A 144,179-nucleotide genomic window follows, 5' to 3' on the forward strand; every position below is an offset into this window, starting at 1 on the left:
AAAAATATTCCAAACTGGCTCTGCCGTGAGGCCGTGGGCCCACCGGGATGGGGCTCCCGCTTCGGAGAGGGGAGGGGAGGCCAGGTGGGTTCCTCCTTCCCACCGAGCCAGACCTTTTGGCTTCCAGGCAGATGGGCTCCAAGCCCCCCTAGATCCATGCTGAATCATGGAATCGTATGCCACTGTTGAAGGGAACTTATTGGGGGGGGTCACTTAGCAGATGAAATTCTGAGGACAGAGCATCCGTGATGCATCAAGTTCATGGAAGCGGGATGAGAATCCTGTCCCTCTTGCCCGAGTGCACTTTCTGGGGGGAGGTATCCCAGGGTTTCCCCACCCCGGGAAACAGAAGCCAGAGATGGGGTTCCCCAGGGATCCTGTGGCTCTCGTCACCCAGGGCACTGTGGGCACCTCCATGACCTGAGCCCTCGTCCTGCCAACCTCTGTGGGCACAAGGGGTGCCAAGTTTGCCGCAGAGGGACCCGCCATCCCTCCGTGGGCTCGGCACAGGGCGACGGCGGGATTCGTTCCTTACAGGGACCCACTGGCTTTCCCTCATTCCTGCCCTCATCTTTGGAGGTGGCCACCTCGTCAGGTCATTTTGTGCCTACCCTCGGTGTCCAGGTTGAGCTGATTCAATCTTCCATCAATCTCTCTCTCTCTCTCTTTCTCTCCCCTTCTTCTCAATTTCCAAGGGGGGAAAAAAAACCCCAGAATCCTTTTCAATCTGTGTTATAGACCACATATCTGTGTCTCCCCCAAATTCATGTCCAAGGCACTTGGAGTGTGAAGGCACTTGGAGGTGCCCCTTTGGGAGGGAATTAGGACGTGAAGGGGGAGCCCTCATGATGGGATTGGTGCCCTTAGAAGAAGAGGCATGACAGGGCTTGCTCCCTCCCTCTCTGTCTCTCTTTGTCTCTCTGTCCTTGTGTCTGTCCCTCTCTCTCTCTCCACTGTCCCCCACCTCCCCCTCCCACCACCACCTGACCATCTGCCCTCGCCAGACACCAAATCTGCCAGCGCCTTGATCTTGCGCTTCCAGCCTCCAGAACAGTGAGAAAAGAAACTTTTGTTGTTTAAGCCGCCCAGTTTATGATGTCTTGCTACGGCAGCCTGAGCAGACTAACCTACTGTGTTAAACCTCGTGGAAGTTTCCAGTAGGACGGTCACTCATTCTTTCACTTGTGTAGTATTGGCTGAGCTCCTCTGGAGTCAGGGGCCTGGCTGGGCAGGCATCCTCCGTGCCTTTTACCTTCAAAAGTGGTTTGTGGTTCTCAAAGAGGGTGCCTTCAAAGGCGTAGTCCCTGCTCCTATCTGACCACAGAAACCTATCTTTGAGGAGCAGTGTGCCAAAACAGATACTTTGAGGAACACTCAGTAATACTTCGGTCCAAAGGGGAGTTGGATGCTTTGGTTTGTGTTTCACCACGGCTATTACCTGATCTGGCAGAATGGAGTGCCACGCTCAGTACCGAGTACCAGGCTGAACACTGGGAAGACTGAAAAGCAAAGAGACGGCAGGGAAAGAGAAAACACAGCATATTGGAGAGGACAGGGCCCTTGGAATAAGGTGGACCAGGGTTCAAGACCTGGGTTTGCTATTTATGAGCTGTGTGACCTCTGACTAGTTACTTGACCTCTCTGTGCTTCCGTTTCTTCCTGCGTAAAGTAAGGATATCTTGGAACATCAGGGATGCCTCAAGATAAAACAGATATAAACTACTTGGTACTCACACACGTGCCATAGGTGGTAGCCATCACTATGTCATGTATAGGCCGCACCCTCAGTGGGCAGAAGTCAGAGGACTCAGCTGCTCTGGTCCAGGGTCTGTGAGCAAATCCCCCAGCCGCCTCCCAACACCCATTCAGAAACCAGATTCCTCCCGGGGCAGCCAGATCCTGATTGCCTTTTGGTCCCTTCAGAGCCCCCAGCCCTCTGGGCCACTCTCCCCCACCAGCCCCGTCTCCCACGTTGGCCCAGGGAGCCCAAGCTGGGGCCTGTGGATTAATCCTCTATTTCTCTTCACTCAGTGGTCATCGTTGCCCTGCACCTAAGTGGAGGTCTGATTACCAACGCCTAAATCACATTTTCGCTTGCAGGACGATAGCCGGCGCGTCCTTCTTTGATCCGCAAGAACTTTGCTGGAGTTCGAGATGGGCCAGGTTTGTGTTTCCACACTCTGATCCGTTGTATTATCCCCCCCAGAGGAGCCGGGGAAGCTTTTCAGGCTTACATTGTAAGTGTGCCTTGCCAGGTCCTTGGCTCCTGTTTGTTTTTTGTTTTTTGTTTTTTGTTTCAGTAAACAGGGTTGCCCCATCCCATGTTTAACTCCGCTATTGAAACTCTGCGAATTGATGTAAGCTTTTATATACAGGATGGATAAACAACAAGGTCCTACTGTAGAGTGCAGAGAACTATATTCAATATCCTGTGATAAACCATAGTGGAAAAGAATATAAAAGAAAGAATGTATATATATATGTGTAACTGAATCACTTTGCTGTACAGCAGAAATTAACATAGTAAATCAACTATACTTCAATTAAAGATATATACTGATTTAAAAAGAACTCTGTGCGAATCCACTGAAATGTGGAATCGAAATACAGCCTGGACCAGTCGAGGTTTGACACCCTCCCCTGCCCACACCTGGTGTGTGCTGTGTAATATTCACGTGTTTTCTTTCTCTCCTCCGTTTTCCTGGGGATACTGGAAAGAATGCGGAACCCGGGTCACAGAAAGGGGCTTGAATCTCGTTCCCCCGCAGGCTTCCTCTGTCACAGTGGACAAGTTACTGGATCCTCCAAGACACGGTTTCCTCTTCTGAAAAGGGTGTTGGCTGAGAATTTCTCAGTATATTAGTTTGCTGAGGCTGCCATCACAGGGTACCACAGGCTGGGGGGGTTTAAACAATAAAAATGTATTTGCTCTCAGTTCTGGAGGCTGGAAATCCAAGATCAAGGTGTCACCAGGGTTCTTCTGAGGCCTCTCCGTGGCTTGCGGATGGCCATTTTCTCCCTGTGTCCTCACGTGGTCGTCCCTCTGTGTCTGTGCCCCAGTCTCCTCTTCTTAGAAGGACACCAGTCATGTTGGATTAGGACCCACACTAATGACCTCCTTTTACCTTAATGACCTTTTTAAAGGAGCCGTCTCCAAATACAGTCATGATCTGAGGTCCTGGGGGTTAGGACCTCAACATACGAATTGCGGGCACGGGGACGGGGGCACAATTCGGCCTGTAACTCCAGATGTAACGTAGGGGGACGTGGTTGTATTTATCACGTGGTTGTATAGCATGCATTGTTGAAATCGAATCTGGTGACAGCCCGGTACCTTCTGTCATTTCACAAGTTTTCCTCGCTAGCAGTCACCCACACGTTTCATGCCCTACAGTGGGAGATCAGGATACTCTCGTAAAGGGCACCAGAAAGAACCTTTGCTGTCGGAAGATCGTCTGGAACAGCATGAGACTGACTGTTGGCGCTGGAGCCCAGCAAGAACTGAAGCAAGTTACATAACTTCTGTGCTGGACCTCATGTGCAGGCAGGGCCGTCCCAGGACTGTCGTGATGATGAAACGAGATGACGACTATGCAGAGCTCTTAGCAGAAAGCTTGGAGCATCCCACGTGCGTGACGAGGAGCTCTGGTCATGGGATTACTTGGGATTAGGAGCTCTTGGGATTACTTCCGGTCGGGCCCTTGGATGAAAGCCATCAATGGAAGACGGTCAGGCTAACGTGGGGTTTGTGCGGTTCGTCTCCGGAGTTGAGTTATTCAGACTCTCCCTAGCTTTTTCCAAGAGAAATGGTTCCAATTCCTTTAACCTTGCCTCACAGGCCCTTGTTTCCCCTGCTTTGATCATTTCTGTGGCTCCTACTGGACACTCTCCAGCCGCCCCAGCCCTCGCAGGAGGGTGACACAGACCCAGCTCAGCGGCCTAACGAGGAGCTGACCAATGCGGACCCGAGAGGCTGGATAACTTGGGGGCCGGGGCATGTCACGGGCCTTTTATGCGTGTGGAATCCAGCCGGCTTTGAAGAAGGCAAGGCGCTCTGTTGACTGCGACCAGATGCCCCGGAGTTTCCAGGACGGGCTTTTTGGAGATGGTTCAGATTTCAAATATTCTATTTGATGGTCCCCATAAGCCTGTAAAATGTCCCAGAACTTCTAACTTTTCCGCTTCCACCCTGCAGGCCCCAGAGTGCCTCCTACCCAGGGATGTGACACTAAAGTGTCCCCCAGCCTGGCAGGGGACAGATGACATCCCCATGTGGCGAGGTCACATGATGGCGGTACTAGATTTCAAAGACCCTTCCCTGTAGCAAACCGGGAGTTATTCTTCATGCCAGACCACTCTGTTAGGAGTCTGTATTCGGAAAGTGTGGCCACTTGGGCAGCGATCGCCACTAGGCCTTTTTCTCCATCCCCGTGTCTGGCCCTGATCCGTAGCTCAGGAGAAAGCACCTCATGGGTGCTCACCTGGTGTCGGTGACCCACTGGGAGCTGGTCCTCTCTTCCTCCTCCGCATACGGTGGCTGCTTTTAGCCCGAAATAGATCCCTGTCTAATTGTACTATTGAATTTCATCCGGTTTTTGTAGGGTCGTGTTTTCAATTTGTCATGGTTGTTTTGAATTTTATTCTTGGCTTTCTGAGTGGGAGCCACCCCACCAAATTTAGCATCATGTGAGGATTTGATGAGTACAACCTCCATCCTTTTGTTTAAGTCATTAGTAAAGATAGGCCTGGCACTTAATCCCCAGAGGGACGGCAGCCTTTCAAGCCGAGGCCATAGTACTGATTATGCAATAAAGCATGGCTTTCCTTGCTGGCCCTAGAAAGTGCGTTCTTTGTAGAACATTTACAAAGTGCAGATAAGCATAAGAAGGAAATAAAAATAACCTGTAATCCCACCATGCAGGTGTAAGTGCTGTCTTTTTTTGTGGGCCCTTCTTGTTTTATACATATGTATACACACACACACATTAATCAACGGGGATTAAACGATACACATTTGTGTTTATTTGCGAACTTGATCGTATAGCATGACCTGAGAGCTAGTTACTATTCATGCTCAGCTACTACACGGACATACCCAAATCAAAAGCTTTTATATGTAATGTGTACACACACGCACACATGCGAGTGCAACCCAAACTACAGCTGGCCCCTGAACAACACGGGTTTGAACTGCATGGGTCCACTTAGATAAGGATTTTTTTCAGTAGTAAACATTACAGTACTACATGATCCATGGTTGGTTGAATCTGCGGATGGGAGGAACCCCGGGATGCGGAGGAGGCGTCGACACGGAGGAAACACAGATAGGGAGGGCGAACTATAAATTATACTCAGATTTTTAACTGCATGGTAGGTTGGCACCCCGAAACCCCTGCCTTGTTCAAGAGTTAACTGTATACTCCATGAATACCTCCATGAAATGGTCCAAGAAAACAAGGGTAGCATTGTTAATTCCTTTGAGAAATGCTTTTTACTATACTGGCCTCTAGGAGATTCCCAATGTGTGTACACATAGTAAAGGCTCTGAGAAGTCCTGCAGTAAAACAAAAAGAGAAATCCTATGTAATTTTTTCAAACTCAGCATTCCCCAAATTTAATTATCTATAAAACCCTGTTTCTAGACACACCTATTACTATTTCTTTGAGAAACATTTGTAGAAATGCTGTTATCGATTAAGTCTTGACATCAGGATGAAGCGTAATAATAATTCTTAAAAGCACTTGACTTAAAGTCAGGAGACCAGATCCCACCTTTGCCTTTAATGAGCTTATGACCTTGGTTAAGTTACTTTTGTCTGAGCCTTGGTTTAGCAAAATGCTTGGATTTCCCTGGTAACCCCAGCGTGCCCTGTTTTTGCATTAAAGCGACGATGAATTAAGCTAAATCGGTCTGGGATCACGTGCGCTTCCCAGCGTCACCTGGTTACTTCCTCCGTCTCACGGTAACGGGCATCGTTTATTTAGCACTTCCTAGGTTAGCTCACTGGGTCCTTACAGCCTCCTCAGGGCAGGTAGAAGGAACTGGAGGGGTTAATGCACCTGCCCGGTGGTCACGTAATCAGTGCGGGAATTAGGATTTGAAACCTAGGGCCCCTGCTCTTGTCGCTAAGCCGTACCCACCCATTCCTCCCCCCCCAGATGGTCGTTGGTCAGTTCTAACATCTTCCCAGGAAAGCTTCAGCCTGCGGGTCCCTGGGTAACAGGGCTTCTCTGCTCTTGTCCCCCTTCAGAGGTGGGTAGTCATTTGCCACGTCCCACTCTTGGGGCCCCCCGCCCCGTCCTCCGTGATGCCACTAGGATAACAGGCCCACCCAGGCACGCACCAGTCCCTCGGGGATCCCTCAGGTGCACTTCCACAGGTCCTGCTGGTTTGAATAAATCTGGCCTCCAAGTTCTCAACTGTTTTCTCCCGTCTCCAGGGAAGACTTCCTTTATCACGGAGACTTCATCTCATCCCCTGGCGGTATCAGCTCTCTGTACCGCCAAAGGAAAAGGATCATTCCTGTTCCCTGCCCTATTTTCTTGCCTTCCTCTTCCTGTCTTTAAAGGGAGTGTGTGTGCGTGTGTGTGTGTGTGTGTGTGTGAGGTGGGGGGAGGGTAAGTTTGCACCAGCCTCGCCAGCCTGCCTATTCTATTTAATAAGAAATAGCTAAGGGACTTCCCTGGCTGTCCAGTGGTTAAGACTCTGCACTTCCAATGCAGGGGGCCGTGGGTTCAATCCCTGGTTATGGATTGAACACAAGCCATGTGGTGTGGCCAAAAAGAAAAAAATAAGAAAAAAAAGCAATAGCTAAGATTCACTGAGTGCTTACTACATGGCAGGCACTGTTCATGCAGGCTCTTATCTCAAGAACCCTATGAGGTAGCGTGTCTTAAATTTATGGATGAATCCATGGAAACAGAGAGGTTGAGTCATTTACCTAAAGCCACACAGATTGTAGGAGTTCGAGCTAGGAGACAAACACAGACTCAGCCCTTCCTCCAGGGGCTGTGCGATTAACGCCTCTGCAATAGCACCCCCCTTCCACCAGTCCCCTTCCCTCCTCCCCCACCTCCTGCCCGCCTGGTACTGAGGGTGTGCCCACCGCCCCCAGCTTCTCCTCCACTCTGCGCAAACCTCACTCTCCCCGGTCTCTCCATCGAGTCACACTTGCTCTGGTCCTTCCAGCCTTCTCCGAGTCCCTAAAATGCCCTCTCCTGCTTCCTGCCAAGAAGAGAGGACCTGAGGAGTCCCCTGGGCGAGGTGGGTGATGCAGTTTGGGCCGAGGGGGAGGAAGGCCTCTCAGCATCTGGTTTCTGGTGCCCGTCCTCCTGCAGGACCCGAGGGGACGTGATCAGTGTGTCACAGAGCCACCTACCGGCGGCTCTGAGACCAGGCCCTGGAACAGGCTCAGGCCTGAGAGGGCAGATGGACACAGCTACTTGGCAGGGTTTTCTGTCTGTCCTGCCCCTTCTCGGGCCAGGCTAGACTGTCCCCGAGAAGGCCCGGGAAGACCCAGATCTCTTCCTCTCATCCTGCTGAAGACAAAGCCAAAGGGAAGGAGTAACTTTTATGGCAAAGCATCGGCCCCTGATGATGAGAGGCTGCTCACAGCTTAGGTGTCAGGAAGAAGAGGGCAGAGCATTTAGAGCCCGGTAAACAAAGGGTGGTTTTTCCGTCATATAAATGGAGGGGCAGTGACGGCTCTCGCAGGTCGATTGTACATGAAGTGTGTTATTCAGGAAGGACCGTCCTCCTCGGCTGGCCGTCTCCCTTTGAGTCAGGATTTACAGCCCCATCTCCAGGGCCCGGCACCATTTGATGCAGAGAAAAGAGGCCCACCATTCTGGTTAATTGCCATAATTTGCCAGTTCAGATATTGAGCTGTAAGGTGGCAGGAGGAGAGGATCGCCACTTCCGAGGAAATCGCTGATCGAGAAGAGAGCCAGGGAGACTGCACCTCAGATGTTCCGTCAAAGAATGTGGGACACCGTTGCCAGCCATGCCCCCCGACCCTCTCCCCGCTCAGAGAAGAACATCAGAGGTGGGGCGATTACACACGCATATCTAAGTCATAGCAAAGAGGTGGCAATACATGTACCCAAAGCATCTCCAAGGTTCTCTCCTGCCTGAACCCCTCCCAACTGATTTGTTCTTCTGAATGGGGGCCTTATTCTCCAGCCAACATCTGTGAATACTCAGATGCACCTTGCACAGTACTGGGCTTTTAGGAAATGGCAAGAGGCTTAAACGTAATCACCATCCATCTCCAATGTAAGAGGGAGAGCCCTCATATTTAAATATCGGGTCTAGTTATTCTCATGAGTATATTCCTAGAAGGCAAGTCCAAGGAATTTACAAACTCTGTGCGTAAAGAAGATCTAAACCCAGGAAAAGCTAAAGAGTGATACAGTCATTTAAGAATAGATACCAGAGTTTCCTCAAGACAATCAGATGACTGTTCCCAAGTACTTGGTGCAGATGTGGTCTGACAATTGGAAAGGTGACCATGGATGGTGTAAACATGGAAGGCTTCTTAGAGGAGGAGAGATTGAAAAGGGTCTTAAAGGATGAATAGACTTTGGCAGGAGGAGACATGCCAAGGGCAGAGGACATACGAGGAAGTAAACCCATTTGTTTGGAACAGGAAGGAAACCCTGTGACCGAAAGTCCCAACCCCTGGAGTGGGTTGTGGCCAGTTTGCAGCAGGTTTTGAACACCCAGCTAAGGGGTCTGGGCTATCTCGGTGTCGTGAGGCAACCATTGAAGGTTCTTAAACGGGGGAATCAATAGGATCAGAGCAATGCATCTGGAAGATTGCAGCAGGAAAAGCGTTAAGAAACTGATGGAATGGTTCCAGAATGGCAAAAACAGTAGAACCCCATGACTGGGGGACACAAGAATGCAGATGCTTTTGAGGGTAGGGGGAGGTCCCTGCATGCCCAGCTGGGATAGAGGAGCAGGCCTATAGGGTCCTTCTTCCCTGGAGCTATTGACAGGGTGAAGTTTCAAGCACTGGGTTTTTGGTTTGGTTTTGTTTTTTTTAACATCTTTATTGGAGTGTAATTGCTTTACAATGGTGTGTTAGTTTCTGCTGTATAACAAAGTGAATCAGCTATATGCATACAAATATCCCCTCCCTCTTGAGCCTCCCTCCCACCCTCCATATCTCATCCCTCTGGGTGGTCACAAAGCACCGAGCTGATCTCCCTGTGCTATGCAGGTGCTTCCCACTAGCTATCTGTTTTACGTTTGGTAGTATACATATGTCCATGCAACTCTCTCACTTCATCCATCGGGTGTTTTTAAAGGGGCTGGGCCTGAGCATGGTCTTTGGGTGTTCAGATGCAGCAGGAGGTTCCCTGGGGTGGGGCAGGTGGGGGGCCAGGGTAAGACAGAGGCAGGCCCAGGACACTCATTCCATAGTGTTACCTTGAGTCCTGGATGACGGGGGGGGGGGGGGGGGGGGGGGGGGGGGGGAACAGCTAGCCTCACGCTCTCCAGCAGAAAGCGCAGTCAAGACTCACATGTAAATTTTAAGTTTTCTAGGGGTCACATTAAAAAAAAAAAAGTAAAAAGAAATAGATGAAAAGAATGTTATATTTTAACCCAACCTATCCAGAATATTGTCATTTTAATGTGTAATCAAGGCTTGAAAATTGTTATGGAGATCTTTGACACTCTTCAGTTTGTTTTGTTTTGTTTTGTAACGGGTTGGCCAAAAAGTTCGTTCGGGGTTGTCCGTAAGCTGTGTTAGAAAAACCCAAACTAACTTTCTGGCCAACCCAATACCAGCTCTTTGAAATCTGGTGTGTATTTTACATGCAGAGCACATCTCAGTTTGGACCAGTCCCATTCCAAGTGCTCGAGAGCCACGGCTGCTACCATCTAGACAACACTGAGTTAACCTCGAAAGCATTGCTTTGCAAATCCCAGGTGATCTTCTTCCCCAGGGGACATTTGCTAATGTCTAGGGACAGTTTTGGTTGTATCTGGGGGTAGAGACCAAAGATGTGCTACACATCCTTCAAGGCACCAGGCAGCACGCCCACAGCAAAGAATGACCCGGCCCAACCCGCTGATAGGGGCCACAGGACACTGGGCGGAAGTGGGCACTCAAGGCCAGGTTGTCAGGGCGATGCCACTGCAGACACTCCCGCTAGAGCTCAGGCCTCGCCTCAGACCGGGCAGGCTTCCAGGCGCCAGTGTCAGACCTTCCTGGTGCTTTGTGATATGGCATGGACTACACCCTGAGCCACTCAGATAAGACAGATTGTGTTTGGAATGATTATAGTCCTGCAATTACCCTCAGCCCACCCCACCCAAACCTCAGCATTGTGGCTGCTGGATTCTGTGCTTCCCGCTCAGGGCAATCGTGCAATGGACAATCATGGGAATGGCCACCCCTACAGTTGTGCAGTGTGCAACCTATACGACTGTACGAGGCAGCTCCACTTCCAGAAACCAGGGAACTGTGTCTCATTATCGCAGCAGCCTCTTCTGGTTTTCTTCTCTGCCATCCCCACGTTTAGAAGCCACAAAGTAGTAGAGCAGCTGATGATGATGTATGTAATAGAAGAAGACTGTCTCTTTCCATGTGGGAGCCACAGTTGAGAATCGAAAGTACCACTGAATTTCTGTCCAGGGTTCCTGCTCTTAAGACAGGGATCCTGCTTTTTTTATAAGGACAACTTTCCCTCCTTTTTTCCTTCCTTCCCTTCCTACAAACATTTATTATAGGGCAAAGTTGTGAGCTCATGGGGGTTGGGGTAGGTCTCTGAGCAGATCAAGGCAGAAGGATCACTGCCAGCTGCAAGGACATTTCTGCAGGAAATTAAGATAAACTTGGAGCAAACTGTTTTTGGTAGAACCGGCTCAGTCGATGTTCGTAGGTGATATGATTTTTTTAAAATCCATCATCCAAAAACAAAGGCAATTCTGACTGAGAGCAAGAGTATATACAGCATTATGACTATGCATAGGCACTCGGGCCAGGCTTCTCTACTGGCTCACTGTGCTACCTTAGACAATTACTTAAATGCTCTGTGCCTCAGTTTCCCTGTTTGTAAAATGGAAAGATAATACCTACCTCAGAGGGTGGCCATGGGAATTTTAACAAGTCAATATATGTAAAATTCTTAGAATCATGTTTACCACAGAGTAAGTGTTCAATAAATGTTAGCCTGGAAGGTAAACAGATCTTTTGTTTTTTGTTTTTTGTTTTTTGTTTTTTTACCGCAGAATTGCTCAGTCTTTGACATGCTTATGTGCTTACGTGACTCCGGAAGCAGGGAGTGGGGTAAAATAGGTAGTATTTCCTAATCTTATTTGACCACTGTTTTAGACTGGGCCCTCTAGGAGACAAAGAAGAAAGTGCTGATGCTTTATTTGTGAGGATAAAGGCAGAAAGGATGAAGGAAGGAGAAAGGGGGCGAGGAGAGGTGCAAAGCGTCATCACACGATGCGTCATCTCCCTGGGTACCACTTGACCACGAGGCTGCCCAGCAGGTGTGCTTGCTGGGCACACAGGATTTCTCCAGACCCCTCAGCAGTGATTCCAGATTCCATATCTGGAGGTGTGAGTTTCCATCTCAGTCTTCAAGAAGAGCAAGGACGCCAGCCCAGAGCGGGGAAGAAGACAGGCAAGGGGATCTGAGAGCGCCCATGGCTTCATGGCGAGTACAACCACAGAGCTCATTCAGGGGGAGTCTTCTCTTGGTAGATGCTCTGGGAAACAGGCTGCAATCTGCCTGCAATGGCTCAGAGAGCCGCAGTCCTGAATCTGGCCCTCCAGGGACCACAAGGAAGTTGCTCCAATAGGAAAAATACACGATGCGTTTTGGGACGACCCCACCTGGTGAGGTCGGAAAGTGAGGTGTGATGGGGGAGGGGAGAAGCCGTGTCCATGCAGCAAGGACTAGTTCCCTAGGGCCACCGTCACAAAGCACCACAAACGGATGGCTGGAAACAACAGAAATCTATTCTCTCACAGTCCTGAAGTCCAAACTCAAGGTGTTGGCAGCGCCAGGCTCAAAGGGAGGAGACTTCCTTGCCCTTATCTTCACTTCTCGTGGTGGCAGGCGAGCCTTGAAGGTCCTGGGCTTGCCGCCGCCTCACTCCAATCTCTGCCTGCATCTTCCCTGGCTTCTCCTCTGCGTGTTTCTGAGTCTCCTCGGGGCCCTGCCTACTCCAGTAGGCCTACAGCTTAACAAATTACATCCCTACTTCCGAAGAAGTTCACATTCTGCGGTTCTGGGAAGGACACAAGTTTGTGGGGAACACCGCCCACAGGAGGGACAGCACGCAAAAAAGGCAGGAAGAAGAAAGGGAAAGCCAGGCCACAGAAAGTGGCTGCCGTGGCGGCGTGGCTGCAGAGATCAGGAAGAGCAAAGATGAGGCTGGAGAGACAGTCAAGCGGGCGTCCCAGGAGCTTGGAAAGCCCGGGGCTTAGCCTGACCCAGGAGCGAGACTCCTCATCAGATCTTTGCTCTAGAGGGAACCTGGGCCCCCATGTGGCCTGCAGTTTGAAGGGATCTGAGTTGAGCAACGTGATATGATGATTTATAATAAGAAATGTATATTTGTTCTTTGTCCCTCGTCTGGCCCAGAGCTCCTAAAACCCTTGGAATTTCCTAAATGATGAGAGCGATCAAGGTGTCTTTTGTTATGTTAATGAAATGACTTTTGGACCCGCACCTAAGGATGGGGGCTGGTTGCCAGGAGACCCAACCGAGTTATTAGAAGGTTGGAACTTTCAATCCCATCCCCCAACCCCCTACCCCAAGAGGAGAGGGGCTGGAGGTTGAATCAGTCGCCAGTGGCCAATGATTTAATCAATCCTGCCTAGGTAATGAAACCGCCATAAAAACCCCGAAAAGGACGGGTTCGGAGGGCACGTGGAGATCTGAGGAACGTGTCGCGCCTGGAAAGGGCGCGCAAGCTTTCCCCATGCATCTCTTCCATCTGTCTGCTCCTAAATCATATCCTTTTACAATAAACGGGTAATCTAGCGAGTAAAATGTCTCTCTGAGTTCTGTGAGCCACCCTAGCAAATTAATTGAACCCAAGGAGGGGGTCGTTGGACCCTCGGATCTGTAGCAATTCGGTCAGACACGCGGGCGACAATTTGGACTTTCAGCTGGTGTCTGAAGGGCAAGGGGCAGTCCTGTAGGACTGAGCCCTTCGCCTGTGGGATCTGATGCTGTTTCCGGGTAGACAGTGTCAGAGCTGAGTTGAACTGCAGGACACCCCGCTGGTGTCGCAGAGAATTGCTCGGTTGTGGTTGGGGGAAAACCCCACATGCTGGAATCGGTGTCAAAATCTGGAGCAGGTTAAGCTGGGGAGCCTTCAGGATGGTTTTGAGATCTGGGCTAGGTCTTGAGCAGGCAATGGATGGGCAGGGAAGGTGGGCACAGAAGGCCCAGAGCCCCAAACAAGTTGTACGTTGGGTCCATACGCGTTTTCGATTCGGTCCTGATGGAGACAGCGTGGCGGGTAGGGAGCCGTGCGGGGTGGACTCGGAGGCCCAGGGTGCGGGTCCTGCTGTCTGAGGACGACTCTGCTGGCCCACGCGCTGGGCCCGTGCCCCCGAAGTTGGACTAGGACGTGCTGAGCCACAAGCCCATGGCCCCTGACCCCAGACATCCCCTGGAGGACCCCAGCCTCTCATGGCAGCTTCTGGAGCCTTTCCTAGAGGTGGGCTTTCTGAGGCACAGCCCCAGAGGACCTGCGGCTCCCCGCCCGTCCCCCATGGGGGCGGGGCGCTAAGGTCTGGTCCCTCCCGGCCTTCACCCCTCCTTCGCCGACGCACCAGTAACCACGGAGGGGAGAAAGCAGAGGAGAGCAGTGCTGGAGAATGCCGGGGTCAGGAACTCGGGGAAAGAATGTCAAATATGAGAGGCTCTGCTGACATGACTTAAGATGTGGGTGGCTGGAAACTGCAGGGGATTTTAGATTAAAAGAGTTTCTGAAGACACTTCTTCAAGGTCAGTGACAGGAGGGCCCAGGCACATCTCCTGCCTCCTGCCAAGAATTCCAGAGGCCAGGACCCTCTTCTGGGAGCCGAGGTTGGAGAGTTTCCCAGGGAGCCCCCTAACAGGGGCAGATTCCATCTTTCCCCATTTTCTTCCTCTAGAATCAAAAGCTGAGGGACACCTCAGCTTGAGGGACCGGGGGCAGGAAAGAGGCAGACACGGGTATGAATGCCATCTCTCCACTGATGAACTGTGTGATCTTAGGCAACTGACTTAACCTCTCTGATCCTGTTTCTTCACCTACAAAAACAGATGTGAGGTGAATTGAGACACTGAGTATAGTGCCTGGAGTAGGTGCTCAATGTCATTTTCCTCTTCAAAAGATGGCTAGTGGGGCAAGATTGTATACGTGAATTACATTACCAACTGGGCTGCCCAATTGGATTTCATGCATGCATGTCACAGAGAGATTGAGAGCTACTACCTGCCAACCACTGTCATGGGCACTAGGGATTTGGCAGTGAACAAAACAGTTTCCCTAAAAGCTTGCACTCTGGCGGAGGAAGACAGAAATAAATAATCAGATAAATAAATCCGATAGACCCTTGAACAACACAGGTTTGAACTGCGCAGGTCGACTTGTATGCAGGGTTTTTTTTTCCGTCAATACTACGGTACAACACAGTCCGCGGTTGGCTGAGTCAGCAGATAAGGAACCTAGGATATGGAGAGTCAACTGCAAAGTTATACACGGTGGCACCCCTAAACCCCGCGTTGTTCAAGTGTCAACAGTATTTAATACATCAATTAATGCTAAGTGCTAAGAAGAAAGAAAGCAGCCCACAGGGGCCAGAGTGCTGGAAACGGGGACACATAGGAGGACCAGGGTGGAATTTGATTGATTGATTGATTGATTGATTGATTGATTGATTGGGTAGCATTTTAAATAGGGACACCAGGGCAGGTCTCAGATCAGATGACCTTTAAAGAGAGACCAGACTCAAGCCAGGCAGAAGCAGCTACAGATGCAAAGCCCCTGGGCAGATGCAGGGAACAACAGCCATGAGGTCAGAGCAGCTGAAATGCCAAGAACAGAGGGGTGAGGGGTCAGAAGTGAGGTTGGAAAGAACTGGGTCCGTATCATGGAAGGTCTCGTTGACCACGGCAAAGACTTCGGGCTTTATTTGCAGGGAAATAGGAGCCATCTTATCAATCTTATTTTTTTCATAACTCATATTCATTGGTGCCAGGCCTGGGGCGAAGCACTTTGCATACAATTAACTCTTACAAGAGCCCCTGAGGTGTGAGATCACTAGCCTCATGTTACAGATGAGGAAGGAGGCTCAGGCGTGGAAAGCATGAGTTGATTGCCCAGGCCTAGAAGTCCCTGACTCTATTCCCTCCTTCCGTCTTGGACTACCTTTCCCACCGGGCCTCCAACTCTCCAACTTATTTCCTTGTTATCCAAAGAAGAAGGTCATGTCAAGACCCGTGTGAAGACAAACACAGACTGAAGCGAGGCACCCACAAGCCATAGAACGCCAGAAGCTTGGAGAGAGACGTGGAACAGAATCTCCTTCTGGAAGGAACCTCCCCTGCCAACACCTTGATTTTGGACTTCTGACTTCCAGGACCGTAGAAAAGAATAAATTCCTGTTGCCTTCAGCCACCAGTTTCGAGATAATTTTCATGGCGGCCGTAGGAAACAGATATAGGTGTGCAGCATAATGGAACAAACCCTGAATTTAGAACAAGATGACCTGGGTTTGAGCCCTGGCTCTACACCTCCTAGCTGTGTATCTTCGCTCAACACCTTTACTTTCACCCAGGCCTCAGTGTCTTCCTCTGTAGAATGGGTACACTAATACCTGGCTTCCAGAGTTGTAGTGAGAATAACACGAGATCTAAGACAAAATGGGTAAGACCTGGCAGACTCGGCAGAGCTTCTGCGCCATAGAAGGTGGGCTTGGGCAGACGAGATGATGAGCTGGAATCCCTGGTGCTCAAGACAGCACTCGGGGCAGGGCCTAGAAGCAGCAACGCCCGGGCACTTGCTTCCAAACTCTCCAGCGTGCTGTTGGCAACGTGGCTTCTCCCTGACGTCACCTCCTGAAGAGGGAGAGTGCCAACGCCCTGGCACTTGGATCCTCAGCCGGTGCTTCCTGCCAGGAATCTGGGTGTGTGCGGGGGGCGGGAGTCCCGTGCCAAAAGGGGAGTCTTAGGGCTTCAAAGCCCAAGAAAAGACAGTTAAGTTTATGGCGGACTTAGGAAACTGTAAACCTAGGACATGGCCCCCGTACAGAAGATCCTTTTAGCACCATCTCAGAACACACGGAACAGTCTGGGACCTGGTTCCAACAAAACTGTCTCTTAAAAATAAATTCAGAGTCTAGACAGGGTCATCATGACCTCTTTGCCACCCCTGGGTCTTCATACGTCATCAGGTTGGGGATCGTGCCCAGTGATAAACCAAGAAATTCCAAGTCCTGGGCCCCCAGCCCTAACCCAACCCCACCCTGGGTCTGGTTTTCACGAAGCCCCTCCCAGTGGAGAAACACGGGAAGGAAACTGGAAATGGTACCTCGCACAGCCCATCAAGGCAGGCCAAGTACAAGACTGACTCAGCCTCCCATCAGGGGCTGACTCAGTCACTGCAGCCTTGATTGGTGAAACCAAGTTTAAGCAACAAAAATGTTGCCTTCTGGGCCATGCACCAGAGATAAACAAAATCGTTTCATAATGATAAATGGATCAGTGAATCAAGAGGACGTAACGGTCTTGAACATTTATGCTTCTAATAACAGTGCTTCAAAATCCATGAAGCAAAACCTGATAGACCTGAGAGCAGAAATAGACACATTCCCATTATATTTGGAGATCCCAGCACTCCTCTCTATATCATTGATAAATCATGTAGACAGAAAATCAGCAAAGATGTAGTAGATTTGGACAACACTATCAACCAACTTGACCTAATTAACTGGAAATAACCCAAATGCTCATCCACAGGGAATGAAAAAACAAATCGTGCTATACGCCTAGAGTGAAATGCTATCAGTAACAAAAAAGAATAAACTATGAATCATTCAATGAAATGGATGATCCTCAGAATTATTATGCTTAGCAAAAGAAGTGAACCAAAAAGGAGTACATACTTTATGAATCCTTTTTTTTTTTAATCTTTTGGCCATGCCGCATGGTATGTGGGATCTTAGTTCCCTGACCAGGGATCGAACCTGCGCCCCTTGCAGTGGACGTGCAGAGTCTTAACCACTGGACCGCCAGAGAAGTCCATGAATCCATTTATATAAAGCTCCAGAAAATGCAAATTAATCTATAAAGACAGAAGGCAGATCATGGTTGCTTGGGGAGAAAGGTGTGGGGAGGAGAGAGAGGGAATATCAACAAGGAGCATGAAGAAACTTTAGGGGGACAGAGAGAGGTTCACTCTCTTGGTTGTGGTGATGGTTCATGGATATAGATGTACGTCGAAATTTGTCAAATTGTACATTTTATGTGCAGCTTATTATATGTCCATTACACCTTAAGAAAGCTGTTGTTTAAAATGTCTTAAGGCTTTCCAGAAGGCAGAGGAGAAAGTCTCCCCTTGGAATCTTGTTTTCCCAGCTGCACAATCTGCCTGGTGCCCAGGCTCCTGTGTTCTGCTCCTGAGACATTCCTGGTTTAGAGAGAGCATCTCTAAGAGGCCTAGTCCGGGGGCCGAGTATCCCAGGTGAAACCCCTCCCAAGAAGGGAAAACAGACAGGGATACTTTGCAAGAAACGACAAAGATTTCACTGGGACACAGTGACTTAGGGTTCTTGTTTGGGCCAGGGCTGGGCATCAGGTTCTCCCGGCATCTGGAGCTACAACACCCAACTCCACAGGTGTCTATTTCCATCTGGGACCTGAGGGACTGAGGGCCTCTTGGGGAAAATCTTCTTGTACACAACTGTCGTTCAGTCATTGGCAGATGTATTTGGCAAACATGGGGCAGTGGTGCTGGGAATGACTGTGTCATCTGAGAATCAGTCGCGCTGGGAAAAGGACTTTGGCCAGAGGGTGGCAGACGTGGCCACAGAACCTGAAGATCAGGGCTGAGGGTGGCTCGGGACGGAGCGTGCTGGCCGGGCCTTGACCATGTGAGCCTGGGAGGGAAGTTTTTTGTGTGAACTCAATCATCCCACTAACCTGTGATCTCAATGAGATACCATATTGACCCCCAGGACAGGTGTCTATAAACCACAGGCCAAATCCGCCCTATTGCCTGCCTTTGTAAATAAAGTTTTATTGGAACACAAACTACCCCATTCATTTCTGCTTGGTCCATGGTGGTCATACCACCACGGCAGTTATATAGTAGCATGATTGCGGCAGAGAACATAATGGCCTATAAAGCCTAAAATATTTACTATCTGGCCTGTTAGGGAAACATCTGCTGACCCCTGGCCCTATTTGCCAGACTTTATTATGGTGCGAATAATCTGTTTAACCAGTAAGTAATTTTAAGACATTTTATTTGAAAGAAACAGGTATAGATGAATGGATAACACGTAGTGTGTGTACACACACACACACACACACACACACTGGAATGTTCTTCAACTTTAAAATAGGAGGAAATTCTGACACATGCTACAACATTGATGAAACTTCAGGACATTACGTGAAAAAGCCAGTCACAAAAGGACACACACCGTATGATTCCACTTATGTGAGGTACTTAGAGGGGTCAAATTCATAGGGACAGAAAGTAGTGGTGGTTGTCAGGACCTGGGGGGAGGTGGGGGTGGAGAGTTAGTGTTTAATGGGGACAGAGTTGCAATTTGGGAAGACAAGAAAGTTCTGGAGGTGAGTGATGGTGATGGTTTCCCAACAGTGTGAATGTACTTAATGCCACTGAAGCTAAAAACGGCTAATATGGTCAATTTTACGTTATATGCGTTTTATTACAATTTTTTTAAAAAAAGAAAGAAAAAAGAGAAGCAGATAGGTGATGAAGTTGAATGTGATTTTCTGGGAAATTTCTTCTTTAGATAAAATAGAACACTTCAAAGAACTTTCGGGCATCTTCCTTCGGTTCATGGGGCCCACAAAGGCCACTGCGCCCAAGCGGGCTTCTCAGGAGAGGGCGGCCGCCCGCACACTCCGGGGTGCAGGCTGCCCGACACGGTGGGGGGGGTCCCTTGGGGGAGAGAGGTCAGCAGGGAGGAGAGGCAGCGCCAGAACTGCCGTCTCCCCCCTCCACGGAATCACAGATCTCCCGGGAGAAGCAAACAAGATGACGGAAGTAGATGCGGAAAGGCTCTTACGGGTTGAAAGCACGTGTTGATGGTTGGCTGTTTCCTCCGCCTCCGAAGGGTCACGTCTGTTTGTACAGGTGGGGCAGGGGGGACAGGCCTGGGCCGAGAGCTCAGAGGGCCTCCGGTCGGGCCCAGCTCCGAGACCTCTTGGTTTTGTGACCTCTGGCGAAGAACTTCGTGAATCTGAGCCTGTCTTCGGGGGTGTAGATGGGAAAACTAACACCTCGAGGGGCGGCCGCGATGAATCGATGAAGGGTTTATGGGAAGCGTGCACGCGCTCTCCCGAAACTGGACCGAAGCCACGGCCCCCCAGCCTCAGCTCAAGTCCCCACTCCCCAGCCAGCCCGCAGCACAGGCAGGGGATGGGTCCCCCCGAGTCTTCTCCAAAGACCGGCCTCTCCTCCCTCCAGCACGAGGGGGCTCTTCACTGGGAGGGTGGAGAACGAGGTTATCGGACACCTGCTCGGGCGCCGAGAGGCCCACATCTGTGTCAACCTGCCCATCCTGGGCCCCCAGGCCTGTCGGGGTGTTGAGTGAAGCTGAGAAACCCACCGCTGGGCCGACTTCTAAGTCAAACTGGGCGGCGTGGCCTGGGGCAGCGCTGATTATTTTGACAAGCTGACGGACAGGCAGAGCCGTGCGGTGGCCGCCACTTCTGTCAGGACGGAGCCTTCTGTGCGTGAAGGGCAGGGGGATAACAGCTAAGAGCCGGGGACCACGGCCCTGAAAGAGGACCTTCCGAAGCACAAGACGCCCTCCTCCTGGCCACCCGGGGCACTGCGCCTGTCACAGCCCCTGGGGCTCCCTGTCTGGGGGTGGCCGGAGCCGACCACTCTGAGCGGGAACCCCACCGGTCACCATGCTTTAGGAGCAGCGCTAGAGAGAGCTCAGTCAGCCGGATTCTTGCAGGACTCGTGCAACGTTGCCCTTGGACAAAATCTAGACGTGGGGGGCTTGGCTGCGATCGGCTTCCCCTCCTGCTGGAGCTGGGGAGAGGGTGCGTGGCAGGGGGCTGGGCGTGAGGTCAGTGATGGAGACACAGGAGAAAGGGCTTGACTTGCTGCTCTTGTGTTAGGAATTGCAGACACCTCGGTCTTCTTAAAAAAACTCGCGTTGACCCCCTTCACCAAAACAGCAGTTAAAACCTAGAAATGAAAACAATAATGCTTCTGTGCAGGTTTTTTAAATTAAATAAAGGGTGAAAGCAAAAGATAAAATCAAGTAGGTGGCTCTGGGCTAATTCTTCTCATCTGACTCTCAAGCCAGGCTACACGTATATGAAAGGACATTCACTTTTCTCCTCTTTCTGAATGCGGCGGCATTGTCAAATGACACTTTGTTGAAAATATTAAAACCTAGAGGTCACGCCAAACCCAGCTTGAAAGCGGGAAGACATTCTTTCGTCTAGCACCAGTGCGTATTTGGAACTGTAGATGCAAATTCTTTGGAGACAGACTTGCTTTCCTGGCGGCAAGCACAGACAGAACGTTTGAAAGCAGGTCTCGCTTTAATTTTTGACAAGTGTTAGGAAGACATACCCTTCGCAGCTTGAGAGAGATGGAGAATGAAAACCAGCTTGCGGGTCAGAGAGTGGGGAGGGAGGGCGGGGAGAGGGGGAAGTGGCTTCTGGAAGGAACCATCTGACTCAGTTTCCACGTCCACCAAAGGCTCTCTCTGGTGTTAAGGAGGGGGTGGCAGGGAGGTCACGAGGGCAAGTCCAGTGACATCATGGCAGCCATTGCAGTGGTGCAGGCACCTGGGAACCTGACAAGGAATCTGAATTTTGCCGGGGGTCGGGGGGGAGAGGGGGCAACAGAAGCTTGGGTTCCTGAAAACTCATGGGTGTTACCTAGTTTATAGTGGTTTGCATCCGGCCCCGAGCCTTGTGGTCCAGCTGAATTCTTGTAGGACTCATGGGAAGTTGCCCTCAAAGTCTACACCTGAGGGATTTGGAATGGGATTCTTCACCATCCTTTGGGGGCAGCCCTAGAGAGATAGCACAGTAAGCCCAATTCTGACATTGCCCTCAGACAAAATGTAGACCTGGAGGATTTGGTTGTAATCAGCTTCCCCTCCTGTTGGAGAGGGTGCATGGGGTCGGGGGGAGTATAATTTGTCCCTTCGCCCAGCCTTCCTGTACTCATGCGCTGTCACGTATAAACAAGGCTCTGGGAAGATAAGGAGGAGGGACAAGCAAGGCATTTTGGGTATGCAGCAGGTGCCCAGAGCTGCCATTGCATCTTCCCACCAACCCACGTTGGAGATGAGAAAATGCAGGTGAAGGCAGCCACGTAACCTGCCGAAGGTCCCCCAGCAAGCAAAGGGCAGAACCAAGATGCAACACAGCCTTGCCTGGCTTTGAAGCTCTAGTTCCTTCTTCTGTACGGAGCCACCTACGTGTGTAAGAGAAAATCAGGAGATGTCCAATGACCGGATTAAAGTCCCTTAGCAGTGGAAGAAACGAGACCAAAACATGCATGTCTCAGTCACTTAGTTTGGGCCTCTGTCACTACGCATGAGTGACCTCTTGCATGCCTCACTGATATTTGATAATTAAGGAAAAACCCTAGTGTGGCCAAGAGAAATGAGTCTTGTTACCTCCTAAGCTCTCACGTGCCCTCTTAGTTTTCCTAAGCCATCCCCCAAATTCATCCCCATGGCCTTTTAAAAAAATTGAGGTATAATTCATATTCACAAAATTCACTCTTTAAAAGTAGACAATTCAGTGGTTTTAGTGTGTTAACAAAGTTGTGCAACCATCACTACTATATAATTCCTCTAAAATTATAGAGGAATTTCATCACCTCTAAAAGAAACCTTGTACCCTTTGTCCTTTCTACCCCATCTCCAACCCTCAGGCCTTGGCAATCACTAGTCTACTTTCTGTCTCTATGGATTTGCCTATTCTGGGCATTTCATATAGATGGACTCGTATAATATGTGGCCTGCTGTGTCTGGCTTCTTTCAGATAACATAATGTTTTCAAAGTTCATCCTTGTTGTAGCATGTATCAGTACTTCATTCCTTTTTATGGCTGAAAAATATTCCCTTGTAGGAATAATTTGTATCTATTCATCAATTGATGGACATGTGGGCTGTTCCTACCATTGGCCATTATGCGTAATCCCGTTGTGAACATTCATGTACAAGTTTTTGTGTAGACACTTGTTTTCAGTTCTCTTGGGATATACCAAAAAGTGGAATTGCTCAGTCACATGCTAACACTATATTTAACTGTTCGAGGAATTACCGAACTGTTTTCCAAAATGCCTGCACCATTTCACGTTCCCATGAGCAATGGAGGAGACTTCCAATTTGTCCACATCTTTGCCAACATCTGTTACTGTCTGTCTTTTTTATTGCAGCCATCCTAGTGAGTGTGAAGTGCTACCTCGTTGTGGTTTTGACTTGCATTTCTCTAAAGGCTAATGATGTTGAGCATCATTCATATGCTTATTGGCTGCTTGCACATCTTCTTTGGAGAAATGTCCAAATCCTTTGTCCATTTTTAAAATTGGTTAGTTGTCTTTTTGTTTTTGAGTTACAAGAGCTCTGGATATGAAGCCCTTATTAGATATATGAATTGCAAATGTTTTCTCCCATTCGGTGGGTTGTCTTTTCACTTTTTTGATCGTGTCCTTTGAAGCAATTAATTTTGATGAAGTTCAATTTATCAGTTTTGGGGGGAGTTCTTTGCCTTTGATGTTATATCTAAGAAGCTGTTGCCCAATCCAAGGCCATAAAGACTTACAACTATGTTTTCTTCTAAAAGTTTTAGCTCTTACATTTAGGTCTTTGACCATGCTGAGGTAATTCGCGTATATGGTATGAGGGAGGTGTCCGACTTCATTGTTTTGCATGTGGATGTCCCATTGTCCCAGCACCATTGGTTGAAAAGACTATTCATTCCCCACCAAATTGTCTTGACACATTTGTCTAAAATCAATTGATCATAAGTATACGGATTTATTTCTAGACGCTCAATTCTATGCCATTGATCCACAGGTCTATCCTCATGCCAGGACCAAGCAGTCCTGATTCCTATAGCTTTGTATACATTTTTGATTACTGTAGCTTACTCTATATTTTGAAATCGAGAAAGTATGAGTCTTCCAACTTAGGTCTATTTTTTATTTTATTTTATTTATTTATTTTATTTATTTATTTATCTTTGGCTCTGTTGGGTCTTCGTTGCTGCGCACGGGCTTTCTCTAGTTGGAGCGAGCAGGGGCTACTCTTCGTTGTGGTGTGCGGGCTTCTCACTGCGGTGGCTTCTCTTGTTGTGGAGCATGGGCTCTAGGCGCACGGGCTTCAGTAGTTGTGGCATGTGGGCTCAGTAGTTGTGGCACGTGGGCTCAGTAGTTGTGGCTCACGGGCTCTAGAGCGCAGACTCAGTAGTTGTGGCACATGGGCTCAGCTGCTCTGCAGCATGTGGGATCTTCCCGGACCAGGGCTCGAACCCGTGTCCCCTGCATTGGCAGGCAGATTCTTAACCACTGAGCCACCAGGGAAGCCCCTAGGTCTACTTTTTTTTTTTTTTTTTTCAAACAAACATGTAACTTTTTTCTCATCCCAGTTCTTTTTTCTCATCAAAGATATGACTCCTGATTTCTACCCATGGAAACCTGGGGGTCCAGGGAGGCCAGGTGAAAATTCTCACCTTGGGAAAAATGCTCAGGAGTGGCTCAGTTCATCTTTTGGCCCAGCAGTTTATTTTTTGTTTGTTTGTTTTTGTTTTTTTTTTTAATTTATTATTTATGGCTGTGTTGGGTCTTTGTTTCTGTGCGAGGGCTCTCTCCAGCTGCGGCGAGTGGGGGCCACTCTTCATCGCGGTGCACGGGTCTCTCACTGTCGCGGCCTCTCTTGTTGCGGAGCACAGGCTCCAGACGCGCAGGCTCAGCAATTGTGGCCCACGGGCCCAGCTGCTCCGCGGCATGTGGGATCCTCCCAGACCAGGGCTCGAACCCGTGTCCCCTGCATTGGCAGGCAGATTCTCAACCACTGCACCACCAGGGAAGCCCTAGGTCTACTTTTTAAAGATTGTTTTGTCTATCAAGCCCCTGACCTCGGCCACCTTTACCGACCACGCGGGGTAAGAAAACCAAGAGCCACCTCCTCGCCCCAACCTCAAACCAAAATCCTATTCAGTTGCCTTGACAAGCCCAGGCCAGCCAGACACATGGTCCCCTTTCCAAACTGACAAGCGTGGTGCGTTCGCGCTGGATCACCGTGGACCAAGGGGGTGACGAGCCAAGTCTTGAAGCCTCGTCACTCTTCTGATATGAATCCTTCCAGGCTTTGAATTTGTCTGTAACAAAAAAAAAATAAAAGGAAAATACGTTGCCAAAATCCAGGCATCTCGTGTCTCATTTATATCTTGCCTCTGCAGTGTAAGAGCTGCCCAGAAAGCCCACCTCTACCCACTTCCTTCCTTCCCCTCCTCCCCTTTTCCCACTACTCCCCCCCCCAACCCTTTTGAGCTGGGTTGAGTCAGCCTCGCCTGGGTCCCGCCCCTGCGGTCTCCGGCCCAAGCTGCCCGCCACCCCCTGGGCAGTTCCTTGGCAGAGATCTGAAACGTTTCTATTGAAATGACATTTGAACAAACGCGGAGGGGTTCAGTTGTACTTCAATCAAATTCCGTCAGATCCAGTTGGGAGCCGGGTCCCTGTGGACAGTGCACACGGAGTTCCCTCTGTTTTCTGATTTGAATTGCTTTGTTCTTGGTCCAGGAAGGGGGAAAGAGGGGGATGCATTTGGCCTAAAATGAAACATTTCCCTTTTAAGTCAAAAACTTGAACGTGGCTTGAAGGAGAGAGTTTAAGCTCCATAATCCCCGGTCCTGAGCAAAGCAGTAACAAGCCTGCCGTTTCCTTTCTGAAGGAGGGGAGTCAGGGCAACAGCTACTGGGTAGAGCAGCCCGGCATTCCCGCGAGCCTGCCCGGGGTGGCGTGTCACATGCTCCCAGGGCCACCGCTCAGAAATCGTGTCCCGCGAGGCAGCTGGGCCTGTTTCCTTTCCCAGTCTAGGCAGAGACGCTCTGTGTTTCAACTGCTGGGGGAAAGAACCCCAAGGCAGCTTTTCTGTGGCTCCCAGCTCTTTTCTTCCACTTTTGCTGCCTGGGCGGGTTCCCCCCGCCCCTCGCTGCACCATCACAACAGCAGCGGCCACTGGTCTTTAACCAGCCCTGTTGCCTGTAACCAGCAGCGGTTCTGTCACAGTCTTCCCTCTCTCCCCGCCCACCAGCCATCAGCAAGTGATGAAGTCATGAGGGAGTGGAGTGGGTGTCAGGTCTTTGGGTACCAAAAGTTTGGTTGTTCTCACCCCAGACGTGAGAAAATCGGGCCAGATAACCCTCTAAAGTATCATCCATTTTAAAAACCATTTGAATCGTCATAGAATAGCCTCAAAGGGATGTGAGCAAGTATCTAGTTAGATTTTCTCATTTTTCTAATGAAAAAGAGGGCATCTGACTGAGTCCCAGCCTCCAGGCACGGAAGGCTTATTTGACTATGACTTAGTGCTTCAATTCCCCTCCTTCATAACACCTTGTGCCGGTTATTTATTTTTTAGCTTTATTATTTTTATTTAATTTTTATTTTATATTGGAGTACAGTTGATTTACAATGTTGTGTTAGTTTCAGGTGTACAGCAAAATGATTCAGTTATACATATACATATATATCCATTCTTTTTCAGGTTCTTTTCCCATATAGGTTATTACAGAATAATGAGTAGAGTTCCCTGTGCTATACAATAGGATCTTGTTGTTTATCTATTTTATATATAGTAGTGTGTATATGTTAATCCCAAACTCCTAATTTATCCTTCCCCTAACTTTCCCTTTTGGTAACCATAAGTCTGTTTTCTATGTCTGTGAGTCTATTTCTGTTTTGTAAATAAGTTCATTTGTATCATTTTTTTTAGATTCCACATATAAGTGATATCATATGATATTTGTTTTTCTCTGTCTGACTTACTTTCTTGTGCCAGTTATTTAAACTCAATTGATATTTGTTTAATTAATGAGCAAATGCAGAGATGGATGGATGGATAGATGAATAGGTGGATGGAGATGCTATCAGACCAGCAGATGCTTTCTCTCCTGCCCAGGGTTCCACGTCACAATAGACATGATCAGGTTCAGAAACACAGCAGAACCAACCCAATGTGTCCCATCTTTCTTTAGCCATCCAAGTCTCACTTAGCTGTAGGTTCATTTCTTTCAGGCCCAGCCTTGCCTCTGTTTTGTCCATTCCGGAGGAGGAGGAAGTGATTTGATTTCCTTGGAACCTTGAATCTTTTTTCCAAGGAGCATCTTGCAAACTTCTGATCCAATTTCTTCATGTTAATACTTATGTACAAAGCTCACTATGTTAATCGAACACTTTGGGCTACAAGTGCCAGAAACTCAACCCAAACCGGCTTAAGGCCTGAGGGGAATTATTGGTGTATGTAAACCAAAACTCCAGAGGTGGATTTGCCTCTGCCTATAGCTGAAACCAGGTCCATAAACGATGTGATCAGAAATCTTTCTCTCTCTTCATCCCTCAGCCTTACTTTCCTCAGTTCCAGCTTCCTTCTTAGGCAGGTTCTTACACATGGAGCCTTCAAAAAGATGCTGCCCAAGTAGCTCCAAGCCTGCTTGGTCCTTAGAGCCAATGATCACAGTGAAAAGAGTAGGACTCGCCCAGTAGTTCTAGCTAAGTTCCCAGGGCTGACTCTGCTAGGCCTGCCTTGGGTCCCTTGACTGTTCCTGAACCAATCACTGTGATGGCGGCGGGGTGGGAAATGGAATAAGCACTGTGATTGGTCAGGCCAGGTTAAGCAGCTGAGGCTGAGGACAAGCAGAATGGAAAGGTGGCTTCTATGTCCAGAGGGAGAGATGTGGAGAACACAGAAATGCCACCTGGCCGCTACACCCACTCACCTGCTCTGTCTCAGGCTGCAGCTGTATTTTTCTCCACTTCTCCCTCCGATACGTTTACCTTCATGAAAGCCCTAGGACTTGTAAAGTAGTTCTGGGGCCCAGGGTAAAGGATTCTGGCCAATGGCATTTTCCAAAGATGGCTGCAATAATGTCTTCTTTCCCCACATGCTCTTCTAGAACTTTGGCATCCCCCTGCCCTTGAACCAGGGTGGGCCTGAGGGCTGCCTGACCAGTTGAGGATGTAGAAGTGACACCATGTGATGTCAAAGGCTAAGTCATAGAAATGCCATGCAGTTCTGCCTTGTTCTTTTGGGGTGTTCCTTCTCTTCCCTCCCCCGCCTCACACTTCTCTAACACATCTATTTACACTGCGGGGTTCACCTCAAAAATTTCCTCCCCAAGAAGCTTTCCGTGATCTGTCCCACCTTCGACACCCAACTCCCTTCTCCACGTCCTCAGCCCTCTGTACGTCTGGGATGTGTCCTGCTCCCAGGTGTACAGTGCCTGACAGTGGCTGAAGGGATCTGATCGTCCTGCCTAAGAAAAAATCCAGGGGGAGGGGGTTCTGGGATTGGCACAGCATTTCTACGAGGCCCTCTAGGAATCAGGTTCTCTCTTTCCATGTTGTGAAACTCAGCATTTGACTTTTCATCCTTGGTTTGATCCCAATCTAGCTGCTACCTCTCCAAATGCCGTCTCTATACACAACCATTCTCAAGTCAAAAAGATGCGCGAGGGCTTTCCTGGTGGCGCAGTGGTTGAGAGTCTGCCTGCCAATGCGGGGGACGCGGGTTGGAGCCCTGGTCTGGGAGGATCCCACATGCCGCGGAGCGACTGGGCCCGTGAGCCACAATTACTGAGCCTGCGCGTCTGGAGCCTGTGCTCCGCAACAAGAGAGGCCGCGATAGTGAGAGGCCCGCACACCGCGATGAAGAGTGGTCCCTGCTCGCCACAACTAGAGAAAGCCCTCGCACAGAAACGAAGACCCAACACAGCCATAAATAATAAATTAAAAAAAAAAAAGAATGTCATGTTAAAAAAAAAAAAAAAAGATGCGCGAGGTCTCCCCACGAAATTCTCCTAGCGTCTCATTGGCCAAATCTGGTCACATGACCACACCCTAAGCCAATCCGTAGAACTGGGGATTACACTTGGCTTCATCCAATCACGGTTTCTCCCTTGGGTCTGAGAGGGGCCCATCTGTCCTGACCATGTGGTCACAACAGAGTTTTTTGTCTGTTATCACTTAATGTGAGACAAATATCACTATCTTCCGGCCGGACTGAGTTTTTCAAGGATAAGAACGATACCTTATTTATCCCTTTTTTCGGAGCAGCACACCCAAGGCCTGATATTTTAAGGAACTCAATGAATATTGCCTGAATATAGACCAAGTTCATCTTGGAGTCAAATCCCTTGTGAATCCCATCTTCTTATTACTCCCGGCTACTCAGGGGGGCCCCTCTGAGGCACCTGGGGAACTAGTTTTTGTCTTCTCAGCATTGCTCCCTACCAGCAGCTTCTCACGAAAAATGCCAATTCCCTGGTTGCTGGGATGGACACATTTGCTAGAATGGTCTAATCACAGACCCCATACCATGGTGATGAACGGGACCCCAGAGCTACCAGCAGCCATGCTCTCTGCTTGAGAGAAAGGAGGTGCCCCCCCAGGGAGAAGCAGACATGAGGGCAGAGTGAGACTCTGTGACTCTGAGGTCCTCAGAGCTGCCCTGTTACCCGCTCGGTATCCTTCGAATCAAGACTCACTTTCCCTTAAGCTGGTTCGAGTTGGCTTCTGTCACTTACAATGCTGACTAATACAGCCCCCTGCCTAGACTTGGCCTCCTCCGCAGGGCTCAGTTCTTTGAGAACCGGTAGGTCAGCTTTGTTCACTGATGTGTCTAGTTCCCAGAAAGGTGCCCGAGCCATTGCAAGGATGCCATAGAATGAATGATGACGATACGACAGAGGTGGGTTCAAATCCCAGATCTACCGTTTATAAGATGCAAATTACAGGAGCCACTGAAATGTACTGGAACTTAACCCCCTCCTTTTTAAAATGGAAATAACGCACTGTCTGTTTCCCACCTGTAATTGTTATTAGAAATAACATAAACATATATGGAAAGTCTCCCAGCCTCAAGGGCCTCACAAGAATTCTTTCTGCCACGTCTTTCTCCCTGTGGGCCCAGCTGATCTGACTAACTGGAACAGCATCTATGCCTCATGATGTCTTGGCCTACGGGAGAAGCATCTGTGTGTATCAGATCTTCTGCCACCGTCTCCTTCCAAGCAGAGTGGTCAGAAGAGGTGCCTATGCATGTGTTGCTGTGTTTTGAACCAACTGATGCTGGCACAGCCAACTGACATGAGCAGTGGTCTTGGCTGGCCAGTGGCCCTTGCGGTGCTTTGGTGGAAGAGCTCTACTCACCAGGAGTGACCTACAGTGGCCGTCCAATCAGATTCTCTCACTGAAAAACGAGGCTTGTAGAGAAAAAGAGAGAGAGGTGTGATTATAGGGTGGGGGAAGCCACTGAAAGACACACAGAGAGAAGAAGACAGGAGATGTCATAGATGGTCTGAGACTTAGAAGCTTAACATGGCAACATCCAGGAAACGGGAAGAAAGAAATCTGATGCCACTATGTCAATAGCAGCAGGGACCTACTGGCCAGGCAGCTAACAGATGTCTTCTGCTCAAAGGGCAATAGTATGACCAAGTCACTCTGCTGGATGACCGGCGTTGCCATGGAAATACCCTAACTCTTGAAATGCCCTATTGAAAAACCTGGCTATCAAAATCCCATAACTCCTGTTATGGTATAAGATGTTCCCGTTCTTTGTGGGGCGTGGCTATGCAGCTGCTAAGATGTTTGCTGTCTCTCTAGATTCCCTGGGTCCCCTTATCATAAACCCCATTAACACAGCCTGAACGCACCCCTGTTCCATACAGTTTAAAAGAACCTATCATACCTTTCTCTCCGCCTAACACGTGCAGGTCTTACCTCAAAAGAAAGTTTGATGTAGACATTTCAGGCATTAGTGAAAAGACTAGTCGGTACATATATTTTAAGTAAGGAAACATAAAAAATCATACCACACAGACCCCAGTGTTCAACTTATCAACAGAACCAGAATTATACCAGAAAGGACTGTAGTAATTATTCTTTAAAATAGCACTCTCTACAAAAGACTTGAACAGGACTTCACAAAAAAAAAAAAAAAAAAAGGATATCCAAATGGCCAATAAACACATGAAGAGGTATTCAGGTACTCAGCTTCAATAAGGCAGTGACATACCACTACGTGCCCATCGAAATAGAAAATACCAAGTGTTGGTAAAGAAGCAGAGCACGAGAAACTCTTACTCACTGTGAGGATGGGACGTAACCAGGTACAACCACTTTGGAAAACTGTTTGGTGGGATCTACCAAAGCGGAACACACATAGACCCTGTGACCCAACAATTCCACTCCTAGGTATGTGCCCCAAAGAAACACATTCACCGAACAACATGAAAAAAATCAGAAACAATCAAATGCCCATCGGCAGGAGAATGGGTAAAATCTACTGTGTAGACTCACAGTTGTTAAATGTAGTTACTCGGTGGATACTGTATGTCAATGAGCTTGAACAAACTTTAGATAAACATCATGCGCAAATCTCATAAACATACTGTGTGATCCATTTATATAATGTTCAGAAAGTTCCATCCACATAAAGTTTAAATCAGGCAAAACTAACCTAAGGGGTTAGAAGTCAGGGTGGTTATTATTGTCATCAAGGGGCAGGAAACTGGAAGGGGTACCAGGGAGGCTCCTGGGGTTCTTGAAATGCCTGTGAAAATCCATCAAGCTGTACCCTGGTTCGCTGTGTGAGCCTCTCTATTTATGTCAGACTTCAATGAGAATGTACCTTAAAAAAGAAAAAGACCGCCTGGCTCAAAAATTACACTGAATAGATCAATGTTGATGTGATTCATGTGCCTTTGTCTTTCAAAAACAGTTCAATTCTTTCAAAAACGATTCTTTCATTGTTGCATCAATATAATTCATCATGGCAAGCTTTCCCTTCACACTGTACAGACAGCTGTGTCCCAGGCCCCATGCTGGCCGGCCCTTTGTGTGGACTCATCTTGTTTATTGGCAAGGCCAGCTCTGCTCAGCACCTGTGCTCGCTTGGAACCTCTAACCCCATCCCAGATGCTTTGGCTAATTTTGCGTTCGGCAGGAAAAAACGTTGTCTGATAGACCACGGGGTAAGATGGAAAGAGCAGAGAACCAGATCTGCTTCTGTGGAGTCAGATCTGGACGATTGACACATTTCTGCCACTTCAGGTAAGTTGCTTAACCTCTCTGAGCCTCAAGTTGCTCACCTGTAAAATGTGATCACGGCAGTTGTGAGGAATGAATGGGGTGATATAAAGTAGCCAGCCCCATGCCCGGCATATTGAACTTCCTGAGTAAATGTGAACTCTTACTGTTGTTGTTGGAAAAGGATCTGAAATAAGTTTTTTTCTAATTTCAAAATTAAGGATGTTCTATTGCCAAACACATGAAAACCACAGGAACGCACCCAGAAGGAGACAGAAATCGCTCAGCGATAACCCCCGAATCGTAATTCTGTGGTGTGTCTTCTTACTCCGTTCCTGTCCATACACCCTGGTCCCCAGCTTCAGGTGGGCAAGAAATAGATGTTGATTTCCTCTAGTTCAGCTTGAATTCTGTTATGAGCCCACCTCCTTGCAGGCAGGAATTCACCTCATCAGTTCAACCCCCTTCTTTTCGCTGGAGTCGTATCCAAATTCTCAGGGTGGGTGGAGGAGAGAAGGAGGAGGAACTGGGGGCCGGGGGATCTGGTCCATGGCTCTGGGCATCCATCTATGTGGTTTGCTACCCACTGCCCCTCACTCCCATCTGCAGGCCCCGCAGGTCCCCTGGAGCTGGGGGCAAGCCGGGACCTGCCGTAGAGGCGGTCTGAGGCCCCATCACAGGATCCTCTCCACAAAGCACCCTCTCTCTGGGGTCAAAGGCCTCAGGGGAATTGCCTCCGACACCCTTGGTTCTCAGAGCCTTTGAAGGTTCCTCCACCTCCATGCAGCCCCCCGGAAGGCTCGGCCTAAGTGAGGAGCAAGGCTCAGGACTTTTTCTTCTTTTTTCTTTTTTTTTTTTTTTTGGCCGTGCCTCACGGCGGGACCTTAGTTCCCCCACCAGGGATCGAACCCGTGCCCAGGGCAGGGGAAGTGTGGAGTCTTAACCACTGGACCACTGCGGAAGTCCCAGGACTTTTTCTCAGGAACGCTCCAGCCTCTAAACTCTCAGCCTCTCTCCCTCTACCCCGTCCCCAGCATCCCTCTGTCCCTCCCCCCCCTCCAATCTTAACCCCAGAGGACATTTTCTGGGGTGGAGCTGGGGGAAAGTTTATCCATCGTGCCTTCTGTTGTGGCAGCCCTCAAGACCTTTCTGTTTTTCAAGCCCCAAACCCTGAGACTCTCCTTTTCCACTGCTTCATGTTTTACATCCCTTCCCCGAGGCAATAAGCACCAAAGAGCTGAACTTTAATTCTGAGATAGCGGTCTGGGAGGAAGTTCAGCAAAGGGTAAAAGGAAATGGAGATACAGAAATATCCCTTAATGTTGAAAAGATATTGTCTGCACACACACATGCGCGCACACACGCACCCCAGGAGGACGCAGCTTTGTGGCCTAATTTTTCCATGTAGCGATGCCTTGTGGACCCATGCCTGTGTCATGACGGCATTTTTATTGACTTCATGCTGTGCCATTGTCTGGGGTGCAGTCACTTACCTTAGTGCACCCAGTGTTGGAGAAATTCATGACACGTCTTCCTTGAGTTATGATGGGCTTACATCCCAATAAACCCACTGTAAATTGAAAACACCTTAAGTCGGAAATGCATTTAAATCACCTCACCTACCAAACATCATAGCTTAGCCCGGCCCGCCTTAAAAGTGCTCAGAACACTTAACGTTAGCCTGGGCAAAATCATCCAACACACAGCCTGTTTTATAATAAAGTGTTGAATATCTCATGTAATTTATTGAATACCGGACCGAAAGCAAAATCCAGAATGGTCGTCTGGATCCAGCGTGGTTGTCAGCGTGTTGGTTGTTCACCCTCGTGATCGCCCGGCTGCCTCTGCACAGCATCAAAAGAGGATCGGGGGCTTCCCTGGTGGCGCAGTGGTTGAGAATCCGCCTGCCAATGCAGGGGACACGGGTTCCAGCCCTGGTCTGGGAGGATCCCACATGCCGCGGAGCAGCTGGGCCCGTGAGCCACAACTACTGAGCCTGCGCGTCTGGAGCCTGTGCTCCGCAACAAGAGAGGCCGCGACGGTGAAAGGCCCGCGCACCGCGATGAAGAGTGGCCCCCACTTGCCACAACTAGAGAAAGCCCTCGCACAGAAACGAAGACCCAACACAGCCAAAAATAAATAAATAAATAAATACATTTATAAAAAAAAAAAAGAGGATCGGACCTCATATCGCCAGCCCAGGAAAAGATCCAAATTCGCACCACCTTAAAGTTGAGAAATCATAAGTCAAACCACTGTTAAGTCGGGGACTGTCTGAATCTCCAAATCTTTATTACCGTAAATAACATTGCCACGCACGTCCCATGGGCAGGTCACTCTCAGCTGTGGGTTCTAACACAAGGCTCATTATCTCTCTAAGCCTTAGTGTCTTGATTTATAAAACACTGGCACTACCTCACAGAGTCGTTGGAAGAATTAAATAAGATAGTAGATGTAAAGGTGTAAAGTGCCGAGCAAAAACGTGTTCATTCAAGGATGATGAAGATGGTGATGACGGTGATGGTGACAGTCACACAGCTTCTTACACATCTCTATTTTTCTCAGGATAAAAACCTAAAAACAAAACTGCTGGGCTAGAGGTTCCTTAAAAAACTGAAAATAGAGTTACCATATGATCCAGCAATCCCACTCCTGGGCGTATATCCATAGAAAACTCTAATTCAAAAAGACACATGCACCCCAGTGTTCACAGCAGCATTACTCACAATAGCCAAGACATGGAAGCAACCTAAATGTCCATCAACAGAGGAATAAAGAAGATGTAGTATATAGATACAATGGAATATTACTCAGCCATAAAGAAGAATGAAATAATGCCTTTGCAGCAACATGGATGGACCTAGAGACTATCATACTAAGTGAAGTAAGTCAGACAGAGAAAGACAAATATCATATGATATCACTTATACGTGGAATCTAAAAAAAAATGTTACAAATTAACTAATTTATAAAACAGAAATAGGTCCACATAGAAAACAAACTTATGGGGCTTCCCTGGTGGCGCAGTGGTTGAGAATCCGCCTGCCAATGCAGGGGACATGGGTTCGATATCTGGTCCAGGAAGATCCCAGGTGCCACGGAGCGGCTAAGCCCGTGAGCCACAGCTACTGAGCCCCCGTGCCACAACTACTGAAGCCCGCACGCCTAGAGCCCGTGCTCCACAACGAAGAGTAGCCCCCGCTCGCTGCAACTAGAGAAAGCCCGCGCACAGCAACGAAGACCCAACGCAGCCAAAAATAAATAAATAAATAAATTTTTAAAAAAGAAAACAAACTTAAGGTTACCAAAGGGGAAAGAGAGGGGAGGAGGGATAGATTAGGAGTTTCAGATCAGCAGACACACACTACTATATGTAAAATAGATAAACAAGGGCCAAGAAAACAAAACCGCTGGGTTAAACGATAGGTACATTTTCTAAAATCTTCTGAGAACTATTTTGATTTACCCTCCATGGCCCTTGCCCAGAACCCCATTGCCAGCCTGGTGCACCTGTCTCCCACCTGTTGGGCGCGTTGACTGCAAAGGGCTCACAGCTGCACTGTCATTTGGAGCGTCGCCCTTGGCCTATGGGAGCCACCCACCTGAGAAGTGCCTGGCATGTTAGCCCGCCCCCAGGGCAGGCCGCAGCCAGTGGCTGACTGACACAGGCTGCAAAGGCCAGCTCCCTGGCCTCAAGGTGGCACAACCCGTGGTTCCGTTCCTGCTCCCAAGCTCCCCACGGGATCAGGTTAAGACCGGACTTTAGCTGAACCACATCGCGGCTGAGTTTCTTCCTCTAGCCCGCTTCCTTCACTTCCTTAAAGGCTTTTCTCCCAAGAGCCTTCCTCGATCAGTAGATCATTTCCCTGGGAATCCCTTCCACAGAATCCATCTTGAAACACCCATCCAATAGCAGTGGGGGGCGTCAGGTGGGAGGTCTTAGGTGCATTGTGTGGTTGTCACTCTTTAAAGCGCGTGACCACACAGCTAGGCAGCACGAGCGTGTGTGCTGGTAGAATGGGGGTCTCCATCCCAGGACACCCTGCTCTGAATGGACGCATCTCCCCAAACACACGTGCACGGGCTGCCCTCACCCAGCGAGCCAGTGAGTCTCGAGGCGAAGTAGGAGCAGACAAGCCATGCAATAACAAACAAGCCAGCGCTACGAGAAGGCGGCGTGGAGCTTCCCTGCCCTTCACGGAGAGAGGCCGAGGAAGCCGGCAAACAGAACCTGGGGGTCCAGGAGCGGTGAGGGGGTGGGCAGGCTGAGGCAGCTGAGACAAAGTCCAGAATGGGGCCAAGGTGAAAAACGGGCACTGTGACCTCGTTCAAGTACATCCGTGCAACAAAGATGCTCATTGAATAAGCAAACCACCTGATGCTTGCATGGTAGGAAAAATAATAATAAAACACCTGGCACTGCCTTTGGGTTGATCAGCCAACCCAACTCTCTCTCTGTCTCTCTCTCTGTCTGTCTCTGTGTCTGTCTCTGTCTCTCTGTCTCGGTTTCTCTCTCTATCTCTCTCTGTCTCTGTCTCTCTCTCTCTCTCTCTCTGTCTCTCTCTGTCTCTCTCTGTGTCTGTCTCTCTCTGTGTCTGTCTCTGTCTCTCTGTCTCAGTTTCTCTCTCTGTCTCTCTCTGTCTCTCTCTCTGTCTCTCTCTGTGTCTGTCTCTGTCTCTCTGTCTCGGTTTCTCTATCTCTCTCTGTCTCGGTCTCTCTCTGTCTGTCTCTGTCTCTCTGTCTCTATCTCTGTCTCTCTCCCCCTCGATGACTGAAGTACCCACTCTGTACAGCCTTTTGCTCAATCCACACTGGTAATAGTGACAAGACTTTGATGTGCTCCTCATTCAACAGAATGTTGTTTAGTTCAAAGTGAGGAACAGAGGCAATTCTTTGCTTTTAAATTATTAGCTCCCTAAGTCTTCTGTAATGATGTAGTTTGACTGAAGTGTGCAGTTTATTAACTACATAAAGACGACATTATCAGAGCAGAGAAAGGTGGCTGCGAGCTCTGCCATTCAGCCCAGCAGCAGGGGTTCTAGGTGCTTTGATCTCAATCAATGCTAAATGTCTTTGTGAGATAGAGAGCGAGCTGAAATTATCTTTGGCATGGCGGCAGCATCAATTATTCAAGTCCTTTTCCTTATGAATTAAAGTGTTCTTCAACTTCCACCCCATTTGTGGGTTTGGGGCATTTTTTTTTTCTTTTATTGTTGTTTTTCCAGTCAGGAAAGGCCCTTGGAATAAACCTCCAAGCGTTTGCTAATCATACTCCAGCTGACCTTTGAAAATCCACGTCTCCTCCTCCTCCTCCTTACTAATTGCTTTCCCCACCCTCACTCAGAGCCCTGGTCCTCTTCGAGGTGACCCGAAGGACTGCAGAGAAAACGGGGGCATTGTTTCTATCTGGCTTCGTGCCAGGATGGTCAGCAGAGGCCAATGAAGTAGCCCCTTGACAAGAAGTGTTGGTTTGAAATCTGATGAAACGGAGGCGTCCCCAGGCTGTTAGAACACCGCCCCCCGGCTGACCTCAGCTGCCCGCTGTACCCCCCAAGGAAGAGGTCAGCTATCAAACCGCCCTTCTGATCAAGACCCAGTTCCTTTGAATACACCCGCCCTCTGGGATGGTGATTTTTCCATCTCCAGGCTGAGACCCATGAGTGAGTCATCTAATCAATGTAGTGGATTGTGTCCAGCAGAACTGAAGAGAAAAGAAAAGGAAAGATCAGAATGCATTGGATGTATTAGGCTACGTATTGTTCCTTGAAACTCTACTTCAGATCTGAGTGCCCTGGGTCAACTACCACATCACCACCACCACTTCCTCACCAGAGAAACCCTGAGACAAGGATCTGGGGGCAAGTCACTTATTTGGGGGGGGGGGCGTGATTCCAGAAAGTTCTGTGCTAGGCGGGGTAAATGAGAGAAGAAGGAAGAAAGCCAATGAACTGCATGTTAATTACTGGGCTGCCAACATGGGCCACTGGAGCTCCGTCCCTCTGGGGACATTCTGAGTTGTCCCACCAAAAATGAGGGAGCTGAAACCTTGGTCCACAAAGGCTTGTCCTCCATCGGTTAGGGTCTCGCCTGGGTATTAGCTCCCTGTTGCTTCTAGGATGCTCCATACGTAGACCAAATATGCCCCCGTGGCCAGAGAACCCCTTCAGGCAGAGGGATGGGACAGAGTGCAGAGAAACTGTCTGTGAGGACGCTGGGGGAGACCAAGGGAATATACATGGAGCACAGCAGCATTTGCTCCACCATGTAAGACGTATTTTGTATCACGGATGGCAGTCAGAACAGTCTGAACATCCCTGCCCTAGAAGATAAAGGTAGGAGAGCCATCACCCATACCACTAGAGTATCCTTTAAGCCTTCTAGACTTTTCTTGAAAGCTCTGTATCAACTACATTCACTAACTTACTACATTTACCTTACAAGTTAGTGATGTTGGCACAGCAGAAGCCCATGGAGGTCAATGAGCCCAGCAGAGTGCTGGCCTGGAATGGCTACTCAACAAAGGGTGAGTTGAATTTGAAACCAGTTTATGAACCACGGCGGAGGGGGGGATCACTGAGCACCTACTGAATGCTCGACATGGTGCTTGGTGCTGTGGGCAATCAGGGCGTTGAGGTACTGATGATCTGATCAAAAGACAAAGCTAAGCAAAAAGCGCCAGCTGGAAGACATCATGCAGCCAGTCAAAGACCAAGTCAGGAAGTAGGACTTGCCTCTGCGTGACAGTTAGGATCACGGTACCTGGGTATTTGGTCAAGCATTATTCTAAATGTTTCTGTGAAGGTGTTTGGGGATTAGATGAACATGTAAATGAGTGGATTTTGAGTAAAGCAGATTGCCCTCTATAATGTGGGTAAGCCTCATCCAATCAAAGACCTCAGAAGAACAGACTGACCTCCCTCGAGCAAGAAGGAAATCTGCCAGAAGACAGCTTTGGGACTCAAACTGCAGCTCTCCCCAGCCTTCCTCCCCCATCAGATTTTAGACTCACCAAGGCTCCACTATCATGTGAGCCAATTCCTTAAGATCTCTCTCTCGATATCTATCTATCTATCTACCTACCTACATACCTATCTGTGTATCTCCTTTTGGTTCTGTTTCTCTGGAGAACACTGATTAATAACACCTAGATTCTCCCTTTTCACTCACCCCCAACCCCTCACAACCCGGTCACCAAACTCTTTGGTTTCACCTCTTTATTATCTCCAGAATCAATCCCTCTTTCCCACCCACACCATCCCATCCACGCCATCTTCTTACCTGGATCACTGCACTCTACACATAACCAGACTCTGTCTTCCCACCACCTTAGGGACCTATGGCACATGTGTTAAATGTTGGCAGACTGGAAGCTGAGAACTTGACTTTGCCTAAGGTGACCTCAAGGGCTGAGCACAAAGGAGAAGAAGGCCAAGTAGACGGCTGGAAGAGGAGAGAAGAAGGGTACATAAGATCCTCCTAGAGAAGGTACTGCTGGAAATGAGTCTTGGAAAAATGGATGACTGTTTACCAGGCAGGATGATAAAAGGGTGTGAGAAAATTTCTGGAAGAAGGAAGTGGCATGATGGGTTTAGAGAACCAAACTCTATTTAAAGTGGTGTTTTTAAAAAATGTACGTTTAAAATTGTAGTACCCACAGTAGGTGAAATGGGTTCTCACATATTCTGCTGAGAGTATTTTCCTGGAAGGCAAATGACCAACAGGTATGAAGAGCATTCAAATTTTTCCGCTCACTTGACAAGCAATACTTGTAGGAATTTTTTGGTAAGAAACGCCTATAAAAGTGAAAAATTAGAAATATCCCAAATAGCCAACAAAATGGGATTAGTTCAATAAATATGCTATATTCCCTACAATTGAATACAATCTGATTATTTAAAATTATGTTGAGATGAATATCTATTGTCATGGGAAAGTGTTCATGACAAATTAAGTGAAAAAAGTAGGTATTAAACTGGGTGAAAAGTACGTGGGAACTCTCTGTACTACTTCACGACTTTTCTGTAAATCTAAAACTATTCTCAAATGTAAAAGTTTGTCTAAATATCTTAAAAACCAGATATTTACAGTCCTGTCTTATTTGTACTGATATTTGACATACACACTGAAGAATATATTTGAAGGTGATCATAGTGGTTATTCTGTGTGGTAGGATCAAGGGCACTTATTTTCTTCTTTTTACTAATCTGTATTTTCTATCCTTTCTACAATGACTGTGGAGTACTTCTGTAGTGCTTTTAATAAGAAAAATAAAGTTTATCTTAAATTTATCTTAAATGTTCTTTAAAGGGAGCTTATCAAAGAGGGAAAGAAGAAAGGCCAGTGGCTAGAGGAAAATAGTATCAAGAGATGGTTTAACATTTTATTTTAGTCTTTATTCCAATTCTAAAATAATATATTCTAATCATGTAGAAATCTGAACATTACTAAAATGTACAAAAAGTGTAATCATCACACATAAGCTTGCTTCTCAGAAATGATCACCGGGGAGTGGACTCTGGTGTTCCACTGAGAGCCCACGGATTCCTTCGACCATTTCTGGAGCTCCTCTCCTGGGTCCAGTGTGGCTTTGCTTCTCACCACGAGCACCTGTGACTCTCTTTGAAGGGCTACCTTCAGGATCCTGGAGCTGCTTTGCCCGAATGTGCAGAGAGGGAGAGGTGGCTGGGCAGACTATATGCGAAGGAGTAGAGCATGCGGTGAGGCATAATTTACACTCCTGAGTTTCCCTGTGGGAGGAGACTGGAGCTACTCTTAACTCTACTGAGACTGCATTCTGACTTGGCTTCCTCCCCATCCCTATCCTGCTTCCCCCTCCCTGACCAGGTTCTCCTGGAAGCACTTCCGTAGTAAATCACCTGCACACGAATCTCCATCTCAGGGTCTGCTTTTAGGAAAACAGCTATGTTGTTGCTGTTGATGCTCAAATGCATCTCCTTCCCTTCTTTTCTCTATACATTAGAGATTCTCCCTTTTCACTCACCCCCAACTCCCCAACCCGGAGTTTGGTGACCAGGTTGTGAGGGGTTGGGGGTGAGTGAAAAGGGAGAATCTAGAGAAAGTACACGCTGTACTTTATGGACAACTTGGCTCTGATCTTCCCAGAAGCCAGTGCTGAGAGAGCCATGATTGGTCACATGATTCAAGGCATCCATGGGATTTAAAAAAACAAAACAAAACATAGCTGGAGAGAAGCGGAGGTATGTTCTAGCATTGACTGCAGAGAAAAATTTACCCTGTGACATGCAGAGAACCACCTCCTCAACAACTGCCTGCAGTGATTATAGTAACAAAGTCCATAAGCTGAAGCCAAAGAGCTGAAGTGGTGTGGTTGAGGAAAAGATGCTCTGATGCTCTGATAAAATCCAAGGTTTAAATTCAGCATGTAATCAGGGATTGCACAAGCAGATGCCTGTGGAGGCAAGGTGGTGTAAACAAGGCACCAGTGAGAACAAAAATGATCGGAGGGCACATTTCCTGTAGGAGCCACTACACAGCTCTAATGAGGAGTTGCCGTGTGGGAGCATTGTTGCCAGATCTTCAAGAGGACCCGAAAATCAGAATTTATATGTAAAATATCTCAATTTTTAAATACTGGAAATCTTTTTTGTTTTTAAAACACCAGGCAAAACAAATATGATTGTGGGCCAAATTCAACCCATGACTAACAATTTGCAACCACTGTTCTACGGGGGGAAATAATGCATAGAAAGGGGAAAATAAGGCATGTTCTTCAAATAAGCCAACCAAAAAACTACCTCGCACAATTTACCTTTTAACTGCATTTTTCTATTGCTAAAAGCATATTGTACAGTCAGCTTTATCTTCTATTTTCATTTATCACAAGCATTTTCTAACACCATTAAATGTCACCTATGAAAATAATTTTAATGGCAACATTACAGAAGTACTTAAAGTGCTAGGGAGTTTTTGTTTGTTTGTTTGGGGATTTTTGTTTGTTTGTTTTTACTTTAGGAAATAACACTGCATTTCAGATAATTTCCTCCAACTAGACTCCTAGGTGTGGAATTACTTTGTAAGAAATTTTTTTAAACTCTAAATTCATATCAAGATTTAGAAATGCTGTTGCATATACCAATAGTTTGTTTCTTTTTATTGCTTTTTTATTGCATTCTACTGTATGAATATACCAAACTTTGTTTATTCATTCTCCTGTTGATGGACACCAGGATGGTGATGGAATAATAAAAAGGTATTTAGTGCCAAGTTTAAGAACCACTGAGATACACACAGAACACAGATGATCATAAATACCGATGAGGGAAGGAAAAAATAATATTATTACCTGTATACCCCTCATCATACATGGTGGGTCAAGTGGGTGAAGAGAAAGGTGAAAGAAAAAGTTGTTTGAGGACTAAGCATTTTTTTCTGTATTCTACATAGGAGTGATAACACCAGGGAATCTCAACTATGTCTTGGGGAAAAAAAGAAAGAGTTGAAAGTCACCAAAACTGTGGCTGATGAGGTCAAATATGGAGAGTCAGCCTACAGGGAGAGAGGACTAAAGAACACATATTTAGACACATAAGTAAGTGGTGGGGCTGAGGCATTTGCCTATGAAAACGCTTGTGACATCGAGTGACCACACAACACACACCCTCCCTGGGCGCCGTCAACGTGCACTCATGGTCTCTAACCGCCAGTGGGTCCTCAACGCTGCCAGGCACCCTCCGCATTCCTCTGGCCCTTTCTCACTTCACTCTCCCCCAGATGCTGCGCTTGAATCTCTTCTCTCCCTCTGCTCTGTCCCTCAATATCCTCCTTGAACACCAGGCCTTCAACACTCCCATCACGTCTCTGAGGAAGCCCACAAAAGCTACATCACCCTTCCCGTCTCCTCTCCCAGGAACCCATTCGGCGTCTTCAGACTCAACGTCATGAATTTATCTCCCCCACACCACTCCCTCCTCTTGGTTTCCTGGTCCCATCAAAGGCAGCTCCGTTCTCTAACTCACAGGATTCCCCAGTCTCAGTGCCTTCGCCTTCACCCTCTCCTTTCCCCTGATGACATGTTCCAGGTCTGTTCGACCTCTGGCTGCTCTTTCCTTTCTAGTCCCATTGCTGTCACCCTTGTGCAGTCCCCTTACCTCTCCAGCCCTATGGAGATTTCGCAAGCTTGCTGTGGCTCCATCCATCCCAAACCCTGTCCCCAGAGTTATTCTTCCAAAGTGTGGCTCTGATCAGCCACTGTCAAGCTCAAAAGCTTCCTGTGACTCTCCCGTCACCTATCAAGTTGCGTCCATCCTCCTGAGCTCAGCTCTGGGGTCAACCTAAGCTACAATATCATCCCCTACTGGCCCTTTAGTAAGCTGGGCTCCTCATTGTTCTGGAATGCTTCCCCCCTCTATCCTCTGGCCACTGCATTGTCCTCGTGGGTCCCTCTAGAACTGGAGCACTTTCCTTCTCCCCTTCCCATCATTTAAGTTTCAACCTAAACTCATCTATGAAAACCCTGATGGCACCAGTGGGGTGATTCTCCCTTCTCTGAAGCTCTGTACTCTCTAGGCAGTTGATCACATTCTGCTCTGTATCATTTTAATGCAGGTCTTAGCGCTCTGACTACCCAGAAAGTCCTTGAGGGCTGAGGCCGTGCGATCCATTCCTGCATCTTCCAGCAACAGCCGTGCGTAAATCCTCATAACGGGTGTTCAGTGAACCCTTAAGTTACTCAGGTTGTTGAGACTTGCCGAGCCAGGCCACATATGTGGATAAAGAACTCTCTTCCTTGGCTCCGCTGCTAAACACACACACGCACCATCTCACTGGCGTTTCCTCACAAGTCAAGCAGCGCAGACACATCCCTCATTACAGACCCGCCCAGCTGCTCTCTCTTCAGACCCAGATCTCTTGCCCTGAGGGTTTCCAGCCAACATCCCCAGACTAGAATCTCAGTCTCAGGGCTTAGCTGACTTCTTAGGGCCTCTTTCTTTGTCTTCTCGTCCCCAGCTTTTCACTTCTGGGACAATCCCCAGGCGCAAGAGCAAAGCCAAAGCTTGACCCCAAGGCAGAGTCCCCTCGGAACCAGCTCGAGAGCAGAAGAAACCCTGCCTTCCCCGAGATGAAAGCTCTGTGCAGCCGGGATCACCCGTGGCCTAATGCCACGCTGCCATGGCAACATGAATTTTAAGCAGTCATCAGCAGAACCCGCCTCTCCTATTTCAACAGCCCTGGAGCCAGCCTCTCCTGGGTGGGTCTTCCCACTGTGAGCGTGCCGGGTGGCCTTGAGGGACCTGAGTCACTTTCTGGGGTCAGGGCGGCCCAACCTGGTAACTGATATCCTGAGACCTGTTAAGTGTGACGTCTGGATCACACTTACGTCTCCAGACACAGAGTTCATTGCTGGGGAAGATGTGGAGGCACCAGCAGCCTCAAGGGAAGAACACCCAAGAGAAGGCTGGAAACAGATTCTCACTTCTCTACCCTCCAGGAACCGGACTTTTCTGTACCTTTTGCATACATGCAAAGATGACCGACGTGTACGTGATCCCAAGGACGTCACCGCTTCTAGGGAAAATAAACCACATATGGAAACAACACAAAATGCGTTGTAACTGAGGTCATAATAAAGGCTCCTCCACTTCCTGTTAAGCTGTAGGCTGGGACCCCGGGTGACAGTGACACCAAACAACAAACACCCAAAGCCCCAGCGAGGCTGGGATGCCCCAGAGGACAGGCAGGGAGGCACATGTCCTTCAGTGTCTGTGACCGTCCCCACTGTCCTGTCCCCCAAGGGTCAGGGGTGCTCAGAGAGACTAAGGCCCCAGCACACTTGGCCTCCTGCCCTAGACTCTAGAAAAAAGTGCTCGAGCCCAGGTGGTCTCAGTGCTGAGCAGATGCAGCACAGACAATGTAACAGGGTCAACATCAGCTCTGGCTAGCATGCAAGGAAATGATTGCCCACAGACCTTCAGATGGGTAGAAATCTGAATTAGTACAGAGTTTTAAAAAGGCAATTTGGGGACCTCCCTGGTGGCACAGTGGTTAAGAATCCACCTGCTAATGCAGGGGACACAGGTTTGATTCTTGGTCCAGGAAGAGCCCACATGCCGCGGAGCAACTAAGCCCGTGCGCCCCAACTACTGAAGCCCACGTGCCTAGAGCCCGTGCTCCGCAACAAGAGAAGCCACCGCAATGAGAAGCCCATGCACCGCAACGAAGACCCAACGCTGCCAAAAAAAAAAAAAAAAAAAAGAGGCAATTTGTTATGGTGGATTGGTCTTTAAAATATGCATACTTTTTAACCCAGGGATTCTTTTTTTGTTTCTGTCCTGGAGAAGTCCTTGCAGATGTGCCCAGAGAGGAATGCACCACAGTGTTGGTTGCAACATTGTTTGTTTTCACGAAAACTTGAAAACAACTTAAAGTTCATCTACAGGAGAATAATCAAACCATGATACAAACTAAATGTATTGGTTTCCCAGCGCTGCTGTGACAAAGTAAGACAAACTAGGAGGCTTAAAATAACAGAAATGCATTCTCTCATAGTTCTGGAGGCTAGAAGTCTAGAATCAAGGTGCAGGCAGGGCAGTGTCCTTGTTTTCAGAGCGGAGTGTCCCTCTGAAAGCTCTGGGGAGTGTCCTTGTTTGCCTCTTCCAGCTTCTGGTTGCCCTGGCAATTCACAGCATCCCTTGGCTTGTCGTTGCATCGCTCCAATCTCTGCCTCTGTCTTCACATTCCCTCGGTGTGTCTCTGTGTATCGTCTCCTCTTCTTAGGATTCCATTCACTGGATTTAGGGCCCAACCGAATCCAGCATGACTAACGTTTCAGTAGATTCACCATTAGGGATTTTTTTGTTTTTTTGACTGCACGGCACAGCATTTGGGATCTTAGTTCCCTGATCAGGATCGAACCAGTGCCCCTGCATTGGAAGCGCGGAGTCTTAACCACTGGACCACCAGGGAAGTCCCAGGATTTTTTTTTTAAAAAAGACATAGAAATCTGGACACCCATAACTGCTGTGAAGTCATTGACTTTTCACCTATTTCACCAAAAATAATAGAAAGTAATATGAGATGTAAAAGTGAGGTAATAATAGGGCCACCAATCCACAGTATTAGTCGCAATGTGTAGTGATGTATCTGGACGTTTCCTGTGTAATCAGGAGATTTTTATTTTTATAGGTGACCCGACATCCTCAACCCCCTAAACCCCAAACTAAGTGTGGTACTGCCTTGGGGTCTGTACAAAGATGAGGTTATAGACGTGACTCCTGCCCTGGAGAAGTTCCCTTTGTTGAAACTGATTGAGGTGAGAGTAATGGGCAGTACAAATGCTTCAAGCTCTCCTTTTGCCTCAAAGCCAAAGAATGAGAGAATATAGAGGATTAATACAGTGAAGGACCAGCACCAGGGATGCTGCAAGGAAAGTAGAAACCCATAACCTAGGTCTCTCTAACATCTAATTAATAACATATCAACACATAATAGAAGCTAACGGCTTGGGTCAAAGGTTTGCGCCCTACTGGGAATGAAGCTTGCTCTCCTCCCAGAATAGGTGGTCATGCTTCCCTGCTGGCTGAAATAGGCTCTGGTCTGTCCTCCTTCCCTGGGCTTCTAGAAACTGGATCTCAGAAGGTGTTTTATGCCAGCTCCTCACCGAGATGGGTGTCTCCTTTGTTCTATGCCTTCTCATTTTATATGGATAACATCTCACCACATTGTTTGGCATTTTATTGAAGGTCAGTGCTCTGAGATTATTTTGATATGTTTCACATGTTCCTCAAGGGAATGAAATCCTTCCCCATACAAGCCCAACTCACAGAGAGCCACATTCTGGGGCCAGAAAGACTTTATGAAGGCTCTTCTTTGCATCAATACAACCTTGCATGTAAAAATTGCAAATAGTCATCGAGCATTCACTAGGTACCAGGCACTGAACTGAGTTTTTTTTTACATAAAATTTCCCATAATTTTCATACTCCTGTATGAGGCAGGTATTACACAGATCTCAATTTTATGGACGAGAGAACCAAGTTTGGAGAGTTTTATTAAATGTTTAAGGTCACTCAGCTAGGAAAGGGTAGAACCTGGATCTGCCCCGAGGTGCTGTGCACCAGGCAGTGTGCTCCTACTGTCATGCTCTGCCCCACCTCTTAATATAGTGTATTCTAATTCTTAGTTTGAAAGTATGTTTCCCAACTAAACTATGAATTCTTGAGAGCAGTACCTAATGTTATTCATGGCAACATACCAAATGCCTAGTTGGCCTTCTATGAAATTGGATGGATGGATAGAAATGATAGGAAGGAAAAACCTTTTCCCTCTACCAATTTATGTCCATTGCTTGGGGGCCTGCAAATTAACTGACAAAAGGACAGATTAACAGATTAATGAATGGAGGTTAATTCTCAGATTGACAGAGAAAAAACAAAGTTTATTCATGAGCATGAGAGCACACAAAGAAATGGCTCCTGAACAACTAGTTAAGGGTCTATATGTCATCTTAATCAAAAGGGAGGTTAGGACTTCAAGGGAAAGCAAATGGTGGGAAACTAACAAGAAACAAATAGGAGAAACAAGCAAAGGGTATGGAAAGTTTTGATAAGGTTTTGTTTATGTAATTTCTCATGCAGGTGCAAGTGGTCCATCTCCTTTCTGGCTGTAAACCTCCCAGAGAGGGGATTTATGGCAGCTGTATTTTTGAGGCTTTAAGTCAGAAAGAAAAAAAAATCAGGTAAGGTTTTTGCTGCTACTGCTGTTTGTTCAGATATTTTCAGCTTAAAATAGGCTTCATATCACATTGGTGGGTCCAAGTGGATACTATCAGATGGATGGTTGGATAGATGGATGGATGAGTGGATGGGTGGGTGGGTGGATGGATGGGTGGATGGAATGATGAAAGTGGATGGTATAAATTCATCTGTGCGTTTGGGGTGGAGAGTAAAGAGGCATTTTACAGCAGGGCCAGAGCCACAGTCAGCCTCACAAGACGTTCCGTATAAATCTCCCTGCCACCAAATTACATCCACAGCTTGCTGAGGTGCCTACCGTTCTAAGTTTGGAGATGCATTTTCTTGAGCCAGAGATCCCTGTTTAAACGGGGCTACAATAGAGAGGGAAATAGTATAATTTGAGAATTTATACGAAATGTATACTTATAAATATATGTGTATAATAATATATATTATATATGTTATATTGTATATATACATATATATAATATATATACATATCTATCTATCTATATGTGTGTGTGTGTATATATATATATATATATATATATATATATATATATATATGTCAGACAGCTGTGTTGCAGTGGAAAAGAAGACCCCGGATGAACTTCTAGTTCCAGCAACAGGACAGCTGAGCTAACACGGACTCCCATCTGTTATAAAATGCAGAAATAATACTAAATGAAGATAACAATTACATAGGCCCTGGGGGAGAACAACAGGAGGCTCAGAGACTTGGGGGATCAGACCTAGGTCCCCTCCATCAAGCTGGAATACCTGAAGGGCTGCCCAGGACAGGAAAAGGGGGCTCAGATAAAAGACAGGACTTCTCCCTAAGGTATAGCAAACATATAATAGGAGCTGCCGAAAGAGGACAGAGGAACGTTATTCAAAGGACAGTGGATGAGAATTTTGAGAATGGAAACAAGACCTGACTCCTCAGATTGAAGAAGCACCATCCTGAGCAGGACACACAGACACATGCCCACCTTTAGATACACGGCAGGGAAGCTGCAGGACCCTCAAGGTAAAGACCTCTTCTTGGAAGTGAAATGGGGAAGAAAATCTATAAAATAACAACAATTGGACTTCTCATCAGCAGCAAGACAGGGCAGAAGGATGAAATAATATCTGAAATGCAGAGAGGAAATTACTCTCAACTTATTCTTTAACCAGCTAAATAATCATTTAATGGTAATGATAAAAATCATGACAGGTGGACATAGAGAACAGACTGGTGGTTGCCAAGGGGGAGGGGGTTGGGGGAGGGATGGAGTGGGAGGGTGGGATGAGCAGATGTAAGCTTTTATATATAAATAGAATGGATAAACAACAAAGTCCTACTGTATAGCACAGAGAATTATATCAATATCCTATGATAAACCATAATGGAAAAGCATATGAAAAAAAGAATATATATATATATGTGCATAACTGAATCACTTTGCTGTATAGCAGAAATTAACACAACATTGTAATCAACTATACTTCGATAAAAAAATAATAATAAAAATAAAAAATAAATAAAACTAAAGCAATACTCAAAGAAAAAAATAGTGTTAGGGTACAATAAGAATGAGGGTAAAACAGAGACATTTTCAGACAAAAAACTCAGTTTCCTAATCAAAGCCATTGATGAAAGATCACTAAAAGATGCACTCCAGTAAAAAGAAAGTGGACCTGGAAGGAGGAAGTGGGATCCTAGGGGTGACGGTGAGCAAAGAGCTGGGTAAACATGCAGTTGAAGCTAAATCAGCATTGACTATAATAAACAATAATAACAGTCACAATGACTCATTTGTTTAAAACCGTAATGGTACTAATAATAACATCAAGGTTGGCAAACCTTGACCCTGGAGCTAAATCCAGTCAACAGCCTGTTTTCATATGGCCCTTGTGGTAAAAATGGTTTTTCCATTTTTTTGTGTGGTTGTAAAATACCCGACATAAAAATTACCATTTTAACAATTTTTAACAGTTCAGTGGCATTAGGTATATTCACGTTGTTGTACAACCATCACCACCATCCATCTCCAGAACTTTCTTCACCTTCCCACACTGGAACTCTATCCCATTCCCCTCTGCCCCTCAGGCCCTGGCAACCACCACTCTGTTTTCTGTTTCTATGAATTTGACGACTCTAGGGACCACATATAATTGGAATCACACCGTATTTGTTCTTTTGTGACTGGCTTACTTCACTCAGTGTAATGTCCTCAAGGTTCACCCATGTTGTGGCCTGTGTCCGCGTTTTCTTCCTTCATAAGGCTGAATAATATTCCACTGTATGGACAGACCACATTCCAGTTATCCGTTCTTCCACTGATGGACACTTGGGTTGTTTCCACCTTTTGGGTCTTGTGGATAAAGCTGCTATAAGCATGAATATGCAAATATCTGTCCAAATCCCTGATCTCAATTCTCTGGGGTATAGACCAAGAAATTGAATTGCTGGATCATATGGCAACTCTGTTTTTGATTTTTTGAGAAACAACCATACTGTTTTCCAGAGCGGCTGCACCATTTTACGTTTCCACCAACAATACACAAGGGCTCCAATTTCTCCACATCCTTGCCAACACTTGTTGTTTTCAGGGGTTTTTGACAGTAGCCCTCCTAACAGAGGTGAGGTGGTATCTCGTTGTGGTTTGAACTTGCATTTACATAAAGATTAGTGATGTTAAGCATCCGTTCATATCTTTATTGTCTGTTCATTTTTGCTGACATAGAAGATGGAAGGGAGGATGGATGCAGGAAGGAGTATAGAAATATTGTTTTGCTTTTTTATTAAGTATTAGAAGTAATTTGGGCAAAAAGTTAACATGAGTTAATTCTAGGTGATGTGCATATGGATGTTTGCTATGTTATTCATTGTATTTTTATGTATTTTTAAATTCCAAAATTGAATTATAATTCACACACACACAAAGAAAATAAGGTGCATTAGATTCCATTGGAGTGCTTCTACCTGTTACAAGTGGGGAAATCACACCTGCAAAATGAAGGTAGAGATGCTCTCCCCCCACAGCGCTGTAGTGAGAATGAAATGAAGCAAGAATTCATGGAGGGACTCTTTCAATGTAAGCCTGGAAGCTGTGTTGCCCAAATCCCTAATTCCCCGAGACGGGGAACTTCAGGACAACACAGCTTGAGTGGCCACCTATGGTTGAGGAAGAAGAGCCGGTTAGAAGACGGAAAAAGAATTTCTTTCTCAAGGTTCTGAGCAGAGTCCTGCAGGAATTCTGCCCAGGACCAGCCTAGAGCATGGGCTTGGTCAGGTCAGTTGAATCTCACTGGACCCCAGCACCCTGTCTCACATGCAGTGCCCCCTCTCCCTAAATATTTGGGATCAGGAAGACAGAGGCAGGGACTTCCCTGGTGGTGCAGTGGTTAAGAATCCGCCTGCCAATGCAGGGGACACGGGTTCAAGCCCTGGTCCGGGAAGATCCCACATGCCGTGGAGCAACTAAGCCCGTGAGCCACAACTACTGAGCCTGTGCTCTAGAGCCCGCGTGCCGCAACTACTGAGCCCGCGAGCCACAACTACTGAGCCCGCATGCCACAAGAAATAAAAATAATAATAATAAATAAATTAAATAATGAGGGACGGAAGGGAAAGAATTGAAGGAAGACAGAGGCATTCGTCACCAACATCTCAAGGACACATCCTGTGATGTTTGCCACGTGCATCGTGGTCTCCAAGTTCACCGCTGAGTTGCTGTTGTGTTGGGTGTACGTGGTGCGCCCACTGCAGCCGGAACCTGGCTCACACCCGCAGCATGCCATGTGGGCAGCACAGAGGCACTCCCTACACACGCGGACAGGGCGTTCGCACGTGGTCCCTGTGCGTGCATACGTGTGAACGCGCACACTGTCACGCACACGGGCCGGCTCCCTCCCCTCCGCGGCTGACGCCAATAAACTGGCGCCTGTACACTCACCCCGCCGTCCCTAATACGCTCCTTCTAGCCACAGCGGCCTTCGGAGACCCTTGGTTCACTTCTTGAGAAGATGAGCCATCTCTTCCCTCAATCCCCTATCGTGTGGCCATACAGCGCCCTCCCACCAGAAGCGGAAAAAGCTTCTTTTCTGGCACCACTTATTCCCCCTGCACATCACCCCGCGCAGGCGCCCCCGATGCCCCAGCCCCCGACCTCACCTGCTCAGCGGAGGGGCTGACGAGTCACTCAGGCTGAGGAGGGGAGATGAAGGGGGCTTGATCAGTTTGCGGTGCCAGGATTTGGAGCTGGACACACAGAGATGACCCTCAAAGGGAGGAATTCTCTTGGCCGTGGTCCACAGGCCAGGGAGGGAGTTTTCTTTCTGCACGAGGTTTTCGGCAGAGTCTCAACACTTATCCGAAGCCACTAGAAACAGGGCAGAGGCCCCTTATCCCCTCAGGGCACAGCAGCCAGGAGACCCTGCGGCGACCCCCTTCCCCCCCCGCCCCCCCGTCCCCCCCTCCCCCCCCCCCCCCCCGCCACCATCAGCTCCCACCTCGCCGGCTCCGGGGGCCCTGGGGCTGAGGACGGGGGGCGTGGGGAAGCCCGGTCCCCTCTGCTCCCCACGCCACCCCAAGCCGGCTTTCCAGCAAGGAAAGGACTTTCTCCACAACAGGTCCCTGAATCCCTAAGGGGAAAGCCCAGCCGCCCCTCTTTGGGGATCCATGAGCCTGGGACGCCCCCTTCTGGTGAAGTGTGGGGAGGGGACTGTCCCCAGAGCGGAGGGCGGGGCCTCTGAGGCTGAGGAGAGGGACGCCCCGTGTCCCCAGACACACAGACCCCCGGCTCGCCTTCTCTGCACCCTGGGACCCCGGAGACCTTGGCTGACGCAGACGTCACGATCCTTCTTCCGTTTCCTAAAACTAGCAACCGGCAGCACCGTCTCCTCTAAGGGTAAACGACTTCACAGCCTCCAGGGGGCCACTAATGGTCCCCTCCCCAGAGGGCCAAGGGACAAACGCCTGAGGACCCCTGGAGAAATGGCCCTGGTGGTCAATTTTCAAAAGAAGGAAAATAAGCACATTCCCAAAACTCTGACAAAGGTAACGGGATTCTGTCTCTGTTTCTGCTGTGGCCCCAAAGACTGAGAATAAACCGGTAGGTGCCCACCACTCGCCCAGGTCCAGACAAGGTGCTGGACAGGTGTGCCCACCTGGTGGACCAAAAGGTATCCTTGCCGTCCAGCCTGTTGGGGAAGAGGGGTTGTGCCCTCTCTTCAGTTAAGTGAGGGGGTGTCACAGGGCCGTTCAGGGGGCTTGGCTTGTGCTCCAGAGTGAGAAGGGCGGGACCGGACGAAAGTGAAGGTTAGTTGAGGCCACGCAGCAGAGGGGACGGAGGGAGGACCAGGTGCCCTGTTGGGGCAAGGATGCTGGCGTCGGAGGGGCTGCGCGGAAGGGAGTGGCTGCAGCCATTAGAATCTCGCCCCAGGCAACTGGAGATGTGACCGCAACTAAGATGGGGACCAGGGGACGCTCAAGGGCCCAGAGAGGCCCTCATGCAACCAGCAAGGGGACTCGTGGTCCCTTCTGACTACGTAAGCCAAAGCCAGAAAGCCCTCAAGGATCTAGGAAACCCCCCACCCAAGTAAGAGTCAGCAGGACGGGTGGTTTCTGCGTCAGTCAACTAAGCGCTTCCCTGTTCTCCCACCTCCCCGCTCCAGGGGCCAGAGGCTCCACAATGAGTGGGAAAGGAAGGAAAGAAGAGCAAGGCAGACAAGAGAGAAGAAGCTGACCCCTGTCTCCGCAGCCCGGGCACCCCAGGCGGCGCAGCCTGGAACAATGCAGGCTGCAGGAAGGAAGGAGCTTGACCTCTGGATGAAGTTCTGAGTTTGCTCATTACGCTAACATTTGAACTGCAAACAAAATTAACTCGAGATGGTTTTTGTCACGGACAGTGCTTGGAGGATTTGTTTTCTGAAAGAGACCAGAAAAGATACAGGACTTGCCAGAGCTTTCATTCAGGGTTTAGGAAAAGAAGGAATGCACAGTGTAGGTTTAAAGGGAGAATGGGGTGTGTGTGTGTTGGTGGGGAAATACAGTTGTTTTCCTCTTGCACCCTGTAAAGTTCTGAACAGACAAAAAGTTACATATGTATCACCTCATTTTATGTATCTCCAAATAACCCTAGGAAGAAGGTCAAATGATCACCCTGGGTTCACAGAAATCAAGGAGCTGTCCCAAGCTGGAAAGGGGCAGGGGGAGCTCAAGCATCTCACAACCCTACAATCCACCAAGGACTCACAGACCCAACTTCCCCACCTTTTTCTGAGCAAGAACAGAGCTCCATAGGTAAGCAGCTTTCCTGCCCCCTTTCTTGGTGTTTGGCACCTCACAGGCATTCCATCTGAATGAATGAAAAGCCACCCAGCCATGGAGTAGAGCATGACTGCATTTCATAGATATTTACAAACTATTTGGCTACATAAAAACTAACCAGCACTCCAATCCTCTCCTGCCCCACCTCCTGCACCCTCCCATTTTCCCATCCCCCAACCAAGACAGTGTAACCATTCCAGTGTGGGAGTGCCTATGTATCCACCAATATCCATTCTCCCCACCTTCCTTCCCAGTATTAGAACCTCCAGAAGTTCAGCTAGTCACAAGCTGGACTAATGAAAGACTACAATTCCCAGCTTCCTTTGCACCCAGGTACGGCCACGTGACCAAGTACAGGCCAATGGGAGGTGGGTGGAGATGACACCCACCCCTTCCTCTCTTCCCACTGTCTTCCCAGGCATGACCATGGACGTGGGGGTGGTGAATCAGCTTCAGTCACTACCCCAGGGCAGTGGTTGCCCACCTTGTCTGGACCTTGGGATCACCTGGGCAAAGGCTCTAGAAAAGCCCTCTGATGCCAGGGCTCCACCTCCAGATTCTGACTTGATTGGACCAGAAGATTCTAATGTCCAGACAAGACGGAGAATAATCATACCAGCGCCGAGGGGAGGGGTGGAGCAGCAAGATGAAAACGTCTCGGTCCCCGGATTTCCGCTCTTCCTTGGAGTCCACTCACCCTGGGCCGCCTCCTGCCTTTGAGCAAGGATGTGACAGAGACAGAAACCCCTCCACGTGTGAACCACTGCCTCCCTTCCAGGCTTCTTTGTTACTGCTCTTTGGCCTGGACCTCACCTAGTCCAACCAGGGAATCCTCCAGTCTCCCATAATTGATGCTGGGCTTGGTTTCTCTGTAGGACCCTGGGGGCCTAGGAGTACAGCCCCCCAACACAAGTATGCAAGTCCAGGGTTGAAATTCTCCTGATTTCTAGACACACTGGCTGCTGGTAGGGTATGGATTTGCCTTTAATCTCATTGTAGACGAGCTTTGCAAGTAAAGGCATCAAATTAACTGGCCTGCTCGCCTTCCAAGAAAGATCTGGCCGATTTTGCTTACTCTCTGGGAGAAATGTTTCCTTTCCCCTAGACGAGGGACTCTTGTGAGCCCCGAAGAGTGGATTCTGTAGAATCTAAGATGAGACACTCTTTCAGTGGTGAAGCATCTGTGTTCCCTGCAGGGGCAGTGAGTCCGGGTCTTGGGCACACACCTACCTGCATTCATCTTCAGAGGCGTGCAGAGAGATGGCTCAGCGGCCCCAGTACTTATGGGCTAAATAAGGTAAGTTGTCTGAGGTTACAAGCAAGTGAGGGGCTCCTACCTGCTAACTGGTTTCTGCTGAAGCTGAGGATTAACGGTGAAGGGCATAATGAGTGTTTGGCAAATCACTTACTATCTTTTCTCCGACGAGGACTTTCCAGGCAACTTTTAAGAAATGTTTTATTCACCACGTAACCCTTAATCTCAACCCACTGTCCAATCCAAGTATGAGCCCAGCGGGACCCTTTGGGGCAACACTTCAGGGCTTTGGGCAGAAACCAATGACAATGTCGAGCAGCACAGGGCGTAACCCGTAGCTTCGAGTCCCGGGCTCCTCCACAGCGGCACTGAAATTTGAGACCAGATCATCTTCCGTCGGGGGTGAGGGCTGCCCCGTGCGCTGTAGGATGTGTAGCAGCAACCCTGGCCTCTGCCCGCGCGATGCCAGGACCGCTCCCCGCCCCAGTCATGGCGTCTGAAAATGTCTCCAGGCCCTGCTCAACGTCCCCTGCGGGCAGAGCTGGACGCTGGTTGAGAACCGGTGCTCTAGATGAACTCCACGCATTGAGAAGTCACAGCTGCCTCCACAAGGGCTCAGCGCAGACTGCACTCATAGGGGGTGCTCCGTCAATGCTTGTTGCGGCTCCGTCAAGGCGTGTTGCGTTAATAATTGGAGGAGAGGTGGGCGGGGTGCACCGAGGCCCAAACCTCCAGAAGTGCCTCCTACGTTCGTGCAGCGGACGTGAAAATGTGCGCTCAGGGGGCAAATGGACTGAGGGTCCCCAGCACGTCCACACCAGGGCCAGGCTGCCCACGGGGGCTCCCAGCCAATGACCTTGCTTGGTGGGGGTCCTAAGGCAGAACCATTCTCACAAGACACCGGCTCAAGGACACCCGGGCAGCCTGGCCAAAACTTTCTTGGAAATGCTCCGCCACCTGAGACTCCCTGCCCACTGCCTCCCCGCCCACCGCCTCCCCAGAGGTCAGCCCCGCACCGTGGTCGTGGTCCGAGAGCCCTCCCCCTGTTCTCCAGCCTCCACCCATCATCCTTCACAGGTGTCTCCCCCAGCAATCCCCTTGCCCACCTCATCCCATCTTGGCCTCTGCTTCTGGGCGGATCGGAGCACACCTGGCATTCTAGAAGGATGCCTTTCCCCAGCCCCCTCTTCCTGTGTGATGCCACAGCCTGGGGCTTCCTCCCGGGGGGCTCCGTTGATGAGAGCATCACAGAAAAACCAGTTTAGACAGGGAGGGAGTTCTTGGAAGTGATTCAGTTCCCTTGGTCCAGAAAACCAAAGAAGACTTGAGATTATCTCATAAATAGCTAATAAAACCAGACACACACTAACATTCCAATCCAAAAACACTTTGACAAGGTAACCTTTTATCGGTTTTAAGGCAGCAAGTCAAGTCCTCTGGTCCACATGCCTCTCTTCTGACCGAGGGTCAGGGTCGAGGGAAGGGGCTGGCCAGGGGGAGCCCAGCCGCAGCACTCTTCTCCATCATCCATCCGTCTTGTCTCTCCAATCCCCAAATATGATCTTAATGCGCTTTGGTTTAGAGCAAGCATGTCCCGCGGCCCCATCCAGCCGAGTGTGCGGGAGCGACTGCCTAGTCCGAGGCCCCGGGCTCAGCTAGCTTTGCCCTCGGCCAGGCTCTCCCAGGGGCAGATGACCTCCTTTTCTATGGCCTGGTCACTCCGTTCTCCTGTCCCCGTGTCCTCCAAGTCCATCAGGCAGGTCCCGCTCCCCATAGGCACATCCATTTTGATCTGGAAGAAGCTTCAGGCACAAGAGGAAAGCAGGTGTGTGGGGACAGGAGGTCACCAAATCCCCAACTCACCCTGACATCCCTGAAGAAGCATGGACACAGGTGCATTTGCCAAAAGCTGTGTGTGCAGGGATTGGCTCGGCGGAACCCTTTCATTGGGGAAGGAGGGAGGCTCCTATTTTCCTGCTGAATGAAGGATAACTCAGAAAATGCTTTACTTTCATTTTCAAGGGGCTTGAGTTTTTATGGTTTTGATGAATTCAGGATGTTCCTATAGAACATGCCAGGACTTAATCCTCAGCCCCTTTAAACTGCCTTCTGATGAAGTGGTGGCCACTGGAACAGCTTTAAAAGCCCCAAGCCTGTATGTGTGGCCTGGCTGTGGCCACAAAGCTAGAACATTCCCTCAGCAGAGCCAGTTGGGAGGAATCAACAGATATGTTCACCCTGGATCCTGACCCCTCCCCTCCCCCATGCCCGGATGCACAGCGCACAGCAGAGGTCAGATGCGAGGGTCTCCATGGCAACCTGCGACCTCAGCAGGCGCCTTCTTTCTCCAAGACCTGGCAGGGCCAAGCGCAGGAGCCTGTTGGTTGGTGCAAGGTTGCCCCCCCGCCTGCTGTCTCCCCCCCCAACCAAATAAAGATGGGGGCTGATTCTTTGTTTTGCACTGTCTGTAACTTTTCTTTCTGCCCCTGGTCCGGGAGTGATCAAGCGCCCCTCAGAGCCTCTGTTCTGCACCCAGAGAGCTGCTTCGGGGCAGGGGGTCCTCAGAGGTGGGAGCCGCACCGCCCACAGTGGGGTTTAGAGGGGCCACCCCTGCGCAGAGACTGGACACGGTCAGCACCCCTGCAGCGCCTCTGAGCCACCGGGCAGGTGTGTGCAGGAGGGGGTGGGGGAGGGGAGGGGGTGCCGGGGCCCCAGCACCGCCTGTGGGTCCCACTGCTGCCACTGACCTTTCCGGACCTTTAAAAATGCGACGGATTCATTAGATTAACGTTTTGGGGGTGGAGCAGGGTGGGTGCAAGAGTATAAAAAGGGGGAAAGAAGATGGAAAAGAAAGGCACTCTTCTCCTTTTCCTCAGAAAGACAGGAGAGGGCAGCACTGAGTGTCTGGAAACGACCCAGAGGCCGAGGAGTTTAATGGGCCTGTGGGTGGTGTCTGTTCTCCCAGAATCCTCCTTACCCAGCCCCCAGCCCCCTACTGCCCCCCTAGCCCAGCCCCCAGCCCCCTACTGCCCCCCTACTGCCCCCCAGCCCAGCCCCCAGCCCCCTACTGCCCCCCTAGCCCAGCCCCCAGCCCCAGCCCCAGCCCCCAAAACCTCGGTCCTCACCAGACATCCACGTGCCCGCGCGTGCGCACACAGACACACACACCCCTCCATCACACACACTCACACACACACCCCTCCATCCTTACTTGGCTGCTCTCCGGGACCTCGGTCGTGGCAGCTGCCGGCCCGCGTCCCCCAGCGGCTGCACCTTCCCGTGGGGCACAGGGGGGCATCTGGGGGAGAGCCTGGCAAAGGCCGGGGAGGCCAAGCAGCCTCGTCTCAGGAACCGGCCGAGGGACAGGGCCACGCGGGCCTTGGGAGGGGCCCGGGGCCGGGGCTGGTCCGCGGAGGCCCCGCCGGTCCCAGCATCCGCGCGCCTGCGGGCGGCCTCCCGCTTCTGCTCCTCGCCCGGGGAGCCCTCCAAGGCCACCGTGATGGGCGAGGGGCAGACGGTGCTGCTGGGCCGCCGGAGGAAGCGGCCGGGCGAAGGGAAGGGCCTCCGCGGCGAGCGGCAGCGCGGGGAGCGGGGGCTGCAAGGAGAGGGGGGCAGGCGGGTCCCGGTGTACACGGCCAGGTGAGGGCTGGGCGCCGCGCGCTGGCCCGGCTGCGGAGAAGGAGGGGGAGAGCGCCGAGTGAGCCGTGTGGCTGGTCCACGGCCCGCGGGCCGCGCTCGGCTGACCCCGCCGCCTGGGCCGAGGGCACGCCGCACACAGACCTCCCACCAAGGGGCCTGCCCGGCCCCAGGCCCTGGCCACGTCCCCAGAGCTGGGGGGTTGCACCCCAGGGCACAGACGGCCGTTCTTCCAGGCCTGGGACAGGGGTGTGGCCAGGCTGGATTTCCAATCGGCCTTGGACTCCGCCCCCAGCGAGCACCGCCTGCACCCACGGTCCATCATGCCCTCCCTTCTCCGTCCTCGGTACCGCCTGGAGTCTGGAGGTGTCTAACACCCTTTCCACAGAGCAGCGGAGGCGGCACGAGGAGCTCGTGCTGACCCCCCCCAGGCCTAAGACCACCCGTCTGGTCCTGAGCCCCGACCCGTGTCCACGGGTCTCCCCTGGGGATGACCGGGCCCACCCTTTCCCGTGCCCTTCCCCGCAGGCAGCGCAGCAGGACCTGGACCTTCCGCGGAGAAGGAGCCTGGAAACACAGACAAGGAGGTTATTGGTGGGGAAAGGGGAAGCAGGTCAGCAGATCAGCCTCCCCGGGCCACGGGGGCCAACCAGGGGGCAGGAGCATGGGGTCAGGCACGCTGTCGGGAAGGAGCCCGAGACAGCTTCGTCTGAGCTAACGGCGGAAGCTAGAATCCGACTCCTCAGCAGGAAGGCTCTCTGCTCTCACCTCTCCTCGGCCTGCTTTGTGTCCCCCCACCACCCCGAAGGCCTGCCCTGGCCACATGCCACATCAAAGCCCAGTGTGGACGGAGCTGGGGGCTGTGCTGGTCCTGGCGGGGAGAGGGATCCCGGGACAGCTGGGCCAACACTGCCTCCAGGAGAGAAATGCCTTCAGGGAAGAAAAAGCCTCTTTGAAACTGTCACCGCCACACAGACGTCCCCGTTAGAGGGAGCCACCTGTCCCCAGGGGCCTGGGCACTGCCCTGGGGCTGAAGGAGGGCAGCTCCGGGCGCTGAGCTGGAGTCTCCTGGCTTCCGAGGAGTGTGCTGGTCCCGACCTGAAGAGGGAAGGGCACATCCGAGAACAGCCCTGAGAGGAAAAGCAAGGCCAGGGGGCCACAGGGGGCTTTGCCGCCGGGGTGGGGGAGGGCCGTCTCCACTCTCTCCCACCAGCTCCCTGAAGCTCAAGCAACACTCGGTTCTGAAACAGCAGCTCGGAGCCGCTGATGCTGTTCCACTGCTCAGACAGGCCGACAAACCAGAGCCGAGGCCCAGAGCTGAGGCCACTGGGTTATTACACTAATCATCACTGCGATTACTGTTAACATGCAGTGACAATTTAGCAAATGTGAGTTCCTGGGCTGAGCACTTTATGTGGACTATTGCATTTATCTCCCAGAGCCACTCGGTGAGGCAGTCAACTCTCATTATGCCCATTTTACAGATGAGAAAACTAAGGCTTCCAGAAGCCAAGCCCCAGGAACGCGGGGAACAGTGAGCAGATTTTGTAAAACCAGGCTCACTGGCTCCGTAGTTTGCGTGGGTGACGCTAGCCGGATGTCTCAGTGCAGGCTGCAGGTCAGAATCGCGCAGGGTGCCCGTTACAAATGCAGATCCCAGCCCCACCCAAGACCCACTGGAGGAGAACCTCACGGGGGGCACTCAGGGAAAGCAAAGTCTCACAAACTTTGCGTGTGAGAAGGAGATGCTTTGCAAGTAAGCAAGACCCAGTAAGTTCGGGGAGCTGTGCACTGCACTTCCGACACCTGTCTCCTACAGGGCACAGCTTGCAAAGGAGAATAACAAGAGGGACGGCTGGGCCCTGATGAAGGGTTTGGGAGATGACTGTCAGGTGTACGGCCCTGCAGTTTATGAAGCACTTACGATGTGCCAGGTGCTCAACGCATCTATAACCACCCCATTTTAGAGACCAGAATACTGAGGACCAGAGGGGTTCAGTACCGTCCCCATGCTCCCACCACAAACCAGTGACTGGGAACATAGAACTCTAAGGTGGCACCAAGATGCCTGCCCCTGCCCTTCAGGATGGGTGTGAGCTGTGGAAGTCACGGGGCAGTCATCCCCAAGGTCAGGCTATGGCATACGGCACAGGCAACTCTAAAAAGGGATTATCCCGGTGACCCTGATCTCATCACCTGATCCCTTCAAATCTGAGTCTAGAAGCCAGAGAGACAGAAGTCAGAGAGGTTCGGCGCATGATTAGGAATTCAACAAGGGAGGAGTTCTCCACGGTTGGCTTTGAAGATGGAGGGTGGGGAGCGTGCAGCAAGGAGTTCGGGCGGCTTCTGGAAGCTGAGAGCAGCCCTCAGCCGACAGCTGGCAAAAACAAGGGGGCCCTCAGTCCCACAACAGGAGACGGAATCCTTCCAACAACGTGGAAGAGGCTCCAGATGAGAGCACGCACAGCCTCGCGACACCTTGACTGCGAACCCTGAACAGAGAGTCCTGCCCAGTCTCACCTGGCCAACTACGAGCTGATAAATGGTGCTTGTCGGTGCTAATCTGTCCCTCGGTGATCGCTAACTAATACAGTGACCAAATGAGACTCTGACCCCAGGTCTGTGTAACCCCAAAGCCTTTGCTTTTCCTACTGGTCCACGCTGCCAGCCCATTGCCTGGGGGCTTTGGACGGGACTTGGGGTCGTGGGCCAAAACGCCAAACTAGGAACCAGGCTTTGTTCAGAGAGATGGAGAGGCATCGAGTTAAGCGAGGACACACCCACCCCCAGTTCATTACCTTAAATCCCACTCACTCAGAATTTGCGGTCAACTCCTGCTATAATCCTCACTTTACAGATAAAAAAACAGAGGCTCATGGAGATGATGCAGCTTGACCAAGACGATACAGCTTAGGACGGCCAAGCCCCACCACATCCCCCTGCCAAATTCTGGCCCTTCCTCTCCACCCCACTCCTCCCCCCAGCACCTGCTTTTTTCCAGGATGAATGACAGGACACGTTAGGAAGATGGCTACTGTCCTGCTGCACCTACCTGGCCTGAGAAGGTCCCTTCTTCTGGGCAAACAGGCATCAGCCCACGTGGCCCTGGACACTCTGAGCAAGATGCCTTTTTCTACCCACTCACACCATGACCCTGGCCCCTCCTATACCCACCACGGGTGTGAAGCAGCAAAGCAGCGGCGTGCGAGGCACGTGGCAAAGAAATGACACAACAGAGACACAGTGAAGGAGTGCTTGGCTTTGTTTTGTGCTGCTGTTTTATTCTGCTGCAGAAAGAGCATGACATGGAGTGGGTTCAGTGGCATGAGAACACGAGCACAGGCTTTTCATGACAGGCAAAGCAGATGATGCAGAGACGCAACTCACTTTCCGTACAGAAACTGGCTGAGAATTTGCAGGAGACCCTGTGGCCACTTCCTGGGAGCAGGCAGGCGGAGAGGGCCGCCTTCCATGCACCGGTCCCCCCTTCCCAGCCCCTCTCACTCGCCCTTTCCCTGCTGCCCCCAAAAGCAAATGAGCACAGCTGGCCCCGTGGAGAAAAATCCACGTGGGCAAAGACCCCATTTCTCGTACCAGTCGGCTCATCTGCCACCGCCCAGTGCAAGACCTTCCCATCTTGAACAGACAAAACTGGGGACCCATGGACTGACCAGTCACTACACTGCTGCTGGTCAGCCCTCTCCTAGGAACTGCGGACATACGACATGACATCAATTCCCCACTCTCTTCCCCTCAAATATATCCTAATGGTCCCTGGAGAGCTAGACTCTGAGAGAGAAGAGAAGTAAGATGGCTTGGGTCAACAAGGCTTTAAATACACCTCAGGAAATGCCCTAAATAATAAAGAATAACGAACCACTGTATTGGGCAACACTGACAAATGCAAGGAAGAACAAGCTTACTTTAAGACCATGAAGCTACTAGGGTTGGTGCTGATGATACTGATGACAACAATGACGATAGTGATGGTGATGATGGTGATGATGATGATGGTGATATTGATGATGATGATGGTGGTGATGATGGTGATGATGGTGGTGATGGTGATGATGGTGGTGATGGTGATGACGGTGATATTGATGATGATGATGGTGCTGATGATGGTGATGTTGATGATGATGGTGATGGTAAGGATGATGGGGATGATGGTGGTGATGGTAATAATAATGATGGTTGTGATGATGATCACGGCAGCTAGCATTTACTGAGCACTTATATGCCAGGCATTTTCCTAAGCACTCTATTCTACTCCCTAGCCCTTGTATTTCCACTCAACCCTCACAACAAAAGCAGTCTTTTCTCTAAAAGCCAAGCCTGAAAATGAATCTTGGTACCTTATGGCATAACTTATATTCTAGCATCAGATATACACCACATGGGTAGAGAAACTCAAGCTGTTTACAATATGGCATTAATGGAATTAAGACGGTGCCTAAGTACGTGGCAGAATAGAGAATATCATAGTAATTTAAATGTATCAATACTATTGTCCAAATAAATACTATTTTTACACCATTTGAGATTCAAATGGACCCTGTGGGGCTACTGTTAGTGCATCAAAGCTGGCAGGAGCAGATACCAGTGGCTGGAGTCTAGAAGCAGACACACTTCCAAAACCTCAAAACTGGGTAGGGCTCCTTTCTACCAAACATGAGAATTTCCTGGTGGATCCCCCTCGACCCCCCAGGCCAGACAACTCTCCCCCATCTCTGTGCTCCGCTAGTATGTTGTACACCACCCAGACTAGATAGCCTCCATGCACCCTTGTCAGCCCCTTGAGGGCAGAGAACACCTCGGCCATTTTTGCATCTGTGCCATAGCACCCACCACGGGCTCTCACACAAAACAGGTGTTTAAAATACATTTGTGGATGGAGATTAAGAGGTACAAACTACTAGGTATAAAATAAATGATACCAGGACGTAATGTACAGCACAGGGAATATAGCCAACGTTTTATAATAAGTTTAAACAGAGTATAATCTATAAAAATATTGAATCACTATGTTGTACACCTGAAACTAATATAATATTGTAAACCAACTATACTTTAATAATAAAAAATATATAGAATACACTTGTGGAACGCATCCAGAAGTGAAGCCATGTGTCATCTCCCTTCCTCCAGAAGGGTAACGTGGAAGCACCCATCCGTCCAATAAGGAACGATAACCTACTTTGTTGACATGTCTGTGCCTCTCCTTTGACTGGGGATCCTTGTGTGTCTGACACTGAGAAGGTTTCCATCAATGTGTGCGCCACACCTACTATGCGTCTGACACAGTGCATTGGGTACTCTGCAGGAGGTTGACAGGCACATGAGGCAGACATGTCTCATGAGTGAGGAGTGGGCTGGTGAATCGCTGAGTCAAAGATGACCAAGACATGCTCTGTGTCCTGAAGAATTCAAGGTGCATTTCAACTCTCCCACCACCCCACCACCATTTTGCTAGGTGTGTAACCTCAGCTCACACAGGGGTAACTAGGATGGATGGCAAATACCTCCAGTTCCTTGCTTCTCAAACTTCCCCACAGAAGCAGGCCAAACAGCAGGAGAACTGGGCAACCATGCTCTCCCAGGAGTCTGAGGGCAAAAGCCTGAACCTGCCACAGCCAGGCATGAGATATCTTTGATGTCTCAGCTTTTATCTTAAAAAATTCATGTACATCTTGCAGTCTAATTCGTAATATATTCATGATTATTTTAATGTGAAATTTTAAAAATTATCTAACTTTCCTTCCATTGCAAATCTTCAAGTAAAACTGATGCCCCAGGCTGGGTATGCTCCTGGAATTCACTGAGTCTGGTTTGAGAAACATGGATCTGGTCCCAACCCCTCATTTCAAAAATTATGAAGCAGAGAGGTGAAGTGACTTGCTCAAGACCACATGGCTAGCGACAGAATGAGGACAAGAGCCTAAGAGGCCTTCTCCAAACCCAGGGCTCTTTCCACCCACCCATCCATCCACCCATCCATCCATCCATCCATCCATGTAATGTGTTTATGCAGAATTCACTAGATCTAAAGCATCAGATTCCAAATAGTGAGTGAGACACGGTCCCTTCCCTCATGTCACTCAGTTTACAATGGTTCATCACCTGAAATTTCCGCTTGAGGCGCTGCCCCTGAGTTGGAGGACTCCAACATTCTTCAAAAGAGAGATGAACAAAGCATCTCTCTAGTTGCTCTTCCAGAGTGTAAACCAGTCTATGACTGGGGAAGACGGGGAGAGTAATAGAATCCCTTTGCTAACATGAAACCAAGAGCCTCAAACCTCTTACAATGGCCTGGAAAGCCCCTGATGGCCTGCCCTGCCCACCTCTTGAACCTCATCTGGTACCACTGCCCCTCTGTCTACCAGGCTCCTTTCAGCTGGCCTTTCAGTCTGAGCCATTTCCCACCTCTGAGCCTTTGCTCATGCAGCTCCCTCTGCCTGGAAAGTTCTTCCTGCCTCACCTGCACTCCTTCTACGGCCAAATCTTTTGCATCCTCTGCTTATCCGCCACCACCTCAGAGAGACCCCCTGAGTCCACACATGTCTCATCCCCCTACTACGGCACCATATGCATTAAAGCACATTCTATGGGTTTTATCATATTTTTGTTTGAGTTGCCGATTGCAAGGATGGCCTCAGTTCTTCAGCCCTCCACATCTCCCTGTCTTTTGCCAGGAGACTTTGAAATTTCTCTCACTGAAGAGGTAGAATCGATTTCCCCAGCACTTGATTCTAGGCTGGATTTGTGACTTGCTTTGGTTATTAAGATGAGGTACCAGTTCCAGGCCTTCATCTCAAGAATCTTACGTGCTTCCACCAACTCCCCTGCAATTTTGCCATCCTCATAGGATCATGCCCAGGCCAGGCTGTTGAAGGATAAGAAACATGTGAGCAGAATCCTTCAACTCATCCCAGCCTAGGCTGCCACAGATCAACCCTCACCAGGCGTGGGAATGAGCCCCACCAAGATCAACAGAGCCACAGAGATGACCCTATATGCATAAGCCATGAACACTTACTCTTCTGTACCACTCTAGTTGTGTGCTTGTTTGTTACACAGCAGCAGCTACCTGATACACTACCTGATACACCTTATTTTTTTGTCAGTCCTGGACTATAAGCTCCATGAGGCAGGGACCATGTCTATGTTATTCACCAATGCCTGGCACATAATAGGAGCTCAGTTAATTTGCTGAGTGAGTCTTCTTGATGTAGAAGGTCGGTACCTTGTTCATCCACTTATTTTATCTCTTTTGCATTCTTACACAGGTGTACAGGAGCAAACCCAACTTCAAGAATTACATTTAGGCCTCCAAGGTCAGAGCTGGAACTGTCCTGACCACCCCCACCCCCCACCCCTGACCACAAGCTAGCCTAATCTAAAGCTACGGAGGAGGGAAGCACCAACATCTAGATATCCCAAAGAGTACTATCTTTGACCCTGACTCATTTTGAAAATGTCACAGACCTCTAACCATCCCTCCTCCCATGAATGAAGACATCGGCACCTTCGTCCTTTAACCAAAAAGATGCTCCATTTTACCTGGACTTCTCTGGAAGCCTCTGGCCTAAGTCCTTCATTCCTACAAGCTACTAATTCCCCTGGCATCATGTAAAAGGGGGATGGGGAGGCAAAAGCGAAGGAGAGAGCCCACCAACCCTCAAAACTTAGGACTAAGAACAAGCTCAAAAGAAATGTCTCAGCAGAGCTTCTCCAGGCAGGTGTGACAGAGGGGCCCCAGGAAAGGGCATCTACAGGGGAGCCCTGCAGCCAGCCCCTGGTTGGGGGGCCCGTCCCTGGCTGCTTTAGAGGCAGAGTCTAAATTGGAGAGACGGAAGGAGGAGCTTCATGAAGCTACTGGAAACAAACGTGCGGAACGACACCCTGGGGGTAGTTAACTACGCCCTTCTCGCCAATGGCGGTTCACGAAGCAGCTTTTCCCTCTGGCTCTCACCCCCAAGGACTCCGGAGGGTAAGACAGGCGATGTCACAGCAACGGATTCAGGTGCAGCCCCCCTCTCCCCCCCTCCCCCGTGCCCGCCCGGCCCCTTGGCGATCTGGAGGGGTAGGAGGAAGCCCAAGACAGGGGTCCGAGGAATCGGGGGTGAACCCAACTGGCCCACCGCCCCATGAATGGGGAGCAGAACCCTCTAGACTCTCCCCCTACCCCCTCTGCCGCCCTCGCCCGCGTGCTTCCCCCCCCCCCCCCCAGGAATAAATAAGTAACTGTGGATTTATTTGGGAGGCAGCTCTTTTCTGAGTTGGCTCCTGCGGTCCAGCTTGCTCATGACCTGGGTGATGTCCACCGTGTTGGCCGCTTCCCGAGCCTTGGCTTCTTCCTCCAGCTGCCTGAGGATGACGGGACTTGGGCTGGAGCGCAGGGGGCGCCGCATGAACGGGAGGCTCGATCTGAACGGGAGGAGAGAACGGTGGTCGGTGGAGGGCCACGCGCTCCCCGAAGCGACACTGGCACACCGGGCGGGAGGTGAGGCCAGACTCCGGATCGGCCCCTTATCCCCGCGGGGAACCTCAAGGGGGGCCCTCAGAGGCACATCCAGCCGTGGCTCTTTTCTCCCCGCTGGGAGGATGGGACCAGACTGAGGACCAGCTGCCATCAGGTCTTAGGCTTAGACGCGGCCGGGAAGACTCAGATGGCGCCAAGTAAGACCACCTTTCATGAGGTTTAGAAATCAACGAGGCATCTTATCTTCCTGGAGGCCCTTCCAGAAAGAAGCGGACAAGGAGGGTCTGGAGACTGGAAACCCAGGGGTTCTTGCCTCCAGGGAGAATTGGAACGCTTGTTTTCAAAAGCCAAGGTTCTGGGAAGGAAGGAAAGAGCGAGGTCATCGAAGAGCGAGGCTGCGCGGGCAGAGCAAGGGGAAGGGTCCGGAAGAGGGTTGACGAGCAGCCGTGCGCTGTGCGCGTGCACCACACCCGGCGGACCCTCCCTCCAAAGCGCTGTGCGCATGCGCGAGCCGTCAGCCCGTCCGCGAAAGCAAAGCGTGGATCCCCGACCCCAAACGCTCCACCACGACCTCGGGAGCCACGACAAAGCTCCAGGTATCTGAGTGAGGCAGGCGATGGAGAGCAGGCTTGGAAAATAAGCATTTCAGCAGCAAGGGGAGACAAAACCTAGGACCTCCCCAAATTTCAGGACCACGCAAGCCCCTGGAACTCCAGCATCCGCCCTAGGGAGAAAGAGGGCTCCCCTACCCGTAAGTCAGGGCTCCCACCAGCCCTGACTTCCTGGAGCTCCATGTAACTTGTTCCGGAAAAATTAAGTTTTGTGCGCTGTCTCACGCCTGAGAGTCACGGGACAAACTCATACCCGCCCTGCCGTCCCCACATAGTTCCAGGCCGGGCTTCCCACGCCCCACGGGGGTGTTCTCACTCCGGGTAGCGGTGACAGCATCACCGGACCGCGGTACCCGACCTCACAGCCGAGCACTGCACCTGTGGTCTAGTGCCACCCCAGCCAAGCACCCGGATGCCCCACAAAAGCTCTCAGCTGATTTCTCAGGTCTGTGTCAACTTAAAAAACATCTGGAGAGAGACATACGAGGCTCTCCTCCCTTCCCCACTACTTTCTGGCAGAACTTCTGGAGCTATTATGGCCCTTTCTTGTGGCTTAAAGAAAAGCTTTCAAGTCCCCAGGGACACTGAACTCCCTTCCTTACCCCGTGAACCTAGAAGAATAGCACCACAAAGACCTCCTTTCTCTCCTTTTCATAACAGGGCCATTATCCTCAAGAATGAAACCAAGTTGGGGTTTTTTTTAAGCTCCTTTGACAAAGGCTCTGGTCCAACCACCCCTCTTTTGAATTGACTGGAGACTCTGGAAAAAGAGCCCAGCGTGGGCTGAGCTGGCAAACGGGGCGGGGGGGCGGGGAACATCTACTAAGGGGGGGCCTGGGGAGGGGGGGACAGGACATGCGCTGGCGCTGGGAAAACCTCCGCCAAAGTCCTGCGTCTTTGTTCAAGCTGCCGTTTGGCTACTCTTTTGAATCTTCAGTCCCTGTAGGGTTTTCTTTTTCCCCCAAAAAAGGAGTTCAAACTGCCCCTCAGAACATTTCATCCTTTGCCCAAGGGCTCTGCCAGAAGGGATGCTGCATGTCTCCAGTGAGGAAGGTGAGAATGAATACAGAAGGCAGTCCCCCGGGGTCAGCAAGAATACTTAGAGTTTTCCTGTACATTTTCCCTAAGAGTCTATATTTTTCTTGGGGTGCAATCTGCTCTTCTTTCCACGGTCTTAGGCCGTTACAAAGGACATTACCAGGATGTAGCTAAATTAATTCCTACACATCAGTTTGGAGGTGGATAAGTGTAGCAATTAAAAAGCCAATGAGATGCTTCCATTTGTAATAAAGGTCATTATCCCAGCTCATAATCAAAACTCTTTGAAACCAGTGTTAGGGAAACAAAACTTACTGGCGGTAATTACTATGTACATCTTGCCAGCATGATTTCAGAGCATGGTGAAGACAATAAGGCAGTCAGACCCTAAAAAATACTTCCCAGTCCCCAATATTTTCATCCAGCAAATATCTTGATGATAGCCATTTGGCTGAAAGAGACCCTCCTTTCCCTGTAAACAAAGCAGCAGGCAATGAGTGATTGCAACCCATTCCACTTGCCTTCTCTTGGTGGTTTCCTGAGGCTCAACTGATCTGGCCAGCATTTCCTTATAGATTGGGGATTTTAAGTAGCGGGCATAAGAGTCCTAGCGGGAACAAGAGAAAAGCAGTTACTATGAGAGGGAAAGTGTCACATCAAACGAATACACTTGCCATTTCCCCAGCCTTCCCTCGGCAGTGAGATTGCAAAGTTAAGAGGATTTGTATCCTTGTGTGCAAGGCATTCAGATGTGTGTCTAAAGCCGCGGTGCTCAAGTGTGGTCCCCATGCCGGCAGCATCCATTTCACCCGGCCACTTGCTAGAAATGCACATTCTCAGGCCCACGCCAGTCCTGCTGAATCAGAGACCCGGGGTGTGGGACATGCTGAGTCTTAGCCAGATGCTGCTACCCTTTGCGCTGGAGAACCTGGTCCATAGCCGCCACCAAAGAATCTCGAGGGCTCTTCGGCGAAGTACGCATGCAACGGCAGACCCTTGCTTCCAACCTTGCCCACCCAGTACCTCCACTTCGAAGCCCACTCACAACCCCTTCTCCCCTGAATTTCAGTAGAAAGGCAAGAGAATACCAAACCCAGCCCAACCAAACAAAGCCCCAGGCTCAGACTCCTCTCGTGTGGCTGTTTGCTGGGACCCTCGGCAGGTTCAGGGAAGTCGCTTCCTCAACGCTTGCTCCCCGCAAGCCGACTGCAAACTCTAGTCGTAACATACATGGGACAAAGCCCACAGAAACATCTAGGAGAATTTCTCAACAACCAATTGAGAATTTTAAAAAATTTATTGAAACGGTACCATTCTAAAGACTAAGTAGTAGCAGTCAAAGTCATGAGAACTATGGGCAGAAGACCTAAATAGACATTTCTCCAAAGAAGACATCCAGATGGCCAACAGGAACATGAAAAGCTGCTCCACGTCGTTGATCATTAGAGAATGCAAATCAGGACTACCACGAGTTATCCCCTCACACTGGTCAGAATGGCCATCATCAAAAAGTCTACAGATAACAAATGCTGGAGAGGATGTGGAGAAAAGGGAACCCTCCTACACGGTGGGGGGAATGTAAATTGGTGCAGCCACTATGTCATGACGGTCTATACGACGACTGCAGAGTGAGAAGCCTTAAGAAGGCACGCAGGGGCTTCCCTGGTGGCACAGTGGTTAAGAATCCGCCTGACAACGCAAGGGACACGTGTTTGAGCCCTGGTCCGGGAAGATCCCACATGCCACGGAGCAACTAAGCCCGTGCGCCACAACTACTGAGCCTGTGCTCTAGAGCCCGCGAGCCACAACTACTGAGCCCACGTGCCTAGAGCCCGTGCTCCGCAACAAGAGAAGCCACCGCAGTGAGAAGCCCGCACACCGCAACGAAGAGTAGCCCCCGCTCACCACAACTAGACAAAGCCCATGCACAGCAACGAAGACCCAATGCAGTCAAAAATAAATAAATAAATAAATAGATTAAAAAAAAAAAAAAGGGCACACAGCCTCTGCAGGCAGGCAGTCCTCCCTGGCCAGAGGGCTCAGGAGCACACGGAGGGGTCAGCCGGGCAGGCAGGAGGAAGAGAGAGTTGACAGCTCTGCATCTAACACCAGCAAAGCAGAAACCACACATTCTCTCCCTTTTCCCCACATCTAAAGAACCTTCCCGGTACCTGGGGAGGGAAGGGCTTCCGGGCCTCCGTGCACCCTCACCACGGCCGCGCCTACCTTCTTCATGAGCATGTAGATGTGGGTCTGCGCGGCGTCCAGCACGTAGCGGTGGGGATGCTTCAGCCCCCTGACCGTGATGTCCATGGTTTTGCCGTCTATGTTTATCCACCGCCTCGCCCCTGGGGCCAGGAACAGCCTGAGAGGGGGAGGAAAATGTCAGCAAAAGCAGCCAGACCGAGTCAGTGAATGAAAAGCTCACAGCTGCTTGGGAGCGAGGGGTTGACAGACGTGGCTTGGGTCCCCCGGGGTGAAAGTGGTCCTTTTCTTAGGAGACACTAAAGCATTTGAACAGGGCGTCAAGCAACGTTTCCTAGAAGCAAGAAAACAGCCCTGCCAGCATCGGGAATGTGAACTTGTGTTTGAGTTTGGAATTCCCAACCTCTGGCAGAGAGAGAGCAAAAAGTGGGTGGGGTGACCCTCCCCCAGCTTTCTCCCAGGACCTCCAGCCTCCCGGAGCAGGGGTGAGGTGTCCACAGCGCGAGGCGCGGTGACCGATGGGGACGCGAGGCGTGGGGGGCCTCCATCCAGTCTCCGACCTCAAGCGTAACCGGGGGTGGGGGGGCCGGCTGGGGTGCCGCGGGGAGGCCTCCCCACCAATCTGGCTCATCCTCACTTGTAAATCTCCTCCGCTTTCTCCTTGACCTTGGACTGATCTCCGTACTTCAGATCTTCACAGGCTTCCCAGAATCCCAGATTCTCCCCTGCGCGGGCCGGGGGGGGGGGGGGTGGGGGGCGGGGGCGCGGGCGGGGGAAGGGTCCACGGCGGCAGCCGGACAGGAGCCCAGACGGGAGGGGAAGGGAGGAAAGAAAAGAAACGGGTCAGCTGGGGTACATCCCATCCTGGAGCGGTGAGCACGTCGGGGGCGGGACCACACGCTCCTTGGGAGGAGCCCGTCCTCCGTCCAGGGCCCGGAGAGGCTTGTTACCCCAGTGAGCGCACCTACGTGCTCCGGCAGTGAACCAGGGGGGCACGTGCCCTGTGTGCAGCCCTACGTGTCTGCCAGGAACCTACGCTTTCCCCCAGGGCACACAAGTCAGAGCTCAGATGAACCCCCAGAGGCGGTCTCGTTCCTCTTCATCCAGGATGTCGCACACCTTGCTTGGACAAGTGACATCTGATTAGGCTGGGACGCATGCGTCGCTGCTCTGTAGGTTTTCTCCGTGAAGGGTCCTGGTGACTTTGCTCCTGGTCGATGACGCACGTGACTCCCACCTCCTTTGTGCACAGAGAGCCGGTCTCTTAGGGCTCCTCGCGGGGCGTATTCCAGCCAAAGACCCTCACGGAGATGCTGCCGAAGCGGCGATGCTGATGGTCTGGCTCTCGAGGAAGGCCTGGTCACCTGAGCCAGAGAGTCTGCGCCTCTGGGCCCAGGAGAAAAGCCAGCTGCCGCCCCACCCCGTTCCCTTCCAACTTCTCTAACCGGTTCTCCCAGCCCCCAGTAGTGCGCACACCTCGGTGCACCATCCCAGGTGGCCAGTTTTCACCTGAGAAAATAAAGGGGGTCACTCCGGTGGGAGAGCAAGAGCTTATGTGTGCGTGTGTATGTGTGTACATTGTGCGTGCGCATGTGTCTGTGTATTCGCGTGTGCGCATGTGTGTGTGTGTGTGCATGTGGGGCGGGGGGGAAGTGAATCACGGAATGCCATGGTGGGCGGAAATGGACCAGATCATCCCCTCCTCTCCATTCCCAGTATTCTCTGGAAGGCTCCCAGGCATTTTAGACTGGAAAAGTTTGCACGATCCTAAGCTAGCTGACCTCTGTCCCGTAACTCTACAGAGCTCCTTCCTCTTCAGCATAAAGTTCAGGGTGTTCTTGGGACCGAGGTCACAAGCATGAGTAAACAGGCCAGCAGTGCTCTTAAGTGACAGCCGCTGGTCTCACAGCAAGCGCCCTGTAGACCACCTTGCCCACGGCAAGACAGTTAATTGCTTAAAGGTAAAATTAAATGAGCAATTATTCACACTAGTCAAAAGGCGGAAACAACCCACACGTTCATCAGCCGATGAATGGATAAACAAAATGTGGTGCATACATACAAAGTATTATTCAGCCTTAAAGAGGAAGGAAATTCTGACATAGCTACAATGTGGATGAACCTTGAAGACAGCATGCAAAGTGAAACAAGCCAGACACAGAAGGACAAATACAGTGTGATTCCATTTATATGTGGTCTCTAGAGTCGTCAAGTTCATAGAGACAGAAAGTAGAATGGTTCCCAGGAGCTGGCGGGGAGTGGAGGAGGGGGAGTTAGTGTTTAATGGGGACAGAGTTTCGGTTTGGGAAGATAAAAAAGTTCCGGAGACGGATGGTGGTGATAGTTGCACAATGATGTTAATTTCACTGAACTCTACACTTAGAATGGTTAAAATGGTAAGTCTTACGTTATGAATATTTTACCAGGGTAAAAAAAAATTAAATGAGCACAGAAAAATGTGTACGTGAATGTTCATAGCAGTACTACCCATAATAGCCAAAAAGTTGAAACAACCCAAATGTCCACCACCTGAGAAGTAGATAAACAAAATGTATCTTCACAGAATGGAATATTATTTGGTCATGAAAAGGAATGAAGCACTGTTACATGCTCCAGCGTGGACGGCCTTTGAAAATACTATGCTAAGTGAAAGAGGACAGAAAGCCACATATGGTATGATTCCATTTATATGGAAATATCCAGAATAGGCAAATCCATGAAAATAGAAAGTAAATTAGTGGTTGCCTAGGGCTGAGGGGGTGGGCCGGGGAGTTGGGAGCAGAGGAAGACAGAGAAAAGGGAGTGACTTCTGTGGGTCCGGGGTTTCTTTTTGAGGTGGTGAAAAGGTTCTAGAATTATATAGCGGTGATTGTTGTGCAACTCTGTGAACCTACTACACAGCACTGAACGGCAGACTTTAAAAGGGCATGTGAATGATACGGTCTGTGAATTTACAGCATGTGAAGCATATCTCAATTTTTTTAATTTTAATTAAATGAACTGATTATTTACCTGTTCTGTTCGTACCGGAAGCCTCGGGAATCTCATCCCGAGATCACCAATAGTGCTCTTTTAATAACGCAGGGAAATCTTGGGGATGGATTCTTACCAACACTAAGCAAGGCGTGGGTGGGATAAGCTCAGGGTGTAGTTTGTTAGCCGACCACTAGATGGCGCCGGATCCACTTATTCACCAGTTGCTTCCGGCCTAAAAGCAGCTCCCTTTCCCATCCAACTGTTCCGGGTTTTATTACCTCAAGGCAATGAGGCTTAATCAGAAAAAAGCGATTTTTCAAGAATCCATCTTAGCATGTAATGTGTGCACCCGGCAGTCAAACAGGCTCATGGCAAGTCCCGTGGGATGCTTTCAGGTGCAACCTCACAGGCCAGTGGGTCTTGGGGAGCCAGGCTGCGTCAAGGCTCGTGTGATGCTCCCCACGACTGGGGACTTGGAGAGAAATAAAGGGACCCCGTAAAAGTAAATCTTTCAGGGGAGGTGGTGAAGCCCATGGCACGCTCCGCCTAGGGAAGTCGGTCCTGATCTGGTCTTTGCTTTTCCCAGGTGTCTCCCACTGCAGTGTATTTACGAGGCTGCAGGGACCTCCCACAGTGAGCCGCCCGGGGCTGGGGTATAAAATGTGGCCCCATCCATTCCATTCAAATCCTCCAAGGAAGCAGCAGACCAGGAGCTGAGACAGTGGCTCTCGATCATGGCCACATGTCAGAATCACCTGGGGGGTTTTCAAGACTTCAGAGATTCCGCCCCAAACCAACTAAAAAGAAACCTCTGGGGATGGGATCCAGGTGAACTGAACGGGCGGCCACGGCAGAGGAGCCCTGAGCTGAAGAAAACCAGGCCCATGGCGGCAGCAGACCTGGGAGCTCGGGGGTGGGAGAGCCAGGGATCAGGGCGAGCCAGTGAGGGCAGCCAGAGCGGACGAAGCCTTGGAAACCTGAGTCATGTCCACGTGGATTCTGTGAGCAAAGCAATTCCCCCGACTGTGGGGCCCCCGGGAGCCGATGGAGAGGCCGGGTCCGGGGTGAGAGTCGGCCCAGGCAGAGCTATGGAAACACCTGCCCAGCATCCTTGGAGCCCTAGGCTAGACGTTCAGGAATATTTCTAAAAGCAAATATTTTATTTAAAAAACTCAGAGACCCACCACTGAATTCTTTCTTGAGAAAGTACTGGAAGCTCTGTCGGCCCTTGGGGTCTCGGATCAGCTCGCTGAAGTTGAAGGCCCATCGTTCCACCCGCATCTTGGTTGGGATTTCCACCCTGCAAGGACCACGATTTGTTAAGTGCTCCAGACACTCGGGGGCTGTGCCAGGGGGCGGCCTGGGTGGGGCGAGGAGGCTTCAGCCCCTGCTAACCTCCGCGAGTCCCCCGGCCCAGGGCACGACCCAACCCTCCCCTCCCCCATCCCCGCACAAACAAGCCGAGTAACCCCTTGCTTGGAAAATGCAGCCTCAGACACGTCCCCTGGGCCTCGTCTCAGGATCTGGCCTCCCCAGCGGGGGGAAGGAGGCCCCCAGCAGAGAGCCTCACGCTAACCCTTCAGGGCAGAGGGCCCTGCACGCCTCCTCCAAGGCCTGTGGAGACCAGGGGGCCAGGCTGCCACACCAGACCAGAGAGAACCCCAGAACGGCCCCGGGGATGGGTGCTGCGGCCACTGCCACCCCCTCGACCCCCCTTCCCTACGGGGACATCTGGTGACCCTTCCTGCCCTGCTTCAGGCCTCGTGCCCCCAGGCAGACACCCCACAGGCCCTGCCAGCCGTGCACCCTCTCCCAGAGCCTCCCCTACGATGCCAGGCCCACTCCACCCCCGCTCGTTCTGAACATGCCTCGATCTCAGGAAGGACACGCGAGCCCAGCTAGCATGGGATGGGTCTCACGGTCTAGAAAATCCGGAAAACTGTTGGCTTTTCTCCTATTCCTTATGGAATTCTCCGTAACCCAACACAGCCCCTTGGAAACAGAGGTTCCCAAGTCCCAGACACCACGTTGCCCACTGATGCAACAGCTGAAACCGTGGCTGGGTACAAGTGATGTCTGTGGGATCTCAAGTCGGTCAGGCGAGCTTACACTTCCCTAACATCAGCGTGGAAACAGTAAGAATCCCGGAATAACAGCTACCACTTACGGAGTCACCATCTGTGACGCACTGTGCTTTACACACACACCCATCGCTGGGTCCCTAAGGGAACACGGCCAGCTGGATAGCATCGTCCCCACTGTATTTCCAAGACGACAGAGGCTCAGAGAGGGTAAACCCTTGCCCGGGCCCACACAGTAAGAAGCAGGGCCCGGCGTCAAACAGGTGTGCCAACTTCAGCGGACATCAGAATCCCCTGGGAGACTCATTAAAACACGGACTGCTGGGTGCCATCCCCCAACTTCCCGATTCAGTCTCGGGTGCGGCCCAAGAACTTGCATTTCCCACGAGTTCCTGGAGGATCCTGATGCGGCTGGTCCGTGGCCAACCCTGGGGGCGGACGCTCCGAGCCCGTCCTGTGAACCCTCGCTGCTCACTGAGATCAACGGGCTGATGGGGGTGAGGAGGTAAGCCAGGCCAGTTAACAAGAGGCTTTGGAGATAAGGGCTGGATATTGGGTTTTCGTCCGTTTTGTTTGGCCGCACTGCGCGGCATGTGGGATCTTAGTTCCCAGACGAAGGTTTGAACCCGCATCCCCAGCATTGGAAGCGCAGAGTCTTTACCACTGGACCACCAGGCAAGTCCCTGTTTTTGTTTTTGTTTTTTAAGCTTCCCAGGTGATGTTAATACCGTTCTAAAATCTAAACCATTAAGAAGAAGGCCTCCCATTTTTGGGGGGGGGGTTCATCTGGCATCCACCCAGTACCCTCTGAGCAAGGGCTCCTACATAAGCATCACCTCTCTTCTTCACCAGCAAACCTCTACCTCAAGCTTCCATACTCTACTCTCCATTTCACGTAGCATCCGGCAGCATCCACGCCTCCTCCCCAAACCCTCTCAGGACGATCCCTGTCCTGGCCAGGTGGCCCTGCCTTTTCCCCCACAAGACCCAACTTCTGCACATCCTTGTGCACGGGGAGGTTCAGGCTGCCTCTCCCTTCTGATAACTGCGAGAGAGACACAAGCTCCAGAAAACCGTCCTAATAACTAGAGGCCCCGGAAGACTCCCCAGAAGATGGTTCTAGAGTCTTGGGCTCTGCGGTGGACCCCCGACTCCAGATGAGCGCCCTCCTTCACCTGTCCGCTGCCCACAGCGGGCTACACGGAGCGGGTGAAAGGCCTCCGCAGCTACGCCTGCTCACCCGGCCGGATCTGTGCCTCCTGGGTGTTCCTCATGCCTTAGGTGGTGATGGCCTTGGCGTTGACCCAGCTGTGGCACGTACCTGACGCCCTCTGTCTTTCCAATCTCCCCACCCATCTCACACGCTCATCCCGGCCCCTTCTCCCTTCTCCTCCTCCTCCTCCACCTTTCCCTCTGAGCTGCCCTTCTCTTCTTCCTCCCTATGTTAGCTTGGGCTTTTCCTTGCTGCATTTTGGCCTTTGCCCCCTCTTCCAGACGACAGATTTACGCGGACACAGGTAGCAGCAACAACTGTTCAAATTTCACAAACAGCAAAGGAGTGAGTGATGTAATTCCCCAAGGCAAGTTTAGGGCTCTGCCTTCCAGGAGCTTATTTTTACTCTAATCAGAAGTCAAAAATGCAAAGCCATAAAGATGATTGTTTTCTTTTCGAAAACGATCTATGTATTGTTAAAACAGAGTTACCGCTTGACCCAGCACCTCCATTCCTAGGTACATACTCCAGAGGAATGAAAAACGTATGTCCACATAAAAACTAGCACACGAACGTTCACAGCAGCACTTTTCACAATCGCCAAATGGCAGACACAACCCAAATGTCCATCGGCTGATGAATGGATAAACAAAATGTGGCATATGCATATAAATTAATATTTTTCAGCCATAAATCGGGATTGAGTATGAATACCTGCTTCAGCATGGATAAGCTTTGAAGGCATTATGCTAAGTGAAAAAAGCTAATCACAAAAGACCACATATTGTATGATTCCATTGATATGAATGTCCAGAATAGGCAAACCTCTGGAGACAGAAAGTTTAGTGGTTGCCGAGGGCTGGAGGGTTTTGGGGGGAGGGGGATTTGGAGGGTAACAGCTAAAGGGTAGGGGGTTTCTTATTTGGGTGATGAAAACATTCTAAAATTGTGGTGATGGCTGCACAATTCTATGAATATAGTAAAAACCGTTGAATTGTACACTTTAAATGGGTGAATTATATGGTGTGTGAATTCTAACTCAAAAAGTTACTTTTAAAAGGACCCCGATATCTCGAATACATACAGTTTGGCATTTAAATCCCAGAACTGGGTGTCATCCGTTACCCAAGGATTGCTAGGAAGGCAGCCCGACATGATGGCGTCATTGGACGAAAATTGCTCACTGTACTTGACGATCCTGAAAAGCAAACGGAAAGCGATTTCCTAGAAGTTCAACACCCCAGAGACCAAATCAACACTCAGGTTGATCGACCAAGCTGTCCTCCTTCAACCTGATGGATTTCGTTACATACTTGTTACTGTCTTCTTAGAAGAACGCTCTAACAGCCCTCGGGATTGGCAGGTGTTAAACAAGATCTGTCCTATTCTAGTTGTGAAATGAAACGTCGTCTCCCAAACCAGTTCTTTGTGACTTCTCTGTACCTATTTCATTAAAATACAGCCTCTTTACATTTGATCACGAGTTTTCAAAATGCAAAGCTGACTCTGTTTGCACGTGTTCACACAGGTGTCTTGGCACCATCTTGGAAGCACAAGGTCACCACGGACTCGGTGAGATTCTGTTGCCACCCTGGGGTCCACCCTTGGTCAAATAATGCCTGCATTTGGGAACTCAGACCCAGTATTCAAAACGGTGGTCTCATTGAGACAAATGTGGGCAAGAGCTAATTCCTCCTAGTCGGGTTAGACCTTCTGAGTCAACACGTGTCCTGGTATCTGGCAGTTTGGAAAAAACCTGGCATGCCTTCACCCTATAGGTGGGGATTGCATCCGTAGTATACACGTAAGGCACCTGCCACGAAGTCTGCCCACAGCCATGAGAGTTTGATAGAGCAGGACCATGCCCGAGAGATACACCAGAGCTCTCGGTTTACAGTTCTGTGCAGAACTCAAGCCCCTGGGCTCCATTTCCCCCAAGACCTTCTTATTCTTACCAGACCTTTTCAGTGGAGCAGCTGAAGGGAAGGGGAAAAAATGCATCCACAGGTCCAAACAGTATAATGACGTCAAAATTATGGTAATGAGGCTCTGAGACAAATAAAACTTGGAAAGTGGGCCTACGGAGTATCCAGTGTAGTCTTTGAACCTCCTCTAATGGACTTTCTATTTGGTTTCACGGAACTGGGTTTCTGGAACATCAGAGTAGATGGGTCTGACTTTATCACAGAACAATGAGTATCATTATAACCCAAAGCGAGCGCCCACCGAGCGCCCGGGTGCAGACCCACCTGTGACTCAGCAGCCACAGACAGAAGTCACTGCAAAAGGTGGGTGAGGTCAGGGCATGTATCTTCGGGCAGGTGGTAGTTTTGCAAACTAGGGGTTTGGGAGGATGTCAAAAGATACTTGAAGATTTTTACAAGAGCCTAACCCTAACCGCATTGGAAGAAAGGCACTGGACAAAACACAGTATCTCCCACCCCGATCGGTACCTGTGGTCAGAATAAATGACTAGTCATGTTGTGTGTCCCCAGAAATCAGCCAAGTCCATTTTCAAGTGTGCAAAAAAAATCGCAGAGCTAGAAAGGTGATCCTCCAAGGAATTCCACATTTTGAAAGGGTAATTGCTTATATTTGGGGGGCACTAAACCTTTTCATGTCTTCCAAATAATGCCCTCTGGGGGACTGGATCAAAGTAGCCTGAACGTTCAAGGATCAAACATAAATTTCCAGTTTCTCCCAATGGGATTTTAAATCAAACATTAACAACGGATACTTATCAGTACATTGAACTGCAGAATCCAGCCGGTGAACTTTTGACTCTTCCCACTTTCCCATCCACACAGACAGGCTTGTCTAGGGCCTCACCCAGCCCTGATTTTGCCTAGCCCGAGACCTGGAGACTAGCACTGAGTGAAGAAGTAGGCACTAAACCCCCAAGAGACTGCTTTTGTCCCTCTGAGTCCTTCAGGCTCTTATGTCAACCTATGACTTGTCAAGCTCGCCTTGAAGCAGTTTTCCTCCTGCCTAACTATCGTGCAAACCTCACCAAGACCAACAAAGCAGGGACATACCCGCCAAGGGACACGGAAGACTTCACCGTGGACCTCATTAAGGCCTGTCGGTAATACATGATCTGGAAGAGACACAGTTGTTAGATGTCCAACTGCCCCACCGGGGTGTCGCCAACGCCGACACACACATATGGCTCCAAACCAGAAGCCATGTCCCCAGCAAAGCACCCCGTTCCGTTCCCGCAAGCCGGCCACCCCAGGACCAGCAGGGCTCAGGTCTGCAGCAGATGGGTGGCCCCCATGCCTCCTTCACTCATCTCATCGTATGTTAGTCTCGGAAAAGGCACCAACTGGGAAAAAAAAAGTTCTAAGGTGCGTTCAAGTGAGACATGGGATAGACACAGAAGCTTAGCTTTGCCCCCAAATGCCTCTGACTCACAGAAGCAGATCTAACTAACCTCACGGCCAACACTCCCCAGGGCTCTCTGTCTTGTGCCCCGGATACAAGATTTGCCAACACAAGTAGCCTGTCACCCTGGACAGATGCCGAGCGGCCCCGTAACGGTAGCAGCAGGGACCAGGGTGGATGCACCTGCCCCATGTCCCTCAGATCTGAGCCTCCGGAGGGCATCTCACAGCCCGACCCTGACCCTGAGCGTCAGCCCCATCCAGATCTTACACGAGACGCTTTGGCATTCTGTGCCGTCCGTTAATCGGGAAACAACTGTTTGAACGTCACACATGGTTTTCATTTCATCACTGAGTGCAGAGCAAGAAGCCAAAGTACATATAATTTGTTAAGAGGATTAAAAATCAGACTTCCCTTGAAACTGGGAGACTAATTACCTCTTTTCTGACAGAAACCACTGTTTGTTTCTGTAAAACAAAGAAGCAAAAACCGTTAAACAGATGTCATGAAATCATTACAGTCCAGTAACCCACTTGAAAAATAAAAACCCTTCCCCGAGAGGAAACTGCCCGTCTCTTTTGACTTAAAAGATAGAATTTCCCCATCACCACCCCTTCCACGCTATTCTACACAACTACTAGAGAATAAGATCAACTAAGAGGTTTGGTGAGGGAAGGGGATGCTTTACCACTGTAACTTTATCCTACTCTCCTAAAAGCCAAGATGAATTGAAGACTAAGTTTGGGATTGCTCCCAACCCACCGTAGCGCCTACAGAACGTCTGAAATGGAATGGGGGAGGGGGGGAAACTAGCAACTTGACCAATACCGTATGTTGCGGGGGGGAAAGCCACGCTGTCAAAAACAAAGCACACGGGCTTCCCCGGTGGCGCAGTGGTTGAGAATCTGCCTGCTAATGCAGGGGACATGGGTTCGAGCCCTGGTCTGGGAAGATCCCACATGCCGCAGAGCAGCTGGGCCCGTGAGCCACAATTACTGAGCCTGCGCGTCTGGAGCCTGTGCTCCGCAACAAGAGAGGCCGCGATAGTGAGAGGCCCGCGCACCGCGATGAAGAGTGGCCCCCGCTTGCCACAACTAGAGAAAGCCCTCGCACAGAAACGAAGACCCAACACAGCCATAAATAAATAAATAAATAAATAAATAAAAAATTAAAACAAAGCACACAATTAAAAGACTCAAGAGAAGCCTCCACTGCAAGCTGAGTCCAAGAGCTGAGCTGTAACGTGGAAGAGCTCACACCGGGCCCTATCCTCTCTGAAGCCGCTGAAGCAAGTTCGCATCCTCTCTCTGGACTTTTCGAGTCATAGCCGAGGAAGGAGGGCTCCAAGAGGGGCCCCACGTTTAGGGTCTTGGAAGCTCCTGGAAACCATTCAGACCTGTCTCCTACTGAACTCTCCTACCCTCTGACAGGCTTCCCCGGTACCACCTGTCTGCCCCATGCAACTCTTGGAGGCTGGGCACGGTGGGTGATTCCGATTCAGTTTTCCTAGGTCTGGTCCAGGGGCTGCCTGGTGCTGACTCTTATACTTCAAGCTGAGCATCTAATTGCTGGCTGCTAAAACCCATGCTGCTGAGTTTGCGCTTGAAATAGAGTCAGAAGTCCAAGGAGGACACGACCTCCCTTAGCCAGTTAGTAAAATAAGTACTGGACCAGAGCCCATTAACGAGGAATGAAGGAAGGTCTGATCTGGAATGTCATACGCAAGTCTCTCCTTTCTAATCCATGCTGGGTTTCATTTTGCATCCTTAGATTGTTTTTATGTGCTTGCTTTTCGCAGGAAATCCTTCCTCCTGGGTGGGGTAGGGAGAGTTAACTCAGAAAGGTAATGCTCAGATAGGCCTCTCTAATCTGCCGCCCCCCCCCCAAACTTCCTTCTTCATAGCACTGATCACAGTATAATTAGATATTTGTTTGTGTGACTCTTTGTTTAATCTATGTATCACCCATTAAGCACCATTAAGAGCAGGAAGGCCATGTTTATCTTCCTGAGCATAATGTATGGCACAGAGTAGGTGCTCATTAAATGTCAAACAAATGATGACTGCAGTGTGCTTGGAGGCCTAGAAAAATGGAGATGTATTTTAAGGTTAACAGAATATTTTTCCACTTAAAAAATTGAGAACACCCTCCAAATATTTTGGCAATCATACTGATTATCTGTTCCAATTCTCTAACAGCCCTAACATAGGGCTGTTTTAGAAGACACATGTTTCAGGTAGAAAAGAACCCTGGGGTCAGAGTAGGGAAGCTGGACCTTTGTGTAATAATAACCACCAAGCAATAGTACAAAGCAATTTACACCTCTCTGAGCCCTTACAGAGTTTGAGGGAGGAAGGTTTTATTTTTCTGATTTTCAGCTGAGGAAACCAAGGCCCTGACATCTCCTGGTCAGTAACTGGCTGAGGCAGGATTCAAACCCAGATCTGCCCTTTGCAAAGCCGAGGAGTGATCCAGGAGAGACAGAAAATGATCTGCTCTCTTCACCAATGCCTTCCTCCTTGCCCTGAAGCTGAGGATACCGCCGAACGAAATGTCTTCTCTGTCCGGCCACTTAGTTTAAAATTAAAACAAAAAAGAGTGCTAGGGCCCCAATCACAAGAGGAAGCACACACACAGAAGACACTCTGTAATTAACACTAGTGATGGGAAAACACACTCCCAGCTAGAAGGGAAATAAGATCTGGGGACCTAAAGCACAGCATGGTGACTATAATTAACGATACTTGGGAGTTGGTCAGAAAGTAGAGTTTAACTGTTACCACCACAAAAATCGCAATTACGTCAGGGAATGGAGGTGTTATCTCACCTTCTTGGCGGTAATCATTCTGCAATATCTACATGCATCTAATCACACATTGTACACCTGAAACCTACATATGTCATGCGCCAATGATACTTCAATGAAGCTGGAGTCCGGAAGCACAAACATTGGTATAAAGATGGCAATTGTACTATCAAGCAGGCACCATCACAAACACCCTCCTTCGAAGCGCCCAGGCCCCAGGATGAGCCATCCTGTGGGCCACTGTCCTCTGGCCTCGGGGACCCTGCGTGCACGAATACAGACAAGACAGGCAGACTCTCAGCCTGTCCGATGGTCTCTGGGCTCCCCGGGGAGCTGTGCTTGCAAACCGGTCACCAGCACACTCATTTCCAGTCTACTTAGCGTGGTCTGACTTCGGCTTAATACCTTTATTTCTGGGGTCATTATCTCAAGCTTCAGGGTTTTAAAATTTTTATATTTTAATTCTCTTCTTGACTTTGCTATCCTTTTAGGGCTCTGTGTCGAAGGTGTGGTTTGCTGTGGGTTTTCTGAGTCCCCAGGTTACCAGCTGTCTCCTGGGAATCCGACTGCAGTGGATTTGATTGAGTCTAAGAGTTTGCGCACCTCCACCCTGGATTGTCCGTGTGGATTTCAGCATTTCTAGCTTTAAAAACAGCTGTCCAGGGACTTCCCTGGTGGTGTGGTGGGTAAGACTCCACACTCCCAATGAAGGGGGCCTGGGTTCGATCCCTGGTCAGGGAACTAGATCCCACACACACGCCTCAACTAAGAGTTCGCATGCTACAACTAAGGAGCCCGTGAGCCATGACTAAGGAGCCCACCTGCCGCAACTAAAGACCCAGTGCAACCAAGTAAATACTAAAAAAAAAAAAAAAAGAAAAAAAAGCTGTACATAGGATCTGCCTCCTGTGGATTGACATATAGGGTATCTCTGTGCTTTTAGGAGTGCATGTGTATCTGGGCAGTGAGGGAGAGGGAGCTGGACTTTTCTGAAAGCCGGAGAGAGAATTTGATGGGGGTGGGAGTCGTTATAAGAAAGAGTATCAACTTTGGGGTCAGAAAGGTCAAAATCCCTGTTCTGTCACTAATCGGTGACCTGACTTTGGATGACTTATTTGGCATCTCAAAGCCTCTGTTTTCTCATTCGTAAAAGGGAATAGAAAAGGGGGGATTAAATGACAGAATCCTTAAGTGACTGGCATAAGGCGGGGACTCAACGTACCCTGGCTACTGATTAGGGTTCAGATACTGCTGCTGAGAAGATACAGGGTACGGCGGCACTAGCCCCAACTACGAGATAAAATACAGGATGCCCAGGCAATACCGGGGACATAGTCACGCCAACAAAAGTTATTCGCTGCTTATGTGAAATTTAAATTTAACTGGGCATCCTGTATTTTACTCGCTAAACCTCACAAACCTACTTTCAATATGATTATTACCTAGCCAAAGGCCATAAGAAACATTAAAGTGCAGTTATTAAAAAATACACACACACACACACTTCTAAGCAATTCAAAGAAAGCCACCTCATGGTAAAATAAGAAATAAACATTTGTCGCACCTTGGAAGGCATGCACAAACCCCGGCTTTCTCAGCAGCTGGTCCACCTGGGATGAAGTCACTTCTTTATCCTTCATCCCAGTGACACATTTCACTACAACAGGAACACTCCGCCTAAGGAACTGTCAAATACTCTGCATTCTTGGGATTCTGACTTAGGATTTTTCACTTGCAGAGTTGCCCAAATAGGGACGCCTCCAGATCCTGTTTACACAGCTCTGCAGCCAGCTTGCTGGCCCTGAAACCCAGATGCAGGTTGCAGACGACTGTCACAGGGCAGGAGGGTCAAGCCCATGCCCTGGGAGGCCCTGGGGTGACAGCGGACAGAGGCGCGGGAGCCCCAGCGAGGGGTGAGCAGGGACCCTGGGGTCAGGCAGCCAGACAGGAACCTGTGCAAACAGGGCTGAGAGCCGGGCAAGCCGTGGAGTGAGACGCAAGGTGGGGAGAACCACAGGGAATCGGGGGACACAGGCCTTGAGAGCAGAGGAAGGGTCAAAAGCCAGAGACCAGGACATCCGGGAACTGAGGCGCTTATCGCAAAGCAGACAGGAAAGAGATGGGGGCAGCCGGCCGGCCAAGGGGCCGAGAATCCGAGGCTGTGAGCATCCGAAGGAGGTCTGTCCTGCCATGTCCTTCCCGATCAGGTCGTGGGGGGGATGACCACACAGCTTCTAGGGCCCAAGGCAAGATGAAAATGCCCGGCCCCTGGTCCGAAAAAGTAGTAAGAATTCTAAGACAGCAGAACATCAAGGCAAGTGCGGGCCTGCTGAGCGTGGAGCTGGGGGCCTGAGCACAGGCCGTCTGCTCCTGAAAGGGGCCCTGGGTGCAGCACCGAAGGGTGCGGTCGGGGAGCAGAGGTGGTACCCAGAGGCCCTAAATGTCCCCGTGGCTGGCCCAGCCTGGGCAAACGGCTCAATCTGTCTGTTTCCGTTTTGTCCTCTGAAAAAGGGAACTTATATAAGCCTCACTTCCCAAGCTGCTGGGAGAAGGTAATAAAAGCCAGCGAAGCTTCTAGAAGCTGCGTGACGGACATCAGGGCACGTCAGCAGGACACGGAGTGGGCTCAGGGGCCCACCCCCTGGGGCGCAAACCCCAGCTTCACCGTCTCCGAGACGTGTGACTCGGATACGTTGCCTGGTCCCTCGGCCTGTCTCAACTGTGGAGCAGAGATGCTAGAGCTTCTACCTCGTGAGCTGCTGAATCTGCAGAGCCCTGACCAGGGGTGAAGCGGCCGGCCCCGTGGCCGGCACACAGGGAGCTGTGGGCAAGCCTCAGACCTCCCCCTGCTACCACCGGTCACGCAGGAGCCCCAGGAAGGCAGCCGTTTGTCCCCAGCTGGGGGGAACACACGGCGGGAGGGGTTATCGCTCACGGGGGGCTCCAGGCCGGGGGCTCTGCAGAGCACAGCACCTACGTCTGTGTAGCCACACTTCTGTCCTTCGCCCAAAGGCCGGTGTGGCCGCCAGCGTAAACAGTGCTGTTCTCGGCAGCCGTTGGAGGCACCAGGCAGGGGTGTGGACACTGGTGTGCACCTGCCTCCCCCCACCCCCAGCCGGGGCAGAAGGATGAGAAGCGAGAAGGACAAGAAGGAAACTGGCGAGGGACAGTCCCCCAAGCAGGGTCGAGGGCCTCCAGACCCCATAAATGCTCTCTGGCAGCAGGGAGACGGTTGTAATGATAGTGAAAGCTGCTGTGTACACGTCGGATTCCGTTCCAGACACTTCACATAAATGACCTCACTGAGGCCCCTGAAGAAGGAACTATTCTTATTCCCATTTTATAGATGAGAAAACTGAGGCTTTGAGCTCAAGAGCTTGTCCAAGGTCACAGCTCCAGAGGGTGGCGGAGCTGTAGTCACTCTGGTGTCAGAGCTCCCTCGAGCACACGGCACTGGCCCTCGTCACAAAATGACCCTGGTGACCCTGTCGGGGTCGGGGAGGGAGGGCCGGCCCCGGGCACTGCTGCCCACAGCAGGCTGGGGCCCGGCCACCACTCAGCCCCTCCCTGCAGGGCCAAATCCTCTCTGAGATAACGGGAAGGTGGCCCCCCACCTCCAGACATCAGGACTGAGAGAGGACACCCTCCCTACGTGTCACCCTGGCTCTGGCTGGCTCCTCCCAGGGCTGGGTGCCCAGCGGCCAGCGGCCGTCAGCTTGAGGAAGTGGGTCACCCAGGGTCGTGGACACCTGCCAACCCCACAGCCTCCTTCCTGTGCTCGATGGTGTTTATGGCTCTTGGATCATTTGCCCCTGTTTAAGGAAAAAAGAGATCTTTTCAAGAATTTACGAATTCTTGGAAATAGGCCATCTCTTCAAACCGGCACTGAGAGATCTTCTCTGATCGAGGCAGCAATCCGACACCTCTGCACCCCCAAGGCCTCCTGGACACACGCCCCGTCCTCCGGACCCTCTCCTCTCAGGCCAGATAAACAGGGGACACTGGGTCCCACTGTGGGGAAGGTCACACAGGTAAAGCCCAGCCCCTAACAGCTGGCTGTGACCCGCGCTGGCCGAGAGGAGGACGGAGGGAGGATTACGGTTCTTTGTTCTTCTTAATGCACCAGGGCAGCCAGAGTGCAGACAGGAGAAAGAGAGCTGGTGGGAGAGAGACACAGAAGACAGAGCGTAAACGGCAGTGACAGCACCCCGGTCACACAGCGCCACGGCCGCAGCCTCACCCCCGGCCCGTGCGCGGACCCCGGGCTGAGAGCATGGCCCGCGTCTGCCAGGTAAGGGGCTCGGAGAGCAGGAGGCATCTCGGCCCCGAGCCTGCCCGCCAGGGAGCCTGGATACACCTCCTCAGCGGCGGGGCCTGGCCGCCCTCCTGGGAAGGCACCCCAGAGAGCGCCCGAGAGGAGGCAGCTCACTCAGCATCTGCACCGTCCTGCCAGGGCTGAAGCTAGAGATCCCGCCCCACGCACACGTGCGCACACACACGTGCACAGGCGCGCACACGGACACGTGCATACACGCACCTACACACACAGACGCGCGCCACACACACACATACACACACACAAATAGACACACACACACAGACGCACGCCACACAGACACGTGCATACACGCACATACACACACACACAGACGCGCGCACACACACACACACACATACACACACACACAAATAGACACACACACAGACGCACACACAGACACATGCATACACGCACACACACACACAGACGCGCGCCACACAGACACGTGCATACACGCACATACACACACAGACGTGCACCACACAGGCACATGCATACACGCACATACACACACACACAGACGCGCACGCACACACACACACATACACACACACAAATAGACACACACAGACGCACACACAGACACATGCATACACGCACACACACACAGACGCGCGCACAAACACACACATACACACACAAATACACATACACAGGTGCGCACACAGAGACACAGACACACGCATACACGCACATACACACACAGACACATACATACACATACATACACACACAGACACACACATGTACACAGACGCAGACACATACACACACATACGTGCGCGCACATAGACACACACATACACGCACATACACACACAGACACATACACACACATACACACACACGTACACAGACGCATACACATACACATACATACACACACATACGCGCGCACACACACATATACACAGACACTCACACACACACAGCAGCGCCTGGTCAGAGCGAGTGATGGGCCTTCCCCCTCCACCCTCCCCTCCTCCACACCACAGAGCTTTCCAGAGCTGCCTGACCCATAATAACTGCAAATCTTCCAGCCCGGTTCAGTATTTTCCTTGATGACTCTGTTTCCTTGGTAACCAAGCCTGACAAGGCCCCGGCAATTATCTGTTATCTGACGAGGGCAACGTAGGAAAGGCCGCTGAAGGTTGACAGTGCCAAGCGTGCATCAAAGGAAGGGTGACTCTGAATTACGGATGAGGGTCCCAGCAACGTCCCCGGGGGATGCCCTCTGGGGACGCGACGTCCCCTCCAGGTGGACTCCAGCCGAAACCTGGGCCTCTGGCCCACACACGGTGGGGGGGGGGGTCCCCAAAGCCATCCTGAGCTCCAGGCCCCGGTGGGCAGCATACACAAGTCAGAGCCTCCCGGCCAGCTTTCGCGTGCTCCTTCCTCTTGCCCCTCCGACTTCCTTCCTCCTCCTTTCCGGGCCCACCCCCCACCCCCCACCCCCCGGCCCCCACCCAGGGCTTTAGGCACTGGCTCACGGATGACACACTAGGCTAACAAGGCCCCTGACCCCTTGCTGCCCAAAGACAACGGTAGACAGAAAGCAAGGAAACCATCTACCTCTAGTTTATGTGGGTTTAGGCTGGTTTACTGGCAGCTGTGGTTCTCAGCTGGGGCAATCTTGGCCCCCCGGGGGGCACCGGACAAAGTCTGGAAACACTTTTGATAGTTGGGACTGAGGGGCAGGCAGGGAAAGGCACGGAGCTACTGGCATCCAGGGCGTGGAGGCCAGGTATGCTGCCGAACACGCCACAGCGCACAGGACAGCCCCCAGGGCACGGTCTGGCCCCAAGTAACAGTGCCACGGTCGGGAAACCCTAACCGGGTGCCCACTCTTTCAGCAGCTTCTGCACCACCTTTCTTTAAATAAAAACCCGTCTTAGGAAATCGGCCATCCATCATCAATGGTGGCCTACTGGGGGAAAAGGGTCCTTTTAAAATAAAAAGCACAGGAGAATCTTTGCAAAGATCCCACCCAACGAGATGCAAAAGAAATTGGGACAGTCCAGGTCCGGTCACGCGGATTAAGGTTTAAACCCAAAGTTGATTCAAGGGTTGTGAGCCTGTGGCCTACAGACTTCGGGGCGGGGGAGGGGGGACTGGCGGAAATTGTGTGCGAAATGCCTGTCTGTGCATCTCTGGGTGAAATGGGTTCATAACTTTCATCAGGTTTTCAAAGGGGGAAGTGACTCAGAAAAGTCTGAAAACCAACCATCTAGATCCCATTGGCTCTGACCTGCACGCTGCCAACTCCGGTCTCTCTTGATCAGAACCCCTGCCGTGGCCTCCCTGCTCTGATACCACACAGCCCATAGGCCTCCCCTCTTTGGCAGTCTCAAAGGGGAGGTACCAGTGCCCCACAGACACAAATAGACAACAGACATGTGGACACCTTCCCAGCCTGAGACCCTGACCTAGGCCCCGCCCAACGTATGCAGCAGAGACCTACCTGTTTTACCTGATCTTCATTTGGATTGGTCACTCGGTCCAGGCCATAGTCCAGCACGTCATTCATTCCCGGCTGAGTGGGAAAACAAAAACAAAAACAACATAAGAACCACCGCTGGGAGAGTCTCCAGTTTCTGATTAACTTTGGATCTTGGTCAAGCTGCCAATCGTGAGACCAAGCTGAGGGTCGTGGTCCAGCCTGTGGGGAGCTACAGGGGTGTGTACGATTCTCCAGGTGAGCTGGTGAGTTTCATGGGGCTATTCCACCACCACAGCATCCCCAGAGCCTAAAACAGAGGGATGGAGAGAGGGATGGAGGGAGGGAGGATGGATGGATGGATGGATGGATGGATGGATGGATGGATGGATGGATGGAGGGTGGGTAGGTGGATGGATGGATGGATGGATAAGTGATGGATGGATGGGTGGATGAGGGGTGGGTAGGGGGATGGATGAATGAGCGGGTGGGTGCACAGATGGATAAACAACATGCAAACTCAATCAGAGTTCCCTGGGATTAGCACATGGGACTCCCGACTCCCTTCCCGCTCTACAGTTCATTGTGTTGGAGAGTCCAGGCTTCCGTCAGGCACCCAGAGTTTCCAATCCCGGTTCTGCCACTTCCCAGCTGTGAGGAAGATCTTGGAAACCACTTCTCCTCTCTGCCCTTCCCACCCCTGAGAACTGCAGACGATCCCTCCTGCCTGTCAGGTTCCTGTGAGGATTTAGCACGATGGAGTATGGAGCTCTCAGCAGAGCGTCCCTGTTACCAAGCAAAGGCTGTGTTCATCATAGGATCACGTGTGTGAACACCTGGCCCAAAGCCGGCCTCAGCGTCTGTCTGTCTCCCTCAGGCAGCTACCTCCCCAGACAGTCGGGCTCCGTCTCTCAGTCCCTCGGGGCCAGCAGTTCGGGTCTTCCACCTCCTCTGTCTGTCTGGTGCGGGCACCCGTCTGGGACAAAGAAATCCCCCCAGGGTGACGGAAGACAGACATCACACACGCACACTCGCATACTCTCACACTACTCACACGTACACACTCTCACGCTCAAAGACTCGCTCACGTGCACACACCCCCTCCCACTCACAACTCACATCATCACTCTTTCGCACTCTCACAGGTATGCACTCACGCTCGAACACAGGCACAGGTGCTCACGTCTGCAGCTCACACACGTATGTCCCGGCACAGCCACACACACACACACACACACACACACGCACACACACATGCTCCCCCCGGCCCGCGCCCTCGGGGCCCCTGCCCCCCAGCAGGCCCTCCAGCCTCAGGGGCTTCCGCGCAGTCGTCTGCTCGCGTCTTGGGCCCTTCTCCAACTCTTTGCTCTGAACTTGATCCACACTCTGATGTGAATTCAGCTGCTGCACGGCGCACCTGTGTAATCGGCGCAGGACCCTGAGCCGGAGCTGCCCGGCGGGCCTTGTCCTGCCGGCCAGTCCCCACCGGCCCCTCCTCACCTCTCAGCCGCTCCCATCCAGCTGCAGTCCCACCCCGGGGCCCTGCCTTCAGACCTCTGCATGGGGCTGCCTTTCTGCTGCTGCTGTTGTGGGAGACTCCCAGGCTGCATTCGCTCATGCACTCATTCATTCATTCACTCATTCCCTTACCCACTCATTCATTCACTCACACACTCATTCATTCATTCACTCATTCCCTTACCCACTCATTCATTCACTCACGCACTCATTCATCATTCACTCATTCATTCAGGCATGCATTCATTCACCCACTCATGCACTCATTCACTCACGCACTCATTCATTCATTCACTCATTCCCTTATCCACTCATTCATTCAGTCACACACTCATTCATATTCACTCATTCCCTTATCCACTCATTCATTCATTCACTCATTCCCTTATCCACTCATTCATTCACTCACACACTCATTCATCATTCACTCATTCCCTTATCCACTTATTCATTCACTCATGTACTCACTCATTCATCATTCACTCATTCATTCAGGCATGCATTCATTCACCCACTCATGCACTCATTCACTCATGCACTCACTCATTCATCCATTCACTCATTCATCCATCCACTCATTCCTTCATCCACTCATTCACCAGGTAGCATGGGGGTCTCTGCTCTCCACAACAGTCACCAGAGCCACCGCTGACACAGTTTCTGGGATGCAAGAGGCAGCCGGAACGCAGATACCGCAGAGCTGACCGTCAGCGCACAGGACACAAGGGCCACGGTGGCCTGGCGGTGGGCTGTCAGCAGACAGGAAGCCGTGCAGCCGCGTGCAGCCCGGGCCAAGTGCAGGAAGCCCCGCCTGCCCAGAGACGCGAAGCCCACCACCACCGCCTCCAGCCGGAGGAAGTGTGAACGCCAGGGCGTGGTGCCCGAGAACATCCCTGACGCGAAAGCCAAAGAGACAATTTGCTAACGGCTCCTTAACTCAGGTTGGGAAAGGACCCTCGTACCCCCAAGGGCTGCTCACGAGGAGGGGACAGTCCCAGAGCCAGGGCCGGGGTGGGTGCCGGTGCCACATCCCGGTGACACGTGGTTGCACCACATCCCTCCCATCCCTTGTCTTGTTCTCTCCTCTTCTCACCGTCACTCTCTCCCCTAACGTCCAGTTTGGACCTTTCTGGTGCACGGCACAGAAAACAAATAACAAATAAAACACCAGATAGTTTTAAAAACAAAACAAAACAGGGGACAGAGAGAGAGATGAGGTTGACGCAGGGAGAGACAGAACTGGAGGGAAGGGCTGGAGGAGGCTGACCTTGGCGTGAACGTTACTTCCGCGGAGAGCTGGTCCCAGACCCCGGATCTGAAGCAGGACCCCGCCCCTCACAGCTGTCCCCGCATCCGCACAGGACACATTCGCTGTGCAGCAGTTCTAGTCTCAGACCCTCCACCAGACTGTAAGCTCCCTGAGGGCCACGTCTGTCTCGGGTCCCAGGGCAAAGACCCCCATTGCCTCCTAAGCCCCTGGCACAGAGTGGAAATTCACAAAACAGATGTTTGGGGTTTTTCTTCTTAATTTGGATCAGAGTCAATGGACTCTCCCATCCTGTTTTAATGGTAAAACGTTGTATGTCGGACCACTTCCCCAGGTTCACAAATGGCCTTTGAAAATATTATTTTCATAGTGTCACAGCGTTCAGTCATGGAGCTGTAACTTAATTTACTTTGCCCCTCTCTGGACATTCAGTCCAACCTCAGCGGGAAGTGGAGGACAGGCATCCTCTCGGGTGAGTGTCTGCACTTGTGATTGAAACAAAGCCCGTTTAGCTCGATGCTCAGATCAGCAACCACCCGACTTAGAGCACACGTGCCACAGGCCGCCTCTGTCCCCAGACCACACCCTCCTTGTACCCATGGCCCACGTGTCAGCGGCCTGTATCCTGGGGAGACACGGATGCCACAGCAACGATGCACGGGAGGCCCCAAGATGACTTTTCTAAAGGAACCGTTTCTCCTTCTGTTCGTTTACACACAATGAACCGTTGTTTGCATCGTGCCCAGATCTGTACCCTGTTCCACTGGGGAAAAATGTGAGAGGAACCTCGTTTTTCTTCGTGACAGGATGCCCCCCACTCCCTGAATCCATCCCCCCTCGCTGTGCCCCTCACACTGAGGTCTCAGCTCCGGGAGGGCGTGGCTCACCAGGGTCAGCAGTTTGGACTTGGAGCTGCTTGAGCTGAGAGAGGGGCCCACCCGTGGGTGCACCTTCCATGGCAGCAGCGTGTCAGACAGAGGTGTGTTCACGTCCCAGCGCTGCCCAGGCCGCTGCAGCTTCCCGAGCCTCTATGTCCCCACCTGAACGACGGGGCAATGACACCCCTATGTCACAGCATTTCCGTCAGGTCCATGGGATCAGCCAGGCACTTAAGCCAGAGCTTAACCCAGGCACGTGGCAGGTACTCAGTGGCCTTCAGCTGTTACCTCACGCCCAGCGCCCGGCTCCTCGGCTGGTGCAGACTCAGGGCCCCAGGAAGGTTTCGCGGATTCAGGGACAGACCGGCGAACAGGGGATGAATGTGCGCAGTAAGTCCGGCAGCTGGCCACAGTCATGGCCACGGTCACCCCACCCAGCCAAACGCTTTGTCTGCCCGCCTGGCTTCCTCCCGCCCAGCTGGCAGTGTGTCTGGGGCCCCTGGAGACGGTCTGACAGCCCTCAAGCGCCTGGGCTGCTGGGTTGTCAGTCAGATCGCTCAGTTTCCAGCCGAGACAGACCTCAAACCGGATGCTCTTCACACAGGACACGTCCCTCATCCTGACGCTCTTGGGCCACCGAGAGGCTGAAGGTTTTACGAAAGTCAGGGAGAGAAGGAGCCAGGGCCACCCGGGCCCGTCCCCGACTCCTGGTCCGGTTTTGGGCGAGGGGATCGGCGGTGAGAGGGCCGGGGCGGGGAGAGAGGCTTTGTGTCCGGGGAGCTTCCTGTCTGCTCCAAGCACATCAGGCCTCCTTCTGAACGTGGGCTCCCCAGTGCCGCCAGTGAGGGCCAGGCACCTCTGAACCCTGCACCACGTGCATGACAGTGGCAGCAACCACGTGATGCTCTAGGGACCAAGGAGGTGACAAAAGGTCCTAAACGCACAACAACATCACGTGACACTGTCATCGGAGGCAAAGGAGCATGGAGACCAGGAGGGAAGGCTCTGCAGCCTGTGGGTCCAGGTCCCCTGGCGCTCACTCACTGGCAAGTCAGCGGCAGCCCTGGGCCTCTGCTTCCTCATCAGCAAAACGGGACTAATTACCTGGCCTCTCAGGTAGGGCCGCAGAGGTGGAACGAGAAAGTGCGCGCAGCCCGGGGCACCGTAAGCTCTCCACTCAGGTCTGCGGTGACGGTGACCGTGACAACGGAGGTGATGGAGGTGGAGGAAGTGGGGACCATGGGGGAGGCGGTGGTAGAAGCCATTGCCAGGGACACGCTGTTGAACGTCTGTGCTTCTGCATCACACAGGGAAGAGCCACTCGGCCAGCTGCCTGGCGTCGGGGCTGAGAGCTGCCCCAGGAGGCCTGGGAACAACGCGGATAGTCTGCTTCTCGTCGTGTCCCTGTAGACCTCCTGGCTGCAGGGACAGAGGGGAGGGGGGGTCCCAGGGCAGATCGCGTGCACGGTCAGACTCTGTCGCCTGGCAAGGGATGCAGGAACACGGGCATCCCACAGCATGGAGTCTCCACACGTGATACGGAGGCCGTTTTCCATCCTACAAGGAGCAGGACCGCCTCGGTCACGGGTGCCACAGGGCACCAGCGCCCCTTACCATCTGAGAGGCTTATCCACCATTCGCCATTCTCCTCACCAAGGGTCCCCCCCCCTTCAGGATCAGATGACAATATGGGCTGAGCAAGGTCTGACTCCCTCTCACACAAAGATCTCACTCCTGCGCTACCGGCGGGACGGCGGGTGTGGGCTCTGACCTCCGGGACCCTGTGCTCGGTCAACTAGTCTTCCGCTCAGGCCCCCAGGGACCTGGGTCGGGCATCGGCCAAGTGGTCTAGCTGGAGGAGGTGCCCTGAAACAAAGCAAAACCAAACACGCCTCAACCCCAGGGCCTTAACCTCGGCAACAAGGCATCCAAACCAATGCCCTCGCAGCTGGAACACCTTATGGGCTGCCTGTCTTGAATGCAGAAAGAAAAGTAGCAAAACGGCCCAAATCTGACAGGCTCCAAGTTCAAAACTCCAGAAGCTTTGGCCCCGTGAGGGACGCAGTTCGCTCTCTGGTTCTGAGAACTTGGTTCCCGGCCAGGCAAGAAAACTAAAGGAGGAAGAGAGGAACGTGTGTTCCGAATGCTCCACTTTGCAGAATTCCTTCCACATCTCCCACCTCCAGTGCCCGGGAGGCAGCACACGGGTCTGACGCGGGAGGGAACCAAGGCGGCACAGGTCCCCACGGTGGGTGGCGGTTACAGCCTGCTTCTCCGCGCTGGAGATGTGGCTTCCCTCCCAAGTAATGAGCTGCTACAAGTCACATCTCGTATGTACAGCTTGTGCCTCTAGGCCACCTAACGTCCCAAAGCCAGAGACGCTACATGTTCTAAGCCATGAGGCTGAGCACACATTTATCCCCTGGCCCCCATCTCCGCCGGGGACCAGACCCAGAGAGGAAAAGGAGGACAGCAAGAGACACAGCATGGCTGTGGCGAGGCCGGCTTCCGGTTCCCTACACGTGTGATTTTTTTCCTGCGGTGGAGCCTGTGTCCTACTTTTTTCTCCTTACATTCCTCTTCTCAGGCATCGAGTCCTAGCCCTCACACAAGGCAGACTCATTCAGGTCCCTCCGCTATGGAAATGCACTCAGTCCTAACAGCAAGGGATGGGCCACCAGCGGACTCCATCCAGATGGTGAATTTCCTCTTCCAGCCAGAGGCCCTTGGATGTTAATCAACACTGAGCAGCAACTCCTGCAGATTCAATTCTAGCTCCAGGCAGAGATGAGCCACAAAAGGGGGATGGGGAGTAAGGTTGGGAGTGGTCAGGCGCAAGAAGAGATGGGTGCAACCAGGGAGGATGGCACTCACGGGGCATCGGTGGACCAGCCAATACGCCTTCTCCTGGCAATCCAGTGCGTACCTGTCTGCTTTCTTCCTTTCCTTTCCAGCCCTGAAAAGCCAAAAGCCACGTTAAAGGCCAGTAAGGTTTTGCATCTTTTGCTCACTGATGGACCCCCTTCCTGCTGGACCCCATTCCGGACCACTCTCCCAATCTGTCCAAATAATCTGTGCTTTTGCCATAATGAGAATAATGAAAATAGCAAACATTAATATCATACTTATGTGCTAAATACCCAGCTAAATACTTTTATACATATTAACTCGGATCCTCCCAGTGAGCAATTCTCAATTTGCAGTTCAGGGGCTGAAGCAAAGAGAGGTTGAATGTCCCACTGAGGGTCGTGCTGTCACCAGGGGGCAGAGGTGGGACCTGAACCAGGAATCTGGTCCCAGAGTCCAGCTCCCCCTGAGAGCACCAGCGTGAGATGCGATCGTGCCACCATGATCAGACCACCTCCACCAGCGTCTCCACTGGAGTGAGTGTGGATGACGTTCTGGGCCCACCTGGCTTCCGGATCTTTCCCTGCTCTGATAAACAACATAATCAACACCTGAGTCAGGAGGCAACGGCAATGCCAGAGCCTGGGATGGGGAAAACGCGGGCCCTGGGGAGTTCTGGTTTCTCTCTGTCAGTTCCACTCTGTCACTTCAAAGAGTTCGCACCAAGTCAGGGTTTCTCTGAGCCCAGCTGATTACTGTGAAAGGTTATTCACGCTCCCTCTCATCTCCCAGTCTCCCTCTTTCCCATTACAGGTAGGAAATGACAGGGGTGAGGCAGGGCTCATTATCATACCCCATCCAGCGCCATTGCCACGGCGACCTGCGCTCCGCTCGGTGATGCTTGTTTGCCCAGGCAACGCAAGATGACGCACGCGCCCTCCTCGAGACAGAGTCGGCGGATTTATGTGCCAGCTCATGTACTGTGAGTAACATAATATCCAGAGAGCCAGGTGGGTGGAGAGTGCCCTTCCAGTGGGGTGTTTTGCAGCCTCCTCTGGAAATTAACTATAAACACTGTCACTCCAACTTCCCCCTTGCCAACTGAAATGAATTTTCTACTGCATTAACTACCCCGTGTCCTCAGAAAGATGGGCTGCAGATGGCCTGAGGCACTGTGGACTTTCCATAATGCTGGACCACCTTGGCAATAGAGTTGATCGCTAATTTACTGCAATGCCCTTTCTGGCTTTGCTCTTGTGCTCTTGTGTGACAGAGGTTATTGGAGGAGAGTGGTGATGAACGGCGTTCAAGAGAACCAGTAAACGAAGAATTATCTTAGTTTGTCATGTTGTGATCTTTACAGCAACAGTATCCCTTCGTCAATGACACTTTCATTCAATCATGTATTTACTGATCTCCACTATGTTCCAAACACTGGGAGAATTCGGGTGAACCAAATAGACTGTAATGGACTGAACGTTTGCGTCCCCCAAAAACTCATATGTTGAAGCCCTAACTCCCAATGCGACAGTATCTGGAGATGGGGCCTTTAAGAAGGAATTAGGGTTTAGAAGTAATTAGATGAGGTCATTAGGGTGGGGCCGTTATGACAGGATTAGTGCCCTGATAATAGGAGATACCAGAAGAGTCTCTCTGTCTCTCTGTCTGTCCGTCTCTCTCCCCCATGTGAGAGCACAACAAAAAGGCAGCTGTCTGCAAGCTGAGAAGAGAGTCCTCATCAGAAACCAAACCCTGCCAGAACCTTGTACTTCCCCCGCTCCAGACCTGTGAGAAAATAAATGTCTGTTGTTTAAGACACCCAGTCTATGATACTCTGATACGGCAGCCTGAGCAGACTGACACACAGACATATTTCTTGCCCTTCCTTGAGTACCTTTAGGTCTAAACATTCCACAAATAGTCAAGAAATAAATATAAAATTACAAATTGTGTCGTGAGCTGTGAGGACACATTCAGTGTACTATAGTGCAGAATCAGGGATGGCCAGTGTGGTACTTTTTAAATAGTATGTCTACAGTCCTGTGACCCTCCTTCCATTGCCAGGTGGGTCTATGTCTTCCCCCACTGAGACCAGATGGGGTTTGTGGCTGTGTTGACCAACAGAGTATATCACAAACGGCACTGTGTGATTTCTGAGGCTGGGCCATCGAAGGTGGGGCAGCTGCCACCCTCCTCAGTGAAGTATTTGCCCTTGGGGCTTCCAACCACCTGTAGGCAGTGTTATATGCCTGGTGCTGTGAGGAAGCCCAAGGCAGACCTTCCAGCCCTCTGGCTGCAAGCACTTGAGAGGCTCTGATCCACAACTGCCCAGCCCAGCCAAACTCCAGACCCACAGAACACTTTACAGATAATAAAATACTGTTGCCACTCTGAGCCATGGAGTTTCAGGATGATTGTTTGCAGAATAACAGCTAATCAGAAAAGCTTCTTTGATTGGGATTGATATACACACACTACCGTATATAAACTAGATAACTAATAAGGCCCTACTGTACAGCACAGGGAACTCTGCTCAGTACTCTGTAACGACCTGAATGGGAAAAGAACCTAAAAAAGAGTGTACATACGTCTATGTCTAACTGATTCACTTTTCTGTACACCTGAAACCAACACAACATTGTAAGCCAACTATACCCCAATAAAACTTAAACAAAAAAAAAAGAAATAAAAGCTTCTTTGAGCACATGACATTTGAACTGAGGGTTCTCTCTCGAAACGGTGGGACAGGATCCTGTTTGTGTTTCAAAACTGGGGGCATGTGGGAGCAGAGGATGCTGCCACAGTCCAGCTGACAGTGAGGTTGGCTCCAGGGTGATGGAAGCAGACAGCAGTGGACAGGTGTGGCAGAAGAGATTCTGCCAGCGGTACCAGCGAGACTGGATGACTGAACACAGGACACAGGTCGGGGAGAGGTGAATGGGGGTTCGTTGTACTGATACGCGTAACGCTGAAGGGAGAGAAGGCTTGGGGAGCGAGGGGGAAACATTCAAGTATGGACAAGGTCAGGCTGAGGTGTGATGTCAACGTGAGATGTTGAGTTTATAGCTGAGATGCTGAGTCTGGGATTCAGGAGAGAGGTCTGTGTGCAGAGACTCAGGGGAACGAAATGGGTGCCTCATGAGCCAGACTACGTGGCCAACCTGCTTTTGTGGTGAGATCTTGTACTTGTATTAGTTAGGCTTCTCCAGAGAAACAGAAGCAGTAGGAGAATAAACAGAGAGAGCCAGAGACAGAATTTATTTATTTCAAGGAACTCGCTCACACGATTGAGGAGGCCAGCAAGTCCAAACTCTGCAGGACACGCCAGCAGGCTGGAGGAGGACTAGGAAAGAGCTGATGCGGCAACTCAAGTCCAAGCCCCTCTAGAGGCAGAATTGCTTCTTCCTCTGGGAACTTCAGTCTTGTAACGCCTTCAACTGTTTGGATGAGGCCCACCCACATTGCAGGGAGTCATCTGCTTTACTTAAAGTCTATTGATTCAATACTCATCTCATCTAAAAAACACCTTCACAGTGACATCTGAGATGGGTATTGGACCAACTCTCTAGGCACTGTGGCCCAGCCAAGCGGACATATAAAATTAACCATCACAGATCCTAAACCTGAAATCTGAGGCAGCCTTTGAGTGAAGCAACGGAATCAGTGGGGAAAAGCCAGCATCTCAGGAGGAGAGTGGCTTTCAGGAAGCGCTCATCCCAAGGCATCTAGAAGCGAATGGCCAAGGGGCTGCCCCATGATGTGGGCAGCTCAGAACTTTACACTCAGGCCTGAGTGGTGGGGCTCGCGGGCGCCACTGGGGGTACCTCTGTGCTGCAAGGCAGCTCGGGGGTCCACAGTCCTCTGGGTCATGGGCTCATCCTGCTTGGAGCAGAGAGGCAGAGGAAGATAGAGAAGGGTCAGGGGTGGGGCGGGGGCATATCCCAGCCAACTCTGTGTCCCTGGGGCCCGGCCCAGTGCTGGAACCCAGTAGGCACTAAAAACCGCCCACTGAGTGGAATTAACACTAGGCCAGGCTGGACCACGACCTCACCAAGTGACCTTGGCCAAGTATTCTGACCCCTCTAAGCCTCCGTTTCCCCAGCTGCAGATGTGAGGGGCGACAAGAATTACTGCTCCAGGCATTTCCTCGCCCCAGCGTGGGATGAGACAGTGCACGGAACCCACCCAGCGGAGCCTCACACACAAATGCATGTCACAAAAAATTAGCAAACTGCCCCCCTGCCGCTCTGTCTCAAAAATACCCAGGCAGAGGCATGTTCGTGGTGAAAGGGCAGAGCCAGTTCTCCCCATAATGCCCCTCCGCATGAATTAAGGCCTGAGAACAAATTTTCCCCACGTGAGCAATAAAGCCATTCTGCCTTTCGGATTTCTGTTTTTCCCGGATGGCCCTCCTGCATAACAGTGCTCACCACTTGGTATGGTTAATTTTATGGGCCCAGGGGTGCCCAGGTGATTGGTCAACATTATTCTGCGGGTGTCTGTGAGGGTGTCTTTGGATGAGGGTGCTTTTAGTTGAAGACCTGAATAGAACAAAGAGGTTGATCCTCCTGCAAATAAGAGGAAGTGTCTCCTGCCTGGTGGCCTCGAGCTGGGACATCGGTCTCTTCCTGCCTTCAGGCTCCAACCGAAACATCAGCTGGGGGTCCAGCTGGCCGACTGCAGGTACTGAGACGTCTCAGCCTCCACAACTGTGTGACCTAATTCCTTGTAATAAATCTCAATCTCAGTCTCTCTCCTCTCTCTCCCCCCTCCTTCTTCCCCTCCCCCACCTCTTCTCTAGCTAGATCAATACATCGAGATTCTGTTTCTCTGGAGAACCCTGACTCACCCACCACTACTCTTCTTCCAGGGCTGCTTCAGGAGGACAGGGTCTCCACCATCCAGCCCAACCATGTGCCAGCCACTCTAGACCTCCTGGGGTCTGGACCTGCCAGGGTGAGTGAGGCCGGGCCGGCTGGACTCACTGTTCTGGTGATCACTGGTATTGGTCCCCGGATATTCCTGACTCTCCTGCATCTCAGACACACAGGAGGACTGCACACCCCCTGCACCCTCCTTTGAAGCAGGCATAACCACATGAGCTGCCTTGGCTAGTGAATTGTGAGCAGAAGTGACGTGAGTCCTGGAATGGGTGCAAGCATGTCAGGGCCCCAGCTGACCCACGGTGGACACGTGACACAAGCAAAAAATGAGCCTTGTGGTTTCATGCCTCTGATTGCTGGGTGATGTTTGTTACGACAGCCTAACCTCGCCCTGACTGATACACGCTCCCCAACATGTACAGCTGGCCCTTACAGACAAGGCAGGGCCCCCAGGGGGAACTTCAGGTCCAGTTTTGAACCAACAAATGAGGGCGAGCAGTGAGTGGCTCTAACAGGTGACTCTGATGACAGCTCTCCCCTGTTTAAGATCCTTCTATGGCTCCCCACGGCCCTGAGCACAAAACCTTCTCCCGATCTGCTCCTGCTAACACATCCAGCCTCACTTCCGCCAGTTTGGGGCTTTGCACTCTCTGTGCCAGCTCCAAGGGATGGCATCAGGCGGGCACTCCCATGCCCCCAGACTCTGGTTGTCTGCTTAGAGCACCCTCCCTCCCACCTCTCCTCTCCTCTCCTCTCCATCCACCACCACCATCCCTCACCTGGATACACCCTCTGCAGCCTCCAGATTCAATGTTGTTTCTGCAGCTCCTTCTCCAAACCCCGACGTGGGGCTCTCAACTCACTGAGGCATCATGTCCTGTCTGCTTGTCTGTCGGGCTCCCTAGACGATGCCTCTACCTTCCCTATGTCTCACCCAATGTTTAACACATACACACCCAATAAAAGTTAATTTTATTAAAAAGAAACAAAGAAGGAAGGGAGGAGCAAAGACAACCAGGGGACCAACAAGATCTTTGACTCACCGGTACTGCTCTTTGGCCTGCATGATGACAAAGTCCCACTTGTAGTTAATTTTTTTGTTCAAGAAATTATAATCTTCCTAGAGGAGGAAAACAAAATGAGAACACTGAGCCCCACAACCTATGCTGTGTGCAGAGGGCAGGAAGTCCTAAGTCAACAACGACACGCAGCCAAACGGTCTCCCAGCCCAGCTGTGCAAAGGCAGTCATTCAAAGGGTAGCACCGAATTCTCGACAAGCCTTCACAACAGAAGCCACAAGTTGGCTTGGATTTTTTGTTTGTTTGTTTTTGTTTTTGTTTTTAACCCTCGGGTTGGATTTTGTTTTAATAAATGTATCCCAAATCTGATAAGGAAGAGGCGGGTAGCGTGGAGGAGAATATGGGAACTTAATATTCAACAACAGAGCACAACAAATCCACAAAGCTAAGCCCTAACATTGGTGTGATGCTGGCTTTCTAAAAACATGTTTGTAAAAAGCAAAAAAACCCAGCAAGATTGTTGCTTTCTGCCCAGAAATCTAGCCTTTGAGGGTTAGGGTGTGTTCTTTAAGAAATATGACTCATCCTGCCTAAAACAAAAGTCTGCACTCTTGTTTTCCCATCTCAAACTCAAGTTCAAATTTGTCCATCCTGTAATATGCATTATCACACATATTAATTAAGTCCTATTATTTTGGGACAGCAAAAGGAAAGTGGTAGCTACTGTGTGCCCAGTAGTTACTGAGGCAAGGGCTTAAGTTACAGCAGGAGAAACTGAACCTCAACATGGAGGAGAATTTACTTCAGCCGGCTGCTTCTAAATATATGGATGGATGAGGGATGGATGGATGGATGAGGGATGGATGGACGGATGAGGCATAGATGGATGAGGGAGGGATGGAGGGATGGATGGATGAAAGATGGATGGATGGACGGATGAGGCATAGATGGATGAGGGAGGGATGGAGGGATGGAGGGATGGATGGATGGATGGATGAGGGATGGATGGATGGATGAGGGATGGATGGATGGATGAGGGATGGATGGATGAGGGATGGAGGGATGGATGAGGGATGGATGGATGGATGAGGGATGGATGGATGAGGGATGGAGGGATGGATAGATGAGGGATGGATGGATGATGAGGGTACATATGAATCGATTAATGGGGGGAACAGGGGAAAACAACTCAAGACTATATTCCACTCAATTATAAGAACCTATACTTGAAAGCATCTCTATACCTTTTCATATTCTTCTAAAACCCCTTTCTTCTTGATATTTCTCTTGGTCAGATAGATGGCTGGAAAAGAAAACAATGACATTTTCCATCATCATCATATTTCAAAACCCCTCTATGCGTGAGCCTGTTGTGCTCAGCTTAGTGAAGGGGACACTCAGCAGACCCAGTCCCTCCCCTGGGAATCACTCCTAATACAGATGAGAACTGACGTAAAGAACTGACTGTCGTGATGACAGCAAGACAAATGTCACCAAAATGCAGCGAGTAAATAAGCAGCATGGTAAGCCCTCCCCAAGGCATAGGAGGAGGGGCGGAGTTTTACCATAGTCTGTGTCTTCAGCCGGCCACTGCTGGGTGGGCCAGAAATACGGTGTCTACAAGAGAAACCAGGGAACCAGGCTTACACACTGGGTTGTGAACCCCTGGCCCCCAGCCCTGTAGCTTAAAACATAAAGCTGCCTCAGCCCCCTCCACTGTTTCTAAAGATCTGTGAGTATGTGAAGCCAACCAATTATCTTTTCGGATGACACTAACCCCCGTTAACACCCAAGGTCAAGGCCAAGGCTCACCTGAAATCGATAGAGGCTGCTGTCAGGCTTGAGAACGAGGTTCCTGGGGTCTTGCAGGGGGTAAATGTAGCCGTACTTGACAATAAAGTTGCCCAAGTTCTGTGCCTCTGGGGAGAAGCGGTTGAGACAAGGAAGCTAAGAGCGGGGGGCCAAGGGCAGAAGCTCACAACCCCGCCCCCGCATAGCACCCCAAACTCAGGGCAGGTACCCCCATCCTAACAGCACTTCAGCCAAGAAGTGGGGACAGTGGTTCCTGAACTTAGCTGTGGACAGGTATCATATGGGTAGCCAAGGCTAAAAGGAGGGTCCCCCAGCCCAACCCCCGAATGACAACTCAGTAAGTCTGGAGGGGAGTCAGTGACCCCAGTGTTGACAGTGCCACAGGTCATCCACTGCAGGCGTCTGGGGTGACGGAGGGGGAAATCCTGGAGGAGCACCGCTGGGCCCTTTGGGTCTGGAGAAGTCCAGAGGAGCAGGGAGAGAACGTCTTCATCCCGAGAGGGGCAGGAAGGGGAGGCTGTGTTTATGGTCAACTTCTACCCCAAGCTCAACTCTGCCTGCACCCTGGGTCCAGACCCTCGGCTCCTCCCCACTTCCCTTCAACTCCCACCCGCCTCCAGTCTGCTCAGAAACACAGTCTTGGTTCTGGATTTGCACCGATTAAAGGAAAACTGTCCTGGTTCATTCTCAGAGGCACCAATGAGAGCAGGTGTCTTTCTACCACCAAGAGAGAATCCCAGCCCTCCCATCCTGCAGGCCCAGGGACCCAACCCACATCCCGTCCCACAGCTCAGCCTCCCAGGAGGCTTCCTCCCCAACCTCCCTCCCTCTATGAGAGACCAGACCCTCGTTGTACCAACAGCCTTTTCGCTAGTGGCAAGTCAGGTCCCCGAGTCTTTCTGCTCCAATCCATCCTTCAGACTGCTGCCTAACATCCCAGCTTAAATCTGATTACTGTACACACCGCCACGCTGCAAAACCCTCCACGGGTTACACTGCCTCTCTCCCAGATAAAATTTGGAATCCAAGAATGTACCACGTGCACCCCATCCGTCCACTGCCCTCCACACCCAGCTGAAGTCACTACTCCCCATTTCCCCTGTTACCGCTCCATTCCTCGTTCATTCCATGTTTACGACTTTGCTAATTTCCCCGCTGGTAAGACAGACCCTCTGAGCTTCCCTCCAGGATTCACAGGCAACACTTGTTTCGAGACCAAGGGTACGTATGCATCACCCCCTCCAGGAAGTCTTTCTTGATTACCCATGAAGTTCTCATCTCTCCAGTTAAAATGTCAATTTCTCAGAGACGCGGGCTGAGCCCCTGTTTAGCTTCTACTCTCCAGAGATGCCCCCAGGGTGACGCGCATACAGCAGCCCTTGGTCTAGGAGGAAAAGACGAGCTCTCACCCAGACTGGAGACCCACAGCCGCTGGGTGATCCACTGGAGAACATCACTCCCTGCAAAGCAGAAGCATTTGGCCACCGTCAGAGCCTCCCCGACCTCCACGCCCTCCTCCACACGGTTGCCCAACTGGCCTCCTCCCTGTTCAGCCGTGACCTCATCCTTCCGCTCAAAACCTTCAGGGATGCCCCTCCACCCCTCCCCCCAACAAAGTTCAGCCCGAACCCTGCAGCCCATAATTCAGGGCCGTCCATGATCCGACTCCGGCCAGATTTCCAGCCTAACATCCCCTACACCCTTCAGGCTTCACCTCTCTTGTGATACTTATTCTCTTTCCTTACAATAATTGGTGCCTGGACTGTCATTCACCGAGTAGGAAGTAAACAGACTAAGACTTAACAATGAAAAAAAAAAAAAAAAACAGACCCAAAGCAAGCTGTCCGTGGAACTCTGGATGAAGCCCGGACCCAGGGGAGTAAATCAGAGCCAGGGATGGGAGGGGAAAGGGGTGCACCAAGGGCAGGGCTGGTTCTCCCACACCCCCAAGTTCCCAGGCAGAACTCTGAGGGGTCAGAGAATTCTAAATCCAAACCTGGCTTTCCAGGTCGTTGTAAAGACGCTTTTGTCAAAGCAGGAAGATGAGACACTTTTTTAGGAACACTTTGTGGGTTGATTTACAACTTCAGACCATGGAATGCGGGCTCCGTGTGCCCTCTCGCCCTGGGCCCTGCGAGGCCGAGGGGCTGGCCTGGGAACAACATAGACTGCAGGCCGGCGTGGAAGAAATCGGGGGAGGCACACGGGGACAAGATCAGGAGGGAAGGTGCACCCCACCGTCCCCCACAAGTGTTCAGATCGACCTAAGGGCCAAGGCAGGCCGGGTCCCACCAAGTCCAGAGCTGATGCAGGACCCCAGGGAAGCTGCGGCCTCCTCCTCGGCCCGGGCCCTCTGGCCCCGTCGGCAGAACACACGCTCCTTGTAGGAGGCGGGCAGGATCATCTCGGGAGGAAGGTGCACCCCAACTCCGACGTCATCTTGCAAATGCCAACAACCATATTCTCCAGCCACCCCGGCCTGCTTTCCAGAGGCCGAGCTGGGTCCCCTGCCTGCGTGGAAACCGGCCCACGAGACACACCAAGGAAGAGGGTCAGGGTCTGAAACCCCACTGCCTTGTCCTTGTAGCTGGACTGTCGCAAAGGACACTTCCTTGCTTTGCTTGGAGGCGGCGAAGGGGCGTTTCTTCTGACGCCCGCAGGGGGGTGGGAGGGCTTAGGGCCCCTCCTCCCCCCTCTCTGGGCTGAAGGAGCTGCCCGCAGTGTGGCTGAGGGTGGACCCCCTGTAACTGCCCTTCCTGCGCACACCCTGGGCCACAGACATCCAGCCAACAGCTCTCCACGCCCACGTGCCCCCCGCGACGGCTTTCAGAGGGTCCCCTGTGGCTCCTGGCTTTAGTCAGCGCTTTGCTTATTCAAAAGCAAAATTCTTCACCTAAACCCCTACTTAAAAATCCCAGGACTGGGTGTTTTAGACTTTCCACCCCAAGTCTCTAGACGGTGGTGTGCAGACCAGGAAAGAGAGCCCCCGGCGGAGAGCAGACGGCTTAGCGCTCCCCACCAAGGGGCTGAAGGTTTTCTCGTCCACTTGACTGCTTCCTGAACTAGATGGAATGAGATTACGGGGGTCCCGGTGTGTCCACCACGCCATCTGTGCTGACAGCACCACAGGCTGCTCAGCGCCCCCGTCGGCCACCGTCGTCCCCTTAAGCCCTGAGTCACCTGCCCTCTGAGGAGGCGGGTGGCACTGATGCAGTTTGCTTTGATTAGTGCCGACACTGCAGGACAGGGCTCCTCCTGGGTTCCAACCGCAGCTGGGATTCACCCGAGTAGGAGGAACAAGGCAGAACATGGCTGGGTGGGCAGCCCCCGACCCAATCCAGGAAACCAGGGGCCCCACGTGCCAGGAAGGAAAGCAGCTCACAAACCCGGACGGGGATGGGAGCACGGACGCTGGAGCGGTGTAGCTGGGCTCAAGCCCACGCTCAGCCCTGGATGCGTTTAGTGACCTGGGGACAAGATGCTGGAACTCTGCATCTCCGTGTCCCCGGCTGTAAGAAAGGGCTGGGGGGGTCACATCTCTCCCTACGCTCATCGTGGGTGACAGCGCGGGACACTGCCAGCTATGGGGCCCGTGGAGCATCACTGAGCACCGGCCACGTGTACACGAGAGCCTTGTCTGGTTCCTGCAGGCATCCCCTGGGGCAGGGATCACTACTTCTGCTTGTAAAATGAGGAAATGGAGACTAGGGCTACACAGCAAAAAAAGAAAAAGAAAAGGCACCCAAAGGATTCAATCCCAGGGTGCCTGACTCAACGTCAGCGCCCTTTGGACAGTTCGAGACCAGGATTGATTCATGCACTCGATAAACTTTTATTAAACTTCCACCCTGACCCCCAGCTGCACTAAGCACAGGGGTTACTCAGATGAGCTAGACGAGCTCTCTCCCCTCGAGGGTTGCCCAATCCAGTGGAGAATTCAAGCCAGAATTCATGACGACCAGGAGCCAAGAGGGGGTGGGGTCAGGGGTCAGAGACAGCCTGCAAAGTCTTGGGGCGCCCAGGCTCCTCTGGGTCCTAGTCTTTCCCAAGTCTAGACCATTGGAGTTTTCTTTTCTTCTGTTAGCTAGCCTGTCGCATGCCAATCCATTCCTCTACTGCTCCCACCAGCCAGAACTGGCCTTCTGTCACTCACACTCAGGGAACCCAAGAGACGCTGTGCTGGCTGGGACATGCCTCCTTCCGGCCGGCTTGCCTCTGCAGAGACCCCAGTACCTTGAGCGACAAATACTCAGGTCATGGGTGAGGTCAAGAGCGAGGGCTCACAGGGAACTCAGCACAGCGGCGAGTCCCAGGCACGTGCTCTGAGAAGCTGCCCCCCTCTGCCAACAACACGACTTGGTGGGAAAGGGACTCTTTACTGCAAAACCAAAATCACAAAACAAACGCAACGCATAGATCAAAATGCATTCTTATTTGGGGGTCCAGCCCCTTCTGCCGATATCCTGAAATGACGCCCTTTATCCCACCCCCAGAGAAAGGAGACTAAGGTGCCCTGCCCTTGGGGGAGTCAAGAAGGGTCTGAATGTGAATTAGAAGACAGGGAAGGATGGAGAAAACAAAGGCCAATTCTTTTTATTTTTTTGCTAAATAGTGTTTTTTCTGCTACTTGATTTTATTAAAACAAATCAAACAAGACAATCAAATAAAAAACAACAGTAAAGGTTTGTAAAATGACCTCCTGAGTAGGAGGAATGGCTTCACAAGGTGACCTACTGGATTCTTTTCTCTTTCCTTTCTGACTCCTTGCCCAGAGGAACCTGTGGTGCATGAATCGGCAAGTAAGCAGTAAGTATATTCGGCTTTGTGGGCCACATTATGGTCTCTGCACAGCCATTTAACTCTGCCATTGCAGAGTAAAAGCTGCCACAGACAATACATAAATGGGGGCGTGTATCTGTTCCAATAAAACTTTATTCACAGATACAGAACACGGGGCGCATTTGGCCCACGAGCTATAGTTTGCCAACCTCTGTGTACGGTCTGTTCCAGGCCAAGACCAAATCACCAGATACATTACCCGTCATGGCGTGAGGGACGCTGATGACCGTGACCTTCTGGTTCTGCACTCTGACCCCCATCTCTGGGTCCTGCATGTCCTTGACGAGGGCTTCAATCTGCAAGACAGAACCGCCAAAGCTGGCTAAGCAGAACCATCTCGAAGGCTGAGTGAGGCCCTTCTGGCAGCACCGAGGGAGCAAAAGATGCAAAGCGGAACGCGGGGCACGTATAAACAGGAGCCCACCGCCTAGATGGGCACCACGCAGCTGTCGGGCAGCCAGAACTAAACGCGTGCATCAGAGGCACAAACACCCGCCCAGGTGTGAGAGCTTGTACGGATTCATTCCGACAAGGAGATGCTGCAGAGGCTTTTAGGAGAAGATGGGACCTGGCAGAAAACGGGTTTTGCTGGATAGAAAGTGAGAGAGCTACAAGGCACGGGAGAACGACAGCGCCCCGGGTGGGAGCGGGACCGGGGGAGGGCAGGGGCCGGGTCTCAGGGGGCCTCAGATGTCCCCCCCACAGAGCGTGGGCTCTGTCCCAGCAGCTCTGGCTGGGGAGCAGCGCCATCGGGCCCGCATCTGGAAACGTGGCCCACACCTGAGAGAGGCGCATCGAAGCATGAAGAAACCCGCCCCAACAGAGAAAAGCAGGGGCCTGTTCAACACTATTGCGATCGTCCGGGCACAAGATGATGGGGCTTCCACCCCTCCCACTTCCGCCCCTCGGCCTGTCCTCAGCAGGGCAGCCCGTGTGAGACTTTCAATTATTTTAGGCTGTATCTCTCCTCCGCTTGAAACCCCGCAAGGGCCATTCCACTCAGTCAGGGGCCAAGTTCTCCTACTGGTCTACATGGCTGGGACCACTTCCCCCCGACTCTCCCCCTAATAGGCTCAGGAGCCACCCCCAGCTGCAACCTCGGACTCCCCCCCGGCATTCCTATAGCACTCACCTTCCAACGTATGAAATAATCTACCCGCTGATCATAACGTTTGCCATGTGTCTCCCTCGCTCCTAGAAAGTAAGGTCTTCAAGAGCAAATCTTTTTTTTTTTTTTTTTAATTTTTTGACCGCGCTGCACAGCATGTGGGTTCTTAGTTCCCTGACCAGGGATCAAACCTGCGTCCCCTGCAGCGGAAGCACAGAATCTTGACCAGTGGACCGCCAGGGAGGTTCCGAGGGCAAATCTTTTGTCTGTTGCTGTTTGCTGCTGTATTCTGACTGCCTGGAACAGCGCCCAGCACACGGACAGTACCCAGTAAACAGCCGGCGCATGAATTAATAAATAAATAAAGGCGGGGGCAGAGAAGGTGAAAAGAAGGCATGGCTTTTAGAGCCCTCGTTCTGACTCTAATTACCTAGAATTAACTGCACGTGCAAGTGACTGACTGGATCAGTCAGGGTGGCAGAGAATAACGGCAAAGTTTATAACTTATACGATCCGAGTTGCCAGTTACCAAAATAGAAGTTTCAAAAGGAGGAGCACTTTGAGAGAGCAAACACTTCGGCTTTTGGAATGCTGACTGTGAAGGGCTGCTGAGATAGCCACAACATCTGGAAGGCGATTGGAAACGAATGTCCCAACTTCAAAGGACACGACGGTCAGAGATATGAACTCGATTCACGAACATCGACGCGAGAGTTGACACCAGAGAGAATCCATGAACCATCGGAGGAAGCTGGAAGTGCAGGAAGACACCCACAAGGACAGCCCTGATTGTCTTTAGAGTATTTTTTTAACACTGATGAATACAAAATATTTTTCCACTTGAAAAAATTAATGGCAGTAAACTTAACTGAAGGATATTTTAAAACAAACCGGATGGGTTGGCACAATTGCAAAAAGACACCCAAGTGCTTCTCTGGTCAATGCTGATGACAGGCATCAACAAAGCCTCACATGCAGACGCTTCAAAGTTCATGCTCCTCCAGGAAACTCCTCGTGCGGGGGAAATCGTGCACACCCCCAGCCCCCCAGGTGCTTGCAAACGATCAGTCCGTCATTCAACAAACAGGCAGCCGTGGTGGACTCAGGGAACCAAAGAGAAAGAGATCTGGTCCCTGAGCTTAAGGAGTTCACTGTCTAGTGCAAGGATATTACAGGACGACACGGGAAGTACAGTGACCAGGGTGAGGCCACGGTGTCCTGAGAACACACCTGTGCCAGGAGGTGGCCGGGAGGGGCACTCCTGGAGTGGTCGTAAAAAGACGAACAGGAATTAGGAGGCAGAAAGGGCAAAGGATGGCAGGCAAGGACCCTAAGGCTCAGTGAGCAGCAAAAGCAAAAACACAGAATACGAACAAGTAGGTGGAAACAAAGACCTCTCCTGTCCTCCTCCGGCTGGAAACCCTCTCCTGAGGTCAGGGCAGCTGCGCACGGCTGGACAGATGCTCGTGGAGGGTCGCCCCTCAAACCCAACCTGCCCACGTCCCAACCACGACCCAAAGCAAAACGGCTCACTGAGCCACCGCTTCCCCAGTTTAACTAGCTTGGTTACATGACCCTTATTCTCCTGCGGCTTCATAAAATAACTCATCCTCACACTGTACAGCCCTTTACAACTTCCAAAGTCCTTTTAGAGTTTGCGTGTGCTGGTGGCCCAGAGAAAAGGAACCCAAGATTCTCATGACCTCAAGGTTCTCTCCTACCGGCAGGAGTCCGCTCAATCTCTCTGAATTCCCTTCCTCTACCATAAAGTGACAGTATATTCGCGACTGATAGCGTTTTGTTACCTCTTAGAATCTAAGTAATTGTGTAAAACTGTTTTGTAAGGACAGATATATAAAGATATATAAGCATAAAGATATATACTTTATAAGGAGAGATATTTGTTAGTGTTTGTGGGGTAGAATCATTAACATCAGTAGTGTTCGTATAATCAGTGCATCTTTAAAATTTTGCACGCAGAGCTGTCTTTAGATGCCTGGGAATAAAAACCCCGCTCCACCAATCATCCAAATATAGGTATTTATTGAGCATGTATTAGGTGCCCAGCCCTGGCAGGGGCGTTGGTAAAAGACAGCCTCCCAGTCCTCAGAGAGTCGGGAAGATATTGGTATGAAGATAAACAAATGAACTAAGACAAACACTAGGGATCTGCGTGCGAAGAAAGTTCAGTTCAAATCCCCCTCCAATGAGGAGGCGAGATAAATCACTAAACTTCACTAAGACTCATCCTCTGTAAAGCAGAGATGAGCACAGTACCTACATCAGCAGACGGATGTTGTGAAGATCAAAGGAGATGAAGCACTGAAAGCACCTAATACCATGCTACGCACAAAGAATTTATTAGACAGCAACTGCAGACTGAATTGTGCACCAAAAAATAGGGAAAGCAGTGATGGGAGTAAGAGCCAGGAGAAGAAGAGGATGGCTGAGATGATCCCCAAAAATCACACGCAGAGAGTGAGAAGGATTTTCCCAGCCGGCCGCTGTACTGAAAAGGAGGGACGGTGTGAGGGGCCCCGCGCCGCTTGACGCAGGAAAGTGAACGGCTGAATTTGGAACCCTCGGGCACGGCTGGAGGGAATGCAAAATGTATGCAGGTTCCTCCCAAAATTAAAAATAGAGCTGAGACAGGCTGGGACCTGGGGCCCTTTGCTGCAGTGCCCACACCTGGACACACGTCGCCTCAAGCAACAGAATACAAAGAAACTATAAGGGACGAAAAATGATTGCGCGCATGCACAGTTGGGGCAAATTCTGGACAAAAAGATACAAAAAAGGCCAAAAAAACCCAACTGCCACTTCCGAAGAGCCGGGAGCAAAAGCAGGGTCCTGTGCAGGCCCCCTGCGCTCAACACCACCTAAGGGGCGGGCAGACCACCTCAGCCACCCCTCCTGCCAGACCCCCACGACAGCACGGATGAACCTGAAGGACGTTATGCTAAGTGAATAAGCCAGTCTCGGAAGGACTGCACGATTCCACTACCTAAAATCGGCTAATTCACAGAACCAGTGGAAGGGCAGTTGCCAGGGCCTGGGGGAGGGGGAGACGGGGAGATGCAATCACTGGGCATAAGGTTACAGTCAAGAAGATGAAGTAAGTTCTAGAAACCTGCCCTGCAATATTGTTTCTATAATTAACAACATTGTGAATTATACACTTAAAAAAATGTAGGAGGGTAGTTTCTTGTGTGACGTGTTCTCACCACAATAAAACAGAATTTTTTTTTAAAAGAGAGAGAGAGAGAGAGATGGCCAGGCTGCGCTGGAGGTGAAAGGTCACGCGGGGAGCCCTGAACTGGAGACACTCCACCCGCCACCCCGGAGGCTGGTAGGCCCCCCACGTCCCCAGGGCGGGAGGAGGGGGGACACAGGACGTCCTAGGTCAGCGCCGAGGGCTGGGAGGTCCTATTTCCACCTGCTGCTAAACCAGCACCGGCAGCAGAACCACAATCCTGAGAAGCGGCCGAGGTCAGGGCCAAGGTCACGGCCGCTCCGGGCCCAGAGCCGGCCCCTCAGCCGCCCGCGGGACCGGCCGGGGCCCAGGGGCGCCCGGGGCTCCTCGTGCAAGACCCACCGTGAGCTCGTCCGCACAGACGCGCTCTCGGCTCGCGGGATCCTTCTGGAACGGAAATGATGCGTTTCCGCTCCACTTGGAGCTGCAGTGCTTGGCCTCCTGCAAGGTCGGGGCCTGGGGGCGTCTCGGGCCACGGGGGCACCGAGTGGCTCCCAGCGGAGAAGGGGGCACGGGGACACCCCAGGAGGTGCCCGGAGGGCGGCTGCTTCCCCCATGGGCGGCAGGGGTCACCTTTTCTGGAGTCTGTTTTTCTAACTGAAGCACAGTTGATTTACAGTGCTGGGCCAGTCTCTGCTGTACAGCAAAGCGACTCAGTTACACACATACAGACATTCTTTTTTATACATATCCTCTCCCATTATGGTTTTCTGGAATTCTTGACTGACCGTGAGCCTCGGATTCACCTGCTCCTGCCAGAAGTGCCCACCATTCTGACGTGAGAGCCCGGGACGCCCCCTTGCCCACGGTAACTGCCAGAGGAACGTCCACATTTGCTCCAAAACGTTTATCAGCTGAAACAGCAGCATTTCATGCAGTCAGGGCGCCCATATATTGGAGAAGAAATAGAAACCCCCGTTATGAGTTAGAAACCTGAGCTTCTCCGATAGAAAGTCAGGGGATTTGATTCCTTCTCTCCGCATTAGAGGAAAAAAAAATCTAGTTATAAAGAGTTTGAAAATAACCTTCAGAGGAGGAGTAATGAGAGTTATTTTAAAAACACAATGAGGGGAGTCAGATTTCTTTCTGGCAGGTGTGTCACCTTCACAGAAGAGAAGGGCTGGGGGAGCAGGGCGCATCACAGGGGCCTCGAGAACATTCTGAGGGAGTTCGGCCCATTGGGGTTTGGATCCATTTTCCTCAGAACTTTCCTTGTATCAGTTCCTCTGAGGGGTCTCCCCAGGCACCCAACAAGGAAACCATGGGACTCTGGCTGGTGGTCCCGTCTCTGAGAGACTCTGTTATGGGCTGGACGGCGTCCACCCCTCAAATTCATAGGTTGGGGTCCTAACCCCCCAGGACCTCAGAATGTGACTGGATTGGGAGAGAGGGTCCTTGACAAGGTAACTGAGTGAAAAGGAGGTCACTAGGGCGGCCCTGTGACAGTGTGACTGGTGTCCTTTGAAGAAGAGGAGATGAGGACACAGACACCACGAGCACGTGGGGACACGGGGAGAAGACGGCATCTGCAGGCCACGGAGAGAGGCCGCCGGAAAGCACGCCGCCCACACCTTGCCTGGGCCCTGCGGTGCTCTGCTGTGGCGGCCCCACCCAGTCATACAGGCTCTGGGCTCCAGCTCTGCTTCCAGCAGAAAAGCCCCTCTGCCCATCCCAGACAGCGGACAACCCGAGTTGTGTCCCCAGGTCCCCAGAGGGTGAGGAGCCCTTGCCTGTCTGCTCCCAACTGCTGCCAATTCTCACGCCCTCCTCCTTGTGCCTGGTGGGCATCCCTCCAGAGACGGGGAGGGACGGCCACCCCGGCCCCAAACGTCAGGCCCCCTCCAGTCTCCCAGACTCAGCTTCCCGCGATCCTGGGCCGCACGAGGACAGCGGGGTAACCGGGCGGTGCTGAACCCCGGGTGACCCCGAGCTGGGGGCGGGATGGGGGCGTCGGATGCCACGTGTCTCCGCGCGACTGCAGGCGTGTCACCAAGCGGCAGGAACAACGGCTCCGAAGGCCTCAACGTCCCACCTTCCACGCCCACGCCGCTCCTGGCTGTCACTCCCTGTGCGAGATCTCGGGCTGGGATTTTCCTTTGAGCCGGAGAAGGTTCCCCGGGGGATGATAATAATCAGTACTTTTCTGTACAGGGAGGGAGCAAGTGACCCAGAACCACGGGGTTGTCTGGCAAACAGAAGAGGCTCCCACTAAGGAGCCTGTCCGCCCAGAGGCCAGCGGACCCCTGGGCCATCTCACCCCGAAGCCTTTCGGACCCTCGGGGGCACCACACACACTCCGGTCGGTGCTTAGGCCACCCCAGCCAGAAGCCCAGGAAGCACCCTCCGTGACCCCAGCCAGCTTCTGCGGACCCTGCTTTTGTTTCTGACCTGTCTCCTAACAGGCCTCTGTGGAACGTCTGACCTCCCTCCTGGACTATCAGTCTCGGCACACCCGGCCTCTGTGGAACGTCTCAGCTCCCTCCTGGACCGTCAGGCTCGGCCCAACTGGCCTCTGCCTTGGGCCTGGCAGGTCCCCAGCCTCCAGGGCGCCCTCCAGTGGTGGTGCTGTTGACATTTGGGGCCGGCTGTCCTGTGCACCGTAGGTGTCTAGCAGCGTTCCTGCCTCTTCCCTCCAGCTGCCAGGGGTAGCCCCCTCCCCAGCTGGGACAACCCCAGATGTCGCCAAATGTCCTGGGGCTTTCCTCTGGGCTGTACATTCAAATCACCTGGGAAGCTCTTCTGTATTTGATTTTATACATATGCATATATATATATATATATATGCACCGCACAGCATGCGGGATCTTAGTTCACTGACCAGGGATGGAAACTTTGCCCCCTGCAGTGGAAGTGCGGAGTCTTAGCCACTGGACCACCAGGGAAGTCCATGGGAAGCTTTTCTTTGAAAACACCAATGTTTCGGGACTTCCTTGGTGGCCCAGTGGTTAAGACTCCACACTCCCAATGCAGGGGGTTCGATTCCTGGTCAGGGAACTAGAGCCCGCATGCCGCAACTAAGACCCGGTGCGGCCAAATAAATAAATAAATATATTTTTTTAAAAACCAGTGTTTGGACTCCATCTGACTTAACTACTTAATTATCTCCTAAGTAAATCAGAAACTCTAAGGATGGTGACCTGATAACAATGTTTTTTAAAGTGCAGCCAGGGTAGAGAAGCACTCCTACCCTTTAATCAGAATCATCTTTCTAACATGGGAACCAACTCGTTTTATTCGTCCCCGATTTTAAAACGTCAAATGGCTTCTCAGCGAACACAGAAAGCGTCAAACCCCCGGCTGGACGTGCGAAGCCCCCAGTTCTGGAGCCTCCTTCACTACCAGCCTTTCCATCACCAAATTCCTGCCCACCCCTGCCCCCCAGCCAGCTACCCCAACCCCTGAAGACTCTCCCACGGCACAGCGCTATTCCACACTTCCGAGCTTTGCACTCCCCCAAATGCCACTCATCTTCCCATCCTCCTGGCAAAAAAAAAACACCTACTAATTTTTCACACCTCCACTCAGTTACAAGCCCCCCTGTGAAGGCTGCTGGTCCCCACCCCAGACGGCACCGACCACTCCCTGCTTTGTGTTTTATATACGTGCATCTCCTCTAACGACGTCTCCCACGACCTACAGAACATTCTTCTCGCTTATACAGCGGTCCTTCTCTATTAGACCCTAAGCTCCAGGAGGAAGGGGCCGTGTCCTAATCCCACAGTGTCCCCAGCATCAGGCACGGCGCCCAGCACAGACGCGCATGACCCTGTGCACGTGTTGAATGAAAGAATGATACAAGCGAAAGATCCGTGCTCTGCCCGGGTCTCCTCACTTTTGCTTCCACACCCCCTCGCCCTGCAGCAAAAGGAGATGCGGGATGCCACACAGGAAAGCAAAGCAGTCGAGGCTTCTCCATGAGGCACCAAGACAGTCGGTCCTGAGGCGCATCCCAAGGGCAGCAGCTGCTCCTGGCTGGTATGGAGATCCGGACATCACGGGGGAGGGGGAGATGGGGGGGGACGGGCCAGCACTAGGACAGGAGCCCACAGGAGCCACGGGAGGTGGTCCATCGTGCGTCATCCCACACACACACACACACACAGACACACATAGACACACACAGACACACACACAGACACACACACACAGACACACACACACACACAGACACACACAGGCACGCACACACATACACACACAGACACACACAGACACACACACACAGACACACACACACAGACACACACAGACACACACACACAGACACACACACAGACACACACACAGACACACACAGACACACACACAGACACACACACAGACACAGACACACACACAGACACACACACACAGACACACGCACACACGCACACACGCACATGCACTCAGCACACGCCGTTCCCCTGCCTAGAACAGCCTTCTTTCTCTCCGCCTAGAACCCCCATTTATCCTTCAGTTCTCAGCTCCGCGTCCGCCAGGCACCTTCGGTCAGGCCTTCCCACGGCCTCTCCTGCACCCAACATCACAGGAAAGCTTACAGCACTGGATCACACTTGGCGACAACCTGTGTTTTTCCTGGTTCCACCACTTAGCGGCTACGACTGGGGCGAGTGACCTCACCTCTCTGAGCTTCCTGCTCTGTAAAATGCTGATGATAAGTCTGTCTCATGGAACAGACGAGAACACGCATGTACGGCTCCCACTGGGGACACAGCCTACTTCAAAAATATCCATTGAGTGGTGGGTGACAGTTGCACCCAAGTCCACATTCCTTAGGTCTGGGTCCTTCTCTGAAGGCTGGGCACCTCGTTCAGCTGCTTCACGGTTGAGGGCCCCCTGGCACAGGCTCTTGAGACCTGCTCTGTGATCTGACCAAGGACCTCAGAAGACACAGACAGACGGGGGTCTCCCCCCATCCAACAAGGCAAAGGGAAAGAGCAGCGCTAAGGTGCAGGCAGGGTCTGCAGGGCAGAGGGGGTGGGGAGAGCCGGCCGTCACAGGGGAGGGGCCCCTGAGCTGGGCCTGGGAGTGGGGGGGACGGGGGCTCAGCCGGTGAGAAGGGGCAGAAGGGCTTTCCCAGTGGAGGAATCTGAGGCTTGAAGGGCACAGGGTTCCTGGAAAGACAAGGAGGTCGTTGAGGCCAGAGGCCCCTTGAGTGAGGGGGGCTGCTCTGTTCTGTGTCCCTGCAGGGCAGGTGCGGGAGGCCGGTGGGAGGTCAAGCCAGAGGGGTGGCTGGGAGCAGGATCCTCAGTGGCCGGGCTGGGAAGGCTGGACGTCACCCTGTGCACGTGGGAAACCAGCGGAGGGTTTCAGGTCGAGGGGATCCGCATCAGTTTGGGAAAGAAACCCAACATGCTGATGAATGGTATTGTGGAGGCTGGCAGGTGGGGTGGAAGACAGGAGGCTGGGGTGTAAAAGACAAGGCAGGGGTAGAGGACAGGAGGCTGGGCTGGAAAAGAGGAGGCAGGGGTGGAGGACGGGAGGCTGGGGTGGAAAAGAGGAGGCAGGGGTGGAGGATGGGAGGCTGGGCTGGAAAAGAGGAGGCTGGGGTGGAAGATGGGAGGCTGGGATGGAGGATGAGAGGCTGGGGTGGAAAAGAGGAGGCTGGGTGGAAAAGAGGAGGCGGGGTGGAGGATGGGAGGCTGGGTTAGAAAAGAGAAGGCAGGGGTGGAACACAGGAGGCTGGGGTGGAGGACGGGAGGCTGGGGTGGAGGACAGGAGGCTGGGGTGGAAATGAGGAGACAGGGGTGGAGGACGGGAGGCTGGGGTGGAGGACGGAAGGCTGGGGTGGAAAAGAGGAGGCAGGGGTGGAGGACGGGAGACTGGGGTGGAAAAGAGGAGGCAGGGGTAGAGGATGGGAGGCTGGGTTGGAAAAGAGAAGGCAGGGGTGGAAGACAGGAGGCTGGGGTGGAGGACGGGAGGCTGGGGTGGAGGACGGGAGGCTGGGGTGGAAATGAGGAGACAGGGGTGGAGGACGGGAGGCTGGGGTGGAGGACGGAAGGCTGGGGTGGAAAAGAGGAGGCAGGGGTGGAGGACGGGAGGCTGGGGTGGAAATGAGGAGACAGGGGTGGAGGACGGGAGGCTGGGGTGGAGGACGGAAGGCTGGGGTGGAGGACGAGAGGCTGGGGTGGAGGACGGGAGACTGGGGTGGAAAAGAGGAGGCAGGGGTAGAGGACGGGAGGCTGGGGTGGAAAAGAGGAGGCAGGGGTGGAGGAGGATGGGCTGGAGACCAAGACACCAGTCAGAAGGCCCAGGTAAAGACAGGAATGTCGACCACATAACAGTCATGATGAAACACAATGTCTGAGGTTCAAAAACAAACAGCATGTCTCCAGACAATTGCTCTCAGAGCCTCAGCGCCAGAGCTGCCCTGTCTGGGAGAAGAAGGCAGTCCTGGGGAATCCTGGAAGATGACTGACGGCTCTCAGAGATCCAGTCTGGGCAGTTTTCTCTGATTTTAGGAGCTGGTGTCTGCAGTAGAGGCTCTCAGGGTTCTTTCCCAGCGAGACCACACTCCGGCTCTGTTTTATATCCTCACACCTCTACCACCTGGAATACGCACAAGCCTATTGAAGCAGGTGGACCGAGGGTGACCAACTGTCCCAGGGTGCCCAGGACTGTCCAGGTTTTAGCGTTGAAAGTCTTAGACAAATCAGGACAGTTTGGACTACGCCAATTTGCTGAGCTCCAAGGGCTCAGGGCAGGGCTCTTACTGTCACAAAGCATTCAGCTAATTCTATTCAAGACAAGCCTAAGACGGTGGACACCACACTGTGAAAAGTGGCTGCAAATGGGAGGAAGGGCGGGCAAGTGACCCAGGACCTAATCCTCTGCTGACCTATTCTGATACTGGTCACCTCAAAAGCCCAGAACAAAACGAGCCATTTCATCCCCAAATACATCACCCCACAAGGTGCGTTCCACCCCGCACAAGTCCCCAGTATGGACACCCCCTGTGCCCAGCCACTTGCTCTGAGAAAGCCTTTGCATGGGGAGGGTCCTGACTTCCTCTGGGCACAGAGAGACCTGAGATGCACAAATACACACACTTGAATAAGGAATCTAGGGGCGCTGCAAGTGGGGTGTCCCTTTAGCCTGCAAATCACACCGTTTTCACGGTCTACGTGTACACACGTAGTACACACTCACCACACACACGCGCTTTAAAATACTGCAGTGTTGAATCAGAAAAACAGCAAACATGTTAATTTAACATCTGGGAGCCTCTAACAGTATCAGGAGGCTGTCTCAAATCTGACCCAGCCTGGCTGAACTGCCTTCCCGCCTGCTCTCCCAAGTAACAGGTTGTTTTCAGACTCCAGCCGGCAATCGCCCTCGGCTGCAGATTCTCCACTATAACCAGGTAACAAGGAAACCTAACCATTAGAGTCTTGAAAAGACGTACAGACAGAAACACAAGGCAAGTAAGTCACTTAATGACATCAAGCGGCACTAATCGACCTCAAGGGCTGCCCCCCGCCCCTCCCCGCATCCCCGCCGGCACTTCCCGGAGTTGGTCCCCGCGCCCCTCCCGGGCCCAGGTGATGGGACCGCGCTCACCTTCCGCAGAAATGCCATCCTCGGCCTGTACTGCTGGCCTTGGTGTCGGACTGTCATCCTGGACCCTGGCGGACGCGGAACCTGGACACAACCGGAGGGGAGAGGAAGCCCCCGGAGAGCGCGCCGGCGTCCCCGTGCGCGGGCGGGGTGGTGCGGCCTGCGGCGCCCCCGGGAAGCTGCCCGAATCCGCGCCGGCCAATCAGCGCGCCGCGCCGCGGGCCGGGCGTGCTCCGCGCCGGCGCCCACCTGCCGCCAGGGGGCGGTGTCGGGCTCGGCCGGGGCCCGCGGAGCCGCAGGTGAGCCCCGCGCGCCCGGGACCCGCGTGGGAGGCTCTGTGGCCGAGGGCGAGCCCTTAAGGAGGATGGGACTTCGGTTAGGAAGGGCGACAAGGCACGGGAAAGGAGGGGAAGGGATAGATTCGGCGTTTGGGATTAACATATATACACCACTATATTTAAAATAGATAAAACGACTATAGCCCAATAAAATTTATTTTTTAGAAAAAGGACATTTATGGCAAAAGTAAAATAAAATAGATAATCCTGAAAGACCTACTGTACAGCACAGGGAACTCTGCTCAATATTCTGTAATAACCTAAATGGGAAAAGAATTTGAAAAAGAATAGGTACATGTATATGTATAACTGAATCACTTTGCTGTACACCTGAAACTAACACAACATTGTAACTCAACTATACTCCAATAAAAAAATTAAAAATTTTTTAAATGTTTAGAAGTGTTTAGGGGAAAAGCAAATTCTACGTGGAATTGGTAAGATGTTGGTTAACAAAAGAAAGGAAGTGAAGAATAAAGAAGGAAAGTTGAAGTCCCTGCTGGGCCAGCTGCCTGGTCTATTTTTTCAGTTTCTTTTCTGTTAGAGGTTATTACAAGAGATTGAATATAGTTCCCTGTGCTCTACAGTAAATCCTTGTTGTTTAAGATGCTCTATATCTGGATGGGAGTGATGGTTATACACAGGTAATCATGTTTGTCAAAACTCATCCAACTGTACTCTTAAAACTGGAGCATGACATTGTCTGTAAACTCTACCTCAATAAAAAGACTGACCCAAAAAAGCAAGTATTATCTTGCAAGGCAGCAGAGGGACATCGTGCTAAAATGAAATTCTCCTGTGACTCGGTCAGGTAAGTGGACATCTAATCATCACCACCACCATCATCACCACCATCACCACCATCACCACTGTCATCACTATAGTCATCCGCAGCCTCCTCTTCATCAACACAGAGGTGTGATTCGGGACCTATATGGGGGTCCTGCTGCCCTGGATACCATACAATGGGATCTCCATGAGCCTGGCCCCTGTAGGATAAACCTCATCCAAGCACAATGATATGGTCATTTACATAGCAGTGCCCTTTAAACCCCAGTTCCAAGGTCACCTCCCAGGAAAATGTCCCAACACCTCTGGTCAACTCAACAATTCAGTTCAGTCCACTGTGCTTAGCGCTCAGGAGATAAAACTTAAAACGTCCTGCTCTCAGCCCTTGTGCCCTCCTCCCACACTGGGAGGAAGGGCAGAATCATCAACAGTTCATCTCTCCATGACGGATGCCTCAGACTGCCTGCAGGCAGAGACCTTCTTAGAGGGGTGAGGGTTAGAGCAACCGTGGGACGCCACTGCCCTCACCCAGGCCCGAGGGATGGCGAGCCAGAGCCCTGGTGGGGGGCTGCCATGCTGGGGCTGTCATCCTGGAGGGACACAGCCATGGCTAGAAAGGATGCTGGCGGAATAAATACCCCGACTCTCTCTCCTCTGAGTGCCTCCCATTTGTCAGTCCTGACCGGAAGCCAGAGGGTGATAGAGGCCCGGCGATGCAGCCTGTCAAGATCAGCCTCCCAGGGCACACAGCCAGGCAGAGAAGGGCAAAGGGTTGGGGGTGGGAAGGACTTAGGGGAGGCAAATCGTGAAGAAGCAGCACCATGGGTTCAATGTCTTCGATAGCGTGGACGCCCAGAGCACAGATCTTGGATTTTGTGTCCCCAAGCGCTCTGGACAGCTCGGTGACAGCACCACCCACCCCGAACAGACGTCTCCCTGACTCAGATAGAAGTCACGTTGAATTCACCTGACTCCCTGGGCCACTGCCCATGCTCTGGGCCATGTTCGTATTTCATATAATTCTGTCTCGTTTGCATTTTGTCACAAGTGTGTATTACACTGGCGATTCTAAAAAGTCATATATGTAAAAAAAACCCTTAGATGCATGAATGTTTCTTCCTAGCTCCCCTGAGAGAGGCAATAGCTCATGAAATAGCTATAGCTATAGCAATAGCTCAGGCAATAGCTGAGTTCTGGGAGGGAACTCAGAGGGCCTTAATTTCCACGCAGTGAGCACACTGGGCCTGTGGACAGACCCTCTCTGCACACTCACTGGTCAGCGCCAGTTCAGCAATAAAGGGAAGGAAGTGTGGGTGGAGCCCTACGTAGCCCACACCTACGCTTCTCCCTGCCTTTCACCTTGTCCACAAGAAGCTACTTGAGACCCTCAGAATCTGACCACACCTGGCGTGGCTCTGAGTGCTTGACCTGGGAGAGAGGGAGAAAAAGAGGAGCTTTGGGGAACTTTTCTGGAAGGTTTCCTGCTTCTTCATCAACTGGAGATTGTTCGCAAACTATTTTGGCCCAGCAGGGGCTACCAGATACCACCACCAAGTACAGTCCTAGAATAAAAATCCCATCCTTATCTGTTTTCTCCTAAATTAAATGCATTGGATGCATCCAGAGGTGATACTTTTCACAAGCATGGCTAGAGGTAAACACAGGAAAATAGAACACGATCACGCCTCCCTCTGTCCCCACCCTCTTCCCAACTCCGTTGGGTGCACTTCTGTCTACCTGTGGAGCAGGTCAGGTTGCAACGAGTAAATGGCATCTGCAACTTTTTTTTTTGTTAAGGGCAGTACTGTTTTTCATTATAGAAAATTTGGAGCTATGGACCTTTTAAAAATGACAATTATGTAAATTGGTACAGTTACCACGGAAAATAGTATAGAGGTTTCTCAAGAAACTAAAAACAGAACTACCATAGGACCCAGCAATTCTACTCCTGGGTATTTATCCAAAAAAGAAAAACAAAAAAAAACCCCAAAAAGACCCTAATTCTGAAAGATACATGCACCCTATGCTCATAGCAGCACTATTTACAATAACCAAGACAGATGGATGGACAAAGAAGATGTGGTTTATATATACAATGGAATACTACTCAGCCATAAAAAAAGAATGAAATAATGCCATTTGTAGCAACATGGATGGACCTAGAGATTATCATACTAAGTCAGAAAGAAAAAGACAAATACCATATGATATCACTTATATGTGGAATCTAAAATACGACACGGGGCTTCCCTGGTGACGCAGTGGTTGAGAATCTGCCTGCCAATGCAGGGGACACGGGTTCGAGCCCTGGTCTGGGAAGATTCCACATGCCGCAGAGCAGCTGGGCCCGTGAGCCACAATTACTGAGCCTGCACGTCTGGAGCCTGTGCTCCGCAACAAGAGAGGCCGCGATAGTGAGAGGCCCGCGCACCGCGATGAAGAGTGGCCCCCACTTGCCGCAACTAGAGAAAGCCCTCGCACAGAAAAGAAGACCCAACACAGCCAAACATAATTAAATAAATAAATAAAAAACTAAGTCTCTTATAAAAAAAAAAAGTTAAAATATGACACGAATGAACCTATCTACAAAACAGAAACAAACTCACAGAGAGAACAGACTTGTAGCTGCCAAGGGAGGGCGGGAAGGAGAGGGTTGGACTGGGAGTTTGGGGTCGGTAGATGCAAACTGTTACGTTTAGAATGAAGAAGCACCAAGGTCCTACTGTAGAGCACAGGGAACTACATCCAATCTCCTGGGATAAACCCTAATGGGAAAGAATATTTAAAAAAAGAATGTAGATATGTGTGTAACTGAGTCACTTTACTGTACAGCAGAGATTGCCACAACTTTGTAAATCAACTCTACTTCAATTTAAAAAAAACTAAAAACAGAACTACCATATGACCCAACAATTCCACTCCTGGGTATTTATCCAAAAGAAAAAAACCCACTAATTCGAAAAGATACAAGCACCCCTACGTTCAGAGCAGCACTGTTTACAATAGCCAAGACATGGAAGCAACCTAAGTGTCCATCAACAGATGAATGGATAAAGATGATGTGGTACATATATACAATGGAATATTACTCAGCCATGAAAAAAGAATGAAATTTTGCCATTGGCAGCAACATGGATGGGCATGGAGGGCATTATGCTTAGTGAAATAAGTCAAAGAAAGAAAAATACTGTATGATATCACTTATATGTGGAATCTGAAAACTACAACAAACTAGTAAATGTAACAAAAAAGAAGCAGACTCACAGGTACTGAGAACAAACTACTCGTTACCAGTGGGGAGGGGGATGAGGGGAGGGGCAATATGGGTAGGGGATTAAGAGGTACAAACTATTAGGTATCAAACAAGCTACAAGGATATATTGTACAATATGGGGAATACTTCATAATAGCCAATATTTTATAACTACCAATGGTGTATGACCTTTAAAAATTGTGGATCACTATATTGTACACCTGTAACTTATATAATATTGTACAGCAACTATACTTCAATTTTTTTTTTAATTTTAATTTAAAAAAGGAAAAAATGGCATTATGGGAAAAGGCATTTTCACAACTTGAAATAGGCTTTCGTTTTAAAACAGCTGAGGGCTTCAGGGGAAGTGTGAAGGCCTCTCTGGTCCCTGCTCAGCCTCTCACCGGATGTGAGACTTTTTTCTAACAGCTTTATTGAGGGATAACTGACACACACTAAACTGCATGTATCTGAAGTGCACACTTTGATGAGTTTCGATATATACATACCCCCATGAAACTACACCCACGGTCAAGATGGGGAGCACATCTGTTACGCCCCGAAGTTTCCTTATGCCCTTTGTGATCCCTCCCCCCGCTGTCCCCAGGCAACCCCTGACCTGCTTTCTGTCACCGTGAATTAGTGGCAGGGGTTAATCTGATCAAGTCACGTAATCTCTCCAAGTCTCTACTTTCTCAGTAGTAATAAGAAAGAGTCCGACTTGATGAATTCAAAATTCCCCTCCAGTTTGAAAGTCACATGACTTTAATAAGTGAAGGTAAATAAATACACAGCTCAATCAGCCTGAAGGCTGGCAGAGTGGGATTTAGCGCTCCCTACAAAGCGAGGCCTCTCTGGACTTAGACCAGCCACCCCAAAACGGGATTCCACGTGGCAGACATTCAAAAGAGCCGAAGAGCTGAGTGCCACCATGGACGTGCCCCCAACCATTCCTGCCACACGTGCTCGGGGAGGGGTGGGGGAGAGGGGCAAGAGGGACCCACCTTAGGAGAAGAGACCCCAAGAAAATGTATTACTTGGTGCACCCCATCTGCGTCAATCTTACTGAAATCCTTCTCTTTTGTCAAACATGCCCATCCTGCGAAGGATTTTTAAACCCAAAGCATGCCAGCGAGGGTCGTCTACTGATACTCAGATGCTCCCCCTGCCTGTGGGGTGGCTCAGCCTCCAAAACCCTGGGTTCCAGCCCCTGTCCTGCTCCCAGCGGCCACCTCTGTCCACGGAGAGCAAGTGTCTTTCTTAGGGCTTCCAAAGTTCCTGCGTCTTCTCTTTCCCTTGGCTTCCCCAGGAACAGCGATGTCTGGAAGGGTACAGGAAGATGAACGCTACAGGAGATGCCAAGGAAATAAAAATATTAGCCCATGCAGGAATTTTCTTCTAAGACTATACTCTCAGGGATCATTTCTATAGTTCGTTACTAGAGAAGTTTCTCTGAAAGAGATATGGGAACATATGTATATGTATAACTGATTCACTTTGTTATAAAGCAGAAACTAACACACCATTGTAAAGCAATTATACTCCAATAAAGGTGTTAAAAATAAAAAATAAAAAAGAATTTTCTTCTGACACCCATAGCTTCCACGTCACCCAGATGCTGCATTTGAAGATCAACTTCACCCATGCTCTCTGCTCCCATGTGTGGGTCTAGTACTGCTTTCTCTCTCTTCTCTCTCTCTTCTCTTTCTAGGTAGGTAGGTAGGTAGATAGATGATAGATGATAGATAGATAGATAGATAGATAGATAGATAGATAGATAGATAGATAGATAGATAGATAGATAATGTCTGGTTACATAACCTGAACCTTGGAAAAGCCAGTTCTGCTCTTTCCCTTTCCCTCTTTATGTTTGGTACACAGCCCTCCTGGGTTCAAACTCAAGTCACTTTACAGACAACCAAATTTGGTGTTTTGCAAAAAGTGCAAACCTTTAGGGGAGGAAGGAGTGACTGCTAATGAGTATGGAGTTTCTTCTTGGGGATAATGAAAATGTTCTGGCATTAGACAGTGGTGATGGTTGCACGACCTTGTGAATAGACTAAAAGGACAGAACTGTACACTTGAAAACGGTGAATTGTAATGGTATGGGAATTATACCTCAATTTTTTAAAGTGCAAGCTCAGAGAAATAATTTTCCCCAGGTTTTGCTATTATAAGGCCCCCTCTCTTTCTCAACAATCTTCAGCGGCTCTCCATCACCTCCCTAATGAAATTCATTCTCTCCCAGTCTGGCCCGATCTGAACTGTCACCTGTAGTGTCACTGCCCCGCGACATGGAGTTTCTTTCTCTCGCCAGCCTTGAAGTCTGCTTTTTCACCAGCCTGTGGTGGATTTTCTGCCCCCAAGTCTTTCCCACCAGGTTCTGCTGACACCTCCCTCCTCCCCATTCCTTCACCACTGAGTTGATGCCATCCCCGTGGCATTCTTCCATGCACAAATTTGGGTGGGACATCATTGGTGAACATCTTACATCCCCTGCTAATCGATGAGTTTCACCAAGAATAAGGTCAGCCAGCAGCTTGTGAGCAGCGGTCTCTGGGTTTTGGTTTTGGTTCTGGCAGGGGGTAGATCTGATTGTGGCACTGCCAATCTCTGAGGTGTAAATACTCCTGTTAATGTGACATCAGTGACCACAGAATCACTGGACGGGAGGTGAAGGTCCTTCTATATCTGTTGGATTCATTTTGCAGCACCAAAAACTGCTAAGGATTAGCAAAACCTGAACCAGAGCATCGTTACATAAAGACTGAGCAGAAAACTTTATAGCAACTAGAACTGTTCCAGAAACTTCAGGGGTGATCTCATGGACCAGGAGAACCGGGAGTCATTGGAATACTCGCGGCTTAAGAGGCCGTGGTCTAGGATGTTGTAGACAAGACCTACACTACACTCAATGGCTGCATCTCTTCCGACTCTGAGAATGATTGAGTCTCAGATGGGTGTGGCTCCAAGGGAGTCTTGTATGGCTGGTATCACTCACCCAATATCACCCTCAGAGGCTGGGCAATCACCCCTTAGAAAGGGTTTTCTGGCTGCCCCGATCCACCTCTTCCACGCACCTAAGGAAGCCTGCCCTTTTAAGCCCACTCTTCACTGCATCGTATGTGTGAAGTTTTGCACATGAACGTTGGGCTTGCAGGGCGGTGTCTGATATCTTGCGGGTAGAAGATTTGATTTCCTTGAAGGCGGTGGTTATTTCTCCTGGCCAGTCCCCAAGGGAAGAAATAGGTTCCAAGGCAGAAAAAAAGAAGCAGGAATTCAGAAAGTCAGTCTTGGGTACCAGCCTATTGCTGGAACTCACCTGCCCACCGTAAGAGAGCAAGTCCAGGGCCAGGAAGAAATGGAGTCTGCAATCTCCAGGGATCACACCATTTTTGTTAAGAAAATTGTTCTAGTTTCATGTGGCTTTCGCCATTTCCCTTTTGTTTCTCCTCTAGGATTCACGACATTTTCATTCATTGTTCCAGCGTTCTCTGCTCTGTGTCAGGGAGTACTCAGTTTTGTTCAACAAACCTTGACTGAGCACCGTTTCTGGGCTGGGAACCATGTCAAGCACCTGTGGTATAAAGGTGAATAAGACACGGTCCTGCCTTGAAGATGTCTCCAGTAGAAAAGAAAGACATAAAATATAATTCTGGGATAGTGCAGTGGATGGTGTGGGAGTATGTGGAAGGCAAAAAAGAAAAGGAAAGAACAGAAAGGTGGTAAGAGACTGCTCAGATGAAATCATAATGGTTTCGCATAACAGGCCTTAGTGTACCTGCCCACTCACTGAGGGCTCGCAACAACCTAGGAGTAGTTGTCTATTATTAAGACCCCCAGTCAACAAATGAGTCAAGAGAGGGGAAAGGTGGGGAGGGAGATAAATTAGGAGATTGGGATTACCACACACACACTACTGTATATAAAACAGATAAGCAACAAGGACCTACCATATAGCACAGGGAACACTACTCAATACGCTGTAATGACCTATATGGGAAAAGAATCTGAAAAAGAATAGATGTACATATATGAATCACTTGTAAATCAACTCTACTCCAATATAAAATTTAAAAAAAATTTTTTAATGAGTAAAGAGAAAAAATAACAAGCTGAAGTTTTTGCCCCTATTAAGCATCAGAGCCAGGACTGGGACCCAGGCAGACTGGCCTCTGACTTCACGCCTCACCTCCACGCGATGCCAGGGTCCTCAGATCGGCCAGGAACTGCATCCCGTGCCCGCCTCAGTCGTGAACTGAGAGCTAGCTGGTTTCCCACAGAAAAATCATGGTGTGAAAACCAGAAACAGAGAACACTGGGTGCTAGGCAAGCAAAATCAACAGCTGTCCATGGTAGAGTCACCTCAAAAATGCAGCTTTTCCTCTCTCTCGGATTGTTGGACTGGGATGAGTTTTCCACAGATGGTCATCTCATGTGTCAGAGTCTGAACTTACTTCTTCCATGGCTTCTGACACAGAGCACCAAGTAGTTTTTCAGCAGGATCGCATATTTACATTCCGTTTGCCCAGAATGAACTAATTTCACCATGCCCTTGTTTGTGTTGGGTGCTATTACGTTTCTTATACCTAGACAATTCTAATTTTTCTAGATTCTGTATTTGTACGTGCATAGTTTTCCCTTCTTAGACCAGAAAACCCAAATAAGAGGGTACTATCTCAAAGTTGTTAACATGACCCTCTGAATCCACAGGTGAGCCAGAGGGGGCGCCGGCGCGAGGCAAGGGCAGGTGTGCCCGTTCATCCCTGCCGTTTTAGGGGACAAGAGGGCTGCGTCTGGGAGAAGAAAACAAGAGCCGCAGGTCCAGCACCCAGACTGGGGTTCACGTTCAAAAGGCACTTCGGTGTAAAACGTTTTTAAAAAAAAATTATTTAGGGTCATTTCAGCTGTGTGATTGCATGAAAGCTAGACTTCACGTCATTAAAAAATGGATGTGCGCCTGCCCTGGTAAAAACCGGCTAGAAAACTGATGGGGAGTTTGGGGGAACCCTACTGTGTTCCTGCATCTCCGTTTTTAAACATCGTGATGAGGGGAATTTCCGCCTCTCTGCTAGCAGTGCGGCCAGGTGCGCAGATACGAAAGGGCAGGGAAGGGTTCCGCGGTCCCCAGCGCCCCCTCCCTTCCCGCAGAGGGGCCGGGCCCGGCCCAGACCATAGAGGCGCGGACACCTCCAAAGTCCTAGGGAGGAAGCGCAGGCTCCCGGCGGCGGAGTTCCGCCGGGGGCCATTTCCGGCCCCGCCCCTCCGGGCCCGGGCGCCGGTTGGGTGTGGGTCTCCTACGGGGAGCTAGTGGGCGGCGCGGACCCCGGAAGTTTGGGGCCTTTTCCCCGAAATGGGGGCTCGGGGTTGGCCCCTCGAGCCCCCAGCGCTGGGGACCTGTTTCCTCGTTACAACTCCTCAGGCCGTGGTGAAACCCGCCCTAGAAATACGTGATTTAGGCTTGTCTTGGTGTATCTGAGAGAACGCCCGGCTGCCTGTGTGAAAAACAGTCAAGTAGCTAAAACAAACAAGTGTGTCTTCGTGTTTCGTCGTGTGCAAATGCGGGGGGAGGACTTGGGGCGCACGACGAGGCCCTGCGCCCTGGAAGGAGCTGGGCGCCGGGGGAGAGGGCGGCCCGGAAGGTCGGCACGGCCTCCCCCGGCGGGGGGCGGGCAGGGTGAGGCTCAGAACCGAGCTCTCGCCCGGAAGTGGGCCTGGCGATTAGATCCCTGCGGAGCACTGGCCGCGGTTCTTCCTCTTCCAGGACCGCGCTCGCTACAGGCGCTGACTGCCTAGACTTTGACTTCAGTGTCCTCGATTTTAAAGTGAGGATGGTATCGGCCATCCTGTTCTGTGGGATCCTGTCCTACTGGGGAGATCCCGTCCTACTGTGGGATCCTGTCCTACTATGTATCATCTTATCCTACTGTGTGGGATCCTGTCCTACTGGGGGGGATCCCATCCTACTGTGTGATCGTGTCCTACCATATGTGATCCTGTCCTACTGTGTGTAATCCTGTCCTACTGTGTGTGATTGTACTGTAGCATATGTTCTTTAGTGAACCGGATTTACCTTCTCTGATACTAGGAGACTGTGTTGGGGGAATGTTTCATAGAAAGAAACTTTCACCGCAGTGTGTTCCTGAGGGGAAAATAAAAGATGGACAAGTTTGGGATTTGAACTGCGGTCTCTCGCCACAGTTACTGATAGAATATTAAATTGTTCTGAGAAGCTCTGCAGTAATGGAACTCATCTAACTCTGTTGAGCCGGGTGTTTCTCAAGCATTTGACCACAGAAACTTGAGTAACACCCTACTAATATCTCCCCAACGCGGTTTTGACCAGAACACATTTTTGGGAGACGCTGACATAAATCATTCACGTGAGCACAGACCTGTGCAAGAGTCACTCTCACTTCTCAAAAGACATTTCAGAACTACTTTTTGAAAATCACCTGACTGGATTTCAGTAAGGATAGTTTCAGTTTTACAGACATTGGAGAAACTGGTCCATAAATAATGAAGTACTACAAGCCGTTAACATTCGGAAAAGGAAGTGAACCTTCCTCACCCTTCCTCCTTTGTACATCATGGACAGTAAATAACATCTTAACGTCACTGCGCCAGTATTATCAGCGTATTATCAGCATATTATTCATAAAGCAATAGGAATAATTACTTTGAAAAACACGGATTGTTCCAAGTGGAAATTCTACAATTCAGGGCTTCTGAATGACAAACCTTGGACATTTGTTCAAGGACCTACTTTAGTAAAACATGATTAACATTTCCTGCTATAAATAGAATGTAGCTAAGAAACGCTTAAGTATGTTGTATGTATATATGAAGTGACATTCACTCGAAACTTGCCCTAACATTATAGAATAAAATTTAGTACAGGGACTGTCTTCAGCTTTATTCATGATGACTTAGCTGCTGAAGTAACAACAGAAGCTCTTAAGGCAATTTCATGTGTTTGGTGCAAACCTCTATCAAGGGGAGCTTTGAAGTGACTTACCAGTATGTTACTAAACTTGCAGTTTCAAGCAGGACCTGCCTAAGGATGACAGTAACAAGACATTACAGTGTCCTTGTTCCAGTGTCTGGTCCTCCATCCTGTAGGGCCAGAAACCTACACCATTCGCACAGAGATAACCAGGCTCCAGAGGACACACTAATGCTAACCAAACTCAAAAGGGACCAATGTACAAACCCGGAGTGTAAGGTAATTCCTTTCTAGTGAAAAATGTACCTATCAGGCAGCTGGCAAACTTTATTCACCAACAGTGTGTTCCTTCTTGAAAGAAGATCTACATGGGAGTCCAGATTCATATACTATGGGTATATCATATTGGAGACACATGGCATGGAATCAGAACAAGAATGATACCCAAGTTTAATGGCATTGGGTGTCTTCACCCTACAGATGTACCTGTCAGGTTAGCTAGATCTTCATGTTCCTGGGTAAAAGCACTCTCATCCATGGTGCTAGAGACAAGATAAGCCATTTTGTCTCTTTGAACATCTCTTTCAGAGATGCTCTCCCCATATTCTTTCTCGAGCTGGAGTACAATGCAAGTGACTTGGTTCAATCTTTTCTGTTTACAGCCCCCATCCAGCTGGACCTCCGTGAAGTTGCACCTGGAGCAGAAAGATAGGGTACTGAGTGGTCACACAAAGACTTTCCTCCCTGGGGGCAGAGGAAGCCGGAAGGCTGCTTGGGAGACCCTGTCTCTGTCTGCCTGAAGCACAGGTGAACTGGATTGCGGAGGGCACCTTGACAAGAAGAAAGATCACAGCTGGGGCAGTCAGGGAGGTCTGATGGAGAGGGCCACTTAGTGCAAAGTCACACAGGTTTCTTCAGGAAGCCATCTGCTTGAACAGTGAGTAACGTGTGCCTGTGATGCAAAATTCTGCTTCTTTAAACAGAATTTAATGATTTAAAATATATGCACCACATTCTGTTTGTGAAAATCATGTTTGTGAAAACATGTTCAAAAGATCTGTATATGTTGTCTTTTCTAAGTGAATATTATATTTCGATTAAAATATACGTACATATAACATGCTAATCAAAATGCGTTTTACTTAGATCTCCCTCATCTTCAATCTATTGATATATTCTCAATTGATGTTTTTCAGGCCCTTGACCTTCACCCCATAAAAGGCATTACAGTGTTCCCCAATTTTATGATTGAGAATGGTCTGAATAGGGAAGGGGCATAAGAGAAAGGCCAAATATAATTTTTCTGCTGATTAATTTTATAGAACAACCAGCAAAGATTTTAAAAATAATTTCCTGGTCACAACAGGCAAGAGAGAATTCATTGTCAGTAGGTCTGCAGAATGAAAATGAATCATCCTTGGGACTTCCCTGCTGGCACAGTGGTTAAGAATCCACCTACCAACGCAGGGGACACAGGTTCGATCCCTGGTCCGGGAAGATCCCACATGCTGTGGAGCAACTAAGCCCGTGCACCACAACTGCTGAGCCTGTGCTCTAGAGCCTGCGCGCCTGCAGCCCGTGCTCCACAACAAGAGAAGCCACCACAATGAGAAGCCCGTGCACCGCAACAAAGAGTAGCCCCCGCTCCCCACAACTAGAGAAAGCCCGCACGTAGCAACAAAGACCCAACGCAGCTAAAAATAAAATCATTAAAAAAAAAAAATCATCCTAGTCAGAAACATGGAAATGCAGGAAGGAATGAAAAATACCAGAAAGGATAAAAATATGGGGAATTATTAATAAATATTAAATGTCAACCCAACAATTATCATGTCTTGTGGAGTTAAATTTATGTGTAGAACTAAAAATGTATGAAACAACACAAAAAGAGGAAAGTGATAAACTTTTAGGAAAGCTAAAGTTGTCTAAGGTTCTAGCAGTACTGGGAAACTGGTAAAAGTAATAAATTGTATTAGACAGAAATAAGACAAGATTACATATTGTCTAATCTCTAGGATATCAACTAAAAGAAAATAATGTATAATAACAGAACATATAACCTACAAGTTTGGGGTGGGGAATAGAGTAAGAGATAATATTGTATTAAACCACAAGAAGGCAAGAAAAAAGAAAAGTGGGACATAAAACAGATTAGCCAAATAGAAAAAAAAATACTATGAAAGTAGGAATAAATCCAACTATATCAGCAGTTACTTTATATGTAAACGGACTAAATAATACAAGAAAAAGACTAAGATTGTCAGATGGGATAAAGAAAAAAAAAACACGTAACTTCTAAGAGAGACACTTTAAATATACAGAGACAGAATGATTAAAGTAGAAGGACGGGAAAAGATAGATTACACAAACCCTAGCAAAAAGAAGTCAAGTGTATCTATACCAGTATCAAATAAGACTTTAAGGCAAGAAGCATTACTAGAACTAAAGAAATATCATAATGGGTCAACCCAACAAGAAGATAACAAGTCACAAATCTGTACATAGTCAATGACATAACTTCAAACTACATACAGCAAAAATTAAACAAAGAAAGAGGCAAATCCACAATCATAGTGAAAAACTAAGACACTTTCCTCAATAGTTTATACAACCAGCAGATAAAAGACCAATCAGGATATAGAAGATAAAACACACAACAAACTTGACCTGGTGGCTTATACATAGAATTCTGTACTCAACAATGACAGAATTTACATTTTTAAGTGTAAGTGAAATATATACCAGAACTGACCACATAGTGGATTATAAAGAAAGCCTCAACTAATTTCAAAACATTGAAATCATTCAGAGAATGTTATTTGACCACAGTGGAATTAAGCTTAGAAATTAGTAATAAAAAGATTATATGCATTGTCTGGAAATTTAAAAATGTATTCCTAAATAATTCATAAACTAAAGAAAACCCCCAGATATTAGAAAATATTTTTAATTGAATGATAATAAAGACATAACTTATATAAAAACTCACAGGATTCAGCTAATGCAGGGCACAGAGAGAAACTTATAACCTTAAAAATGTACACATTAGAGGGACTTCCCTGGTGGCGCAGTGGATAAGACTCCACGCTCCCAATGTAGGGGGCCCGGGTTCCATCCCTGGTCAGGGAACTAGATCTCACACGCATGCCGCAACTAAGAGTTCACATGCCACGACTAAGGAGCCCACGAGCCGCAACTAAGACCCAGTGCAACCAAATAAATATTTTTTAAAAAAAGAATTCAATGGAAGAAAGACATCAAAAAAAAATGTACACGTTAGAAAAATGGTAGGCTGAAAATCAGTGATTTATTCTTCTATTTCAAGAATGTATTAAAAGAACAGCAAATTAAATATAAGGAAAATAGAAGTAAATGAGAAAGATGATAAACAGTGAAGTAGAACACAAATATACAACAGAGAAAATCAACAAAATCAAAAGTTGGCTCTCTGAAAATATCTTTAAATGGTAAACTCCTAACGATACTGTCCTACAAAAACAAAACAAATTCCCAATATTAGAAATGAAAAAGAAAGTCACTACAGAGCCTACAGACATCAAAAGGATTAATAAACATATTATTTTTTAAACTTTACACTAAAATTTTGGAATTTCAGATGAAATGGAAAATTTTCTTGAAAAATGCAGCTTTCCAAAGCCCACTGAAGAAAACGAAAATTTTAATATCTAATAAATAAATTGAAGTTATTCAAGAACTTCCCACAGAGAAAACTCCAAGCATACATGGTTTCACCAGTTAATTCTTGCAAATATTTAAATAACACGAATCTTGCACAAACTCTTCCCGAGAATAGAAAAACAGAGTATACTTCCCAACTCTTTATGTGGCCAACATAACCTTGATAGAAAATTGGACTAGAATCTTACAAGAAGGAAAAATCACTGGCCAGTCACTCACGTTGTGATATAATAAAAGTAAATATTTGGCCTTTGTCCAGGTTCCTGGCACACAGCTCTGAACCCCTTGGAATCTCAGGGTAACAAGAGTGTCCCTTGTATGCTGATGAGGTGGCTGGTGCCTGGAGGCCCTTCGGGCTGGTCACCAGAAAGGAGGAGGCCTGATTAGAGGACTGAAACTTCCAGCCCAGCCCCCTAAGCTGTAGGGAGGGAAGAGGGATGGAGATTGAGCTAATCACCCACGGCCAATGATTCAATCGATGATCGATGATCGTGTCTACATAATGAAACCTGCATAAAAACTCCTAAACGACAGGGTTCAGAGCGCTTCTGGGTTGGCGAGCGCATCAAGGAACCAGGAGGGCGACCTGCCCGGAGACAGCATGGCGCCTCCAAGCGTGCCCTCACCCCCGTATCTTGCTCTACGCCTCTCTTCCATTTGCCTATTACAGAACCCTGTTATTTACAATAAACCGGCAGCAGTAAGGAAAGCACTTCCCTGAGTTCCGTGAGTCGTTTAATGAAATATCTAAACTTGGTGGGTGGGGTGGGGGCGGGCATGTGGAAGCCCCCAGTTTACAGCCAGTTGGTCAGAAGCACCGGGGACCTGAGCCTTGGGACTGGTGTCTGAAGTGGGGGGGGGTCTTGTGGGACTGAGCCCCCCACACCTAACTCCAGGTAGTTAGGATTTCAGACAAAAAAAAGTGGCCGGCCATTTCAGCAAGCAAAGAATGGTGCCCGCGGCCAAGTCGGGGGAACGCCAGATGGAGAAAAACAGGCTACTGGCCCCAGAGGGTTAAGATGCAGATCTAAGGAATTTCAATGAGCCCAGACCCTTGCATCTCCCCATACATAGAAAAGGACTAAAATCATTTACTTGACGTGTTTGTTTTTTGTGAGTAGCAGTAATCTTTTGATGTTCGACTACACAATTTATTTTTCAGCAAAAACTCCTCTATATCCTGACTCCTTCCTTGCCTCTTTGGAATGTTCTCCAGAGCTATGTGAGAGGCTGTCTCCCAGGCCATAGTCCTCGGTAAGGTCCCAGAATAAAACATAACTCACAACTTTTAGGTTGTGCGTTTTTTCTTTTCAGTCGACAGTGGCAAAATTGAGTTGAATTGTTAGACACCCAGTTGGTATCAGAGAATTAGAGAACTGGTGGGTGTCAGGAGGGGGAAAAAAACCTCACTTGTGAACATTAGATGCAAAATCCTAAATAAATTACTAGCAAATAAAATCAAGCATCCAGCTAGGGTTTATTTCAGGAATGCAAGTGATGCAATATACTAAAATCAATCAAGGTAAGTCATCACATTAGTAGAAAAAAGAATCATAAACCATGTTGGTGCACACCTAAAAATGATGACCTCAGGGAAAGTGGTTTCAAGAAGTAAGATCAGATGTATCTTTCCTTCCTCCCTCTGAGTCCTACCCCTCCAGTCTGAGTTAATTTGTAGGAGAAAACTGCAGTCTGTTCCAGGCCTGGCCTGGCCTGAGCTACAGGCTGTATCACCTGTTAAGTCACAAGGACCCCTGATTACAGGACCCTCTGGCTTTGCATTTTGACCCCTGTCTCTGGTTCTGCATGTCTTTTACTGATGCTTCGATCTGCAAGACAAAACAGAAGGCGGCTAGCAAGCTGGTACTATTGGAACAATTAATTATTGTACCAGGTGCTCTGGCAGGTCCTAGAAGAACAAATATGAATCAAGGTCCTGGAAGATTAAGTAACTCATCAAAAGTCCCACTGCTGATAAATGGCAGGGCTGAGATATGAACCCAGTCAGTCTGGTTCCCGAATTCACAGTCTTACTCATTCTGTGTCACTAACTCTATGTGTGGATCACTAAGCATAATACTAAGCTTTAAGTGTCAAATTGACATAAGTTACACATGCTGTGAAAGTGTAAAGGAAAGAGATTAATTTGACTGGGGCTAGGTTGGTTTAGAAGAGCTTTAAAGAAAGAAGCAGCATTTAAACTGGAACGTAGACGATGACAATTTTAACCAGCAGAGAATGAAAGTGTGTTAGTCAGGACAGACTGGGTTATGCTGCAGTAACAAAGGTTTAACACAACAAAGATTTGCTTCTCTCATGCAGATGCTAATTCATTGCCCTGGCAATGTCCAGGGCACTCCCTCAATGCCATGACTCAGGGATGCAGGCTGCTACCATCCATGGTCCACATGCCTTCACGAGCGCTGTGCAGGGAAGACACCAAAAGTGGAGAATGTGCACCTGCCTTTCAATGCTTTCAGCCTGGAAACCACACGTATCACTACTGCTTGTAGCCTGTTGGTTCTACGACAGCACATGCGATACTGGGTGGGAATTTTTTGCTTCTGCCACTGAGAAAAGGGGCGTTCCAGACTGAGGAGCAAACATGTGCAAAGGCATGAGAGGATAAAAATGCATGGTATGCAACGTAAGAGCAAAGAGACCTAGGACCCAATAGGCCTTGACGATCATTTCACAGGTGTATTAGTTTGCTCAGGCTGCCGTAACAAAATACCACAGACTGTGGGGCTTAAACTTCAGAAATTTATGTTCTCACAGTTCTAGAGGCCGGAAAGTCTGAGGTCAGGGTACCAGCAATGTTGTTTTCTCCTGAGGCCTCTCTCCTTGGCTTGCAGACGGCCATCCCTCAGCCCACGTGCCCCTGGTGTCTCTCCGTGTGTCTTAATCTCCTCTCATTAGGACACCAGACAAATTGGATTAGGGCCCAAATGAATGGCATCATTTGACCTTAATCACCTCTTTAAAGGCTTTATTTCTGTTACAGACTGAATGTTGGCACCTTCCCCAAATTCATATATTGAAGCCCTAACACCCGATGTGACTGTATTTGGAGGTGGCGCCTCTCGGGAGTTATTAATGTGAAATGAGGTCATAAGGATGGGGCCTGGATCTGATAGGATTAGAGCTCATGAGGAGAGAGACCAGAGAGCTTACTCTCTCCCTCTCTCTCTCTGGGAACTCACAGAGAGGTGGCAGCTGCCTACAAGTCAAAGAGAGATGCCTCAGGATGAGACCCACCTTGCCGGCCCCTTGATCTTGAACTTCCCAACTTCCAGAACGGCGAGAAAATAGATTTCTGTCGTTTAAGCCGCCCAGCATGTAGCTATCCTGAACGGACTAAGACAGTCTCCGAATACAGTCACAGTCTGAGATGCTGGGGGTTAGGGCTTCGACACGTGAATCTGGGGGACACAATTCAGCCCAGGACAACAGGCACGTGGAAGCCGTCGGGGAGGAACGTCGTCGTTTGCCTCGATTCACAAGATCACAGAAGGCAACACAAAGGGGGGCACGCAGAGGTGGGAGCCCAGAGAGCGGATGAGTGCAACAGTTCAGGCGGCAGCGCAAGGACGGGGAGGCCGGAGACTGGGGGGATGCTGGTCCTTGGAGACTGGATTCGCTTTGGGGAGGGGAAGAGAACATGACCGCAAGGTGTCCAGGCTCCAGCGTAGGAAGCACAAGAGCAGCAGCCTGCTTTGGAAGAGGAAGATTTCAGTTTGCGCCGTGCTGCTGGATCGTCATCAGAACGTCTAGGGGACGACTGGCAACAGTGCCCCCAGCTCCGAGGGAGGAGGGCGGACGGGCAGCCAGGGGGAGGGCAGAGCAGAAGCAGAGGGACGGGGGCTGGAGGGGTCAGCGTGTGTGCGGACGACGGCCCTCGGGACTCGGGTCTCCCCTCCCGCCCCCCCCCACTACCTCCTGCTGCCGCACGCCCAGCGGGGGCCCCCCAGATGCGACCAACGCCCTGCCTCCTGCCCACCTAGTCAAAGCCATCCAGACCGATTGTTCCCTCAATCTCACTGTCTCACTCTAGCGATGCTCCTGCAGTTCATCCAATTCCATGTAACCTTGTATAAACCCTCAGTTCACAAAGCCCTTTCACAGGCATGAAGGTACCCGTGGTCTGAACAGGGCAGTGGTCTTTCCAGCCTCGCGGAAGCTTTCTCTGTCAGCTCTGTGACCCTGGGCCAGTCATCTAACCTCTCTGAACCCTGAAAACCTCAGGGTTTTCATCCACTGCAGAAAAAATGCAATACCCGCTTCATCTACTTAAAAAAGCAGCTGTCAAGATCAAATGAAAATACTGAATGTGAAACAGCTTTATCATCTCTAAGGCAATATAGGAACAGTGACATCTGGGGTGGGAGTGGCAGTGATAGAAGTTTTTGTCACATGATGCCCTTTAGGGGTCAACCAATAAGGTTACATGAGAAAAGCTCAGCCAGACAACCAAATCCAAAGACAGCGACTGAACTGAATGCTTCCTCTGGAGCCAACTGTATGATTGCTACAAATAAACAACACAATCTTCGTCCTCTGGGAGCCGGGGCAGCAAAATACGGAGACAGGTAGAGACGAACACACAGCACAGGATAAAGCGTGTTGCAGCTGGGCGTACGGGTCCTGCGCAGGAGCTCAGAGGGAGCGGAGATCTTCTGGATGGTCAAGGGGTGCTTCCTGGAGGGAGCGGACTTTGAAGGGAGCCCACGATGTGGCCAGGCCGGGGTGGGTGCCCACTGACCTGGCTGCGCTGGAGGTGAAAGGTCATGCGGGGAGCCCTGAACTGGAGACAGTCCACCCGCCACCCCGGAGGCTGGCAGGGCCCCCACGTCCCCAGGGCGGGAGGAGGGGGGGGACACATGACGTCCTAGGTCAGCGCCGAGGGCTGGGAGGTCCTATTTCCACCTGCTGCTAAACCAGCACCGGCAGCAGAACCACAATCCTGAGAAGCGGCCGAGGTCAGGGCCAAGGTCACGGCCGCTCCGGGCCCAGCGCCAGCCCCTCAGCCACCCGCGGGACCGGCCGGGGCCCAGGGGCGCCCGGGGCTCCTTGTGCAAGACCCACCGTGAGCTCGTCCGCACAGACGCGCTCTCGGCTCGCGGGATCCTTGTGGAACGGAAATGATGCGTTTCCGCTCCACTTGGAGCTGCAGTGCTTGGCCTCCTGCAAGGTCGGGGCCTGGGGGCGTCTCGGGCCACGGGGGCACCGAGCGGCTCCCAGCGGAGAAGGGGGCACGGGGACACCCCAGGAGGTGGCCGGAGGGCGGCTGCTTCCCCCGGACGCGGGCGGGGACCGAGGAGCCACGGGCGGCAGGGGTCACTCCTTCCCCAACACACACACACACACACACACACACACACACACACACACACACACCTGTTACGCTCATTTCTGATGACAGGGCTTAGAGCTCCATCCTCTCCCTCATAGCTTTGCAGGTTGCACACAACTCTTCCTGAAAATACTGTACTTCGCTGGGTGAAGCCACCAGCTTCTTAGTAGAGAATCAGGGGGAGCTGGTTAGGCGTTTTACCTGCTTTGCCAGTTAGAAATGTAAACTCCCCTGATTAAAAAAAAAAAAAAAAATCAGCAGGCTCATTCCTTTCCCTTTGTGTTAAAAAAAATCTACAAAGAATTTGAAACCCTTCAAAGGGGATTAACAAGAGCTATTTTCAAAAACCCAACACAGACAAACTTCCTTCTAGCAGGGAGGGCCCACTTTGCACAAAGGGTTTGCCAGGAAGAGGGGAACATGTGTGCACCATGTATGTTCTTAGGGAGTTACCATGGTCTGAATGTTTGTGTCCCCCCCAAATTCAACCTAACCCCCAAAGCAATCATCTCCCACAGCAGGTGGGGTGACGAGGGTGGAAACCTCATGTGTGGGATTAGTGCCCGAATAAAAGAGACCCGGAAGCTCCCTCGCCCCTTCTACCATGTGAGAACCCAGCCAGAAGTCTGCGACCAGGAAGAGGGTCCTCACCAGAGCCCAACCCTGCTTCCTGGCTCCCTGATCTCAGACCTCCAGCCTCCAGAAGAGGGAGAAATAAATTTCTGTTGTGTAGAAGCTACCCAGTCTGTGGTATTTTGTTACAGCAGCCCCAGTGGACTCAGGAAGGAGTCTTCCCATTAGCGTACAGAATAATTTTCCTCTGTAAATTCACTTAAGTGGTTCCCTTTTAAAAAGTTATAATACATGCAAAGTGCAAAAAAAAATATGACTGACTCCTAGGATCTCAGGGAGGCAACCTCGGCCATCTCCTTTTCTTAAGCAGAAACTCTGTCCACCAACAACAGAAAATCTGCCTTGATTTTAAAGCTCTTCAGAAAGGATGCTGCGGTGGCCTTTCTCCGAGCCCCCCATCATCCCTGTGTTCTGTGTGCATCCCTCCTGCGGGTCTCCTTTCATCAGACACAGGCAGGACCCCCTGGCCCCTTCCCAACACACAGACACACACACACAGACACACACACACAGACCCACACACACACACACACACACACACACACACAGAGTTGACCAGACCACAGCTTCCCGGCTGTAACAAGAGGTCATCGTTGACCTGTCAGACCCCACAGCAGGCCTAGCGTCTCCGCTCTCAGATTCCAGCTCACTGAGGTATGACATCAAGCATTTCAAGGAATCCAGTCACTGAAAGTATCAGAAGCCATGGCTTCAACATCCGTCATCCGTCCACCCACACTTATGTTTTCTTCTCACATTACGTGGCTGTCATTCTCCACGAGATCTCAGCGAGCAGTGCTCCCATAAACCAGAGAGGGCTCCCTGCCAACAAGACTCATCACGCCCTTTGCTGTGCAAAGCTGTAAATAGTGATCTTGCTTTCCTCATAAGGGCTCGTGTCCCAACTACAGCGCTGCCGTCCACAGCCCAAACGCCCAAGCCCCCCAACATGTGGCCTCTTAGCTGCATCCAGCCTCGATATAACTTTTGTTACATCCCCAATAACCACTGAGAACCACTGTCAAGTCTTCCAGAGCCTCCCTCTAGAAACAGAACTGCCTGTTGGCCATCGCCATTGGGCTCCAGTCAACAACAGACAGTCAACAGATCCACGGCTCTATGCACGTCCCTCCTCCTGCGTCCTGGTCCTCTTCCGGCGCCCCATCGGCCTCAAGAACATCCTCCAAGCTCCAGCTAAACTACCACCAAATCTCCCAGAACCCTTCTGTGACACTCCACCCAGGATAAAGTGAATGCCTGCAAGGGCGCTTCCTCTACCTTCCGGGCATCTGCCATCGCACCTGTGACGTGCCATCGGGTTGGTGTACGTGACCGCCTCCCACTACTAGACTAGAAGCCACCTGAGGACCCGGACCACGGCCCCACTGTCTTTGTTATCCAGCATCTAACGATGTCTGACACATAGTAGGTGCTTAATAAATGCTTGTTGTGGGAGGATTGTATAAATGCTACCAGCAATTCTAAATCAGCCCAACCCTATACTACAATTTGAAAAGATACATGCACACCAATGTTCATAGCAGCACTATTCACAACAGCCAAGACATGGACGCAACCTAAATGCTCATCGACATAGGAACGGATAAAGAAGATGTGGTACATATATACATATGTATATGTATATACAATGGGCTATTACTCGGCCATAAAAAAGAATGAAATAATGCCATTTGCAGCAACATGGATGGACCTAGAGATGATCATACTAAGTGAAGTAAGTCAGAAAAAGAAAGACAAGTATATGATATCGCTTATATGTGGAATCTTAAAAAAAGAAAAAGATACAAATGAACTTAGTTACAAAACAGAAATAGACCCACAGACATAGAAAACAAACTTGTGCTTACCAAAGGGGAAAGGGGGGGAAGGATAAATTAGGAGTCTAGGATTAACATATACACACGACTGTATATAAAATAGATAACCAACAAGGACCTACTGTACAGCACAGGGAACTCTACTCAATATTTTGTAGAGTAAGGGAAAAGAATCTGAAAAAGAATCTGAAAAAGCAGGGTCAATTCGGTGTGTGTCTGTGTGTGTGTGTCTGTGCGTGTGTGTCTGTGTGTTGGGAAAGGGCCAGGGGGTCTTCCCTGTGTCTGATGAAAGGGGACCCGCAGGAGGGATGCACACAGAACACAGAGATGATGGGGGGCTCGGAGAAAGGCC

The 144,179-nt window shown here is 50.5% G+C and overlaps 1 protein-coding gene and 1 pseudogene across 1 annotated transcript; one reads left to right on the plus strand and one right to left on the minus strand.

Moving 5' to 3' along the window:
- Positions 1 to 55,017: 55,017 nt before the first annotated feature.
- Positions 55,018 to 121,057, minus strand: RGS9 (regulator of G protein signaling 9). Its single transcript, XM_036837854.1, has 19 exons — positions 120,979 to 121,057; positions 109,257 to 109,353; positions 105,628 to 105,678; positions 104,219 to 104,325; positions 103,972 to 104,023; positions 103,651 to 103,709; positions 102,430 to 102,506; positions 96,531 to 96,612; positions 90,027 to 90,089; positions 80,867 to 80,896; positions 80,081 to 80,142; positions 78,130 to 78,243; positions 74,936 to 75,051; positions 71,413 to 71,500; positions 70,797 to 70,935; positions 69,092 to 69,177; positions 66,749 to 66,866; positions 58,015 to 58,472; positions 55,018 to 56,605 (listed from the first exon to the last, which is right to left on the minus strand). Exons 1-19 carry the CDS (start codon positions 121,033 to 121,035, stop codon positions 56,455 to 56,457), a joined length of 2,007 nt encoding a protein of 668 aa, XP_036693749.1. The 5' UTR covers positions 121,036 to 121,057; the 3' UTR covers positions 55,018 to 56,454.
- A 5,701-nt stretch (positions 121,058 to 126,758) lies between these two features.
- LOC118887607 lies at positions 126,759 to 126,840 on the plus strand (annotated as a pseudogene).
- Positions 126,841 to 144,179: the final 17,339 nt, after the last annotated feature.

The sequence above is a fragment of the Balaenoptera musculus genome, chromosome 20 (genome assembly GCF_009873245.2).
Source record: "Balaenoptera musculus isolate JJ_BM4_2016_0621 chromosome 20, mBalMus1.pri.v3, whole genome shotgun sequence".
In the NCBI taxonomy this organism is placed as follows: domain Eukaryota; kingdom Metazoa; phylum Chordata; class Mammalia; order Artiodactyla; family Balaenopteridae; genus Balaenoptera; species Balaenoptera musculus.

Coding starts and splice junctions, on each gene's coding strand:
- RGS9 (XM_036837854.1), bottom strand. CDS start 121,035: ATGACAGTCCGACACCAAGGCCAGCAGTACAGGCCGAGGATGGCATTT. Junction 96,613..102,429: donor CAGGCCAAAGAGCAGTACCG/GTGAGTCAAAGA, acceptor TTGGCTTTTCAG/GGCTGGAAAGGAAAGGAAGA. Junction 69,178..70,796: donor TCTACATGCTCATGAAGAAG/GTAGGCGCGGCC, acceptor TGTTCCCGCTAG/GACTCTTATGCCCGCTACTT.